Raw genomic sequence first — 144,179 nt, 5'->3', positions numbered from 1 at the left:
GTAATTCCTGCCAAACGAGAGGCACAGCGGCACATCCCCGGCCTGATTTCCCTTCTGCACAGGTGAACTCAAATTTGACCGAGGTTATGACCGGTGACGGTAATCATACATCACTTGGTGAATGTGGGCTGTTTTCACTGAGGCTTGAACAGGGTCATTAGGTCAGTGGAGAGTGGTTTAATGAGAGCCAAATTATCCCTTTCTGCCACCGGCACCCCCGGGGAGGCAAAGAAAGTGCCCTGTGTTAACTGAAATACACACACACACACACTCTCAAACTCACATACAGGTTTCTAACTGTGTCTGCTCCTCATTGTCCTCTGTGCTCCCGGCCCTCTGGGTGCAGACCTGGTGAATATTGCAGTGTCCCTGCTGTGTTTCAAACCCCACAAGGCTTTGTTTGCCTCTGCACATGGTTGTGGTTAGGAGGGACTGCTGTATGGGTTTAGATGGGGCAGGTCCAAGGGCTGCTCTGCATCATGGAGACATAAATTCTAGCAGGTTGATCATAAAGAGAGATAGAATGATCCTGAATCACTGGATGTAATCTTTCACAGGTGACGGATATCAGGATGTAAAGCATATAATCTGTGGGAAAAAATAAAACTGAGTCCACAATGTTTTGATTCCTCGTGCAAACACAGGAGCTGTCTCATGTTTTTGTTTGGATGTCCAGAAGCTATTGCTCGGGGCGTTATCGTGAACGTTTCCAGGGAACCAAGATGGGGAAGCCCCCCCCACACAAAGCCTGGACTTTTCAACATGTCTGCAATTCTTTTTAAATTGTACATTGTCAGCATGTTATGTTTCTTGTATGTAAAACAATATCAAAGAGCTGCTCCTGCAGAAACAAACACATGGACAACTGATAAACTGTGCACATGCAGAAATGCAGAACATATTATCTGGTACCATTTGCACAGAGGACAAGTCTCATGCTGCGTTCACACCAAAGTAATTGTTGGCATTTCGCAAGTTTGGCCACAGGATCATTTGTGTTCGCTCAGAAAACAAATTCCTACAAAGTAAATTTATTACGCTCATCAGGTTTTATAATCTCGGTGGAATTACCTAACGACCTGCATCCATCTTATAATTATCAGGTTATTACTAATGCAAACCCCAAAATGAGATCCCCACACTGAAAGACAAGTTACTTGAAGACACTCTTTGGTAACATGGCAGGACAGTGCGACATGAGGACGACTGAACTCTGCCATCTGCTCCAACAGAGGGCTACTGCCAGTGAGAAGCCCAGAGACCGAGATTATGAGAGAACCGATGATCGATGAGCATTTCATCAAATTCAAGGACCAGGAGAGAGAAGGTGACACTTTGCTGAAAGAGGTAAACAGCCTGAAAAATGAATCCCAGTGGTATAACTGGGTCCATTAGAGAACAAACGAGTGATCTGCGAAAATAAAATTGTAGCTTCAAAAAGAAAAGAAAAAAAACATTTGCATGCCGAGAGGACGATAAGGGACTGTGATCGGATAAATAAATCTCAGACCACGGAGATCAGGCACGTGCAGCCTCACTCAAAGCCTTGGAGAGGGAGAACAGGCCCCCGATTACTCATATATAACAACTGAGCCACAAAGAGACGAACCTGACCCTCAAAGACTAGTCCAACAAAGGACAAGGCTGAGAGCACAGAGGAGGTCACAGTGATGTATCACGAAGGATCAACACCAACAGTAAATGACGTCGGTGCCGAGGAGTGGCTCAGGAACTCTACTCCTGAGAAGTAGATGGTCCTTGCAGAGATGGAGAGGGACACTTCACTGAACGAGACACAGAGCCTTTAAATAGCTGCAAGGCTGAGGCAGCAGAAGGAGGGTCCTCTAGAAAGGAACAGATGATCTGCAAACACAGATGAAACAACTTCAATTAAACATTCATGGAGAAAAAAGATTTCGCTGCCTCGATGCAGCTGTGGGACTCGCAGCAGGTAAAGTTCTGCTGCAGCTGGAAGATGATGAGAAGGAGAAAGTCCTCGGCGGGCAACAGCATCAGGATCCCAAAGTCTTGGAGAAGAAGGAGAAGGCCTAGCACCAGGAGACACCCAGGAAAGAGGCCATTAGAGAAGAGCCAAACAAATGAGGCCCTTGACATTAAGGTTTGACAAGTGAAGGACAATGAAAAGGAGGTGGAGGAACAAAACATCTGCGACTACGAGGAAGGGGCTCGTCAAAATCCCAGAGGAGGGAAACATCCCTGGTGACGGCCATCAGCCTGAAAGTTCATCGAAATGCCATCGTAGAATGTCCGACTCAATCTAACGACAATTCATTGAGAATTAATGTTTTTCCTTTTCTTACAAATGCACCAGACTTCCTGTTTATATTCCCGAAGTGACTTTGAATGAACGTGGCGGACTCCAGGGCCGTGTGGTGCTGGCGTGACGTGATCCGATACCGGGACTTGCTGATGATGTAATATTATATCTGCGAGATGAAAGGAATGAAACATGGCCCCCGCAAGCTCAGCATATTTCATTATTCACTTCCTATTTCATCATTTTATGTTTCAGCACATTTCAGCAGAAAAACCTTATTCTCTCTTCACAGAAGATAGAAAATGTTTCCCTTGTTTTGCATCCCAGTCAGCGGTGGCCCCACGGACCAGCATACATTTGCATTCTTTCCATTTTCTTTTATTTTTTTTTAAAGTATTTATGCTGTTTAAAACAATCCTGTGGAATATATTTGGTCATATTTAAGAAATATTTACAATAACTCAGTTGGGGGGGGGGGTGTTTCATTCAAAACTGTCATGTGGACAAACTACATTCACCTGATCTAATGTTCCCATCAATAGAACCTGACATAGATCTCTATTACCTGAAATCGTAAACTTTATGACTAGCAGTTGCGCCGATAACTTTGGGAGGAGGGGGGGGGGGGGGGGGGGGGGGGGGGCGGCAGAAATGAGGTAATGTCTTTTTTTATATGTAATGGAAGCTCTGGTCACAGGTTGTAGGACTTAATTGTCTTATAATAAATGTCATATAATAATGTCATTGGGTTTTTTTATTTTAGTTTTTAAATCTCCATTTATGACGGGTGATCGTCTGGGGCTCAGTGAACTGAGCGGTTTCATCCATTAGTTGAATCCGCAGCTGGAGGTGAGAAGTGGTTTGTGTCCGACCACGACCTTTTTGCTGATAACAGCCACATGCAGTTTCAAATGGACCAGCCGGTGTGACCAAAACATGCCTGAACCATTTCAAAACTTGAGAAGTTACCGTAAGAAAATGTCAAACACTATAATAAATGATATCATTAATTAAAAAGCTAAAAGTTCACCAACAGGACACGTGACACCTTAACTCATACAGTTACGTGTAAACAATTTTTTTTCCTCCGTATATATTTTAAGAGGCCGTGTTTTTGTCGTCTGCTGTGTGTTCAGTGCTGAATCATCACTCCTGCTGAGAACAACATTGTCCATAATAAAAACCTTGCCCTGGAAACCACAGTCCACCCATCCTGACAATGGCTGGTTCACCACTGCATCTAGGACAGGAAAACAAACGTTACAACACCACAGTTCCATTCACCCTCTGCTGCTCTGCTTCCTGAAGTTTCATCTCATCCCTGACGCATGTAGAAGTCTTGATATTTGGAGTATCGCTAATCACTGCACGGCATTAAAAGGTAATTAGACAAACAGGCAACAGTGTGAACAGATGTTGTTGAGTCCTGGTCACAGCTTCTCTCATTTCACGACATTACGGCAGTGGAAACACTCTGGAGAGACTAATCCTCAACGCAGAGACAATGCAACGTTACAAAGCCCCCACAAAAAGGATTTCAAACGAACAGGGAGAACAGCGTCCATTTACTTTCAATGTCGTCCACAGTACTTTTCATTTCGGGGACAAGAGCCCCATAGAAATGTTTAGATAAAAAGGTCAAAGCTTTTTCACTGTGTAAATTGAAATACCACTTCCTGAATACAAACCTGACCTGACTGTAAACCAGAGCCCTGCCTGAGTGGCATGATGAAACTGTATAATGTGACTGCTTTGTGAGTTTGTTCTAATAATACACACTCACACTCACACACACACACACACACACACACACACACTGTGTCTGCATTCTTATTTAATTTTGTGGTCACATTTCTTCTGAACTGACAACTAAGCTGTTTGCTCACAAAATGCTTCTTGGAAATCCAAACAGTTCTTGAGAAAGACTTTCACCACAACATGACTGTGCTTTCGGTTAAACTCCTTCTTTCAGTAAAACCTCATGACTCAACTACGGGCTTCAGATTTCTGTCAAACAGCCGACTCCTCGCACCACTTCAACTTGCAATGACGGTGACTGATGAATATTGTGTTTCAATAAAAAGAAACGCTGCAAGAAAACTTCAACCTCGAGATGGAAATCAGCTTCCAACGCCTCCTGGTTTTAATTTAAAGACCAGATTTGTTGATACCTTTAGGCAGTGTCACCCGGTGTGGTGGGCTGATTGGACGCCACCTGTTGCCGTCAGCTCAAGTTTTACCTTGAGCACGATAACGAGTCTGATCCAGTCTTACACCAGGCATCTCCACAGCCATTCAGCTGACATATGGTCTGATTAGTGATGAACAGCGTTGAAAGAAAGCTGTAAAATATCTCAGAGCTCCAGACTAGGTATCCAGCTACCTGCGCAGAATATATAAACTTTTCTGCCGCAGTATCCTGGGTTTAAATCACTGGAAAACAGCTGAAGGCCGCAGTTTAAATCTTCCGATCGCCCCCTGCCTGACAAATCTCTGATATCAGACACGTCAGTATTGTAATGCGTCATGTTTGACTTATTACTCAACGAGAAATCTTACAATCCTGCATCAGGCTGCGAACACGAATGAGACCTTTCTGCACTGTCACTGTCGTCATCCTCACAATTCAATAATTTATCCATTAAAGTCACGGCTGATTTTGAAATCGCAATTAACCACGAGCTCTAGATTGTTATTGGGATCTGAACGCACCAAGAACCAGGAAGCAAACAAACAGGAGTGAAAACACAACCTCATTGTTTTCGTGGCTTCAACCCCGGATCCTCCCTCCTCCGCTTATTGGCTGCTGCATCGTATAACCTGCTGTCAATCAGGCTCCCCGACTCTTACTTTGTTTAATTTCACTTCCTGTTTGCTTTCAGTTGTGGATTATACGACGTAAACCTTCATTTGAACTCGTTGTCCTGCAGAGTAAGGGAGGCTGCTTTTCTTTTAAACTTCATTTCTTTTATATTTTGATCTCTAACAGGAAAGTTATATAACAGTTATGGTTGTTTTGTTTGTTGCATTGACCTCGGCTCTCACTTAAGTTACACAGAAAATGATTGTGAATAAGATGAATAACAATCTGTGGAGTAAACTTATCCTTTTAATTGTGAATACAACGAGGGTGCACAACTGTCAAAAACATGTTGGTTGATTTTACAAATAAGATTGTGAGGTGAAGAAAGAAACACTTGAAGTTGTGTAACTGTACGTGATCCTTGAAATTATGAAAGAAAGACAAAAGAGAAGCACATGACTGCAAACTGTGCATGTGATTCTAATTGAGTTGATTAGCGGACTGAGACAACCTCTCTCTGATGACACACACACACACACACACACACACTCGTGGAAGAGAGGGCTGTCTGTTTATATGTCCGTCCTCCACAGTCACCACGTTTGTGTGTGTCATACTTTCTGTGTGTTTTCGATGCAAACAGCAAAGTGCAGCACCGGCTATTTCACATGACAAAATGAAACAAGAACAAAAGGTGTGTGTGTGTGACGGGAAGGATGTGTGAGATTAAAGTAAGATGTTTGAAAAGAGAAAAAACACATCTACATTTATGTGAGCATGTTGAGGTGTGGGTGTGAGTGTGTGTGTGTGTGTGTGTGTGTGTGTGTGTTTGGTTGAAACCATCTTGAGGCAATTTTCATCCAACCAACTCTTTGTATTGCACATATCATTAAAGTCTCTGTGTGTGTTTGAGATCTTCAAAGCAGCTTGATTTTCCAGTTAATGACTGTTCTCTTCAAAGCCCCATGCTCTCACCAACACACACACACACACACACACACACATGTCCCCATCTGTGCTACATCTCCAGTGCGTCTGAAAAGCACCTCTCACATATCCGGTGAACTCTCCATGTGTGTGTTTGTGTGTATGCTCTCGTGTATGTGTGCATACACAGTGGGTGCATGTCTTTTTGTGTGTGTGAGACAGAGACACGAGGAAAGCCAGACAGCTGCAGATGTTACAGGACTGCTGAATCCACACAAACACACACTATACAGGAGGGCGGGGGGGGTGATACATCATTGGAAGGTGCGTGTCTGTCATTGTGTATTCCTTATGTTCAAACTGAGGAGAAAGACTCACTGCTAAAGTGTGTGAATATCAGAACAAATTATATTGCAATGTGGAAAACAGAAAAGAAGATGAAAGGGAGAGGAAGGAAGCACACACACACTGGGGCTTCCTCTCTTCTCTGTTAGGTATGAATTATTAACTAATTGTCCTGAGTGGCATATGATGCAGCATGTGTCCGGCTTATTGTCGAGCTAATGTTGCTGCAGTCTTGAAATTCAATAATCAGCTCACACTCTCTTTGGTAAAAATCCATCTTCAAACTATTAACACAGAGAGTCACTGTGAGGGTGGATCATTGAGTCACAACCATTCTAGTCATGTTCTTACGAAGAGTCCCGAAAACTATAAATAAATGCGTTAATCCAGGAAATGTGTTTCACTTTCTCGTGTTCAGTCGATCTATGGTGGACCAGGGCTGCACACGCACGTGCACGAACGTCACCGTCACGTGAAACAGATTTCGAATTTGACAGACGCACACGATAGGACGTTTGATAATTTGGGTTTCTTTTAATTTTATGTTTTCCTCTAATTTAATAAATACATAAATGATTTCATAACCTATTAACCATCACTCATACACACACACACACACACACACAGCTATAGTCCACTGAGAGAAGCCCTTCCCCCTCCACACTTAGTCTTCCATGACAACAGCACCTGTGTATTCTGTGTGTGTGTGTGTGTGTGTGTGCATATCGCCACTTCAACACCACTCCATTCTTTAAGGTTTTGTGGGATCTGTCCTCTCCAGATGACTCTTGTTGTCCACAGCCACAAGGTTTTTTTTTTTTTCCTGAATCTTTGCTTATTCAGGAAAACGTCTGTCCAAATATTTGTCTTACCCAGCTGCACAGTTGTGGCTTTAATGGATCCAGACAGTGTTCATGTACAGTCCAGTCACATAAATTCAATTCCGCCCTCTTCCTCATCCCGATCAGCAGAAGCTGAGTCACATGGAGGAGACGTGGACGTGGGAAGTGAGGGTAATCTTCACAGCCTCCTGCCTCGCTGACCGTCCTTGGCTGAGATCTCAGTGTATTTGAGCTTCTTCTCAGAAGCCTCGTCTGCTGCCTCTTCCAGTAGCAGAGTGAAATTTAAGTACATACAGGAGGCTGCCAAATGTTGGACCAAACGCCAGGTCAGGTCCGAGGCCAGCGCTGATGAGTTCTGGCAAGACTCAAGACACTTGGCCGAGGATGCCATGTACTTCCCATTTGCTCGCCTCATATATTTGCCATAACTCATGTCTGCTCTGTACAGATCCTCTCTGGCTCCCCGGTTTGTTTGTGAACACAATCTGAGGAGAAACGTTTCAGACTGTAACAAAGTAATAATGAAGCAAAGCAGGGAAACAACCTTTAAGATCCCTGAATCCTATATAACACTTAAAAACACCACACAGAAGTATTTATCTGTAAGTGTTACAGAGAAATGTTGGGCTACATTTTAATAATTCCATTTTGCAAAGAGCTGATAAAGCTAAACAGACTTCATAAGAATAAGAGCGTCTCCCGCAGCACATTTTAAACCTAGTTTCCTGATTCTGGCTGTGAAAAATACATATTATTTATACATAAATATATATATACTGAAATAAATCCTGATGAAAGTGACAGGCGATGACTGGATGAGACGCTGCACTGTCATTTTATCTCCTCACATTAAGAGATCACATGTTTGAATGTTGAAAAGAAATCAAGCCTCCACTGAGACACTAATTGAGGTTCAGGCTGATGGTAACTCACCATTGTTGAACCATTAAATAATTTAATCTAGCTTCAGAATCCCTTTAACTGCACTTTCTAAATGTTTCCCCTTTGCTACGCTTTGAAGAAGAAAAATAGCTTCAGCACGAGGACAGTTTTGTGTGGGTGCTGCTGCGTTTGAGCCTCAAACTTTTCCCTATTATCTTCCAGGGGTTCATCCTGTGTTGTTACACCCGCTTTGTGTTTTGAGGAGAGCATTTTTTTTTGCACGAGCTTTGGAAACCCAAGTTTCTGTCCTTGAATGCAACGTCTTGCAGCCCAATTGATTATTCGTATCAGTCGATTATAAGTTTGCATAAAAACACAGCTGCTGTTCTCTGTTTGTACCGCTCTGTTCTTTCCACATTCCCTCCTCAGTCTGCCAGACTTTTCATGCATAACAATGAGAGAGCACGTTTCTGCTCCCACCGCTAACCCTTCCCTCAAATGTATTCACCTTTTTTCTTTTTCCCTCTAATTCACCAAATCCCAACACTGCACGGGCAGTGTTTCCCGTTAATTACCTGCTGTACTCTTATTTGTCCTGGCTTACTTTCAGAATGAACCCAAACTTTAATAACATTAAATATGGTTAATTTTGTGTTTTGTGCTGTTATTTCTTTGCAGAGCCACGTTACACCTACACAACTTTAAACGTTGCCGCATCGTGTTCTCGGGAGTCATGCAGTCGTTTTGAGATCAGACAACACGATAATGAACCTCTGACTTGCATGTCTGGTCTAAGGCAAGAAGAGACACGGCGAGTCCGACGGATCGTCCTGCTCTTCTGAATGACACATCAAACTGGACATCAAACCTGTCCAAGCCTGAGAGAAAACAATTTGAACCAGACTCAGATCATTGCTTGAATTCCAGGCTCATCTCGCCACTACATGAACCTTCACAATCTTCCCCCCATCCTGCACTGTGACTGACTGAAGTTGTCTCTGACTCATCTACATGTTTTGTCTGATACTGAACATAACCCCTTGAGTCCTGTCTTTGAATAGTTCACACGTAGCGACTGGTACTTTGTAAATGTGTCTGCGACATTAAAATATCCAAACACTTTTAACCATACTTGGTAGGAAACCTCCCCTCCCCCTCCCTTGGCACAATTTGAATGTAATTCTGCAAGAGACACTAGTGGGTATTTAAAAAATGTGTTTAGCAAAAAGGGGAGGAAAGAGCAAAGAAGAGAGGGTGAGTGGAGGAAAGAATGGGAGGTGACACAAAAATATGTGCATACTTATAAGTGAGTGCAAGAGAAAAGAAAGAGAGGGGGGAGACGATATTTGTGTCAAGGAAGCAAAGGGAGGAGACAAACCGATCTCTGTCCTCCCTCCGCTCGATTGTTAATCTCCCCGGACCTGACATTTGAAAACCTCCTCCCCTCCTCCTCACCCCTTATTCCCTCCCAACACAAACACACTTCCCTTACTCCCAGTGCACCGATGTGTGAAAATCCAGTGTTACCCACTGAATAGTGGAAACTTCTCCTTGGCTTCAAATCCCTCCAGAAACCTGCAGGACGACTATTTCTCAGAGGTAAAGATCACCTTGAACAAATGAGTCGGGCTTTGCTTTCAGGCAGTGATACAACATGCAGGAGATTGTGTCCCAGGGAAATATGTTCATATTGTGGATTCTGCATGTATTAGTGTGTCATTATGTTTCCAGGTAGAAACTGTGTGGAGGTCAGGCTGCTGGATGTGTTATATCTAAGGCTACATCCACACTTTGGTTTGTTTTTCTCCTCCTCATAATGTCCATGAAGAGTTAAATGAATGCGTCTCCAGTGGAGGTGACAGAGGACAACAGCCCCGTGTTGAAAACTACAGCAAACAAATGAGTAGTTTTGCTCCTCGTTGATCTCCAGCGGAGAACGGTAACAGAAAGAGGGGATTTGTGTTTTAAAAAGACTCTTTGGTCTGAAGATGACCTGATTTGCTGAATCCTCACATTAACTTCAGATGAACTTTGCTATAGATCGGCACAGAATGACGACTGAGGGCATTTGTTTCCCGTCACTCGCACTGAAAGCGTATTTAAAGGAGATCTTTTAATCGTCATCGTGGACATGATAAATTACCAGAGCAAGAAAATCTTGCTTCAGTTGAGCGGGCACTTGACTATTGACTTAAAACTGTGAAACTATCCTTTAAGATTTATGATACAATTTTTGTTGCTTTGGCTCGTTCTCAAGATAATAAAACAGTTTTATACGTCTATGAGGAAGACAATATTGGTTTTCTGTGCCAATACAAATACAATACTGGTATACAGAATACAGAATGTGAACTTTGTGTGGAACTCTGCCCACACGTAATGCATTTTCAAGATATACCATAAGTCATCTGTGTGGGAACAGCATGAAGGGTTTGTATGTGAATGGAATTTAAAGAATCGCTGATCAGAATTCTGCTGTAGATTCAATCAGCTCAGAGCCGTAATGTGTTATAAGAAGTGGCAGTCGGTCGAAATTTATTCCATAGGGTGTATCTGCAGTAGGTGTGTGTGTGTGCGCGTGTGTGTGTGTGTGTGGAGAGAGTGTTTCAGTATTCGATCCTCAATTCACACTGACCTGGTTACATAAGTGTCATCTTGATATGAACAGTGGAGGGTAAAATTGAATGAAGAGTACAGACTGATTGCAATCACATGACCCTACACACACACACACACACACACACACACACACACACACTCGTACAAATATCTCGGGATTAAAAAGAAGAACCAGACACGTAGAAGACGAAGACATCAAGGATTTAAATGTTGTTTCTCTCTGATCCCCAGTGTAAACATACGAGTACGCAACACATTAAGTACTCAAAACATAGTACAACATAGTATGCAGTCAAAAGGTACACGGTGGATAGGATGCGAGTACTGCAAACAGGAATAGAACGGGAGCTTTCGTTGATGAGGGACGACGTGGCATCGATGCAAAAATACTGCCCTGAAGGCGAAGACAAATAGTACTGATCTGTACTCTGTGTGTGTCTCCGTCTGTGTCTGGGTTATATCTGAGACAACGTCAGCTGCCAATCAGTCAGATAACTGGCCTGACGACAACCACACACACACAAGATCAAGATGTGTGTGTGTGTGTGTGTGTGTGTGTGTGTGTGTGTGTGTGGCCAGTTGTTTTCCATCCAGCTCAAGTCACCGGTCCTCACTCTGAGCCATCCATCACTACACAGAGAGAGACAGTGATAAAGCCGAGAATAAGACAAGAGACAGAGGGAGAGTTAAGGGTTAGTAGAGGGACGGAGGGGGAGACGGGGAGAGAGAGAGGGAGGATGAAGAGTGAGGGTGCAGTTACTCACATGGTTTGACAGACAGAGAGAGGAGAGAAAAAGACGAGAATGAGACGGAGAGACAGAAAATAGTTTGTTTACATCTGCCTACTTCATCTTTAGTTGACTTTCTTTGGATCGGTGTTCGGAGCAGAGTATTTGAATGTTTTTAAAGAAGTGAGATTGTAAGATTCCTTCCAAGGCCGGTCAATAAAACGTCTTTCATTTGTGTGCGACGTTCCAGCCGGTGTCTGAGGGAACAAGTTGTGACTCTGTGAAAAACCAAGTGTCCTCAGCATCTGTGATGATGTGTAATAATTTGTTTTTGTTGAGTTGTCACAAAAGCTCATAGCTGCAGTTTTCTCTTGTGCCGGCTCACCTGAGTGTAAAGGCTGCAGCAGCACCGGCTGAGGCACCGAGTACAAAACCCAGTATTTCAATTCAGAGCAAGGACAGAGACACAACAAAGCAGCACAGGCCGAGACGTCCCATGTTCTCAAAGAGGACACACACAGAAAATGATTTTCCACACTCTGCATTTTTGAGTGTAAACACCGACCGTCCAACTATTTTGAGTTGATGGGTGTCTTCCTTCAAAAGAGAGACAGCCATCTTAGGTCAATAAATGAATCAGCTGTGAAGACCTGTTCATACTTAAGGAAAGTTTAATTCCATCAAAATGTGGAACTTGGAACAGCAACTTGTTCAAAGAAATCTGAACGACAACAGCAAAAAAGACAATCTGAACTCGGCTGTGATTTCTCAGGGATGCAAACATGAACAATGATTTCTGGTTGTAACACGACCGACAAACCGCAGAGGTCAAAACAAACAAATTATGGGAATAAAACAAAAGCAACTCGAGCAACTGATGAAAACTGTTGGCATTTAAACTCAACAACAAAACAAACACACCCCTCACCCTGTCTCGTATCTGCAGTCCCAATCAATCCCATTAAAAACGCCAGCAGTGGTAATCTTAAAGATAAGATACAGACTTTTACATGTTAGGAGTTTCATTTTTGTTTGCATGGAGGTGTTGAGGCAGTGTGAAATGAAGGGGAAAATCCGTCTGTGGCACACTGCAGACACCAGATAAGTGCAATCAAAGCTCGCTGCGGGAGGCTTGAGGGCTCCCGGTGCCGCCGGTGGAGGAGCGAGCAATCCATAACTTCCAAAGTCTGCATGCGGGTAAGAAAAACAGAAATGTTAGCAGACAAATGTGCAGGAGCCGGTCGAGGACAAAAGGCCGGTGTTTAAGTGCAGCGAGCAGAGTAGACGTTGAATAGTCCTGTAACACCAACATGTAGATGTGTGACACTTTTTCAGTAACTCTCCTCGAGTAGGTTTTTTGTGGAAGTATAAATTCTGCAAAGTTAAAAAAGCCCAAACTCTTCCCGATGGAAACCAGTGCTCCTGAAGCTCCTGAAGCTCCTGAAGCTCCTGAGACACCTCGTCAACACACGAGCTGCAGCAGCGGACACAACGCTGTACTTTCAATGCCAGAATCTGTAAAACCAAACACTGTGTTCATTTAAAAGAAGAAACTGCTGTGAAATTGTGTTTTCTGCCGTAAGATGTGTTTGAAATGAATTAAATTCCTGTCAACACGCTGTTCTTAGTTTCCTATGAGCAGCCACGGGACGTGTGGCTGAATTACTTTTATTACATTCTTTATTATACAATCTTGTTCCTGAAAGGTTAACGGATTCATCATGTTTTTTTTTTGGAAATCATCACTCTGGCATTCTTCCCCCATCTGCTTCTGATGATTGTGTGTCTGTCTGACTCACACATGTACAACTTCTTCTTGAAAAGACGAACTTCAGGTAAAACACATCAGAAAAATCTCTTTCTCTCGAACCACAAGAGGTTTAAAAAAATATATATATATCAACTACTCATTCAATTTTCCATTTGACATCCATGCAACTGTGGCATTTCACCTTCAGCAGGGGCCGTCTGACATTTTCTCACAGTCACTCGGGTGAATGCTGATCATCTCTGCAGCGCTGGGATATTCTGCGTTTTACAGATGTTATCAACTCAAAGATGAGCTTTATGTTAAATTTAATAAAAACGCACAAGTCAAACCCCACACATTTTCTTTACACATTTAATAAAGCACTCCCGGGGGTGGGGGGGGGGGGCTACAGAGGAAGTCTCTCTAATGATTTTACATTGGCCTGTCATCTGATCATTGGCCTGTAGCCGGCTCATGTACCCGACTTCCCCGGTTTTATTTATACACTTATTTATGTGCATGTGTGTGTCAGAGAGAGAGAGAGAGAGCTCATGAGGATCCACATGGCAGCTTCATAACTCAACCAATTCCACAGTGGGTGGTTGTGTTATGATCTCTAACTCACCGCTCGCTAATTGTCCCCTGAGCCTGAAATACGAGCGCTTGTTGTGAGCTAATTGTCACCCAGAGGGACACACACGTTCACTGAAGTGAGCTGAAGCCGCGGTTGAAGCGTTGTTATTAAAAGAAGAATCCATAATAGATTACTGATCACCTGAAAACCAGAAACGCTCAAGAGACTTCGATGGATTCTTCAGAGGTCTCAACACGACGCCGTCAGTTTGGATGCTCTGAACCTCAAAGATTCATTGTAGTTCATTTAATTTGTTCTCTCGTTTGAGTCATTTGAGCTGGTGATCAACTGACGTCCGCTGGGACTAAACTAAATGTTAGTTGTGTTAAATTAAAGGAATGCTAATGTTTTCTAAGTTTCTAAAGTACAGAAGCTTTTTTATTTTAGATCCTTTGAGCAAGAACCTGAATTTTTTCAACACCTGAAAAATCTGAATTTTTTACATCTGACATCTATAAATGTGTCCAATCTGGTGCAGATGCAAATAAAAATCCAGATCTAGTGAATTGAAATGTGGTTTTAAGAGTTCCATTCTAGTCTTAAATTCGATCAGAAAAGTAAGTTACCCTGACGCCTTAAAATGTGAGTGAATCGAGCTTAAGTTCAAATTTAAAAAACCATGAACATTAACATAAAGCTGATAGAGAGAGATAATTTTCTCTCGTTTCACATTGTGCGGCAAATATTTGACACCTTTTCCAGCTCCCCCACTTGTTTTCCTCTTTTCTCTGAAGACACAAAGACAGACAGACATTCTGTCATATTCACACATTAAATTTTAATCTTCCAATTTTTCCCTGGATGCAACTGATTGGTTACGAGCCGAGGAGATAACGCTCCTCCACTGAATTATACATGTGCTGAGATTACAACACATACAAGCACATAAACAATTGCAAACACTGGGATATATGCAAATGAAAACGTGTAACATTCGAGATATCCTCAAAAGAAAGTAGTTTCATTAAATATCCCGTCGTCCGTCTTTTATTTCTGCCTCAGTCTTTTCCTCTCCCTCACATTGTTCCTCCCCTCTTCCCTCTCTTCCCTCTCTTCCGAGTGTAAGTGTTGATTTTGACCCTGAGCTGTCTTGCTGTTTGTTACTCTTAATAAGGCTGTGTGTTCTGTCAGAGTGTGAGCGGGTGTAATTTGCTGGCGTCTTGCTGCTATTTGCTCTAGATGTGAACCTCCGAGCATCCGTCTGATTCATCACCTCATTAATTATTCGCTCCCGTGGCCTCCCACACCGAGGCCCTTCTTGATAAAGCCGCAATCGTCTAATTAAAGAATAAACAAAACCGTGGTGTTGGATCAGGAGGTTTTCCTCTTTCTGTTTTTGCATGTGCAGACATTTGCCACAGAAGTTTTCGGTGCTTGCCACGTTGCCTCTTCAGAGATGATGAATGTCCTCATCGCAAAAACTTGCTTCAGCTACATTTAAATAGGGATTTTATTTATTTTTTTATCTCCATGACAACCGAAACCACTGTGCAATTACGTCCTGCTAGAGCTAAACAGCAGAAATCTGAGTTTGCACAGAAGCAGCATGTGGAGCAAGGAGGAGACACACAAGGATTTCGGTGAAAGCAACAGTTTATTCTGTTGTCTACACTTGGATATCCTGGTGCAAGCAACAGGATGTCGAGGCGCAATCTCGAGCTGGAGCAAATTTGCATGCAAGCACCGACTATTTGAGAGAGAGAGAGGGAAGGATTCTGAGGCAAAGCTTTGCAAAATCTGAGGCTTTAATAAATAAAGCTCTCAAAATGAAAGATCGAAAAGACAGAGAAGATTGGAGAGAATCTCTGAAACCCCGCTGTGCACTGCTTGCTCAACACTGAGCAGCAGACAGACACAGAGACCATGCAGATGGTGAACACACTGAAACGTTTAACTGCCAAAAACTCAGATGTCCCCACTCAGAAGTTGGTAGAGACCAACAACAGAGTGAAAAGAGAGCGAATGCTGGGCGAGCATTCAGCAGGAGGTCAAAACACCGACTCCAAAAACCACGATGATGCTTACTGAGAATATATGATGCGATCCAAACTGGTCGGCTTAAATCTGCCGTGATGGAAACGTGCCGTGAGAGAGTGCTTCATGTTTTGAGTTCGTGACATCGAACAAACCTGTGTTTACCCACTAAACCTGGGCCGATGGGAGAATGTGAGTAGGGAGATGGAAAATAAAGCATGTTGTGGAAAAGAAAGGATATAACTTGATGAGAACTGAGTGTTGATGAAGCGACCGTGTACAAGCAAACAAAGGAAGAAGCAGGAGGTGTGAAGGATTTAAGAGTCGCAGCTCTGATGGACAGTAACAGGGAGAGGTATCAGAGTATCTGTGTTTACTCTCATTTTCATTATCACTCTCTAATACACAAACATAAGCAGGCGTGCTGCACTCAGTCAGTGAGGGATAAGATGGTGACAGGAGATGGACGAGGAGAGGAGTCCTGCTGAGAGATGAGATGCAAGAAAAACACTGGAGTGTTTGTGTGTAACCTATTTAGCCAGCTCTCAGCGGGGGGGGGGGGGCTCCAGAAAAAAGTGGTGTTTTTCACACATTAGCCGGCGACATACAAGACAAACACACTCAGGAAACATGGGAGGCTCTGACACGTTCACCGACCTCGTGGAACACATGAAACTAAACTGAGGGGACAATCTGTAGAGCTGTACTGCTCGTCTTATTTCTCATTTTCTACCTTCAAAAAACATACTTGATTTTCTTTTTTTTATCTTGTTATATTTAGAGATGTCTGACATGCACCAACAACATCGAAACTAATTCCATGTATGTGTAAACTTACTTGGGAATAAAAGCTTTTCTGATTCTGATTCTGATCTGCTTTGTATGAAATAAGAGGAGGGAGGTGCCGGAATAAAAACTGTTATAATGAGGATGCAACAATTAAAATGAACTTTCAAACAAAAACAGCATCAATTTGAGTTTCACATCCGTGTGTTTACAGCTGGAGAAGGGGATTTAATCCTTAATTACCTTTGCTGTTTTTAAAAGGGATCTCAAATCTCTACGAAAACAAAGTGTTGCACCCCCCCGTCCCCCCCATTGAAAACCAAAACACACATTTCACCGTCGAACTCATTGACTGAGAGCTCGACACAAGACCTGTGGGCGTGAGGCAGCTGAGTTGCAGCTCTGCATGAGTTTCGGATCTGACTCACCAGCGTTGGCAATTGCTGCAAAGTTTGAATTTAGCATCTTGTTATTTATTGATGAAGAAAAAATGTCTTCCTTCAAGGGAAGAGTGTCTAAAGGTCTGAGCCCGAACCTTTATTTGTGATGGTGGGATTCATAAATACTGACTTGCACTTATCTGGAGTGATTTACATCGTCAGCTGAAAATGCCTGAAAAGCAAATTTGCTCACCACCAGCTGAACTGGGTGACACAGCAAAATGCAATATCAGAAGTTGAATGTTTGTCTCAAAATACTGCACAAGGGTTTTCAAACAAAGCTAAATAAAGCTAGTTTGCATGTCCAGAACCATTACCATGGTCATTGTAATGTTTATTTATTCACTGTTATATACATTCTATATAGTTTTTATTCCTCATATTTTGTATAGTTGTGGAGTTACTTCATATATTTGTATGTTTTGTAGCTTTGGTGTATTTTGTGCCTGAGACCTTGCAGCTGTAACACAGGGATTTCAGTTATCTATCCATCCATCCATCCATCCATCCATCCATCAATCTATCTATCCATCTATCCATCTATCCATCCATCCATCCATCCATCCATCCATCCATCAATCTATCTATCCATCTATCCATCCATCCATCCATCCATCCATCTATCTAACCGTCCATCCATCCATGGTGTGTGCAGAGTTTTACAGGGAGTGTGTAGGTAGATGTGTGTTTCTGTCTCACAGTACTCAGTACACAGTACTCTGGTGGGTAGTTGGTATATTTGCCCTGACAGACATCAAAGCACTGAAAAGCAGATAAACTTGCCTGTGCACTCGTTTGTCATATTTACATCACTGCTGCTCAGAGTTGGAGCCAATAAATAATTCTGCCCGGTGCGGTGTCATTTGAATCTGTGAATTAATGCTGATTGGAGCCTTTCACACAAGATACAAACCAGATGTCAGCAGCTGTTTGTGTTGATTTTTGTTATCCCGGTTAAAACAAGGGGGTGAAATGACATTTGCCACATGAACCTTGTTGTGTTTCATCGCTTGCTGCGGTGACAGAGATGAGATTGAGCAGATTCGAGTCCCTGTTTGGATTCAAATCAGACTCTCTGTTAGTGCAGCAGAGACGTTGTAATGAATGTGTTGTCTCTAAAAAAAAAAAAAAGAAGCAGCAAGCACAACATCAACACCAAGGTCCATTCATCAAGGTCTGTTTGGCAAAGCTCTGCCAAATTTTCTCTGTCATGTTCCAAGGACGTGACACGTATCAGCAAGAATTAAGAGTTGGCAACTCGCTCATATTGGAAAATGTTTGCACCAAGTTCAGACAAATGTTTAGTTTCCCCATCGACTTGCACGATCAAGGAAGTATTTTTAAAAACAAGTTGACCTTTTCTGAGAGATGGAACAACTGAAAATAAACTAAAAAGCATAAACTAAGCAGCTGAGCACGAGGTTTAAAGAGTGAAATGCTGTTAGAAGTGATTCCTGAACGCAATCAGGACACAGACGTTCTGGATCCGGGATAAAAGTTTTTTATTTTTGTGCAGGGAAATCTAAGGGACAGCAGAAAACTCCCGTCGATACTTTCTAATGTGAATGAATTGAGGTAGAAAGTGGTAAAGGGCATGTTGTGTATGTGAGATGGGGGTGGGGGGGAGGGGGGCACCACAGTTAGATGGAGAGAGGGAACAGATAAAGAGAAGAAGAAGAGAGGGAGAATCGAGATGCACAGAATGATACTTATACTGTTAAATCCAATCGTCAATATATTGTCAGAGGCCTAATCTTCCATGTCTGGTGAGTGTGGGAGGAGGCCATTTTGTATGATGTGGCGTGCTTCGCTTTGCTTGCTCTGTGTGTGTGTGTGTGTGTGTGTGTGTGTGTGTGTGTGTGTGTGTGCGTGCGTCAGCTTTATGTTGTCGGAAAAACCAACGCTGGGCAGGAAATCTTGTGCAACACTTTCACATTCCTGTAAGAACTCTTATCCGGATGTGGCGCACACTGTGTCATTTGGAATAATTACGTCTCTAAAGTGCCATTGTGAAAATGCTGAGATCTGTGCATACACATATGTAAATTGCACGGGAAGGTTCCCGCTGTTTAAGTCAGAAAGCATTGGCCTGGAAACAGCAGAAAGCAGAAACGTGCAATCAGAGATAATCTTTCATTGCACAATTAACTTCTACTTTTATTGCACAATCCTTTCTCTTCGTGTTTCTTTCTCTTTATACTTTACTCGTCCTTGCATGAGTAAACCTGCTTGGCGATAACTTCTGATTCTGAGAGCCTGTTCCACGCAGAGTAGCGTTGAGTAGAGTTTGATCACGTGACGGGAGGAGCGTTGACATCAAGGCTTTGGTGTCAAAGCCAAAAAAGCAAAAAGCGCCGATTTGTCAATATTTCAGATTTAACATCGACGCCAGACGGAAACCTGAGAACGTTAATGAGGCAATCTGCAAACTCTGCCTAATGAAGGTGTCAGAACGTGAAGGTAATACTTCTAATTGACCCACACAAGAAAGAGGCTGACCGCAGCAGCGTGTAATGTCAAAGATCAAAGTTACACTGAACCAAACGAGCTGACATACTGTCAACCTGTCTGTGTGCAGGGTTGTTAGATGGCCCCGGGCCAAAAGCACCTACTCCCCCAGAAAAGAAACGCATGGTACCGAACCACATCGTTCCAATCTTACAACAAGTCTCCTCGTATCAAAACCATAGAAAACCCATGTCCCCTGTTTCCCTTTATTCTTGGCAGACGGCCCGGCTACAACAGCAGTGTGATGTGAAGCTGTAGCGGAAACTTCAATTATATATATTTTTTATTTTTAAAATGCGGTGCCTGCCTTTATTTCTGCAGCTTCTCTCTTCCAATTTTTAACCATATTTTCTAAAACTCCAGCCACTACAGCGACATCCTCCCTGTTTTAATTTCACCGCCCACCTGTGCACAGCGTCTCCAAAACAAGCTGCATGAACTTTCCTCTAACGTCCACCTCCCTCCTCTTGAATTTCGGACATGTTTTAATAAAAGAGGCTATAAGCCAAAAGCCTCTTCTCTCTCTCTTTCCTCTTTACCTCCGTCACTCGAATGTATAAACTTGAGTCTGCCGCCGACGCTGAGACGCACGTATTTGGGGCTCGGGTGAAATAGGAGGTGAGCTGATGTTTAGCGTTGTCTCGCTGAGTAAAGCAAACAAGTGATTGCTATGCAGCTCTGCTCCTCACTGCTAACTCATACACAAGGCTGCTCTCTGTTCTCTCTCTCTCTCTCCACGTCTCTTCATCTCCAGATCTCTCGCTCTAATTCTCTATCTTCGCCTCACTAATTCTCTCGGTCTCGGCTTCCTCTCCGTGTCACTCTGATTTCAGAACATTTCTTTTTCAGTTTCATTCGGGGGGGTAGAAGGTCCACGGACCGGTTATCAGCCTGAGACAGAATGAATAGGTAAAGATGGATGGATGTTTATTTTTCTTTTCTACCAGGCATCATTTCTCAACTTTTCGGTTTCCCCTGTTTTTCTAGCTGTCCAAATGAAACCCAATCCCTGTGCCATTCTCTATCCCTCCTCGATGGTCCCAGCTCCCTAACCCACCCCCCCCCCATAGCTCCCGCTCTGCGCCCACAGCCAAAATTCAATTACCGGAGCCTGTGCCATAATCCTGGGCCACTGATTGGTCACTGCAGCCCTCAATTAAGTGAGCACAGTGGGAAGGAGAGAGGGTTAATGCACAGAGACAGTGGGGTTAAATGGAAAATAGACAAGGAAGGAGGGAAAGGGGAAATATAAGACAGGTTAAAGGACTCAAATGAAACATGTGCCCCCACTCGTTTTATCCCCGTAAAGCCCCTGGTATCCTTCAGGCTCAAGCTAAAACAAACAACCCTGCCCTTAAAAGCCTCGTCCATAATCCCCGCGTAGCCACTCAGGCAGCCTCGCCACACAAAACCAAAACACGAGAACGAAGGCGGCGATATGTGCGTGTGTTTTTTTGTTTAAAATGAATTGGCTGCTCTCCACATCAAACAGCAAAGACTGGAGCTGGTATATTATCCTGAAAATGTAATTTGAAAGCAGCGAGAAGTTTGCTTCTATCTGCGGAGTGTACGGAAATCAAAGCAGAGCCGGCGTGGAACAGATTGTTTAAACTATGATGAGGCAGGAGGAATCTGAAAGCTTATTTTTCTGTCTGGTAGAAAAAAACCCTGAAGAGTGGGGTATAGGATATTATTTGAGGTCGCTCAACAAACTGGGACTGTGTTATCGGTGTCCCTCCGGGAGTTGGTCGCCCTTTTTACGAGAAAAACAGTGACCTACCAGGTTTTTATCAACAACGCAAACTGTGAAAACGACACCTGCTGCGACATCAGGAAAATACACAGTTTTCTCACCCTCCGCCCCGCGGGATGTATATAGTGCACATGTAAGGGGACTGAGTTGTGAGCAGGAAGTCAATGAAATGCAAAGAACTATATATTACTGAAAAGCAAAGACTGTGACATGGCGGCTCCTTAAATACCACCTCCTCCATGTTAGTGGGTTCAAGTTGTTTAATGGCAGCGTTTGTATCCGGGATATTTTGTCTCGTTTCTAGGTTACGGGAGGAAGTGGTGAAAGACAAACACTATGATTCAAGATTCATGGCTGTTTATTAGAAGAACACAAATTTCTTTCTCAGAAATACAAGAATTTTCCTGAAGCAAAGCCTCTATTTTAAAAGCTGTAGTAATAATAGTCAGTTAGACATTTATGCAATCAATGATTTTGTGAGTGAGAGTTTTATCATTTCAAGTGCACATAATTTTTTGTAAACTACTCTGCATCATAGCACCTTGCTCACAGTGGCTAGTGCTTTTATTCAAATCCTTAACAATATTATTAAAATGCAATTCACCCAGAGATTTTAAAAAGCAAAAAGAAGAGGACAGTTGTCTCTGGACACGAGGAGAAGAGGCCCGATGCGTTAACTGTTAACCGGCAAATACAAACATAAATCCACGGCTTGATGACAGTATTGACATGCGGCCGATCAATCAATTGGATTCCAATGTGCTCCCTGATCGATAGGTGACAAAGATCAACGGATTAACGGCGTTGAAGCGGTTCAGTCACAGGAGGACGAGTTCAGTTGGAGCGCTTCACCAGAAGGTTTGATGCACAGAGGAGAGTCGAGCTCGTTCTACTTTATAAGCTGCTATGAAAACACATACATGCACGTTTCAATATGTGCAGACGTATTCGGTCAGAAGGTCGAACCGTTCACAGCATCAGAAGGTAAACGAGGCTCGGGTCCGGTCGTTCAGTCAGTCCACAGCTAACAGACAAACTGAGGCTGAGAAAGAAAGTGCACGCAACACAACTTAAAAAAAGATTCAGTTGGTAACTTTCAAATTAAACTTAGCAGTTAATGTAACTTGTTAATAATTAAATTATTGATTTGTGTTTTATCGATACAACTGTTTTGTTAAAGTTGGTCACACAATGTTATTTTTTGCTGCTGATTTGTTTCCTCTCACTCACACTCACACTCACACTCACACACACACACTCACACAGTTGTCTAAAATAGTGCTGCCTGTATGTGTTGCCTGTGCGCCTGCAGTAAAATGTGTTAATACTTTATAAGTGAGCAACGATGTCCACGAGGTGAAGAGGAGAAAATCTCTCTTATCGTTTCTCTTCCTCTCCTCAGTCTGTTTCTTCATGTTTACATTGATTTTAGCTTCTGTTTCTGCCGTTTTTTTCATACTTCCTTGCATGCACGTATATATTGTGTGTGTGTGTGTGTGTGTGTGTGTGTGTGTGTGTATATCCTGTGGGTGGCCGAGCTCATGATTGTACATACCCTACCCTCTCTGTTTGGGGTTTGTGGGTCAGCGTGTACAACGAAAGAATCGTCTTTCGATTCCAGACCTCAGAGACCTGCTGCCTCAGCTAAATGTTTACAGCGCAGGACTGCAGGCTTCTCATTGTGGCCACCGCACACAAAGTGTTCCTGACATTCTGCCGTGATGTGCAATGTTTCAGTTTCAAATGCTCCTTGTGGCACGTGAGGATGTAAATGAGTGGTGTCTGCTGAGGGCCAGTGATCGCTTGAAGGTTTGACGAGCAAGCTCGTGGTCAAAAGGTTCCAAGAGAAACATCTTCTCATTCAAATTGCTCGGTTTTCTCTTATATTCCAAAGTTATTGAAAATATGCAGAGTAAAATGAAAGTTAACTTATAAAGCGAACGTAACGAAGCCATGACAAGTCACGTCTATTTCATTTTCAGATTTACCCATGACCCCGACAAAGCAACTGTGAAGACGCGGCATTAAAACTGCATGAGAGAGGCATGACTTCACATCTTTTCTACATACATGTGTCATGACAGGGTGATGATGCGTGTTTAAAAATTGATGCTCGTGAGCCGACGGTGATCAGAATCAAAGATCTTTACGGAGATGAAAGATAAAAACAAGATTTTAAGAAATACGTCTCATTAATCTCACGTTAGCAAACTGTAAATTTCTGTCTTGACCAGAACAACTAATCAGCTCACTCGACTGCTCTCTGACAAACCATCAAACAAACTGCCTGATTATTTATGAAGGAGCTTTGCAATTAAACCAGAACGTACCAGCTTCTTCCAGAAAAAGGGGGACGGGGCAGCTTCACTATGACCTTGCAGGGACACTATCGTGTGGCCCGGTCCAGCTAATATTTGTTAATTCACTATTTGAAATAAAGCGATTGTGCAGAAAGGGCTGCAGTTGTTCCTCGTGGCCAAAAATATCTCTAATCACATTTGACAACCTGCCCTTTATCTAAATCTAATTATGTCGTTTTGGAACCAAAGTAATAAAGACGTGCGGAATGCCATCATCTACTGTTCCCCACTGGTTGAAAGCCACGGCTGTCCACGGCTGTCGAACAAGGACGATATCAGACATTTTCAAACCTCACATAAAAAGACTTATTAATTCCCTCGAAATTCATCCGATATGAAACATAAAAAACAAAATGTGACCCTTTAATCAGCAGCAGCAGACTCCCCTTCATTCTATTTGAAAGTAGGCATGCTGATATTTTCAATGTAGTTGCATTTGGGGTCACTATAAATATTATATTACCTCATATAAAGGACAAAGATGTGGATCCAGATGTTGTTCAGAGACAAAAGCTGCAATTTTTGAGTAAACAGCAAATTAAACCATAAATTTACAGCTGTGGGAAACAATCATTTAGTGTTTTAAAGTCCAACTTCAATAACTATAGTGTAACTAGCTACTGTTTAAAGGCTTTGTGCTTATACATCCTACACACATGCATTAACTGAAAATCAGGAATATATAATAACGGAATATGTGTACATCTCTGACCAAGGACACTTTGCTATGCATCCTGGAGGAGCCAGGGATCAAACCACCAACTTTTTGGTGAGTGGACAACCCGCTCTACTGCCTGAGCCATACAAACATTTACAAGTCAAATGGAAAAACAGATCTACGTCTACCCTGACGAAGAGTGGATAATTAATGTCGGACACTGTCGGAGGTTTTCATAGGATTCGTGAGTCAATTGTTTAAGAAGCCGACACATGAATGAATGAAAAGTTAACTGGATTATTTTCTAAATGTAGCCGCGTGAGTCATGAACCATCTGCTGTCTCACCACCACACTTCATTATATTTAATCTTTGATTTCCTTCCTCTTTCTTTGAAGGAGATGCACTATTTTAAATGTGACTTTTTTTATTCAGCCAATCACCTCTCAGAAAAAGGGTCTCCCACAGCTGCTCCTCCCCTCCTCTCCCTGCTCCTCGCCTCTGATTGGCTGCCTGCGAGAGTCTAACTCTTGCCCGGGGGTCTCAGCCAATGAGGAGCGAGCAACTGTTGCATTCATTTACCCCCCCCCACCCCCCCACCCCTGCAGAGGGTTCCTGTTTCCAGCTCCTGATGTGAAGCAGCCTGCAGTGACACAGAGGGAACCATGTCTATAACTCATCATCTCCATGAATTTCAATTAATGCATTTGTATTTTCCTGCTGCAGCTTCACTGCTTCATCACAATTGTGCAAAGAAATAAAAAGTGGGTTGTTGCATTTTGTCTTATTTGTCTTCTGTGGTGACACAATCCAATAAGCCCAAATATTAAAAATGCACAATATTAACGTGATGATTAAAAAAAAATATGATTCTAACTGTAAGAAAGCAGAAGAGAATAGAAAGAGAGGAGAGAGGGTTACTCTAGTTTCCAACGCCCTCCATCGGCAGCGACATCTCTCTCCCTCCCTCCCCTCTCTCTCTCTCTCTCTCCCTCCCTCTCTGCCTGCTGCTGCCGCTGCGCGCACGTCCATCTCTCCCTCACTTCTTCCCTCACACCGTTTCCGAGGCTCTTGGAGGGAGGACGGATAAACGGCGCAGACTGCTCACCGGATTTGATACCCGAAGGAGGGGAGGAATGCTACGGTGATTTCCCTCTCTTCTCTCCCAACACCCACCTCCACCAACCTCCTCCTCACCCCTCTTCATCACATCAAACTCGGAGCCTTATCCAGACGCACTGTTTATCTCTCTTTTTATTCCTCTTTGCTTGGTTTGGTTTATTTTTTTGGTGTGTGCCTGTGCGCTCCAGTGGATAAAAGAACATTTTATGCTCCAAGGAGAACCGACTTTTTATTCCCTCTTCTCCTCCAGGCGCACACAAACAGAAAGAAACTGGGGTTTCCATAAGTGGATGTGTTGGACATCTCATGTAAGAAGCAATACTAGTTGGAAGAAGTGAGCGTTTTCCTCTGGCTTGTATGTATTGGGGGAAATTCCCTTGGCTGCGCACGGACTCCCTCACTTCCAAGGTAAGCACCGGTCGAGTTTAGTATGTTTTTTGCCGTTGTCACCTCCTCACAGCTGCGTCCATCCTCCCTCTGCCCCTGGGTCTGTTCCTCGCTGTGCTCGCTCTCCGTGCGCCTCTCTGTGCGGAGGCTTTGCGGAGCAGGCGAGATAGAGAGAGGGAGAGCGGGGGGGGGAAGTGTCTCGGTTCTCGGGGATGCTGGTGGAGGTGGTGGTGGTGGTGGTGGTGGCACTTTGGATGAAAGCATCACTCAGTGTGCTGCATGTGCGGTTCCCTGCGTACACAGCCGTTCAAAAGTTCCCAGTGAGAGGAGGATGTTTCAGTGAATAAGGAGCAAGGTGCGAAATCCCCTCAGAGTCGTTGCGCACCAGCGTCTGTCACCAAATCCAGAAGACCTGCATGTTGTGTGTTTGTTGTGCTGCTCGCTGGTAACACAGCGGACTTTATCTGCTCCCTGGAGCCGCAGGATGACGGTTGGATTTCTGCGGTTTGTCCATATAACGCAGCCAGTGTTATTCACGACTCAAGCGCGTATGTGTCTGGATACTGGCGGAGAGAGTGCTGGGTTCGTGTGCGTCTGCAACCGTGCATTTGTGTGCGCGTTTGACCGTGCGTGTGTATGTGTGTGTATGTCTGGCCACGTATGGTGGTCGATCTCGGTGCAGGCTCCGGTTTCGCCGTCCCCGTGCCTCCGCGTAACGGCGACGCTCAACTTTTGGATCAGTCTCCCAACGCGTGTGTGAGGACGTTTAACGGTCAAATCACTTCATCCATGGAATTCACACGTTCAGCCAACGGAGCCACATGGATTAACACAAGTTACTTTGCGGAGTGAGAGATTTATTTGCATTTATTTTGGCCCTTTGGTGCCAGAAATCGATTTTACGCATTGTCCATCTCCTGTTGAGCGCATGAAATCTGCCCTACAGTCTAAATGATCCACCCCGACTCATCTATTTCTCTTTCTGTTCCTTTCTCTCCTAGTCTTGCGTCCTTTCCTCGTCCATCACGTGGACCCCTCTCTCCACAGCGTTCAGCGTCGCTTTGTGAATCTCAGATCTCGAAACGCGAATCCCCACAGATTCCTCATACGGTTTAGTATTCAGTCCATTTGAATACTTCAGCCGGAGCTGCGTCCTTGCCCTTTTCCGAGTGCGCCAGTGCCGGTGAACCTGCATGAAAAATGCATACAGCTCACATACTTGCCTCTGGGCTTATTCTGCACTCAATTAAGCTCGTGCGCTCTGCGTATCGTCACCTATAGGGGCCACATTAGGTATTTTTAATTGTTGCAGGGGGGCATCTGCTGAAACCGTATGCGTCCACGCTGGATGAGTCTCTGCTGGTGTGATGTTAATAATTGGCTCGTGTGTGTGTGCGTGGATGAAGCTCTGAGCCGCTGGTGCGTCGTCTGTAAGTGAGATATTAGTTTGGGCAGCTGCAATTCCGCTGCGTTTCCAATGAGGGAGCAGAGAGAGAGAGAGAGAGAGAGAGAGAGAGAGAGAGAGAGAGAGAGGCGTTGACTGTGGAGCTGTACAGTCTTTGGTATTCATGGCACAGCTCAAGATTGCTGTTCTCAAGCAGGCAATAATCTCTCCCTCTCACTCGCCACCTCTCTCCCCCTCTGTCTCCCACACTGTTGCGCAATCTCCTCTCTCTCTCTCTCTTCCTCCCTCTCCCCCTTTTGCATTTCATCCTCACCCACACCCCTCTCTCTACCTCTCCATCCCTCCCTGTGCTCTTCAGTCTTGTGGGAGCTATTGAGAAAATCATTTGCTGCTGCTGTGTTTTTATTCGATGGGGAGTTCTTATATCAGCTCTCTGGCTTATTGGCTGGTTTGCAGCTCTTGTTTCTTGAGGTGCGAGAACAAAGCAAAGTACAGAAAGATCCTTTTAGAGGCACCGGCTCCAGTTAGTGAGAAGAAAAAAACTTCTCGTCGTACATTCTCACAGGGAAAAAAAAGCTCTCGACACATTTTTTGCAGTGTAGCAACAATGTTGTTGTGGCTTTTGAATGTGGTTACTTCACTGACAACAACTCACTGTGCATTTCTGCCCATTGCATTTCGATAATTAGCTCACGGACTAGTCGACATTGCAGAGAAGAGACGGAAAGTAACCCCTTCGTTTTATGAGATTATTTTGTGGTTCAGTGGCAACTTAAACGACACCACAAGAAAAAAAAATGTTGTAAGTAGATTTGTGCTTTTGGACATTGGCTTTATTCCATGTATCAGTCACAGAAATGCACTGATGAAGGGAGGGAGGACGTGCAGAGGGGATACGGTGTTGAGAGGAGAAACATCAGGGCGGAAGGAGGAAAGAGCACGACTCCTATCAGGATATGAGGAGGGCAGCATGACTTCTATCAGCAGTATATATTTCGTCTGACTATTTCTTTTTCTCGACTGTTTGTCTGAGTTGAAATGAGAACTGCAGCCGGCACACTGCCTGTCTTCACTTTGCCATCTCAGGAGTGAACACAGCTCCCCTTTCAGTTCCTCGCAAAAAAAAAATAAGAGTGCACAGGTTTCATGTCTGGGGAAAAAAAAAAGTGATTGTGTGTTTAAAAAAGCAGGACAGACACACACAGTATTCCCTCGCACCAGTACGTCTTTGTGCTATTTAGGGTTGAGCTGCATACACAAAACCTGGCTTGGATGACAGATGAAAGCTGGTGGGTGAGGTATCAGATTTTTCACTGATGCTCAGCCAAGAAATCGCACAGAAACTGACACAGAAACGTCGTCATTCGTTGGGAGTCGTCAAACGCCGTTTTTATGCAGGACCTGGCAGCAGAGACGTCGTGCTCAGTGGCTGTCGTCCTTATAGTTTTGTAAAAGATATAATTAAATGTGCGAACAGAAAGAAATGTGTGTCCTTCAGCAACGTTTGAAACGACACAACTGGGCCAGTGTTTGCTTCTGCGTTCAAATTAAGATGCACGTTGCAATTAAAGTTACAGATTGTGTTTGTGGGAACAGCAGCATAGACTTATACTGATGTGTTTATGAAGGATCAGGTGAGTCTGAGCTGCACATTAGTTGTTGTTTTCAATAGTTTGAACCTTCATCTCTTTCCTTCTCTTTATGCATGTGAGGGTTTACACACACACACACACACACGGCAGGCTTACGTTAGGGTTTTTATCTGACTTGTTTTGGCCCCGAGCCTCCAGTTAAAGATTGCACGATCCCTCCACAATCTCCAAATGTGCAGGATTGCATTTGGAAAAAAATAAACTACTGGACTGACTTTAAAGGCAAAGTGACTGCAAACACTGCTGACGTAGCTCACCAGGGAGGAGGCGAGATAGAGGGATTAATTTATTGCACTCTAATCGTCATATTCATATTTAATCAGGCACCAGCTGCTCGTTTTTTCGCAAGTCGCGGTGTTGTAAACTAGCTTCTTTGAAAGAGGAAGGGAAAAGAGTGGCCTGCAGGAGGTCAGACTTCAAAAAGGAAAGAGAAGTAAAGAGCTGGAGTGGAGGAGAGAAGCACTGGAGCTTTTCTAGGTGACGACAGAGGGAGCTGTTGGGCTTTGCTGCTGCACCGACGTCCTCGCCTCTTCTCTTTTTTCTCTTCGTTCTGCTCTTTCTAAGTCTTTCCAAATCCCTTTTTTTTTTTTTACTTTCCCCCCTTCTCTCTCTCTCCCTCTCTCTCTGAAGGAGCCAGTCAAGAGAGTTGGAGAGGTAGTTAGGCTCCCCAGGGATGCAGGATTCAATCTGCACGCCCCAAACACACACACACACGTCTAGTCTACATAAGCATGTCCACCGTGACTGGCTTCTGTTACCTTCAGATTTGCATTCCCTCCTGGAGTAAGAGAGAGAGAGAGAGAGGGAGGGAAGGGGAGTAAGAGAAAGAAAATGGAGAGCGGCAGTTAAGAAGCAGGCGACATTGGGGGGGAGGGAATTGAGTCATCTGTTTTGTTTAGCTTTCCTCTCGTCCCTGGGTCCACAGGTGCGATGGAAAGAGGAGCCAGAATAACAGACGACTGCTTAAACTTCCAGCCTCCGTCGCTGTTTTTTTGCACGTCTCGACTCTGCCATTCTCCCTCGGCTCCTCGTCTTTGTCCTCCCCATCCTCGTCTCCCTCTCAATTCAAGACGAAATCCTGTGAAGCCAGGTAGACTGATTCATAATGTCCTGTGGCAGCGTGATGGGATTATAACTCTAATCTCCGGTCTCTACCAGATTAAATGACGCAGCCAGTAATTAGTATTTCTGACCTCTCGTCCCTTTACTTGCCCTCTAGAGAGAGAAAGAGACAGTGGCCGATTTGTCTGCGTTTAACGAGGGGGTGAGGTGGACGGGGGAGCGGTGTCCTGGGTATCGGTGCATGTAAAGTTGAGGACTGAGACGGTGCAGGTTGTTCGTTGTTGTCGACCGTTTCCTCTCAGAATAACGTCCCAGCGTTAGTTTCCACTTTAAGTATCGAGTCTGCGTCTTTCTCTTGTTTCCACGTGCTCATGTGGTTTCAATTAGTCCTCGAGTGTTCCACATTCCAGTGACACGAAAGTTATGGTGCAGGAACCTGAGAGGTGAAGTTACCTGCCAACTTCAACACATTAAAAACCGGGCTTTAATGAATACAACATGCAGCCAGGTCATTATTTACCTAAAAAGTGACTTTTTAGTCCAAATTTTGCAGAACTCTGATATTTTTTAAGTTTTCCTTCGGTCCGCTAACTCTCAGAATTTTCTTGATTTTATATCCTTTAAATAATCCAAACAAAACTTTCAAACTGCAGATATAAGCAGTTTTATCAGACCAACATCTGTCTGTCTGACGTGTTGAGGGTGTTTCCTGAACCTAACGCGAGCTGAGACTGAATTAAATCCCTGCAGCTCCGACAAAGGACAAAGGACAAATTAATAAATTAAACATCAAGCTAAAACTCAATAAGCTGGAAAATGATTCTCAGTTTTTTGGCCACAGAAACAAAGCAGCAGCAGCAGCATCGAGATTCACGGACACAGTCGTGTGTTCTCTTTATTTGATGAGTAACGTGACCTTGAAGCCATTTAAGATGTGCCAGGCTTTAACTGGACGGATGCACTCGAGGACTTGGAGACAAAAAAAACCAACACAGACGCTGTTTAGAACGATTAAACAAGAATCACGTGGTCGCACAGAAACAAACCAGCATCAATTAAAAATGAGACTTTTAAAGCTTTTTCTCTCCTCCTCATCCTGGGAACACGACGACAGACGCTGCAGCTAATACGGGAACCTCGTCAGTTGAACTTCGCTCCTCAGTCAGCGTGACCTTCTTCTCTTATACGTGAGACAGCTCGGCACAGGCCTTTTGGTTTTGGTTTCAGATGACGAGGCTGCGGTGTAATTGTGATCACGGCGGAGTCTGGATCAATGTTGTTCAGGATTAATGGGCGATTTCATTGATTTCAATATCGACGATCAGAAAACAGCGTTGACAGGGGCATTGATCGGATTAGAATGAGAATTGATTGCTCCAGATAGAGAAGGATATCGATCAGAACACCTCCACCAGTGCATGTTTGCATGTGTGAAACCAAACGTACTGCCAGTGGGATTTTGCAAGGTACTGCATGTGTGTGTGTGTGTGTGTGTGTGTGTGTGTGTGTGTGTGTGTGTGTGTGTGTGTGTGACAGAGCATCTCTGTGTAATCCAGTGTAATTTGTTTTCTGTGACAGTCGTTAGGTGCAGTCAGGTGGTTTCTGGTCTCATGACACCAGTCACACAGGAGGAAGAAAAGCAAGGTTGTTCTCTGGCAGCCAATTTTAACTGCATTTCTGCTTTGGTGGACACTATTCAGCTGGGAGACACTGAAACACAGTGAAGGAGAGGAGGAGGAGGGAGGAGGGAGGAAGACGAGGGCTACGAGATGAAGGTCAAGAGCTGAGTTCAGCTCTCATATGAATTTCAGCGAATTTTCCCTTTTTTTCCACCTTCTTCCAAGAGTTTGGTGTAAAAAAAAAAAATGCTCCAGATTGCCGGTCAGTGAGGATTTTCTTTAATGGCAATTAATTATTCACAGCTGAAAAGTCTTCACGTTGGACAGATTCTGTGTGAAGTACAGACGAGTCAGTGGGAAAGAAAGGACGGAGGAAAGAGAGGCTAGTTGCTGCGTCGTGCGGGTCAAGGAGAGATTTAATGAGTCATTTGCTTCTCATTATACAGGATAATAATTAACAGTAGGTGTGTGTGTGTGTGTGTGTGTGTGTGTGTGCGTGTGTGTGTGCGAGTGATCATTTTCTTTTTTGGAGCCGCCATTAGAGCGGTCAATCATTTCCATCTCACTTCACTTCCTGTCTCCTGACACCCTCTTTCTCTCTGATTCACATCAGAACGTCAACCAAAGATTAATTTATATTATCGAGAAACCTTTTGATTATCATCTTTTAAAATCGTGCGACTCAAGTTGTTTATGGAAAATATTAAAATAGTGAGTAAACAACGTCCAAATCAACTCAGGAGACAGAGAGCGATGTCTTCAATGAGCTGAAGTGATTCATCAAATATCAATATTTAGATTTATTCCTCATCAACTAATCATCTTTCTCTCTTTTCACCTTCACCCTTCTGTTGCTCCCTCCATTCCATCTCTCCAGTGCCCCTCCCTCCCTCCACACACACACACACATATGTATAAGCAGACAGTGGTGTCGATTACCATAATTAACATGGTTATGTTAATTGCAGGTTAATTTTGCTGATGGAACATTTATAAAGGTGAACTCTGTGGACGCTGTGGCCTCAAGGCTCAGAGCGTGATTGTGTGTGTCTGTTTGAATTGTCTGCATACGGTCGTGTTTTTGTGTTAGCGCCTGTGTGTGGGTGTGTATCTCCTGTAAACAGCACATGTACGTGCTAACAGACACAACCAGCGATGCTGGAAACTGAAGTTGAAAAACAGTGTGACTCAAACTTAAACAGTGGCATCGGCTCACCAGTCAAAGAACCGTGTATCTGCGACCTCCATCTGCCCAACAGCATTCATCATACATTCCTCACAGCGCATGTTCCTTTTGTCTCGCCTCAGTTTAGACTAACTGGAAAGTGAGACGTTAAATTTGACGACACAGAGCGCCGAGGACAGAAATAGCCCCTAACGTATAGCTGGAGGGCCGAATGCACGACAAACTGTTATGATGTGTGGTGTCTGATGTCGCGGGGGGGGGGGAGAGGGGCTCTGGCGCCTGTTTGTATAAACGTTCGTACAGGAAGTAAACATCTCCACACCACTATCATTATTCATATTATTAGATTTTATAAGAAAGGAATGTGTCTCTTCTCTGTCCTTGTGTTCCCTACTTCTGTTGTCTGTGCTGCGTTCCCTGGAGACAGAGGAGTTATGGCTGAAACTTCTAAACTGGTTTCACCAATGAACTCGTTCTGAGTGAATTATTTTGACAAATGTCACAAAAACAGAGTCATGGCAACCGGTTTGTTTTTGTTTGTCCAGAGAACGTTATCGCAGCCCGACTGGTGCGAAGGGGGGGGGGGTTCCCACATGTTCCCACTTCCTCTAAGTATCTAGACACGTGAACGATGCCACCCTGCACATCTGGAGTCTGCACGGTAGTGATCATGGTGTGCAGCCGCACTATCGAGGTCCCGCCCACGCACGCGCTCGACCAAATGTCAGTCATTATCATTCTCACACTCAAACGGGCGGATCCTTCCCGGCCGAACCAATCCCAGGATTCAAAGCGCCTCAGTGACAAGACGACAAGATGAACGAGACGTCTGATGCTTCAGTATCAAGCTTCAACACAACCGAACCCCGGTGCACAAAAAAATATAACTTTATGTCCAACTTCAGCTCTGTTGCTAGGCTACACCAATAAGGGGCGAGATGGTAACGGCGATCACGGCGATCCTCCGTAGCCCAGACCACCTCATTTCGATCTAGCCCTCGCAGTTTGCGGCCCGCAGAGACGGCCTCCTTCCTGGGGACGTGTCCCCGTGTTCTCCAAAGGATGCAGCCTCACTAATGTTTTGCATTTTGACAAACATACTTGATCCAGTGTATATCTGTATAACTTGGATAAATATGTGAAGAGGCTTCTCAGCTGCACATTCGTTTCAAAGTGTATTTCAACCAGTCAGCCTGCTGCCGCTCTTGATGTCAGAGCAACGCTTTGATCACACTGGGACTTATCTAGTAGTTCCCATCCTCCCCTGTCTCTCTCTCCCTCTCTCCTCCTCCTCTCCCTCATTCCTTCTCATTACTTTACTCTCTTTCTTTCTTTTCCCTTCCCTCCCCTATCGTCGCTTCTCGTCCCTCCTCTTTTCTCCTCCTGTCCCCTTCGATACGTCTCTTCCCTTTCTCACCTTCTCTCCCGCTCCTCTATATTTATCCACATTGTGCCGTAGATGAAGCGAACGCAGCCACTCAGCCGGAGAAGTTCCAAAAATAAACCTGACGAGTCGACACGGACGAAACTGAGATTTACTGATGAACACACAACATGACGTTATAATCAATTTAACGTTTACCAGATTAAACTGCACTCGTGAATGCAGAGTTTTGCCGATGAGCATCTCGTGGCCTCGTTGATTTGGCCCTGCAGATTTGAAGGTGTGCACAGAGGATGCTTCTCGTCTGTTTACCTTCCCACAGAAGAACCCTTGAAAATTACATAACCTCTGTCAGAAAGAGTAGTGGCAGATGACGGCTCACTCGAACACATATTCACAGGATGGAGGTGGGGGGGGGGGGGGGGGGGGGGGGGGGGGGGGGCGTTGCACATGGGACTCTGACACATAACTCACACACAAAATGCTGTTTTCTTTTCTACACGAGAGAGCATCTCTGCAAGCTTGACCTCTTTACTATAATAACCTCTTCATTGGCCTCCCTCTGTCTCTTTGTGTTTGTTTCTCGACGTGTGTTCATGTTTATTTCTCCTCTCCCGTCCTCCCTCTCTCCTTGTTTTCACGCCCACACTCCCTTTTCTTTGCTTCTTTTTTCGCTCTCTGATTCTCTTGCCCATCTTCCCTCGCCATTTCTCATTCCTTCTTTCTTTCCCTCCGTCTCCCTCCATCCATGCTCCATTGACCATGACACTTATGATGGTGTAATATGATTGAAGATGACTGCTGCTTCTTCATTGGACAGTATTCTTTTCACTTTTTTCCGCGCAGACGGCTCGACTCTTCGCCCGCTCCGTGGCTTAATCCCACGACCATGACTCAGAGAATTTCAGAGCAGCACTTACATAAAACAAACTCCCTCTTTCTGTTTTATGTTGTCATCCGTCCTCTCAGGTTTTCTTTGGTAAACCAGCTTGTTTCTCGCTTCTCTCTCTCTCTCTTTTATCTGCCTATCTTCTCCTCAATGGTCTCCATCTCTCATCCTCCGTCCGTTTTTATCTCCCTCTTCCACTGTCTCTTTAGGTTTCACTCGCAGCTGTGACTGCGCTGACCTTTGCAGTGAAAGGAGAAGCAGTGAATGACAGATATAGCCTCCTTCAGGACCTGCTAATTGTTATTTCACTATAAAAGGCCATAGCTATATATAGAAAGTGAGAAACAAGGCAGGTCCTGTGCTTTCCAGTCACTGACACTTTTCTTGACACCGTCATTAATCCACGTGTGAAATATAATTAACACCTTAAACTTAAAAAGAAGGTAGACACATTGTGTTTTGCCCTTTAAACCGTGATCTCTTGGTATTTGAACAGATATAAATGGGTGGTGCTCTGTGAATTGATCTGACAGCCTTCACCTGCCTTTTAAAACATCATTTGAACTATTTTTAACCAGCACATGTCTATTTTACAGTGTTTATCGAAAGATAGGAAGCTTACGATATCAAACATGGATAAATATTAAATAGAACGCTAAACAATCTCAGTGTTTGTTTTTGCAATTTCTTTGAAATGTGCACATATAATCCGCTCGGAGTTATTTTTAAATCCTGGTGAAGTAGCAACCGCTTAGAGCCATTTTCATAAATTGTATGTGTTTCCAGTGTTTATGTGGAGTGACATCGAGTGTGTCACAGCAGCGTTTTATTCTCATTGTGATGTTGTGAAAGCTCGTGACATGGACATTGTTTATATTCTGGTGGCAAGGTTGAACAAACAAGGTCACCGTGCATGTGTGTGTGTGTGTGTGTGTGTGCATCACCGTCCAATGTGGGTGTTTTCACATACGAGGGCTAAAGCTGACCATGCAAGGTCAGCGTGTAATATGTGAGTTTGCGTGCGCACGGTTTTTCACGTGAGCATCACCAGAACATCGTATAACAGCCGTTAGAGGCTATATGTCTGCATGTGTCAGTGGCACCTAAAGGTTGCATATGTAAGGTCACCCCAGGCTGTGTGTGTGTGTGTGTGTGTGTGTGTATGTGTGTGTGTGTGTATGTGTGTGTGTGTTGTTAGATGGATTAGGGGTTTGTCTGTGGAAACTGAAATAACAGTGTGTGGCTGCAGTTGTGTGTGTGTGTGAGTGAACGGGTGCAGTCGTGCAAAGGGGTAAATGGATCGCCGCTTGTCTAGACAGCAGTTTTGACCTTTTTTATATGTATTTGAAAGTAGTCCTTATGTTTTATTCACGGATAATGCTAATATTTTATTCAACGAGGAAACGCACAAATCATTAAGAGCGGTATAGAGAACGAAGATTTGCGTGTCACCAGGTTTCACTCTCCAGATGAAAAGGAATATATCAAAGAGCGCCTCTTGCCGTGACAGTTAGAGGTGAGAGAAACTCTTATTTATGAGGATTTCTGTTTGGTATTTATCCTTTTCGATACAGTACTTATCTGATGCTTTCATTCAAAGAAGCGTACACTAAATGGGGAGGAACAGGTTCAGCTGCTTGAGGACACTTCACTGCACAGTGCCGCTGGTGGAAGCTGTGATTTTGATGTGAGCTTTTCCTTTTTTTCCGTTTTTTTTTCCAAAAAACCATCTGCACTGCAAGTTTTCAAAAAGAGGTTTTTGGGAGCCTCAAGGATTCTGTAGAGCTCCCAATGTCACGAAGAATGAATTATTTTCAGAGCCATTTTTTTTCCAGAATATAAAACAACAGTTAAATATTTCCATCCCGTTTAAAACGTATTGTTTTCCTGCTGAGTTTTGGCACCACTACAAACATTCAGTCATCAATCAAATTAAAAAACCGAACCAGGGCAAATAGTCTCCAGATGGTTTTCATTTGACAAACATGCCTCAGATTTAAAGATGCTGAGCTACTTTTGCAGTTTCGTTGATAAATGTGATTCATATGTGGGTTATGGTCTTGCGAGGAGTTTGAGAGCCAGCAGTGGAGGCCCACTGAAGTACGGGACTGCAGCTCGGCGTAACAAAGGGCTCTCTGTGTCAACCTGGAGAGAGACGGGAGGGAACTTGGTTTCAACAAGCATGTGGGGGTAGAAGAGGATGGGGGGTATTATCAAGCATCCAGCGCTTCCATGCATCGGTTTGGAAAACAAAAAAAATGGGGAGGGAGACGAGAATGGAGGGGAAACAGCCGAGGGGATCGTTTTCCAGGGGAGGATGTTTCGGCACAATGACCCTTGTGTCCTCCGGTTTGTCACAGAGTGGAGTGTTTGTTGGGTGAGGGGCGGGAGACGGCAATTTAGAAGGGGTAATTAGGGTCATTACACATGCATGGAAGGTGTAATGGTCCGCAACATTGCTGATCAATTCCTCCCTCTTAGCTCAATGCCTATCTCGTTCCCTTCAATTCACCGTAGCTCATTCATCTTCACTGTGCCCATTCCAAAATAATTTATTAAGGAAAACACATTCCAGCTTCCTGTTTTGAATCGTAGCCACAAAAATGAAATAAATATCCTATTTTTTTTTTTTAAATCCTAGTTTTCTTTATTTTATATTCCATTCCATGCGAAGATGTCCAACAGTGAGCAGCTGTCACGAGAGAGGATCTGTGCATGAAATATTAATGAAGTTATTAGCTGTCCTGAGGCCTTAACTTAAAGAGGAGTAAAACATTTGATGACTCACAGACAGCTTTGGAATAAAACCCGTCATTGCACTTTATCATTATGAATAAAAAACGCTTCAGAGCCATAAAACGACTAATGACTTCTCGCCGAACAGATCATGACCTTCCGTCGAGCCTGAATGTTTGGGCAGCGAGGTCTCCCTGGGCTAATGTGTATGTAAACGCTGTGTGTCAGTTACTGGATAAATGGGATCGGAGGAGGATGGGGGGGGGTGTACATCTCCAGCTGAAGGGAGGGTGCTCTTAAAAAGCTTAGTGGCATCCACTAAGACCTTGTGTTCTGCCCCTTGCCTCCTCAATAGAGCAAAGCTAATCTGGGTCTGCTTAGGGGCGCTTCTTTCGACTCATGGGTCACCCTCTCTCTTCCTCCCTTTCTCTTCTTCCACTTGAAGAAAACCTGCTGCCAATATTCCAGTGATCTCAATCCAACTCTCTGTCCGTCTGTTTGACTCTCTGTTCTCTCTCTCTCCCCCTCACCATCACTCGGCAAGTTTTGGCAAGCAGGTAAATGTTTTACAAAAGGAGGAAAGAAAACTTGCTGAGAATGGCACTCAGAGGAGCGCATTTACCACCGCCAAGGCCCAACAGTCCCCTCAAATTCAATCCAGCTATTTGTCAAGATTCATGAATTATTCTGTGGGAACTTAGTGAAAATGTCCAAAGATGCATTTTTTCTTGCAAGAAAGTGATGAAAAAAAATCCAGTTTTCCAATTTTAATGAGTTTTTCTGTCCCACACTTCTACCAAAGTTTGTGGAAATCAGTTCAGCAGCAGCAACAAAGCAGTAGTAGTAGTAGTAGTAGTAGTAGTAGTTGTAGTAGTTTTGCATAATCCTGCTTTTTAAATAAACCAAGAAACAAACTAGGATGGTTCTCAGTAGAGTGCATTCCTACAGCAGTCCCCTTAAATTCAATCCAGCTGCACCAATCCGCTCACACTCGTTCACATCAGTACCTGAAGTATTCCTGATTTCTTCCCCTCAGGATCTATGAATTGTTCCCGGGGAAATTAGTGAAAATATCCAAAATTCTTGCAATGACAAACAAAACCTCCTTGGTTGTGGTAATACAGTAAAACACAAAAAGGTATCCGTCATAATGGAGCGAATGTTTTCTGATGAAAATAAAATGTGTGTCTTTTAAATTCAAGCATCTTCCTCCTTCCACCTCACTATCTCCTCTTTCTTCCACCCATCACTGGCTCCCGGGGGTCACGGTGTCAGCTGCTGGACAATAGGACAGCTGTATCCAGATCCACCAAAGACCTACAAGCCCCCCCAGGGGTGGGATTAAGCCAATTAGTAGCTGTCAATCACTGTGACATATCATGGACAGCTAGATCAATACTCGGAGGGATGGGCAGGAGAGAAGGTGGGACAAGTAGACGGAGGCTGGCAGCGAGGGCGGACTTTGAACGTGGAAGGATTGAGGCGCTAAGTGTGGCGGGATGGAGAGATAAAGGGAAGGAGAAAGGACGGAAAGGAAGTCTGGGGGAGGCAGACTGCACAGAGCGAGCGGCGGGATGGTTTGAGGGAAAAAAAGGACGTGGATACAAGTGGGCTAAGATCAGATACAGATGAACGTATGGAGGGATGAAAGGAAATTAAACCATGCCAAACGAGTGCAGATTTATTCTTCCAGCTTGAATGGATGCATCAAAGTAAAAAACTACACCAGAGACGTTCAGGGACAATGTGAGATATTGCTTCTCGTGTAGTCGCGGCGATTTAATGGAGTGAATGATTAAAACAGTGGTAGAAACACAGACATGAAAGGAGAGACGAATGTATGGAAGGAGGAAAACATGCAAAACAGGACGGTCAGAGAAGAGCGCAAACCTCAAGAGATGTTAAAAATGAAGAGGTGCGCAAATCAGTGGTCTCCGCTCTTCCCCTTCTCCCTTTCCCGATCAGCTCTCTCCGTCTCCCATCTGTTTTACATTTACGTATTTGTGGGAGAGTGCTCCGTATTCCAAAGACCTTAGCTGGAGAGAAAAAAAATGAATTTGTTTATCATGGTGGGGATATCAGAAGATCCCATCTCCTTCCGACAGCTGAGAGAAGGGGGAGAAAAGGCCTCAGTGGAGAATCAATGGGCCTCCGAGAATGAATGACAGGGAGGGAGGAGGAGGTGGAGGAGGATGTGGGGGGAAGGAGAGAAAGAAATGATGTAAAAAAAAAGGTGGAGGAAATGAGAAAAACAGGGTGAAATGGAGGGTGCAGATGGTAAATAAAGATACGTGCCATCAAATTTGAGTGAGAAAAAAGAAAGTGACTGCATGAATACAATCTGAAGAGAAAAAGCCCAAAGAATGAAAACGGATGAATGGAAAAGACGGGGAGACACCGAGTGGAAAGGGAAGGATGAAGATCTTTACAGAAAAATAATTGAGAATGAATCTGTCATCAAAAGGAAAAAAAACGATCAATGTTTTTGAGCTGCTTGAGCTGAAAGTGAGAATACATGGAAGCACGTTGACGGTAAAAGGACGTGGCGACGGGAGAAAAAGAGGAGGAACTGGGGAGAAGAAGAAGAGGAGGGAAGGGGAAAGCGAAAAGAAAGGAGAGGAAGAGAAGATGCTGTATGAACATGCAAACAAATTAAGGGGTGGAGGAGAAAAGGGGGGTTCAGGGGGAAAAAGAGAGAGAGAGAGGTTTTAAAAGCAGTAAAGATGGATGAAAGGATGGGAGGGGGAAACGGAGAGATGAGGAGAGGAGGGCGAGGCAGCTCGTGTGAAAGTTTGACGAATCAAATAAAAGACCAGATGAGTGAGAAAAAGGAGGAAACGGGACAAATTAGCAGAAAAGAAAAGGGAACGAAAATGAGGAGGAGAGGATGTTGTGTGAATGTGACGCTCAGAACATCTGGCATAACTCCTCGAGTTGTTCGGCCTTTTGAATTTGTGTGTTTACAGTGTGTGTGTGTGTGTGTGTCGAGAGAGAGAGAGAGAGAAATGAGGGTTAGACTAAAGCAGCGATGCACAAAGACAAACCAACTCGACCTGCCACACTCATTTATCTACGCCTGGACGGACACAGAAAGGAGAGATCGAAGGTTTGAGCGAGAGAGAGAGAGAGAGGGGCGGAGACAAGAAAATCTGTGTGTGTGTGTGTGTGGGTGTGTGTGTGTGTGGGTGGGGGGGTGGAGTAGGAGTCGGAGGAGAGATTTGTTTTTGATTGATTTACCTCATTCTCCAAGGCCACTGAGTCATGTAATCATCTGGATTTTTTCTGATCTGCGCTCTTTATGGAGGGGATGTGTCGTTTCTTCAGTTTATTCCTTCACAGGCGCGAACACGTGAACGGCGTTTCTTTCCCTCTCCGACTTAAATACTGCTCATTATGACTCGTAGATATGAATCGAGATGCCGGTCGACACTCTTCCGGTTCTTCTGTTTCCTCTATATTTTACAAACTCTGAGATAAGGATGGTTTTTTTCGTGTTATTTAAGTGTATTTTGTCCGTTTAGTTTCATTATTTATTTCACGTTCTTTTAACAAGTGTATTTTACGGCTGTTTTCCCTCTTGAGGAGACTTTGAATAATTCAAGACATTTCATCAGGAGCATATTGTTCCAACTTCTGTTTTCCGCTTTGGTTTCTTTCTCTTTGAAACTGCAGATGTGTATCCGTCGTGTGTTTTATTAAAGGAGAACCATTATTCTTGTTTCCAGTTTTTTTTTTAAATAGCATGAATCACAGTTCACTAAAACGCTGCAGCTCCTCTGTTCATTCTCTGACTGGAACAGGTGATATTATTTAAAGGCTTAAACTCTGATTTCCCTTAGCTGGCCAGAGGGGGCGCTCCACCTCAACCTCTGGAAACCAATATGACTTAATCACATCATTGATTGGAAATGTGCAACCTAACGATGGATTTAGTCGTTCAATCAGAATCAGAAAATAAAATACTCCTACATATGCTGATGCTGTAGTAAGATTAGGATTATATTAAATTAATACTCAGGCAGAGTGATTTGGGAGAATGAGATTAGAGCTGATGACCACACAAAGGAAACCGTCATGAGCTGATGTCAGAAACTGCTGGAAGCCGGAGTTCAGATCAGCTTGAAGCCTCAGATTTTTACGTCATTATTATTTCATATGTTTAGATTGATTTACATTTTTATATTTTTGTTTTTAATACCACTGAAGCGTCTCACTGGCCTTCTGTCGCTGCCTCCTTCTGCCTCTGTTGTGCTTTGTCTCCTTTCTCCTCTTTAAAAGTGTATTCTGTCTGCTCCTTTAGATCTTAACAAGCATGTTTTCCGCTTGTTTTAACCCTTAAGGAGCCTCTGAATAATTCATTGGGCTCCCACAAGTTTGGCTAATGGGTCAGTCACAAAGCCATAGATTTGTAAAGGAGGGTAATCCACCTTTATGAGACCCCTGCTCATGTGTGCGGCATGGGCAGTGTGTGTGTGTGTGTGTGTGCGCACAGACGGGTCAGACCCACAGGTTTTAAGACAAGGAGCGTTTTGTCCGACAAGAATTTTGTGTTGTGTGTGTATGTGTGTTTTAGCTGTCGAGTGCTGAGTGCTGCCAGGATTTGTAGCCGTGCGACCACAATGACCCTTTCATGCAAAGAACCATCTGATTGTGTGTGCGGCCGTGCATTCGTCTGTGTGTGTGTGTGTGGTGATTTTGTAGGCCCCTTTTTCTGTGCGACCAAATCTCTTTATCTGTCCAGGACAATAAGAGATGGAGGCCTGAAGGCACAGACACACAGGGACAGACCGTAGACACAGAGACAGACAGCTGGAAGATAAGCAGACAGACACACAGCTGTATAATTCAGGTCACTGGCACACAAACAAGCACAGACGCACTTTTATCACAATCCGTCAATGCACTCGAAGCCTCTATACCTGCCAACCTATCTCGGCATTAATGCAGGTGTCTTGAACTGTAAACCGGTGAAAGGCGGATCAGCTCTCACAGCGTCTCTGTCCGCCAGATGGACTCTACGTGTTCCTGAATGCTCCGAAAATGATCCTGCGTCCGAAACCTGTGTCCTCCCTTCTTGTACACGCTCACAGCAACAGCAGAATATTGTAAAATACCCAGATTACAAACACAGAGGTGAGAGCGGTTGCGGCGGAGCCACGGGAGAGAAATGAGAGCAAAGCAGTGAAGGAGAAAAGCTTTTTTAGCTGCGAGGTAAAAGCATATTAGGCCGAGCACAGGTGGGAAAAGACCTGAAACACTTTATTAGTTCTTGATGAGGTGCGTTTTAAGCTTTAAAAAATGAATTGGGGGGGGAAATGGCTGGAGTTTGGATTGGAAAGGTAGTTTCCACCTCTGGGAAACTCAAAGACAGATTAGACGATATGGACTTAAAATAAAGAACAGAAATAGTTCATGGCTGTCGTCAGCGCTTCGTCTAACAGTAGTGGGCATTTTTCAAACTTCTCTATTCACCGAGTTCGTACACAGGAGAGCAGAGATGGAGAAAAAGAATGGAAAGAAGAAATGAGGCTAAAGGGGAAAGAGGAACAGAAACTAGTGCTGTGTGTGTGTGAGAGAGAGAGAGATGCCAGTTTGTTCAAATGTCTGCTGAGAGAAACCTGCAATCACACACACTCCAAACTACCTGCTTTCTTCCTCTCTTTCCTTCTTCCTTTCACTCGTTCTCTCCTTCTTTCTCTTTGCAGACGTGTTCGTTGGCCCCTCTCAGACTTAATTTGATGAGTTTTCCATGACTGGGGCCCCTTCTTCCCTGTGCTTGAGCTTGTGTGTGGTTTTGGCGAAAGGACAAGCTTCAAGTTATTTCTGGCGTTCTTTATTGGTTGGACATGCTAAGCAAAGTCTGGATTTATTTCCCACCACCATTTCTCATATTTCATTTGTTCTCTTTCTTGTTTCCTTTCCTCACTCTCAGTATCGTACCTCTGCATTAAATCAATTTCAAACTCTGGATACTACCCAGCGTTCCACACTGACCAGCTTTATCCAAGTTTGCGTGTAGACCTCGAAACATCTCTCTTTTCTTGCAGACGTGATTTTCACGTCGTTACCAGTTTGCGAACGGATCTGCAAACATGATCCAACAATCTAAACATTTTCGCTAAACAAAGGCAAACTGTAAACTGATGCACAAAAATAAAACTACTTCACATACCGAAGCTGTTTACAGACATTTTTCTGAAGTGTTCCAGAGGGGCTTTGTGTGAGAATACAAATGTTCACGTCAGTCGCTCCAGACAGAGTTTTTCTTGCCAGTGCTCACTTGGACATTTTTGTGCTTCTCGTCCCAACTTGTTTTGAGTTTGTGTCTCAAAATGGTTTCTTGGAGAATGAGTTTAACTTTGAAAAAATATGCTTTTCCCACAGCTCTTGAAATACAGCAGCTCTTCATAGCTCCAAGATGTTAGATTTATCCATACTGCTCATCCTGTAAGGGTCAGGACGAGGGGCTGGAGCCAGTCCTGTAGCTGACTTTGGGCCAGAGGTGACGTACACCTTGGGCGGGTCGGATAAAAACAACCATACACGCTTAACCTAACCCTAATCTGTGGAGTACTTGGAGAAAACCCAACATGCTAGATTTGTACTTTTTAATTAAGTTCTGTTTTACTTACTATTTTCAGTAGTCTAGGTAGGATTACGTAATAATTAGATGCTCTACAAGTCGTTCCTGCTGCCGCTCTGTTGACTTTATACTAATGGGTTTGCTTAGCGGGGACAGGTGGTTGTTTTATATGTTCTCCTCATTCAACTGAACCCGTTTCACAAATGAAGTGGAGCAGAGCTGTTCTGGAAACGGAAAGTTCGTTCAGTCAGTCGTGACAGTAAAAGTCCGGGTGGTCCAGGAGTGGGCTGGGCTGTCGTTATGGAAACGAAGGCTGGTTAAAAGTCTCACGATTACACATCCGTGGATGTAAGAGACAAAGTAGTAAAACAGTAAAGTGTGTGTGTGTGTGTGTGTGGGAGAGGGAGGCTCTGTAACGTCACTCATTTACATAACACTACAGTCAACTGCGGTGAAGAGGGAGACACATTTTAATGGTGTGTGTGCCGGACCCGCAGGGGAGACCCAGCAGGGGGTTAGGAAACAACACACACACACACACACACACACGGTAAACAGATAACAAACGAGCTGAGTGTGATGTAAATGCTTCGTCTTTTCTCAGTGTTTTCACGTCTGTTGCTTGTTCCTGTTGAACGGTCCTGAGGCAGCTCACACCGCTCCCGCTGCCATTCAACCGCTTTCAAGAAACCAGGCGTGATGTGATAGGAAGCACGGGGAATGTGCGCCTAAATATGAATGGTCCTTTCCTGCCTATTTTAATTCCGTTTTCATTTAACCAAGTGGGTTGCGGCACATCGGGAGGCGGCCCTCTTCCTGGTGCATAACAATACACGGAGATGCTTATTTGAACGGAGCCGGACTATTTGTTCCACTTAGTCTCTGTTTTACCGAGAAGATACAGAAGAGAATAAATCCTGTGTGACAAAACCAGCCCACTGGCGAAATGAAAACATCGCAAGAAACAGTCCAATACCAGAATTCAAAATACACCACAATGCTTTTAAAGTCCAACTGCGTTACAATCTTTGCCAAATGTGCGTAATATCTACAACGACAGTATAAACAGTGTAAATGTTGTGCATTTAACTAAACAGTTCTAAACGGATGCAATAACTTATTTAGCTTCACTATATCACCCTAATTATGTACTTATAATAAATGCATGTGTAATTAGGCTACGTATATACATGCTCTTGGCATTTTATTAACCTTATTTCAGCTGATGCACTTCACACCGGTTTAATATTAAAGTCTGCTTGAGTGTACATTGTATTTCACGTCTACACAACCGTCTCTCAGAAGTCAGAACAGCAGGTATGACCTCCAGTCGTACGCTGTCCACCCGGTGGATTGATTAACCTGGAGGAGATGTGCCCTCAGCTCCGGCTCTCAGACCACAACAGCTTGAGGGATTTAAATGACTGCGAGCTGCCACAAACAGTGAAATAGTTCAAAAAGCAATCGCCCGGTGTCACAGGAAATTGTGTGGGATTGGTAAAAGACAAAGGGATCAATTTCTGATTGTCCTCTACAAACTGAAAACTTGTCTCCTTGAGCGATACCACAAGTCCCAGTGAATCAAACCTTCGTCCTCGGACTCTAATGCTTTGTGCGAGGACTGAAACACCTTGTTTTTCTCATTTGGTTTTGTCAAGGTGATGTTTTTGTCACATCTCTTGCTTAAAGGCTCAAAGTTTGGCTTATTCATTCCTGCCCAAGTTATGTTAGAGGCTGACTGATATTTTGGGTTTTGCTGATAAAAATTGTCCAATATGAGCCGTCACAGACGTGTCGGTATTTTATACATTATTCATAAAGCTAGGTTTATTTCCCTCATCGAAGTTCAATGTATTTGGTTGTATTCTCATATTTAAAGTTATTTATAATAATGTTTAAGGTTAAATTTGTATAAAATCTCCTAATTGTCCGAATCTAAACCAACAAACACCAACACATCAAACACTGTCTGAATTTCACCCGACACCTTGAAAATGTCTGAACCATGAACCTGCTCTGAACTGCGGTCGGATTGGTTTGACCTCTGCTCGTGTCTCTAATCAACCTCCGACACTTGACTTCGATCGATCGCTGGGCACGCGTCATCTCAAAAGGCTGAATACGCAGCTCCACCAGCGTCTCTTCGATCCCGATGGTTTTACAAACGATTCAGACCGTAGCCGGCTAACGTCACAACATGGCAACAACAAAAACAAAAAAACCACAAAGGAGCCTTTGAGATTTGCTTTAATGGCTTTCTCTAAAAATAGGTGAATTTCCTGAAAAGCTGCATCTGCAAACAGGTGTTTACCATCCCTGGGTGTTTTGTCCCGGTTTCTGTTTCCTCAGCGCAGCCTCGGTGCTTATCTGCAGCCCAGGACACACCCAGCGTCTCTGCTCTCACTCTCTCCTCTCTTTATCTTCCTCTCCCGCTCCCTCCCTCGATCCCCGGAGGCTGTTTAGTGGGGATCTGTGACAGATTCTGCTGTGTATGTGCATGTAGCACTAGAAGCTCTAGTGGTAATGACAGGCAGATGGGGTTATTCATCAGCGACCACGTCTCTGCAAGTTTAAGCAACCACCCCCCCTTTTATCTCCATCTATTTATCTGTCTATCTGATGATACATCTGAATAATGATAGATACAAGGAAATCCTCTTTACTCACCTCCTGAGCTCTTGATATTCTTTTTGTCTTCCTCAGTCTTACATGACTTCCTGCAGTTGTCGCTTCACTACGGCTCTGCCCATTACGTTTTACTGTTTGTTGCCCGTAATGTTAATTATCTATGAATTAAAGATGCTGCTGCTGTTCTCTCATTATAAGTCATTCTGGATGAGACTCTCACTTGGACTGTGAAACTGTAAATTAATTAGTCCATATGGGAAGACATTAAAACCAATTACAACCTCCTTGGGGAGTTCACATTCTGCACGTGTGCACGTTTAATCATGGCTCGCCCCGACTCCTTCTGTCCGTCACACACACACACACACACACATATACATTCACAAATACTGCCAACTTTGTATATAGGTCAAATCTCTTCGCCCACAACTATTCAGAGATCCATTTATGCATCCCGCCTTTCTCTCACACGCACCCTTATGAAAACACACTTAGAAACACCGCCGCACACATATGAACACACACATACACGCTGCAGGGCGGCCACGGCTCCATTATTTTTCCGAAGTGGCTTTTCACATCCATGGCTCATGCTGCTTTAGGGTGTGTGTGTGTGTGTCTGTGTGGTACTGTGATGGGTGGGGGTGCTTGACAAAGATGGTGACATAAACCATTTCTAGTGCCGTCCTGATGTGTGTGTGTGTGTGTGTGTTATAGCTGCTGACATCAAAAACTCCGTCCAGGCCAGTTTGGCATCGGCTTCACACAATAACGACTAAATAAAGAAACCAGGAGAGGAGTGAGGATGGAGATTGGTCATGGAAAGAAGGATTCTGGGAAAACTGTGTCTTATATTTTTGCTGTGATCAGTAGAAAGCGAACGTCCCGTGTGTGTTCTGTGCATTAATGATTAATCAGTGCATAAAGAAAAACACATTTTTGAATCTCTTATTTTAGGCTCTTGTGACACAAACTGCTGGATGAACAAAATTACACACAAAACTTTTTCCACACAGAAGTGGCTCATGAGCTGAATCAGCAGTGTGTGTGTGAGTGTGTGAGTGTGTGTGTGAGATGAAATGTAAACACACACATTTACACACCTGCTGTTTAAGTATGAAGAAGAGGAGACAGCATGTGTGGAGGAGTTAGAACAGGCCGCCAGTGAAGACGGAAAAACCAGCACCTGAGTCATGTCGAGTTTTTGGGAGCAGATGTTGATGCTGATGTTAGGGAGTAAAAAAAGTTATGATACAGATTCTTGTTGTTGTCAAACCCTAACTTAGGTTTGGTTTAAATCATTTTCTTTTTAGATATGATGTAAACACAAATGCATCTTATCTGTATTGTTCATGCTGTAAAATAACAGTTCATATATATATATATATATATAATATTGACTCGTGTAGCTGAATCTGTATCAGCAACAATAGGATCTATTCGATTCTCGATTCGTGTTTACATCTATGTGCACGAACTACGACGTGCATCAGCCGAACTAAGGGCTGCAAGTTACAACACAACTAACCTTAACCCAGGTGTTGGATCAGTATTCATTTCGTATTTTCACACCCAAACCTTAAGTACCGGGACTGAAATAGTCGGATAGACCCGTTCCCTACAAATGAGGGGAATCATAGAAAACAATTAGAAGCAGCGCAGAGTGAAAACGAAGGACACAGAAGGCGAATGGTTGAACGTTGTGTGCGTAGCTTCATTTCGTGGAGCCCGGGGCAGTGAAAATGCTCAACTCTGAACCCCCTGCTGCGGTCTAGCTTTTTGCAGTACAAAACATGTCAGTCGGGTAATTGGGAGCAATAAAAGTGCGAACTGTAATTTACATAATTGAATAGCAAATTATATGACGAAGTGAATGTTACGAGGACATAACAGAGGTGGGGAGCAGTGAAGAAAGAAAGAAAAGAGACAGTAACACAATGTGCAACAACAAAAACAGGAAGAAGAAGTGTCAGAGACGCTGACGGAGATTCTCCAGCAGCTGTTGTTTGACCATTCCAGCAGCAGTTAAGTCTAATTGATTACGGCGACCCCTATTTTCTAACTGCAGCCTCTTCATTGATCCTGTTACTGCTGCTGCTGTGCACTTCTCTCCGAGTGATTCTTCGAGTCATTACTGCCACGAGGAGGACCACTTTCAGCCCCGGCCGCCGAAATGACTTTAATGCAGAAACTCGAGTCAAGTCCGCAGCAATTTTTAGACAAAGAAAAGCAGGTCGATCAAAAAACACAGGGACCGGTGGATGGTCCGGGTTTAAAGCCAAGTGGCAATGTCACCACAGCTAATTCTGAAACATACACCATAACCACATTATGTTTTTTAAAGTTTGGTATTTGCTGTTTCTGCTACATCCATTTTCACCACCTCTGCAATGTCAGCAAGTGCTTTTAATTTGAAATGACAACTACAGTATGGAAGAGAAAAACAGAGTAAATGTCCTGCCTGAATATTTTCTTAAATTTCCCAGTTCTTACCCGCACAATCTCGTCTAAACGTCTTGACAGCTCAGATTTGATATATTCTTATTGCCTGTACCTATTTATTAACTCAACAAATGAAAAAAATAATCAACTGAGGCAACAAAGACGTTTTCATCTTTCGAAAGACGTCAGTTTTTCTTTCCTTCTTCACAATACACGACTGTACAACACAGCGGCCGCACGCTCCATCGGCTGCAGCCTCATATGTTCTGCTGCTTCACCTTGAAATCAATTTCATGTTAGATTACAGTGCGCGCGTGTCCTCTGGCAGAGGTCGTAACCTTTACCTGCAGACTGTGTCTCCTTTCCTAAATTAAAAGACTGCATCGCATTACACACACACACACACACACACGCAGCACATCGTATTACCTGTATAAGCTATTGCAGCTAGCACAAAGAAACTCAATAGGCTTTTAACATTCATTTGCCTGGACAGCAGGGATGCACCAGATCTTATAGCACATGGAGATAGATAGAGAGAGAGAGAGAGAGAAAGAGAGAGAGAGAGAGAGATGTAGAGGTGGGCAGAGAGACAGCGCAGAGGAAAAGGAGAAAATGTCTAAATATATAACAAGTAGGTGGAAAAAACATGAAATGAAAAATAGAAAGCTGAAAGGGATAGTTGTGTTGGGGGTGTAGATCAATTCAGCACACACTCACACAGTCAATAAAAGCAACAGTAAAAAGGCCTGACGAGGTAGATCCCTCCCCAGGTTCACAGTATTGCAACACAGTAAATTGTCTTGTTTTAGGGTTTTTCCCTCACAGCCTCTTACAGCATCTCTCCTCGCCTACAGGGTGTCTTCATTTCATTATTGTTATTGTTCTGATGTTCTTAAATGTTTCTTCGAGGAGCTAAACAGCCAGAATAAGTCCCGCAGCTTCGTGAACGCACGGACACGACGAGATCTGGAACGCAGGCGCTCGGTCGCAGCGCCACGTGTTTGACAGCAGTTTGAGAACGGGCCAAATTCAATTTAGCGTCTGCCGCAGGTGAGGGGAGAGAGAGAGAGGGAGGGAGGCGATGGTATGGGATGGAGAGATGGAGAGAGGAGAAGGTAGAGAGGAGGTCGGGAGTAATCGAGAGAGATTAATGAACGTCGATAAACGCCTCTCGTCTCGGCCTTGCTTCGGGGAGGGGCTGGACGATAAAACAAACAACATCCGGATATTTAATTGAATTTATAATTTCTGCTCCAGATTCGGACTGAACATAACTCAAAATGTACGTTTTTGTGATCTGATGCACGACAGATTTAGAAAATCCTGCAGGAACGACTGATAAATAGTCGAGCTTGGTGGAGAAGTGAGGAGGTTGTGTGCGTTCAACATGAATAAAAAACAGAATGTTAAAGAGTTGAGGAGTAAAACAAATGCTTCCAGGTTTATGTTTCTCATAATGTTATCAGTGTGTTTGTTCTCTGTTCGTTCAGGAACGAGACCGAATGTGTTCGTGCATCCACGCAAACACACCTACATCCATAACCTGCAGGTCCCGAATGCTGCACAACATCACAATTCATGGACACTCACTGAATGAGAAACAAAACAGTGCCATCCATTACGGCCGGTTTGATTCTACTCGACATCTGGCTAACGGTTGGCTGACATTTCGAGGAGCAGGAAGCTTTTGTGCATGAAAACAACGCTCTGTTAAAATATATCTGTAGTAACTTTCTGTAAAATTAAACGTATTAATAGTTTTTAAATGTTGTCGTTACATCTCGGCTCTTGAGATGAAAATCCGCCGCCAGAACAACACGGCCAGCACATTAAAAACCACTCAACTGGAGGAAAAACACTATTTTTGTAGCATCGAAATGACAAAACAGAACAAAAGGTACAAGCTTCACAGATAAGAGTTAATGCTGCTCACTGGTGCTCAGCTTAGCTTTCCATTACTCAGGCATATGGTGGGTATTTTTTGCTGATTTATCATTGCCACAGGCTTTCAACGGATCTTAAAATAAACGGCTAAGACGCCGTGAGCCTGGAAAATCACCAGATGTACAGTAACTTTCAAGCTACTTATTAAGTCTGCATGTTTTTTCCACAGCGCCGGCTTAGAACAGAAATCCATACAGTGGCTTTGCTGCCACTCGCCTCTCCTCCTCTCCTTCCCCTCTCCTCCTCTCCCCAGATGCCTTTTAGAGCTGTCATTGGAGAGTGACCTGTATTATCTATCTCTGACGCCCTCCCTCTCTCCCCAGCTCTGTCTCTTTCTCTATCTGAATGGAGATTTAGATAAGAGAGTCTGAGCTGCAAGAGAGCAGCCGCCGAATACCAAGAGACAGACCAAAGGAAAGAGACAGAGCGAGGGAGGGAGAGAGACGGAGCCCGGTGAGGAGCAGGGAGCCGGGGCCAGATTTACTGAGTCATTTGTACCTTGTTTCAGACTCTGGAGGTTCCTGCAGCTAGAGAGGCTCCTGTTATTTATCAAACAGGTGCACTGGGCTCAACGTGCAGGTTGGCTGTCCTCTGCAGCTCGTGTCACGGGTGAGCTTTCTGCTTCCAACATTTGATTCTGCGGAGGGTGTACGACGAGTGGGGTCGTCCTTTTAAAAGCCAGCGGATTCTAATAGTCAGTGAAGGGGGGGGGCATGACAACAAAGTATGAAAGGGGGAAAAAAAGAAGCAATAATACATGAAAACAATATCTCAAGATTCCACGATGGAATAGGAACGAGGCGTCACAGCTTCATGGTTTAATAAACTTGCTAAAAATAAAAAATTACAACTTTCTACCCTGTAGTTCACCCCGTGTGCATGTATCAAATGTCCCAGTCTTCTATTTGTCATTCTGTGTGTGTGTGTGTGAGCTGTCTCAATCTGCCAAATTCTGTGTATGACACACACACACACACACACACAGACACACACACAGACACACACACGTCCACCATTTAAAATGTCCCCAAGGTGATCGATGAGGTGGTGATGGAAATGTCATCTGGTGCTAATGCATTTATCATGGCTCATCCAGCCTCACAAATTCCTCCTTTTGGTTTTCAATCATTTCTGCTCTTTCACCACGAGACCATTTGAATGCGGTGATTCATGGGATTTGCCAGTGGTTTTCTCCGAGGAGGCAGAGCGAGCGTGCAGGCATCCAGCGCTCTGACTGGACTCATTAATTAGCGGGCAGGACAATGATAGCCTGTGTTTACACGAGCCGCTGTGAAGGGGCCGGTAAATAAAGAGACGGGCGAGCCTGAGATCTCAAACCAGTGATCATAACGCAGGAAATAAATACCTGCACAACCACAGATCTCTAAGATTACACAGCTTTTATGGAAACGCTTTTAGAAACTGAAACTCTGTGACAAGTCCAAATCCAGATAAAAGCTCCCCTGTATATTATTTGTTACTGGCTGCTCTTTAAACTGAAAATAGCCTTTCCTCTGTTGGGCTGCTGTTTATATTATAAAAGGCATGGCGGACATGTTATACATCATTGGTCCCTGGAGGGAACATCCCTGTTTTTTTTCGCCAGAGAAGGTGACAGCCCTGGTTTAGCATGACGACATGAGGGCAGAGTTTCTCAGTGTTTAGGTCACAGCCCCACAGAAGGTTAGCTGGAGTCACAGATGATTGCTTAACAACTGTACGAGTGATGAATTTCTGTATTTTAGACTAAAAGTGCACCTGTAATTTGGTTATAGATCTATTTTACACTGAAGGAGTTTATTTTTCAGGCTTTGAACGCGGTGGTGCAGTCAGCGCTGCCGTCTCATAGGTTCGAATCCCAGCTCAGCCACAGAGTTTCTGTTTGGAGTTAGCATGTTGTTACAGCGTCCTTGTGGGATTTCTCCAGTTTCTCTGGCTTCCTCCAAGAGACTGTAAATTGGCCGTAGGCGTGAATGAAAGAATTAAAGGTGATTCGTCTCTGTAGCTGCTTTCAGACACTGAAATCTGGACGTTCACTGGAGGGCAGGTTGTGAGAACGTAAATGTTTGAGTCACTTGCTCTGCACATTTTCCATAACTCGTCCTGCCAGCCCGCTAATAAAATGTGCACGTGAGCCCCTGTGAGACAAAATACAGCAAGAAAATCCATGATCTCATGAAGCAGAAGAGGAGCTATACACGCAGAAGACGTTGATGAAGATTCATGACCCACACAATTTCCTGATGCATTCTTCATATGCAACATTTTCTGAAAGTCTCTATAACAGAAGGATGCATGGATGGATTTCTAATTTAATATGATGACATTTTCTCTTTAATATGTAATTGATGCTTGGGGAGCTCATCTCTTCTTGTCTGTGTGAGGTGGTGTCATCAGCAGCTACGCTCTGATCCATTTACAACATTTCATTTCCAAGACACACGTGTGGTTAGCGTGTTGATCGTCTCGGTGATCAGCCTGCGTCAGGGTACGGTTCTGAGGCATCGTTATGTATTCGTGTGTGTGTGTGTGTGTGTGTGTGTGAGCCGCCGGCAGAACTGCTCCGAGTAAGAGAGTGTGTCATACCATAACAAACTATCTAAATGAAAATCATCGACAAGTGAGGGAAGTCATAACTGAGTCTGCACGTACATGCATAAGCGGCTCAGCCAAGCAGAACTGAATATGTAAAAAGCATATTTATTTTCTATCCCATCTTCTTCTCCCTCCCTCTCTCTTTCTCTCTCTCGTTCTCTGTCCTCCTCTCTATCCATCATCCATCTCTTTATCCCTCCTCCCCACCCTGTCAGTTAAACGACTGTTGCTCGTTTCTCTCCGTCTCTCTCAGTCAACTTGTCAAGTGGAATATATCTCTTCCCTCGGTCACGACGTTGTTACCGCACACCAGCATCATTCTGTTTATGTAAACACTTGCTTCATGTGTGTGTGTGTGTGTGTATGCATGTCGGGGGTTAGTGTGTGACTTTTGTTCCCGTCTGCACATTTAATGAGTGCATAATGTTCTTATATTGTTTCTTGGTCATTAGATATGTGCATTTGTGCATATGTGAAGATAGATGGGGTTCGCCTGCATTTGTGTTAGTATGAAAATGTGTATATGCAGACTGTATATATGGGTTTGTGTATTCATCGTGTGTGTGCAGCTCAGTTTGTGTGAGCACACGTGTGTTCGTACATGTGTTTGCACGAGGATGCATCGTGGTTGTTGTAAAGTTTGCGAGAAACTGACATTAAAACAAGCAACTTGCTGCAATGGCACTGTGCTTAAAGAAGCCTGTGCTCCTTCCTGCAGCACTCACTGCAGCTCCCTGCCATGTTTACAGCAGACGTGGCAACGCCCATATCCAGGATATTGTGGCTTCCTTTTTGTACAGTGGGAGAAAGTGGAGACATGTCGTCCATCTTTATTTTCAGTCGACTTGCGCTACAATCATTACAAATTAGACACCACCCGCCCTCTCCACATTAGCTTTCCTCTGAATCCTCAAAATTAGTTTCCTCTGAATCCATAAACGAGGACATTGAGTTTTTAGATTCCTTATTTTATTTGCAGAGCGATAAAACAGCCGCAGGATAAATTACTGTCAGAATCAAATGTGACTAAACAATGAATATTCAAGATCCAAGTGACTAGTTTGTGAAGATAAGAACCTTGAGGGGCCAATAAAAGCTTCTCACCTTAGAGCAATAAAGAAGTGTTTGGCTGCTGGAATGCTGAGGGTGAGGTCCTGAGAGTTTTAAATTAACTCGCTGATTTTAAAACACGGGCTGCTTTTTGTAAATGCTGCCTTCCTCGGGGACGGAACTAATTTAGGAAGAAATCAATGTGGGAAATAAAATGAGCTACAATTTATAATAGCATCACCGAAAGGCATTGCTGATGCCGCACAGATTTCAGCCAAATTTGCTCGTCTGCAGCATGTTACCTCTAGATTCCCAGTGCCCCACGGACTCGAGATGTAATTACAAAGTCTGGACAATAAAATAAGATCTGCAGGAGCATCCTGCTGGACCTGCAGACTGTCTGTGACACATAATCAACTTGCACTGTCACGAAGAAATAATGGAAATTAAGTGGTGGAGCAGCACAATTTCAGTTTTGCTGACTTCATCCAATGCTAACAATATACTCTGTGTCCTTCCATATAACTGTTTATCTGCCCTCAGAGGTTTGTTTAACTTATTGAACGGAGGATTTAAAGAATGTGGAATAAGTCAATCAGTGAAGAATAAGTAAAAACTTTTCCGTCTTGCCATTAGTTACTGGTTTGGCTTTAACAGGTTTTAAGACTTGTATGTAGAGAGGTAATAGGTCATCTTTGCATGTTGTGTAGAGGCATAAAGTGAAAACTGAAAGGTGTAGATGTTACACAGGTATTTGTGCTTGTGCTCAATTTCTACATACATCAAAAAAGCAGAAAACTAAACTTTTCAAGGGTACAGACACAAAGTTATTGCCGACCAGTGGAGATGGAGAAAAAAACACTTCCCTCTTTCAGGCTTATCTAACCACATAGTGCTATTTCAGAGCATCTGACAGGAAAAAAGAGACTTTTTATGTTCCGATGAGGAGGTGGAAAAATACTCAGCTGTCTAGAGCAAGTGTTGTAGGAGTACAACTATTGTGGGAGCAGGACGTCTGAGCTCAAGGATAAAAAATAGGCCTATAGCTACCAGCCAATCCCCCTGTAAAATAACTGTCCGCCACTTGCACCTGCATCTCCTGTGTAGCATTTTATTTTAGACTCAGCAATGAGTCAGAGAGGCGATGAGGAGGAGGAGGAGGAGGAGGAGGAGGAGGAGGAGGAGGAGGAGGAAGAGGAGGAGGATGCTCGCCTGCAGATAAAAACGTATGAGGAATTATGCACCAAAAATAAAGAGTCGCCAATAGATAAAGAGGAACCATAAAATTAAATAAAGAGGGTTTCTGTTTTACTGCCCGTGCTTAATTTAGACCGGTCTCACAAATTCCAGACACCGTGCACGGCTCATTCTGAAGTTGTGATGGTGTGAGTGGACTTCATGCAGGAGCACTGGAGCGACTGAACCATGCGTGTACACGCAGGTGTCCGTGTGCATGAACCACTTCATGGTAACACTTAAAGCAGTTTGTGTATAATCATTGTAGGAAACGTGTGAGTTTGTCACTGAGCACCTGGGCACCTGCGAAGGAAAACTGGCCCTCGGATAATACCGACACAGCTGGGGTCGCATCAGTCGCTGCAAGCCAATATGTGACTGAGAGCATGTGTGTGTGTGTGTGAGTGTGTGTGTGTGTGTGTGTGTGTGTGTGTGTGTGTGTGTGTGTGTGTGTAGCTACCAGCTGTGCCCACCGTGCTGATCCGCAAAGCTGCTAGCATATTCTGCTTGCATCATTTCACAACAGTCGTACTGAGAGCATCAAACTCGTGAACACATGCTCACAGTTACAGGCCCACATTCATGCATAAAATCACATTCTCACATAAACACCCATTCGCTGACGTATCACATGTTTTGTTTTTTTTTCCTGCTCCTTTCTATCAAACGTACAATTAATAAAACGTGATTTTTTTTTTTTTTTAACTGCTTTCGTATTCCAGGAAGCTGCGGTCGCCCTTCAAGTGTTAAACGGAGCCTCACACACAAAAAAAAAATAAACCATCCATTGTCAAAAAGGTCTGCAAAGGTCAAAATGCTCTTTAATTAAACTCTGGGTCAAGGATGACTTGAGGGCCCTTGGATGTAGCCAAGTTCCTCCATGGAAAGGTCAGGTGGTGTAGTGCCCTATGAAGCCAGAGAGCAGTCTCTGTCTGAGGAGTCAGACTGGAGTGGAAACAGCTTCCAACTTTACTCTCAGGCTCAACAAAAGAAATTCTCCAGCTTCAGTGGTGGAGATTCCAATTGGCTGCTATCATGGAGTCATGTTGATTTAGAAACTAGCGGAACCAGGAGATTTTTTAATCCGAGGGAGTTTAATTTGTTTGGATGGAGCTCAGACAGAGGAGCGTAATCAGAATAATTATTCTGGTCTCAATCCAGCTTCTGGCCTTTTAGCTAATGACAGAGACAGATTTCAAGCTCTGTATTTACATGTGACGTGCAAATAATGTTTGAGAAGCTCTCAACAAGAATAATAGAATAAAAATATCTAAAATATATATATTCTTATTATTATTTTAGTGACAGTTGGTGAGGTCCGTCTATATCCTCACATGACCTCGTTCTACGCAGCTGCAGGCGATATCATATCATACCTGCTTTGTTTCTGTTGTCGAGCAGAATATCTCACACAACACAAATATCCAATTTCTTGCATCATAAAATAAGAGCTGAGCACTAAGTGCAGCTGTTTTGCCTCTGCATGTTAGAGAGCAGACTCTTCCAGCGGCCTGCAGCGCTTCCAATGTAAAGATTCATATACGTTGACACAGTCTGATGCACTTAACAGATCCATTAGGGAAGAACAGCACAGACCATGTACTTTATGTGTTTTATAGCAAAAAAACAATCATTTGCACACATCATAAAATATTCTAAATACTTCCTCTTGATTATTTATTGCTGAAAAAAACATTTTATTTTTAGATTTGTAGGTTTTCCCCGTGTTCGCCGTGAGGGAAAAAAACAAAAAAACATCTCACCTCGGATATGAATGCAAATCATCAGGAATGAATCAATAACAAACATTCCGGCTTCTGGAGGCCATTTGTGAATGCAGCGGGAAACATGTATGAAACACAGTTTGGCCGACCAATCAATAGGCCTTTATTCATGCATTGCACATTTCACACGAGAACCAATTCAGACAGCGCTTTATAGTATTGACAGTATTGTCTCAGGGTCCCTTGCAATACCACAACACGGTAAAATCCATTTTCTCTCACATAACAAGCTGTCATTTTCTGGTTGGAATGAGCTCAATCGTTCCTGCATACAAAGCAGGCGGATTTAGCCGCAGAATGATAATAACAATAGCACAATGGCGACCGGTATAAATCCACAGCGTCATCGCTAATATCACAGAATAATGATTAGTGGAGGGCTTCAAACAAACAGGCTTCTTTTTTTTTTTTTTTTTTTTAGGGAAAATCTGTGTTACGGTAAAGTTTCGTCACAATTCAGGACACGTGCTGTGTGAACATGTGTCGCCTCAGATAGGAGCAAGAGTTCCCTGCAGACCAATCAGTCCTGCAGCACGATAATAATGATGGTGATGGTGATGATGGTGATTAGTGTTATACTGGAGGGAGATTACCAATACTGATTATTGATGATTTCTCTGAATGATTTGCTGATGATGATGAAGGCCGTTGTCTCGTGTGATTCCACTGCTGCCATCATTAGTTTGAAATGCGAACGAGTTAATCCCTTCTTTTCAATTACATGTATAAAGAAGTTAGACGAGGGAAACATGAAAGTGTTATTGCATTTTTAAGATGTGTGTTTTTTTGAATCTCTGAAACTACTCATGCTCTTTAGTTGCTACAATAAAAAGATAGAAGACAGAAGATAAAGGGAGTTTCAAGCCTTTTGATATAAACGTAATAAAAAATCTCCCTCGCAGTATTTCAGCTCCATCTCTTCACTCATGTGTCATCACACCCACATAATTACTACATCATGTTGCTATAGATTGATTTATTCTTACACCGCGAAGCCTCGGACGAATCTCAAACTCTCAGAAACAAACTGCCTCGCTCTCTCACCGGGGAGCTGCCCCTGCCACGCAGCCCCACCACCGGCTCCCGGCCACTCCACCGGGACAGGCCAGGGTTAAGTAGCTTGCTCAAGAGCTTTTCACCGGTAGTTACCGACGTGAGGCTAGAGCGGGTTCCTGTTCGTGTTCCTGCGCTGATAACACCTCAGGTGACGTGGGAATGCAACGGAAACACAAAGACGGTGGCGTCTATTGTACGTTTTTCCTCTAAATCCTTCACGACCGTTTCTAATCTTCAATCGTCGAAACCTCGGGGCTCTGACCCAGACTTTGAAAAAATAAAACTCGCTCACATGCTTTCATTCAGTGACTGAATCGGTCTCACAATGTTACGCAGCTGCACATTTTTACACTATATACTATAGAAGCAGAGAAGTGGGTAAAAGTAAAAGTTACTTCAAAGTAAAATTTTTACTTTTAATCATGAAGGTAAAGGCATGGAGGGGGCGGGGTCTTTTGTCTGGAGAGCCAACATGGCCGATGAAGAGGTTCTGGCTTCACTATTGTCCATCTTTATAAATGTGTGTTTGAAGGTTACAAGAGATTTTTGTTTGTGAAGTTTCTTTAAATTTGCACCTGAGAATATTTTGAGTATTTTGATATCACGTTTGATTCCTGTTTTAGTTTCTTTCTCATAAATATTCTGACAAACATCCTGCTCTCCCTCTCTCCCCCGCATAATTACATGCATTACAACACTGTGCGATACGCTGTGCATTTAATTAACACTCATCTAATTACACAACAGATCACATGAAGCCTTTCCTCCGCAATAAACGGTTGTTGTTACACGTGATTAATGTCGATCCTCTGTCCTTCTCTCTCTGTTCAGGCAGATCTGTGTCACTGAGCAGAGACGAACACCAGTGATGAGCTAAAGGTGCGTTCTGACACGTTTTGTCCTATACTGTGTGTGTGTGTGTGTCTGTGTGTGTGTGGAAACTGACATTGACATATCGGACCTCACTGGGGCTGTTAAGCATTTTGTTGGACTGGCTCCCTCTTGTTCACAGATACAGAGAGGACGTGTGAGTGATGGGTGAAAGAAAACTGCTTCATCTCTGCGTCTTTCTTTCTTTTGTGCTTTCATTATAATGGTTGTTTGTGTTCTTTCTTTCTTGAAAAATCATTTTCCTGTTTTTCGCTCCGTCTCCCTCACTAATCACCTCTGTCCTTCATGTTTAACAGGAAATTATTCTGAATTGTTTTGCTTGTATTTGCCTGGAGCGGTTTGTTAAAGACGACTTGTAAAGATGCATATTTAATATGATCTCATGCCTGAAAATGCGGATTACAATGCTTTTGCCCTCTGGGCACGTGTTCCCAAAGTCACCGTATCGCAAACCTCACATCTCCCATACTAAGCATTTTTTTCTTTCTCTCCTTTCGCCTGGAAAAAGTTGAATAGATTAGAGGCAGATCTAATCGATCCTGAGTGTGCTTATCAGCGGCTGGCAGGCTGACGAGCCGATTTCAGAACGGCATCGTCTAATCCTTCAACTGCAGCCCGGAAACTGGAAAGAGGCAAATAGGTAGAAAGACTCACAGACAGTAGGTCAGACAGGAACCACATGAAAAAACAATCAGTGAAGGGTTTGATTGAACTGGAGTGTGTGTGTGTGTGACACTGAACAATGGCCGACAGGTAGATTAAAACAGAAACATGATTTGATGGAACTCTACTGTCAATAATTTGAATAATCCACTTCACCAAAAGCCAGGTGCATGCAAACACAGAAGTCTTGATTTTTTCTGTGACTCTAACGACGACCTTCTTATAATCATCAGGAAAATGTTCTGTAATTTATGCCCCAGAAGCTTTCCTGTGTTTTTGGACCCTAAGGACTCACTTCGGTTCCTCTCGTACGTTGACTTTACATACTTTACAACCCTTGTCGGTTCAGAGTTACTCCGACCCGCTCATCCAGTCCTCGTCTAAGTCACCGAGGGTCCTTACACTCGGCGTCTAACGCATCCGAGACCTAGACGTTGTCATGAGACGATCAGGACGACGCTGGGTTTATTTGTGGACATTGAACTCAGACAAAGAATCAGTAATTGGAGGCTTAAAATCTGACCTTTGAAAAACTCATATCAGTCAGACATGAATGAAGACTTAAACTCTTCCTCCACCTTGTTTCGGCAGAAGATCGCTCACCGCGGCTGCCGATGAAAAGTGTCTCCATTGACATCTATTGATTCAGCTGGTAACTTATTACGATTCGAGCTTTCAAAGGGTTTAGCTACACTGTGTTGCTGATTGGATGTTTAACCTTTTGACCCGCAAACTGGGATCAGAGCATATATCCCATAATAGGGGGCATTCATCCAGATGACCTCTGCTGTCACCGTGACAACTCGGCGACAGGCGACAAAGAAATTGTGTGTGTGTGTGTGTATGTGTGTATTAGCTTTGAAGAACAAGAGACAAGAAAGAAAGAAACGTGCTTATCGGAACGCGTCTCAAGTCACCCTTCCCCCCTTCTCTCTCTCCGTCACTGTATATTTATAACTCTCTCTCCCCCCCCCCCCCCCCCCCCTCTCTCAGATTAGAGCCTTCTCCTTTAGAACAATTGTTGCTTAAGGAGAAGCAACAGATTTATTGTCCTGGGCGTGTTCGTGTGTGTGCATGCATGTGGCAGCCCTGGGCGACCTTCCCTCGGTTATTTCGGTCTATAACACAAACAGAGACAGCAGGACGACATTAGGACCAGCACCCGTTCAACTCCCTCAGCTTGTTGTGCTTTTTATGATGTGGGGAGGGGTGGGGGTGGGGGGCGGGGGTAGTTTTCTACAATTAAGCTCTATTTCGGTTTACAGTTCGGCTCCAGGCTTGGTGGAATTAATCTTTCCTGGCGGCGCAACTGCAAACGTTTGCTGCCCAATTCTCAGGTGCTGTGAGACACACCTGTAATCACAGCAGTTATGGCAGAAAATAAAATTCAGTCCACAGTTTTCTGCAGCGTGAGTAAACTTTTTTTGGGGCTTTGTCTACATCATGTATATAAAACATTTTCTTGGCCTGTGTGCATTAACCACAGAGAATGTGATGCTCACAGCGGCATCATTGCAGATTAAGTGGAGCGGCAGTGTAACGATTCCAAAATGAGATATTGAAGTGAGAATCCCCCTGAAACTGCAGCTCGCCTCTGCCAAAGGTTTTCACCAAAACACGTCAACAAGCCAACTCCAAAACCCTGCATCTACTAATGAGCTCATCTATTGTGCACAAGACACATGCACCTCAAAAAACACGTTAAATCAGGTCGTGACGGCTCCTCTCTGCATTTGAGCCTCATTGCTTTTAGATTTTTGTGGATATTATGAGTCTGGAGCATTGGAATTGAACATTAAACATGATTCATCAGCTCTGGATGACCATAAATATTAGCTGAGTGTGTTGCAACTGAGTGTGTTGCAACTCAAGAATCATATGCCCAAAATTCTCTCCCACATTCACATCAATGGTCTCCAAATAAACTAACCCCAATCTGCAAGTCCTTGGACTGTGGGGGGGGGGGGGGGGGGGGGGGGGGGGGGGCTGAAGACACAGGGAGAACAAGCAAACGCCACACAAACTGGGATTCAAAACCAAGAAGCCTCTTGCTGTGAGGCCACCGAGCTGATTTAAGAAAAACTAAATTTCAATGTGCAAAGAGATTAAACTGCAATGACAGGTTATCGGATCGATCGACGCAAAGGACAGGAAGATAGAAATCATGTGTCTTTGAAAAACCGGTTATCTAATAGAAGCCTTTGTGTCAATGAAAGACTGAAAAGACATCAGGCAAAACAGTTAAAGTTCAAGCTCTGTTTCATGTCACACTGGAGTTATTCTGGAACCGGAATCAGAAATGTCCGACAATGCCAGGTTGGGCATCAAAGTTAGAAATCGTGTCTTTAACAGTGAAAACAACAAATGCAGCAGTTTCTTGTACAGTATCAACGCTCAAAGTGTCGCCAGTCTCTCTCAGAGATGTGAAGTTGACCAGACAAATGTTGTAAAAACTCGTCAACTATCAGCCTCATATATCTTCGCAAATGTGACAGTGATGGGTGTCTGGGAGGACAGATAAGGAGCAGGAATCAGGGGAGGGGAAGATTCGCTTTCCAGGGATTTACACAAATACACACCGAGTGAGTTTTAGTGCCCTCTACCAGTATTGATTACCCAGCAGTCTGACAGATTCACAGCTAGATATAGAAGAGCACACATCAATAAAATACTCTGGAAAACCTGGGGAGGGTTTTAAACACGCTGCCCTTTCCCACCTACGCAAACACAAACACACAGCAGCTACGATGCGATTCAATTATTCCAGAGAATCTGAGCAGCTGAATTCTATATTTCGACCAGTTGATCTGTTTGTAACCGAATAATGGATTTTACTCCGCTTCCATCACCTGGAATCAACTGCTCGTGCATCTGTCATTGTAATGGTGAGGTTGGAGTTGACTGTGAGGCCGTTTATCAACGACTCAAAGTCTAATTTTAAACTGGAGACAGATTTAGCTGTTGGAGATGATGGAAGACGGATGGATGAAAATGACAAGAAGCTGCATATCGAGTGTCTTTGAGACATCAATCCTTTTGTGGATAAAAGCTGCCGTCTCTCCTCCAGGATCATTCCAGGGGAACGGGAGCATGTCCCAAAAAAAAAAAAAGAAGCTGTCTGCCCTCCTGCTTTAGATTTGTCTTTTGTATTGTCTGCAGTGTAATAGGTTAAGCTTATATTACTCTTACACTCAGCCATTCTGAATAAGAGCATCAGCTTAATGCCAAAAAGTGAGTGTTAGGTAGCGAATCCCAGAAGTTCTGCAGACACACTCTTTCAGCTTTAGATCATTTTCAACACGAAATCCAAAGTGAGGGTTAAGAGAGCAGAAATGGAACCACAGTTACAAAAACCTGCCTTTTAACACACGAGGCACCTTCAGAGATTGACAATTCCAATCTCTAAAATGCAACTGAACACTCTGAAACCAAAAAATCTGTGGTGTTTTGTAGAAACCAAAAAGAAGAGAAGGGCAATGTGGTAATTGTGACTTCCTCTGCATGGCGTGAGTTGATTTTTTTTTTTGGGATCCTGTGGACAGAGGAGTAAAGTCACCTGACATTATTGCAATTTGACAAATAGCGTGACCTATGAAATCTGCAGCACGATGTTCTACAAGTTTGCTTATGAAACAGCAACGCAGGTGACACTTTAATCCTCTGAGCGTTGGGAACAATGAACGGAGAAAGCAGGTAACAAATGTTTAATCTAAAAGCTGAAGGGATCGACCGTCAGGAGAAAACGGTATTTCAGGAGGAATTTAGGACAAAATTACTTTTCATTGGACTAAAACGGATTCGAGATATGAATATTATCCTCCAATCTGAGATAACAGGCTTGGCTTGATCAACCACATCTCCACAAAGCCACCTGCGATGGATTTCCACGAGAAGCAGGAACAAACAATAGTTGGTGACCCAAACGCAACCCATTGTTTTATTGCTTTTAAACTGAGACGGAGAGATTGGCCTCTGTTTGCAGCGTTTTGTCTTGTCATCTTCTCCCCCGACTGTTATGTTCTGCATTTCTTTCCTCTGCTTTGTTCCGTTCTGCCCTCTCCTGCACCTCTGTCAATACATTTCACTTTGTTCTGCATGCACCGATCAAAAGTCAATATCCCATAAGCATCATCGCACAGCTCAGAGCCCTGCTGAGCAAAAACAGACAAAAAATAAAAAGGAAGATGAGAGGGGAAAGAAAGAGCAGATAAATATGTTTGCGGTGAGATTACCATGCATCATAAACCCATAAACCCTGCAAGGAATCAGGAGGGATGGAGGGGAGTCCAAAAAGAAAAAAAGAGAATAAGACGGGGATTCAGGGACAGAGGGGATTCATCGGGAGAGGGACAACGAAGGGAGAGAGCAGAGATGCAAATATAGATAATAGTTAACAGCAGATCGAGAGGAGAAAAACAGAAAGAGAGAATGAGGAAAGTGAAGATCGAGAGGGGGGGGGGGGGGGGGGGCAGAGAGAATGTCAGAAGGCAGAGATACTGAAATACAGAGAGATAGAGAGGAAAAAAAATGTAAGCCCCTGAGGATTAACTCTCTCATTTCTCTCTGGGGAAGAATGGAAAAAAGAGGATTTCCACCTCATATCCACTCAGCCTCCCTTTGATATCTTTCTCTCTCTCTCTCTCTGTCTCATATTCTAATATCTTTAGTCTCTATTCATCACGTCGGAGCAGACACGCTGAACTCGCCAAAGCATGAACACACATGGCAATAACCTCGCCGGACACAAATCCCCCTCTGTTGCTCTCTCTCTTTCTATCTCTCTCTCCACCTCCCCGGTTGCTTTTTGCAGATTTTTCGGTCGATCTCCTCGTCTCCTCGTCGAAAAACACTCAACATTTGTCGTCTTGCAATATCACTTGCTTGTCAGCGCCGTAAAATTCTCTCTACCTGCCTCTTTCGTCTGCATCTGCGGCGGTTTGGCAGCTGTGTAACTGTTGCACGGGGCCAATAACGCGCCACAGAGCCCATCATTGTTGCGGCGTGTTTAACGAGCTCTGCTAATAAGACGAACGAGCGTCATGCTGATCCGTTAACGGTACGTTCACTGGCACTCTGCAGCGTGGTGATTTACAGTTTTTACAGGGGCTGATTGAATGAGTAATGTGAGGTCAAATAAGTCACAACACCAGACACACACAAGTTTACAAGGATATTAGTTGTTTTAAAGGAGACGTGTGATGCTTCTGGAGTTTTTCTTTCCTCTAGTGTGTTATGTAGGATTTTAATGCATCTAAAATTTAAAGTTTCCTACTCGCAGTGCAGGCCGATGACCACAGAGTCGAGCGTTTCGGACAGAGGCTGAAAAGAGGAGCTGCAGCAACGGACATGTTTGAAGTGTTTTCTGAACATCAGAGCATGGAAGCATTTTCATCACACAAATTAAAACTATGACCCTGAATATTAGCAGCAGCCGATAACATCTCTCATTTAAAAAGCGATTTTTGGTACAAGATGCATTCAGAGTTTATATATGCAGCACTTTTTCAATCACACTGCTGTTGCCCAAAGACACTTCAGAATGCAGAGGGATCGAACCACCAACATTCAGGTTTTAACCCGCTCTAACCTCTGAGCCACAGCTGCCCCCTATAAAAGGCAGTAAAATGCAACTACGTAAGCCGACCTTTTGGGTTTTTCTCATCGTCCCCTTCTGCTACGGAAACTTCCAACGAGGACTCTCTCTGACTTTTAAGTTGAGTTTCAGTCGGCAGTGAAAGTACAGCATTGAATAAACCCTGTGTAATGTATTGATTTATGTGAGTCTATGCAGCCTGGTTGGAATCGTCTTGTCGAGGAAATGTTTCCGACATGTGTGAGGATCACGGTAGCTGTCACGGTGCAAAGTTGGCTGCTTACGCCCCGCTGCAGAAATGGGATAAAAAAAAATAAAGTGTTTCACAGCTGCAGTGTGAAACAGGTTTTAAAGTGAATCTCAAGCCACTGCTGCAGCATCTCGAGTTACTCCCCGTACCTCCTGTTACTCTCCTCTCCCTTTCCCCCTCATCTTCCCTTCACTCCAGCTCTCCTTTGCACTCTTCTCTCTCCTTCTTCTCCCTTTTTGATTTAGTTTCTACTTGAAAACTTGAGTTACAGCTCTGCATGTCGATGCTATCCTGCAGGTAGAATTAATATTCTTGCATATGGCTTCTTCCACTGCTGGAAAACGGGTGCTCCAGCTGTTATTTTGGACGACCTCATGCCCTGAATAAATAAAACCCTCTGCCTGTCATTGTAATCAGTCTCCAAATGGGGTTTTCTCAATCTTCTGCGGAAGCACTGGACACAAAGAAGCTGCCCCAAACCAGAGACAGAGTTCTCACCGTGTAACACATCAAGTTCAGCCACAATGTACTGATGGCGACCTCGCAGACTTCACCGCAGAAGTATAAATCCTTCTTTACGTTTGTCTCGTTCAGACTCATTTGTCTTGTTGTTATCCGACCTCTCGTTCTCTCGCTCCCTCCTCCCGCCCTTCGCTTCTTTGTGGTCGTCTGTCCCCGCTCCCCGAGCCTTTAAGAATCCAAAGTATTTTATTTTTCCTTTGGCCTCAAATCAATTCCAGACGCCACTGTTTCCTGCCCCCCCACCTCACTCGTTCTCTACCTCCCTTAGGGGCCATAGACCAAAACCCCTCACACACACACACACACACACACACACACACACACAGAAGACGGCGTGTGTGTGAGGAATGGAAGGTCTCGGGTTATGCTTGCTTTTCCATAGCATAAATTCCTCAAACTTTCCTCCATATCCCATTTCTATTCCAGGAATTGTGTGTGTCTGTCTGTGTGTGTGTGTGTCATTGTGCATCTATTTTTATGATTGAGCACAATCTTTCCCCGATGACTTTTCCCCTTTTCTCTCTGTGGGTTTGTCTTGGCATGCCTCCTCTAACACACATCTGTCTTTTTATCTCCAGATTAAAAGGTGCGGTGACAGTGTCATGAATCTCTTGTGATAAAGTGTGTCAGTGTTTGTGTGTGTGTCTGTTTGTGTGTCAGTGTGTGTCCCTGAACTCTTAAACTCTGCAGATCTCCTCGATGAGGACGAACATTTCAGACAACGGTGAAACGAAACGTGTCCCGGTCATGATTTTAAAAAGCGAGATTTAAAAAGTCAAATGTGATGAAAAAGAGCAGAGGAGGAAAAAATAAAAACATAACCCGTGATCCTCGGCAGCATCATGTGATTTTACATTTTCATTTTCCTTCCTGTCATTCTCATGCTGAGATGTGATTGTTGTGATGGATTCGACCGGACTGTGGCAGAAAAACGAGAAACGATGGAGCCAAAGAGGAAGAAAAACGATTGAAACAAAAGGAAGGACAAAGAGAAGGACAGAGCGGAATAATATAAGTGTTGGTTAATTAAGTATAGCGCCTCCAACACCACATTCATAAGGTTTAACTCAATTTGAACACTCGCTTCTTATACTTTCTTTATTGTCCCGCTTTGAATTCTAGCATCGGCCTTTTTTGGCGATTAGTCACAATTAACTGTGAGTTCGTCTTCCCGGTGAAAGGCCCGATAGTTTCAAAGTTAAACTCAGTGAAGAGGACATTCCCGTGCAAACCAATCGCCAATAAACAGCAGTAATCAGGATAATTGGAGCTGCATTGTTTTGGCCTCAGGCTTAACGGCGTCCTCCCGTTGTTTTACCGTCTATCTCTGCGGCTCATTTGGGAGAAAACAGCAGAGCGGATTGGTTCGGTCTTCAGCCGAGAGGATTTCCATTTGAATTCAAAGGCCACATCAGGAGGAGCTGAAAAATCCCCCCCGCCCATTACTGCCATTGTTTATGTTTTCATTATGAAAACATGTTTTTAGCTTTTTACTCAGTTATTTACATTTCAGCAAATAGTCCAACGGAGTGGACGTTCACTTCATGTTAGCATGGATTCTTAAAGTTTCCAAAAACATGAATTTCCCTCTTTAAGTTCTGGATACGAACACGAGCAACGACGCAGAGCTTTGACACAAAATGAACTTCAACAGATATGAACCACGTCCACAGTGAAATAAAACCACAGATAACTGGTCTGACAATCTATTAAAAGTCACAAATCATGTTCGCTAAGTGACTCCAAGAAGCCATCGCTGCCTCATTAGCAAAAAAAAAAAAGTTTCTTGATTGCACACAATTTACTGAATATTATTTCCATATAAATTAGTGCAATTCTCTATAATTAAGAATGCTAATGAGCGCGAGCAAATCAAAAATGTTCTCAAAATACTCATTTAAATGCAGTTTAAAACACTTCATTTTCCGTAAAAACATAAACAGAATAATTCAGCTCTGCGTGTGAACAATGGCAGAGATAATTGGCTGCTAGTTAACGGAATGTGTCTCCTCTAGAAAAAGCTTTGTTTATTTAGCGCCCTTCAAATGAAGACAACGCGTCAACGTCTTTAGAGAAATAACTTCTGAGTAGGAAAAATAAACGTGTGGTTCACTTTTTAATTTCTCTTATTGAATGGTAACAACATAAAAACACATTTATAAACAGTAGAAAACCTTGTGATTTATATAGGAGGTAGTAATACACATTAAGTACACATCTATCTATATGACAAAGTAGACTGCAGCACTGTATTGCAGAAATATATCAGTCGACATCTGTAATAATGGAGTTTGTGGTTTTAATCATCTATTGAATGAATTAAAACTTAAATATACGAGTAAGTTTTTATTATTTAAAATTGCATAAATAATGGAAATAATATTTTGCGTGAAATAGGGTGTCATGTGGAAACAATGCGTAACTGTGTAAAGTTTTTATTGACAACAAGACTAAACTCATCCAGTTTATACTTTGTCGAGTACGGCTCCAAATCTTTCCTCATCATTATCCTTCTTTATTCATCTTTGATCGTCGCGTTTAACGGATCCAAGTGATAAGATCGGACTCATGTGGCTGTGATGTGACTGAAACACTTTCAGAAACACATGTTCTCCATGACACAGACTGACAGAAGGATTATCTCTCCCTGTCGTCAGACTGTTCCTGCATGCAACATCTTTTCAGCCGTTTTCCAGAAATCAATGACCTGTATAACCTGTGTCTCGTTCTCTCTGAGGCCCAGAAAAACACGTTATTTACCGACTGAGCTCGCTCCCTCCGAGCTTCGGAGTCCGTCTTCACCCGCAGTGGCCCTTCTGGCCCCTCTTTTCACGCAGGGGCGTCCGTTTCCTCGTGGGAGAAGCTTTTTTGCGTCTCCCCAGAGGAGTCGGCTCTGCTACACGGAGGAAACTGATCCTCTTCACTCAGTTCTCTCCATCAAAAATATATCAACGCTCTGCGACACAAAGTGCATTACCTTTAGAGGGATGGATAAAAGGTGACTAATGCTTGTGCCGATCAAATCTAGCGGTGATGTATGCCTACACCTTTTTCACTGCACCGTGCAACTCTTACCTCGGTATTGTGAGAGTCGGTGAAGCCGTGTTATTCGCAGGGTTTGTGCCACGGGAAGAAAATGGATCATATCTAAATTACTGTAGTTTGATTTAGGTCTGATAGAACAGAAGAGGAGAAGAGAGAGCATTAAATACACCATTATTACAAATCGCACGCTCGTTAGATTACATGACAATTACATTTCTCACTACATGTTACTTAGATTTCAGCGTTCGGGACATTAAACGGGAGCAGAACATTTAGAATTAAATTCCCTTTCATGTAAAACGATACTAACGATGTTAAAGTGAGGCTGATTGGAGATAATAGTACAGGAAAAAGTGTGTGCGTGTGTGTGTGTGTGTGTGTGTGTGTACTGGAGACGTGGGGTCTTGTGGATGGTAATTAGCACTGTTATTTCACTAATGGCTTAACAGGAATCAGCAACTGCTACACACACGTACTCACACGCTAGCAAATTCACACATGACGCACACACACACACACACACACACACACACACACACACTCACACACACTCACACACTCACACACTCACACACACAGCCTAAACGAACTTTGCAGTATCTGTGTAAGTCGGTTGCCATTAATACCTGTTTTCACGACTGCTGAGAAAGCGCTGCAGATTTTTGTAACAACCCCCCCCCCGACACACACACACACCCACGCACACCCACGCACACCAAGGCCTATTAGATCCTCTAATTGAAAGGCAATTAAGCCTCAAGTTTCGTGGTGTGAGCTAAACGCCGGGTGTCTGTTTTCAGCACCGTTCTGTTTTTAAGCTTTTAACAGACCACAAAGAGCCGGTCACCGAAACGAGACACTCAGAGTGAACTTTAATACACTGACTCTCCGTCTGTCTGCACATCTTTGTGTCTCTTAGCGTCCCGTGACCTCCTCTGACTGATCGCTCTGTCGTCCTTCTCTCTTTGGTTTTCCTTCCGTAGTTAGAACGCTTACGCCGACATTTCCTGATGGCGGAAATCTTGTTTGCTTTCTTAAATAAAAGGATTCCAATGCATGTACTTCAAACCAGCAGACGGAAACAATTTATGGTTTAATATTTGCAACATCACAGAGCCTGTTGAAAATTGACTTGACATTTGTTAGACTGAAAATCTGACATCGTTTTATTTCTGCTGCTGGTTTTCTCCCTCTCGTCGCCCTCCTTCCTCTCTCGGGTTAATTCCATCCTCATCTTATCACATTTCTTGTAAAACATGTCACTTTGAGAAAAGAACACAAGTTTAAAAAAAAAATAATAACGCTGCACAGCTTTGCATTTACAGCAGAATAGCTGGGGGATTTGTTTTGGAGAGTAGGAGTGGATTTCTACAGTAACAGAAAATCTCATTTTAAACCTCACATGACCCCCCCCCCCCCCCCGTCCTCACAGCAGCATAAACAGAAAAATTTCACATCTGGTTCAAATTGTTGTTTTGGGTTATAGAAGGGTCCGCTGGTTGGAGGCGCTCTCGTGTGGTTGCAGGTTTGTTCCTGGCTGTCGTCAATCTTTTTGTTTTGGGGTTGACCTTGAGTTCTCAGGCAACGTCCCAAACACACATTTGTCTGTTTAGTGCAGCCAGCGGTGGTTAAGTAGAAGGAACCAGCAAAAGGTGAATTTAAGTTTACATTAAATAAATCCTGGCTCTTTTAGATTCGATTCCACAGTCTTGTTATTTTGTTACTTCAAATAACTTCCAGTTCGAAATGAGGCAACGACCCACAGTTCTCTCCTGTGCCGCCATCTCGGTTCCCGTCGGCACAGGCTCGCCGCCGTGCCAAATGACACGGACACGATGAAACTGTGGCTGCGAGAACGCAGAAGGGACAAATGTCGCCTTCAGGCCGCGCTGGGGGAACAAACAACACATTCGACATCAGTTCCCTCGTTCGTCTTAGCCTGTTAGCTAATTCAGACATAATCCTTTAGTCTCGGGGCTCGGGGGACAGTCGACTCTGCCAATTGTGTGTCAGCATTCGAACAAGTCATGATGTGTTAAAACTCTGATTATAAATGATCATTATAACTTTCACTTTCCCAGTGTCAACATTCATCGACATGGAAAATCCATCTTTGAGCCACATAAGAAATATCCCCAAACACCAAATGATGATTTCATAAACACCACGTCTGGTTTTCAAGATCAGACCAATGTTTAAAAGTTGTTAATCCAGCGTGAGAAGAACAGACACACTCATATATCCACATTTGGATTTGTACGGCGGATAGAATAAGATCATTACACATTCCTGACACAGGTGAAAAGTATGGAAAGACTCAGAGTGCTGAGGTAGACGGGGTTTATACACGCTCATACATAAATGAATCACCTTTATTACTTCTGACTTCCAGAGAGAGAAACAAAAAAAAAGTCTGTTTCATCCACCTTCTGTAAAGAGTCCAGGCTTTTTTTTCCCGATGTTATTTTAACGGCTGCTGTTGGAGTTTTGGCTCAATAAGGAGCGAGGGAGAGAAATTAAGAGAGAGACACTGAGAGAGGTGGAGCTGAGAGAGAGACAAGGGGGAGGTAAACAGCCTCCCACACGTCTGAGATGGAGACAGAGACGAAGTAAAATGAATCGAAATGATTGAAATGATCATCTCAACCATTTACCAGAAGTAGTGTCTTATTGTGTTTATCGGAGTTCAGGGTTTAAGTGCAGGAAAGGATTTTTCTGAAATGTGTATTTGTCAAAACAGAAGGTCAGTTTGTACAGTGAAGGATGGTAAAAACTTTTTGGGATTGCGACTGGTGAGTGGAGCTTCTAATTCTCCATTTTCCTGATCTGTACAGAGGAACATAAACTACACAGACAAATATATCACGGGGTCACATGTGAGGTCGCCGCGGTGACAAATTAGTTTGAAAACTTTGAATTATCATGTTCGCTCTTCTTTTTGCAAAAGGAGACATTTTCATTTTGTCAGAGGCTCCTTCAAGTTAACACGTTTCCATCTTTAACTAAAGGAATTAAAGCAACAACTATTTAACGCGTTAGCTAAAAAAGAAATAATGTGAAATGAACAACAACAATAAAACTAGTGAATTTTCTTCGCTCATTCACGGATGGGTGAGCGCTCCTTTAACGCTTTGTTTTCGGTTCTAGAGATAATTACTGTGATTCCAGCGCAGCAGCTTCTCTGACTATACACACAGCATGAGAGAGAGAGAGAGAGAGAGAGGTTTAGAGCGAGAGCACAACAAAAAGAGAAATGCATTTTCTATCCAGCATCGATTTACCTGCTCGAACTGTCTTTCGCTGCAGAGCCAGATGCTCCTGTTCCACATAATTAAAGGGACGGTTTGTTAATCACTGTGTTCCAAGTTGTTATTTGTTGTTTCTGGTGCAAAGTAAATTAATTCAGGGACGAGGGAGGTGACGTCGTGGAGACAAAGGACAGTTGTGGTCAGAAAACAATCATGAGACAAGGGACCGTGTTGTGAGGAAGAGATGCAGCATGTTTGGGAAAAGTTTATTCCAACGACTGGAATAGTTGAACTAATGACATAAAATAATTATCTTTGCTTAAAATACAAACTTAACACATGACTTGATGAAGAAAACAAAATGTGTATGGCTTTCTATTGGCGCACATATTATATATGATGTGTGAATGCACTTTATTGTGCTTTATGTTGCATGTAACTTTGTTTTAATCGCCATCTTTTCTTTCTATTAAGCACTTTATTATTATTATTATTATTTTATCCCTATCGAATAACAAAAATAGAATAAAAATCTGAACGCTATTATTATCTTTGACTTTGTCCTCTTATCTTTTAGCAATAGAAGAATTCAACAAATTTAGACTCTCAGGCAGACTTGGTTATTAATAGTCAGATACACAGGGTGTGATTGGTCGGTTAGTGAGGATATGTCAGCCAGCGGGGTCGTTTTTAACCCCCGAGCTCTGACCTCTGCATGACACACACACACACACACACACACACACACACACACACACACACACACACACACACTGTTTGTATAGCTACACTCTAATGTTAGCCAATGAATCACAGGAGTCTAGTCCAACACTTGAGTCATGGATTCACAGCAACGCTTCGAGCCCAGGGGAACGACACACACACACACACACACACACACACACACACACACACACACACACACACACACACACACACTCTGCTGTTCATTGGTCTAATGTGACTCTTGAGTCACACATTCAGAGAGAGGAAGTGGTCTGGCCAAAAGGCATGCTGACCCTGGGGAGTCATTATCACTCTGTTTCTGTCTTGAATTTTTTTTTTTTTTTTTGTCTCCTTCTTTTCTCCCCCTCTCTCTCTCTCTTTTTTAAACAAAAGAATATGAGAGAAGAAGTATTTGCAGGATGATGCAGGATTCACACTCCAAACACACTTTAAGAAATGCACGAACAACGTAAATTGCGTTATTTGAATTTGATAGCAGGGTCATTTCATTAACATCAAGCGAGTCGCACATCCTCATATTCACGGTCAGGCTGAGGGTTTCAGAGCGGTCACTCAGTCATTTTGATTATTCTTGTGTTATTTTGAGTTGGACTCGACACATCTGACAGGTTTTCAGATAAATGACACATGACCGATAGCATAACAGGGTGTCAGTGAAAGCTATTTATTTTTGGACATGTTTTATTTTTGCTTGATAAACCTGACACTTAATTTGATGAATAAATGACAGTTTTAGAGGCTGTTAATAGGTTCTGCACAACAAGTGCACACCAGGGTTTATTATTGTTTTTGGTGTTGACCGTCTCAGGAATTCTTTTTCAGTACATTCTCTGTTCTCTTCCACAATTTTCACCTGCGAGTGACAACTTCCAAGAATAGATATGAGTTTTGATTTTATGGCTTTGTAATAAATCCTTTTTGTTGTAATCCTGCTGACAAATAAGCCAATCAACAAACAGTTTAATAGTTTTGACAAATTTAATTTTAAAGTTACTTTTTGGCTGATACAGCAAAATGGACAATTAAATCATGATTCTCTTCACATAGCGTCGCTGTTTTGTCTTTTATCTGTTTATACATTCACTGCTCAGACTTTTATCCCTTTTGTCTCTTGAACAAATTTTGTATTTTCCTTTTTGTTATTTCATTTTAGTCTTAGTTTAGCAACTGAGAGGATAAAATAGCTTTGAGGTTCGTACAAGTAAATGATGGACAAGCATGCACACACACACACACACACACACACACACCTATCAGAGGACTCAAGGATAATTAGCCAGATGATGAGCCGGTATGGGATTAACTGTCAACACTTCCTGGTTGGCTAGTCATGTGGTCAACGGGAGCCAATGAGCCCTGAGGGAATTATCTCATCTACTGAGCTATTGAATATGAATCACACATACACAACATCTGTATGATCCACGCATAGAAACCCAGATACAAAAACACAGTTGTTGTTGGTGTAAAGGGGACGTGCGCACAATCGCTCACTATCAATGTTTAATGATAGTAAAACAGCTTTGGTGCAATTATTATTTTTGTATAAAGTCTCCTTGCACCGACACTTAATGTATATACGTGGACAATAACGTGGATGGTTTGCAGCTGCGTCCTAAATACCCCGTCAACCATGTCCAGTGCCGTGATGGAAATTCACATTAGATCCAGCTGTGAGCAAATGATGCATCAGTATCTAACTAATGGACGACACAATGATATATCTGACTGTAGATGTGTTGTTAGTGTGGGTCGATTAATTGAATCATTGTCTCACATTAAGAGCAATTAGGTGCAAGTGTTTCACAATTTGCATATTTAAATTCTGATCATGGACACTAATGCACGTCATCCTAATGGACTTGACTTGAAACCATATAATTATTACAACTAAAACATTTTGATGGTTTCCTTTTCCCTTATTTCTTATTACTGCGCATTGCAACATTTTCCTGAGAAACAATCTCTTGAGCAAAACACTAAAGAGTTTGTTGAAATGAAGTTGGAGGAATTATGCCACTGTTATATCGCTGCCTAACATTTTATGAGCATGGTTGAGTTTTAATAGTTGGGCATACAAGGTCTTCAGGGTCCAGCCCCATCCCTTCTTCACCAACACATTCAAACGTAATCATTCCGCAGTCATGACTGTACCAGATCATAGAAAAACAAAGAACCAGGGGCCTTTGGAGAACCACGGCTTTCCACTGGATCTTGGCATCGTCTGATTCATTCCTCCGTTGCTCTCATCACATTTATTTCGCTACGTGCTCGTACGCCAAGACGTTTCATTAAACTTGCACTGAGGGCAGTTCATTGACATTCATCTCGGGATCCGAGCAGTGAGCAAGCAGTTTCTTGCTTCACAGTTCAGGACTGATGACGGACAAGTTGAGTTTTTTGGGTTTTTTTGTACGGATCAAATGTGGTCTTTTTCCTGCTGATTCAGTCACTGCAGAGACAGAGATGCTTGAATCATCACCACTTTTCTAATCAGTCTCCTTTTAAACAGATCCCAAGTAAAGAGGGTCTGAAGCCGTCATCGAGTTCAACACATTCTCACATTTCCAGTGTTTTCATTACATTTGAAAAGGCTGTAAATGGAGCAGAAGTGCGACCCTGTGTTGTACATGAGCTGCGGCTCCTACACTAAATCAGTCTGTGTCTAATTGAATTAAAGCTAATGAGGTTGCAGACAGCATTGTCTGAGTAATTAGTACAATGTCCTAATCAAGACAACAACCATTTAAGAAGCCAGATCTGCGACTGCAATCGATTAACATTACCCCGTCTAAACAGGCAGGAGTGAACGATTACTAAACTGTTTGTGTTTTTACTTCTCATTGCTCATTCAATTTGTTTGCAGGCAAAGGTTCTGATAAAGCCACAGATTCTCAAAGCTTTATTTTTCATTGTTTTTAACGATAATTAACCAAGCTACATTCTCCTCTGTTCTCTTTCAGGCTCTGTGATTGGAGGAGAGAGGGAATGAACAAACTGTGAGAGAAGAACAAGGAGACAAAAGGCAGCAACGTGAAAGTTGCTGATGAGAACCGACAGCTACAGGCCCCGTCTCAGCTAATGAACTAGAAATTCGTCAACAGCATTTTGTTTGCTAAAACAGGACATCACCTCAGTGGGAGCGGAGCTCCACTGAGAGGACGCAGAGAGCAGGGGTCAGAGTGAAGCGCTCGGTTGCTCAGGTTGGACAAGAAGCCGACGCTGACGATGAAGCGACAGGGCCTCGGGCTGCTGAGAGCCCTCCTGGTGTTGGTGGGAGTTTCTGCGCTCTGCAGTGTTGCGTTAGGAACCCGGAAAGGAAACGCTTCCTTGGATCAGAGGAGCCACAGACACAGAAATCCAGGTTTGACCAAAGGAACAAAGTTTCCTCATCATATGGACTTAATAAATCACGTAATGTGAAAAACGCCACTGCTTGTTCATGGTATCTGTACGTTAATACTGACAATGATCCTTTCTTTCAAATTGATCCTTTTAGCCACAAGTCACTTTGTTCTGTCATGATGATCTAATTTTGGACAAGAATGTTCCATCCAGGCTGTGAACAAAATGTTAACTTGAGAAAACTTAATTGCTCATTGTCATGTCCATTTGCAAAGATGAAGCTGAAATGGTACTTTGATCTAGACTCTAGACAGACATGAACTCAGATTGGATAATCCGATAATTCGACTTTATGCATTAGCTTTCTATCAAATTACAATTTTCATGTATCTTTCCTTGACTTAGTAAGTATTTGTTCTTCGATCAAAGCAGCCTCCAGGTTTAGCAGACGTTCAACCGCGGCTGCTCCTCAGTGCGACCGCAGCCTGTTAGCCACCGAGCAGCTGCGCTGGAACAGGTCAAGTGCCTCCCCACCTAAAAGAACTACTTGTTAGAAGTGTGTGTCGTTCCCCAGCAGCCACCCACATTTTCTCAGCTGGGATTTGAACCACTGATCCATAATTCAAAAGTGGGCCTCTCTGTTCAGGAGGTTACTGCCTCCCACCCACTCTGGAGTTCACCCTTTTTGAAAAATATTCTCAGAGAAGAAACTGCAGTTGCAGAGAGAAAGAAAGAAATGCACTCATTCAAATCTTTTATATTTGCCTCTCACATTTTAAAAACTTGAATTTAGGAAAAATTTAATTTGTGGGCTGAAGAAATGTTCTACTGTACTTGTGTGCTTGTAGGTCACTTGTCGTTGCACAGACACAGACAGCGGACGGGGAAGGAAGGGCAGGTACTCCATCGGTCCAAAAGAGGATGGGTCTGGAATCAGTTCTTCGTCATTGAGGAGTACACTGGACCTGACCCAGTTCTGGTGGGCAGGGTGAGTATTATATAGTTGATGAAGCGACGTTCCATCAACTCCTCATCAGTCGAAACAGAATTAACACCCGAACAACGGTCTGGACTTTGCTGTTGCCGTTTAAATTGATAGCTGCACTGTCCTCCGGTGACAGTCGTGGCCGGGGCACGGCGGGTGACAGCAAACTCCAAACAGGATTGAAATGTGCGTTTCTCGTTTATCACGGAGAGAGAAAGAGAGAGGTCATGTTCACATTCGGGGGTGAGGATGATTGGTGGCACTCCTCCACAACAACATCACTCAAATGCTGCAGCGGCTTCCATAAACAACAAACGCATCATATTTCTTTGTGTCGGGGTTGTAAAGAAAAACCGAGTGTTTAATTGAATTTTGAACATCCTTCCATTTTTTGTTTTGACAACGTTTTAAATCTCTTACTTATTAGCGTTTGGTCGTCTCCACCCCCGCACATCTACTCGCCTGTCTATCGAAGCATTTCAGCCTCTTGCATTCACAGAGTTGAGAAACAGAAGCCTTGTGTTACTTTGACAACAAGGCTAAATGTCTCATCTGTCACTCTTACTCTTTCACTTGAATTTCAGATGTTGGCAGAACAGAACATGTCTTACGATTGCATTATCCCTTCTTTTTGTATTGTTGTCTCTTCAGCTCCACTCAGACGTAGACTCAGGCAATGGCAACATCAAGTATATCCTCTCCGGTGAAGGTGCGGGGACGATCTTCGTCATTGATGACAAGACGGGCAACATCCATGCCACGAAAACCCTGGACCGCGAGGAGCAGGCGCAGTACACGTTAACAGCCCAGGCCGTGGCAAGAGACACTAATAAGCCTCTGGAGCCTCCGTCAGAGTTCATAGTGAAAGTTCAGGACATCAACGATAATCCACCAGAGTTCCTACATGGGCCGTACTACGCCAGGGTCCCTGAGATGTCCAACGTTGGTGAGTCTCAGCTTGAAGATTGTTGATTTGTAGTTGTATGCCTCCTCTACACTACTGCTGATGCTGATCTCCAGATCAACGTCCAGACAAAAACACAAAAACGACTACAAATGCTCAAACAAACCGCGATAAAGTCTATAATCAACAATCCATTGAGGATGAAAGGCTCACGTTTTGCAAAATATTTGCATCAGTGTGGACAGTGGGTTAATTTTACGAGATAATGAGAGTTTAGTAAAGGACAGAGGACCGAAATGCGTCAGACATTTGTTTAAATGCTCTAAATTGATGCTGTTGAAAATTTCTCTGTCTTAAATGCGAGCTGAGTCCAGCAGATTTATTTTCTGTCCTCATATAATTTGATAACAACGATGATTCAGACGAGATAATGAAATGTCATCTCATTCAGTGCAGAGAAAAAAAAATCTCCTCTGTATATTGAGTGACATTTGTTAATAAAGTCACTGATGGAGTTGGTGTTGTTTGTCTGCTAAACAGCCTTTTTCATACATTATTAATCGTGGCAGTAATGTGAACACAGGAAGTGTGGCAGAGAAGTGGATATCAGACGGAGCCATTAGCCGATACATGCAGCTCCTGAATATATCATTTTTCTTTCTTTTCTTGCGTGTACATAAAAGGGAAAAAATGAGCTGGGAAATATTTAGCAGTGCGTTGGCATGGGCAGGAGCTCCAGCCATCTCCTCGGAGTCTTCTTACTCAGAGCTTGTGATCCTGATAGATTTTCTTTCCAAATATTATGCGGTCTTGGAGAGTCTTCAACCCCTCAAGGCTGACCTGAACTGAACCCCACTGGCAGTGGAGCTGCCTGAGACTCTGAAAGCCGAAGAAATCCCTTCCCTGAATGAACAGGACTTCCAAAGAAAGAACTTCTGAAAGGACGTCTCAATGAGTTCTGTTCAGGCTTCGTTCTGTTTTTTCTCGCCTGCACATCCGCTTCTTAAGCTCAAACCTGAATACAGAAGTCTGGCAGGGAGGAGCCGCCAGTTGCTATCAGCCTCAACGACTGAAGAAGAGAGGACGAGGGAAAAAAATGGACTAACTAGGTCCATGTTCCCTCATGGATGTCAGAATTAGATCAGACGGAGAAGAAAGTCTTTCTCAAATTAACATTCTTGGTAATTTAGCATGTGGACTTAAGGTAGCTGCCACATTGAGAACAGGGATGAATGAAAGTTGCAGAGACAATGGAGTTCATATGGAGAATGACTCCCAAAGCTGAAACTGACGACTGTTCACCAGACATCACATGAGAAACTGATGTCCACAGTGTGTTATTAATACAACACAGTAACACAGCTGTTTCAGCATTTATCATTCCTCCTTTGTTTTTGCTCACCCAAATATTATTGTCTTCAAATACTGATTGCTTTAAACAAAAACTAAAGTTCTAACCTGTATTAACATGGTGGAAAAATCTGGAGTAAAATGCAAAACCAACCAGAAACACCACACACAAGACGATGATCTATATTCGTATGTAAACAATTAAATGTGAAACGTATAAATAGAATGCACCGCCTACAGGCGACGGATGTTACAGCTGCAGTTTCAAGCTGCGATTACGTGTGTTGTCTGTAGGAGATAACGACACGACAGAGGCTGAACTACAATTTAGGGTAGAGACGGAGAGAGGGATATTTTTAGACGGAGCAAGTTGATGGAAAGAGAGAAGTTCGTGCATGGAGAGGGAGAGAGATTTGGGCAGAGTAAATCTGGCTAATCAAACCAGTGTTGGGTATTTGACTGGCTCAAATCCATAGCTCACATTTCTAATTGGTTTGGAGCTTACCAGCTTTTCCTGCTGTCACACACACACACAGAGACACACACGCACACACGCCTGGCATAATATGACAGTGGAAAGCCTCAACTCCCCGACAGTGCAGCTCGACATCTGGAGAAAGAAAGAGCAGGAAAGATGGTAAATGGACCACATGTATATAGTGTGTTTCTCACTGCTCTTTACAACGTATGTCTCATTCAACCAAGCACACACACAGAACCAGGAGCAGTTAGAGGGTCAGTGTTTTGCTCAAGGGCACTTGGACACGCTCTCAGGAGGAGAACACCTCTGGCAGCGACATGTAGAGATGCATATTGTAGAAGTGGTCTGAAATGACCCACGCTGCAGAGAGGCGAGTTTCTGTGTGACTTTTATTAGTTGTGTCACATCTGAAAACGGAAATTTCAACAATTATGCAATGTTAATGAAAGGCATTTCACACTCCTGCAAATTTTAATTTCATTGGGTCTATTTGCTCGGCTTCACTGTGTCAAGCTCAGTTAAGCGAAACTCACTCCGAGTAAATTGCTGTTGTCGTATGAAACCACCGCATCTTCAAAGTGTCATTTTTCTGTTGGGAGGTGGGGGGGGGCTAAAATGAACTACCTTGTTTTTGAGCTCTACAAACATTTCAGATTATCCAGAGGGTTTTGATGGAGTTCTATAAAAACCAGGGGCTGTAGAAATGCCAATGCATTGAGGGAATATAAAGCATTTAAAACACTCAACAAAACTATGGCTGATATTGTAGAGTGAGTGCTCCCAACCAACAATGATGAAATGTGGAGAAATGATAGTGTGGACCTGCCTCACGGGAGCAGCGAGGGAAGGGACAGTGTTTTTTATTCCCCTCTCTCCTCTGCAGGTGAATCGACACACTCTCCATGACAAGCTTGTTTGTCAAACTGTTCTTGAACCGAATCACTGAGAGTAGAGTTATCTCCTGACTCGTCTGTCATGTCTGTTCTATAGGTACCTCAGTGATGCAGGTGACAGCTACAGATGCCGATGACCCCACCTACGGCAACAGCGCCCGGCTGGTGTACAGCATCCTGCAAGGACAACCGTATTTCTCCGTGGAGCCTCAGACAGGTGAGGATGGAAATAGTCTGCAACCATCTACAGGCTTATAACTCTTGATGTAGTTTGTTGCACAGACACAGAAACACAGACAGGCTTATAGGATTAGTCTGGCACCTGCTCACTGAACATCCTGCAAACACGCACTATATAGTCACATGCAGCAAGTTCGACTAAACATGGTATCACTACTAAATATTGTAACGTCATCGGTATAAAATATGTATGCACACGACTTGAAGCAACATTATGCAACTTCAGAATGAGTTACTCCTCACCCTGAACAATCTCCTGTGAGAAGTGTGGAGCTGACTGATGGATCACAATCAGGTCCAGCAAGTTGAAGAGTAAAGCCGAACTGTAGATCAGTTAAAAAGACGGAGAAATCATTAAATACCAGAGTTTCTCTCCAATACTCAGGAGAAAACTTGAAAAATATGAGGAATTCTTAACAGAGCTGGCTGTGTGGATTTGTTACAGCTCTTCTGGTTGAGAAAGCTGGGGATCATGGGTAATATCCATGTAATGAATATTAATGAATAATGAGTAGGACTACGCAGTCAGAGCTTCACTCAACAAATTGACTATGTTTAAAAGGATCCAATATCAACCTGAATAAACCAAAAGTCTGAATAAGACACTGACATGTAAACAGCAAAAGTTGTAGCTTTTACAAATTCAGAACAAAAACACCAGAGAGGGTCGGCGGTACATGAACTATTTCAGTTTGGAGTTTTAAAAAAGGCGGAATAATGGTTTAAACCATAATCAATCTATCAATTTACGCTCTGTTCCATGTAAACTTAGTTTTTTCGTGGCTGAAGTGACATAGTGTTGCTTTAACTTCCATGTCTATGAGGCAACCAGTGGAAACGACTTGTTAGTAAGACCGAAGTGAAAATGTTTCTGCAATATACAATATATTCTCAATATAGGTTCTCATTGCTGCAGGGATCAGGTAACAGCACGTCCTCTTCTCTGAAATTGGTGGGGGAAAGGAGGCACTGCTGCAAAAGAAGAGGTCCCCAGAGTCCAGGCCTAATATTTGGGTTTGCATTAAAAGAAGAAATTGGATGTCAGGAGGGAGGTTAGGGCAGACACGGAGCCATACCGGGTCAGACGGAGTGAAGAAGAAGAGAAACAGGGAGGTTAGGGAGGAGAAGGAGAGAGGGAGATCTGTTTAGACGGAGCAAGTTCATGGAAAGACAGGAGTTAGTGCATGAGAGAGCGAGAGAGATTTGTGCAGAGTAAATCTGGCTAATCAAACCAGTGTTGGGTATTTGACTGGCTCAAATCCATAGCTCACATTTCTAATTGGTTTGGAGATTACCAGCTTTTCCTGCTGTCACACACACACACACACACACACACGGTATAATATGACGGGTAGAAAGCCTCAACTCAACAACACTGCAGCTCGACATCTGGAGAAAGAGAGGGATGGAAAGAGAGAGGCAGCGGCGCTTGATGAATTAAACAGAAAGACAAAATTACCGGGGCTTGAAATGCAGAAAAATCAGACTTCACACATGTTTAACTAAAGTTCTGATGAGCGATGATATTTTATCTTTTGAAGAAATGACACCATCTCTCAGGAAGGTAAATCACACTAACTTGTTCTGTTTTGTCAAGCGAGACTTTTTGAAGTTATTAATTTAAACAGATAATATTCTGAAACATTTTGATAGAGGTACACGGTGTGTGAACTTGCAAACGCTACATCCATACAAATAGAAAAAGGCAGCAAATGTTAAGTGAGAGTTAATTTGATATTTTGAATCCGTCCATTCAGGTATAATTCGTACTGCCTTGCCCAACATGGACCGCGAGGCACGGCAGGAGTACGACGTCGTTATCCAGGCCAAAGACATGGGCGGTCACATGGGCGGCCTGTCGGGGACCACCGAGGTCAAAATCACCCTCACGGACGTTAACGACAACCCGCCGAAGTTCCCACAGAGTGAGTACACACACCTACTGTCTATGCATCAATAATAACTCTGGTGCGTCACCTTGTTGTCTATACACAAACATACATGTGCATGATTCTGTGTGTGTGTGTGTGTGTGTGTGTGTGCATGTAACCCAGAGGACATGTGTCTAAGTTAGCATGGAACCAGAGAAGTAACTGTGGCAGGCAGATATTTGCACCACAGTATTTTCTCCAGTCCACCTCTATGCCTGAAAACCCTTTCTCTCAATCCAGCTCTCTTTTCTTTCACCCTGGCTTTCTCGCTTAAGATTCTTCCTGGCCCTCGTTCCTCCTCCTTCTCCCCCTCGTGTAGCTCTGAGCAGAGGTACTCCTGGCAGAGATTCAGCAGAGAAGCTGCAGGAATGGATGAAGAGAAGAAGCAAGGAGGAAGGGAGGGGGCTGGAGAAAGGAAGAGACGAGGGCTCAGGATTTAGCCTGTGGAGAAGCTGAACAGGCGAGAAAAGAGAGGGACATGAGCAGAAGCAGTGAGGGAGAGAATATAAAAGACAAGGAGACGCAGGGAGAGAGAAAGAGCCTGTCAAAACGATCTCTCCACTTCCCGTGTTCTCCAACAAGCCGACTGTGTTTTAACGTCTCGCAGAGTAAAGCTGAAATCTTATTTTACAGGCGACAACTAACAGGCAGCATTTAGAGGGAAATTAGAAAGGGTGTCATGAACAACGGGCTCAGACGGAAATACGACTTTCTCTCCGGAAGTTTCAACATTGCTCTTAAATATCAGTCCTCCAAGGAAAATGCCAGAACTACAGGGTTATTTAACTCAATTAAATAAAATGTGGTCCAATTTTTTTAACCTTTATCGTATTTCTCTGATGTTTTTGATCAAAATGTTAATCTTGGAAATTATCTGAAATTAATAAAAGACAAAATATTTCCATTTTCAAATTCAATACTCTCCTCAAGACCGATTTACGCAGACAATGCCGATCAAAACACACCGTCCTTGGCAGAGGTAGTAATGAAGAACGTATTTCTGTTTCCATATCCAAAGTGGATAGAGAACATTTTTAAATAAGATCACATCGGCAGAAATCCGATTTTCTAACCAAGCATCATCAGACAGCATATGTTAACAAAGTACCTCCGTGCATTATTTCTGAATGTCGTCCGAGGATCACAGGCAGTTTACAGCGATACAAGACAACACACCAAATAGCAATCTGCTGTGATAGCGTGTGCTCTTGTTGCAAACAAAAACACGTAGCGGCAGTAGAGGCAGTACACGAAACATATCCCAGATGGTGTGAATGAGGACAGTGATTACTTATTTAGTAGCTGGGCAGAGTAAGTGAGAGCCGGGAGCGAGGAGAAAAAAAATTGGATATGAGATAAGCAAGTCAAGGAAGAAAAACAGAGTCAAAGCAAGAGGCAGAGAAAAGACGGAAATAAAACAGATTCAAAGGGAGAGAGAGAAAAACAATGAGAGATAAAAACAGACAGAAAAGGATATATGGCACAGCGTGACTCCCTCTCCTTGTTCCAGCAGCTTTTCTGCTTCCATTCATGCTGTGGTATTTTTTTACTTTCAGTCCTCGGCTTGATCTTTCCATCTCTGTTTGACACAGACTCTCTGTCCTCGTACTTTTCTCCCTTTCACCTCATTATCAAGAATCTTTCATTTCTACATCGAAAATCTTTGAAATCCTAAAAAAAACGCAAATCGGCACCAATCAACAAAAAACCATTGTCGGATGTTTTTATCCATTTTCCAACATTGTCAAGTTTGTGTGGTATATTTGGTGAAACTGAGAAAAATGTACTTAAATTATACTTTGTGCAAAGTCAGCATGTCTGTGAACAGGTCCGCCTCCTGCAGCTATAACTACCAACTGCTACCAAATGTCCTCGAAGAGCAGGATGTGTGTGTCTGTGTGAATTCAAGTTTTGGCAGAGGTTCATTTGAGTAATGAGTTTAGTGCTGCTAACCACAAAGTCCACGCCCACCACAGTGTGATTAACACGCATCATCATTATATTAGCTCCACGAACGCACATCTCCCCAGTTAGTTTTAAATCATCACCACATCCAACATTAAAAGCTTCTCCAGTATCGTCTATATGCAAACACAATAAAGTTGCGAGTATGAGCAGCGGTTAATTAAGCAGTATTATTGTTCCAGTTTCTGTAATTCCCTCCAGTTAGTGGAGAGATTGTGGTAATTTCCTCATATGTTCATTCCTGCAGCTCCTCTTTTCAGCCTCTGTCTGAAACACTTGGTCTCTTTTAAACTTTGCTGATTTCATGAGAGTCTCCTTCCAATAGCGCCACCATTCATGAGGCGTGCACAGAAAGCAACTCATGAACTTTCTCATAATCACTGAAAAGTTAAAGACAATTTATTTTATTTTGCCTCCACTGAGGTCCTTCAATGTAAATGCACATTTCAGCTCAAAGCCAGGTACGCCAGGCCGCCTGTGTGTTCTGTCATACAATGTTTAACTCAGCTGCCAGGAGCCATTTGAGTTAAGCTACTTAGTAAAAAAGACAGAATAGAACGACAGGAGAAGAGATGCAGGAAAACGGGCAAAGCGAGGGCAAGGATGAAATGAGCTTTTAGCCTGAAAAAGGCAGACGTGAGAGAGAGAGTGGGGGGAGGACAAAGACGAGCTGAGGAGACAGGCGTGAGAGAAATTGGGGCGGACCTGGGGAGGAGAGGTGAGGATGAATGGGGGGATTTGGAAGGATGGAGTGGAAAGGGGAGAAACAAATGACAGAGGAGGAAGATGGGAAGGATGTGAGGCAGGAATAAGGAGAGGAGCGCAGACAGAGATGAAGAGGGAAGATGGAGAGGAGGGATTCTGTGAGGATCAATGGAGAAAAAAAAAGCAGTAGAGGGCTGCAGGGTGGCAGCAGGATTTGGGCTGGATGGATCAAGTCCCGTGAATCACTCTCCGCTTCCACTCGCTCCGGAAAACACGTGACAGAATCAATTTCATGATTCACGGGATTGACACACGTGGACAAGCAGGATAAACATGCTAATGGCGTAGACCACATAAAATGATGAGCTCTCGTGTGCTCGATATCTGAATCATCATAGGATGAGGTGACGGCAGAGGAAGGAGGGATTGGGGAAGGATTGATGAGAACTGACAGATTTGGGGGGAAAGAGTAGAAATAGGATGATGGACAGAGGAAAGAGGAGGATTTAGGATAAATTGAGCAGAGATGGAAGAGAAATGAAGACGCGCGTGGAGAAAGGTTCGAGGATGAGGAGTGAGATGATGCGTGGAGGAGAGAGGGATAGAAGGAGAAAGAGACGACATATGGTCTTACCGTTTTCATTCTGCAAGCCAGGTGTCGACTCCCTCAGACACACACACCTGACACTAAAGGGGATATTAATATCCTTTGGGCCATATAAGACAGATGGTATAGTTCATGTTAATCCTGCTCTGCCCTCCAAAAACTGACCCTGCCTCAGACAGTAAACACGGTGGCAGCCAGCCAGCGATTCTCCAAAGACTGTCTGAGGAGCATTGAATACCAAAGCAACATCACCAACCTGCCAACCACAGCCCGGTAAACGCTCTGCCTTTATTCCTCCTCCCAGGTGTGTATCCCATGTCCGTGTTGGAGGACAAAGTCCCCGGAGAGGAGGTGGGTCGGATAAAGGCGAACGACCCCGACCTCGGAGACAACGGAATGGTGAACTACCGCTTGATAGACGGAGATGGAATGAGCATGTTCGAACTGACCACTGACTCCGAGACCAGAGAGGCTGTTATTAAACTGAAGAAGGTAAGAAAGCTACTCTACATTTTGTTTTTCTATCGTGGTCCACCCCGACAAGTTAATATGACAAACATGTTCACACACAGTTTCTTATTTACACATCCAACAGGAACAGAGCACATTAGCATTCATTTGGACTCACAATTCAGAATATTAAGTCCAATATTCACTCTCCGTTTAGCTCCTGAGGAAATATCCGACTATTTAGCATGTAAATGAAATGCTACACTATGTTAACACCAAGTTCAGCTCCTTGAAAACTATGTCTAGCTACTATTTGTTGTGCAGGTAGTGGGATTTTGCAGAAAGTAGGTCTGGATTCAGCTGCAGCTAAAAACATTGCTGTCATGAATGAACCAAAACAGCACAGTTGTGGACCAGAAGCTAAACAATGAGCTGTAACTCACTAAAAGGCTCTGTTAGGCCAAGAGTTGCTGCAGAATCAGATGCTTCATCAGGGTTTCATCTTCGATATAGCTGTTCTCAGAAATGCACTGAACTCTGGATACTCTCCTGAGTTTATCTGGAGGGGCTGTATGTGAGAAAGCAAATGTCTATGTCATTCTCCGGAGTTTTCCTGCCAGGCCCTGAGGAAGAACACGCGACGATGTCCGAGTGAGCCCATGTGACCCGAATGAGCGAATAGGCGCATTGATGATGCGACAAACACAAAACTGTGATAAAACTAAAAGAATAAAAATATCTCAGGATGAAAAAGAGGAGCTACACATGCAGAAGATGCCAAAGAAGATGTTACATTGGAAAAGCAAAGAGATTTCAAGAGCTTTGGTTGATGTCAAAGTGCCGTAAACAAAAACGTGGAGTCTGAAAATGCTTATGAAGGACACAGTATCTTTTACACAAGTTGTTCGTAGGCATTAGCATCAAGATCATGCGTCTGATCATAATGTTCGTCGACAGCATGATCTTCAAAACACCAACTACCCATGAAGTCCAACTAGCTTCTGATTTAAAAATCACTGTTTCTTGAAACCCTCCTCAAACCATTAATATTATGTCCGAAAAAGTAAAGATGCCTGTGTTTTGATTCATGATTTTACAATTGTGTTTGATTTCATGAGCTATGCTCTTCTTGTTGTAAATTGTTTTATAATAGCACCTCTCTTGACCAGTAGATATTGTGTATCACTAAAATATGATGAAAACAAGATTCACAATGGAACGGGAGACAGTGTCAGTGGTTGCTGTTCCTCTGGTCAGAAAAAAAATCAGGACAGAGAACATTGAATTAGTTGTGTCAGTTTGTGGCAAAGAACATTGGTCAGAATAAGTGTTCACTGATAGTGGCTGCTTCTACTAGCTAGCTCTTACGGAAACTATGTGTGCGTCATCACCCGTTCTCAGTTTGCCAGCAACACAAATGTAGTTGAGACGGCACTTTTTCGACGCACAAAGCAGTTTAGTGTGAGTCTCTGCCAGCCCAGATTTATGTCTGTGTCCAGAAAGTAAGACGTGCAGCAGTAAGGGGAGAGGGAAGGAGCAGCGGGGGGGGGTTTTGCCGCGTTCCCTCCGCTGACGACCCTCACGGTTCCTCATTGTGTTGGATATGAACACCGACTTTCATGTGAGAGTGAGAGTGCATTAACTTCCAGGCTTCCTTAGGCCAGAGAGCTCATCTTCTGCACTGTGACTCACACACACACAAACACAAACACACACACTCTATAACCACAGCTTTCAGTGATCCAGCTCAGCACACACAATTACTTTTTCTCGCCCTCCGTGTCTCTCTATTGCACGCACACACACTCGTCAGTCAGTCCCTCTGTCTCAAACACACACACGATGTTGTATGTGCGGCTGCAGGTCAGGATTATGCACTGAATCTTTCAGTGAGCTGTGGTTGCCTGTCTTTTGCTCCCGGGGCGTCCGACCTCTCTCAGTTAAAAAAAATATTTCATTTCAAACCGAGCCATCAAGGCGTGGGAGTTAAAAAAAAATAAGAATGAAATAAACACAAACATCTTAAGAGAAGACTGTTTTTTCTTCTTTTGAGTTCGTAAGTGATTAAACTCAACTCACGCGATCACACAGAGGTGATAACTTGGTCCCTCAGATTTAAAACCATGTCCAAGTGTGTAATTTAAAAGTATGATGGCATATCTGGCAAGTTGCATTTCCTGTCCAGAGGTAATGACGTCGGCAGTCGGCCTTAACATGGAGACGAAGATGTGGTGGGAAAATCTCTGTCTGACTCCATCAATACCATCTCATGCTTTTCTCTCACTCATGAGGCTTTGGAGCTGGAGGATGGCGTTAAGACTGGCAGGGTTAGGGGCTCTCTTCCTCACTGGTTTCACTGGGACTGAGCAGAGAAGCCTTAAAAACTTTAAGAGCCATTGAGCAAGGCACTTAATCGAGAGATTTAGCAACAATAGAAAACTATATGACTGTTCAGGGGAGGAGGAAGAACTGAAACACAAGTTACCCTCCTCGACCTCTGTCTTCCATGTCCAGTGCAAAACCACATGGGAACAGTTAAAATGTGAAGAAGTGGAAGTTGTCTGATTAAATGTACTGATGAGCAGGACAAGACAGACCAGTTACAGGCCGTGTTTGTGTGTCTGTGTGTGTGTGTGTGTGTGTGTGTGTGTGTGTGTGTGTGTGTGAGAGTTTTCCTCCAGTCAAAGGCAGAAAACTGTGGTTGTTAAATCCTTGTGTTTTAACTCAATAGAGGTAAAACTAGCCAGGACTGTGACCTCATTGTAAAAACAGTCTGGTGCACAGACACACACTTGCACGCATACATCAGAGGGGAGTCACGTATAGAAGCTGACAGCCAGTTCCATTTTAGTGTTTCTGGTAGAATGGTTAAAGTTGAACTGTAAAACTTTTAGTTTCATGAAAATCAGTTAATCTTTTATCATTAACTCAAATGAATTGAATTGTTTGAGTGTAGTCATAAAATATATAAATTGATAGAGTCACGAGTGGAAGTCTTGTAATTTGCAAATAATTCAGCTCCACAAACTCAATCAACAATCAAGTACTAGTTTCATTAACTTGAGGTTTGAAGACCACTTAGATTTTCAAATTAAAACAACTTTAATTGAAATAAACATGTTTAAATTGCAGTGTGAAGGCGGAAGGACGAATAATTAGAAGCTGATTTCAAAACCCTACACACACACACACACACACACACACACACACACACACACAGTGAATCCCCATTTTTGTTCCACTCAGTCTGACTGTTGCATGTGTGTGTGTGTGTGTGTGTGTAATCATTGTGTCTTAATGCCTCTCTGGGGAAATCAACACCTTTTGCACCCTGAAGGCTGCAGTGCCTCGCAAAAGCCAAACACACACAAGGCACATACACAGGGACTCACACACACTTGCACACCTAAACACACTTTAAAATTAGCATGGGGAGTAGCCTTCGCTAATGTCTATTCTCTCAATGTTCCTCACACTCACACACACACACACACACACACACACACACACACACACACAAGGATGAGCTTTAATCAGCTATTCTCTTTCAACTGTGTCCTGACGAAAGCAGTCCACAGAATATTAAGGAGCGCTGTGTGAATGTGTGTATGAGAGACAGAGTGTGTGTGTGCGTGTGTCAGGGAGAAAGAGAGAGAGGGAGAGAGAGAGAGGGCAAAGGAGACGGAGAGAGACCCGGAGACAGAGGCAGTGTAACGCAAAAAGGAAAATGAAAGAACTGGGTCACATCTATTCTATTAGCATCGTACCTGTCATCGAGAAATGCACCTACACCAGCGAGTCTGCCGGGACTGAAAGAGAGTGCAACAACCCGTCGAGAGAGGGAACGTCACTCTGGTATTAAGTCATTTGACTGAAAAGAGCTCTGAATCAGATTAAAGAGCGAGTGCGGGCTGCTGTCAGAGGCATCACCTGCAGATGATGGATACTGGCATACGGGGAAAGGAAACTATGACATAATAATCTGGCCAACACCTTGGATTAGATCCTTTTTTAGATAAAAAAAAACAAGGTTGCCCACCTGCGATTAACGCAAAGACCTTCTTAAGATATGAAACTTAGTCGTACAGCGGCACCAGGTACTTAATATATGGAACGGGTAGTCTCTGTGACTATCTTAATCACTGGGAATCCCTGGTAAATCTTGTGTGTCAACCTCATAAATCTGGAGTATAGCTTCATTCTGCTTTTATAACACTTCACACATGAGTCGTCTCTCCTCCCACTGGGATTTCATTAAGTGATGGTAGCCCGGAGATGAAAAGATTAAGCTTGCTCCTGGGATTATGCCAGTTCAACGCCCCTGTACCAGCTGGAAAAATAGTGGTGGGGGAAAGTGGTTATTATCTGGGTTAATAATACAGCAATTATACCCAAACGAGAGTCATATACGGTGATTATGGCTTCGACGGCGTGGCCGATGAGTCGCTGCCAGGTGCTGTCAGCAAGCACGAGTCACAGCGGAGACCATCTCCCGGGTATTACAGCTGTTCTGCAACGACTGCCAATACCTTTGTTGACTTTAAAGTTTCCCCTCACTCGGTGCATTAGAAAAGAAACGAAGAGAAAGAGGAACATTCATAAGACACGAGCCACCAAGCAGACGATGTGGCTGAGGGTCATCACTTTGTAATTGCTGTGGGACGGAATGGAAACACGATAAAGATGGAAACGAGCGACGTTTTTCGGGTTTGGCATCGAACGGCGCACTTCAAAGCAAATGGTCAAGTCAATTCAATATCAAGGCCAATGGAAGTCAATGGGTTTCCTCCCACTTTACTGGAGAGGAAGTGAATGGCTGGGCTCGATATATGAATCTTAAATCCATAGAGGAGTTTGTAATAAATTAAAAACCATAAATAATACAACTGCCAGCAGGCTGTTGTTCTTACCTTCTGGAATTTAAATGACACGACCTTGCGACCGAAAGCTCTCACCACTACTTTCATCACGTCATGTCCCAGAACCTGCTACAGACTCAGTCAGGACTGTTTGCACCCGATGATGAAAAAAAAGCCCTAAAGAAACCAAACCAAGTCATGCATTTTAAACTATATCACATATTCTATATCATATCATCGTCAGTGCTCCTCCAGGTTGTGTTGGTTGGTAATAGTAGTGATAGTCAGACTGCTGAACACGGCTGATGATACCCGTGTTTTCATTCATGTGGCCACAGCTCCCCCTAGCAGAAGACAGGGATACAGCACCGGTCACGCACAACCTCTGCAGTGGATGAAATAAGCTGCAATTTTCCTCAGCCCTCGCATTCACAGCAAAAAGACAATATCCCATTGTGTGTGTTGAGAGTTAATATTTGATAAAACTGGGATGTTGATTGTACTGACTCGTACCCCCCCTCCCCCTCTCTCTCTCTCTTTTAGATGGTGGACTTTGAAACTAAAAGGTTGTACACGTTGAAGGTGGAGGGATCCAACTCATATATTGACCCTCAATACCTCGCTTGGGGGCCTTATAAGGATGAAGCAACGATAAAGGTACGTGTTTGTGTGTGTGGTGATATGTGCACATGTTTCATGTGAAAAGAAGAGTGCAGGTGCAAGACGATGCAAATGTGCATTAACGATGGCATAATGAGAAGCTTGTACGTCTACACAAACATCACAAGGTGTTTTAACAATTCTAAATGTTTGTGTTTGTAGATATCAGTGGAGGATGCAGATGAGCCTCCTGTGTTTGTAGCTCCCAGTTACACTTTTGAGGTGGAAGAGAATGCGCCTGAAGGCACCGTGGTGGGGCGAGTCCACGCCAAAGATACTGACGTTGCCAACAATCCTGTCAGGTACAACACACACAAACACACACAAACACACACACACAGACACACACTTGTGTAAAGTCTCATGGAACACTGCCAAAACAATAACTGCTAAGTAGTATTCCTTCAGCTACACTGAACAAACAACATGAGTCAGGGAGAAGCTCGGCTTTACACTCATAGTTTTTATGCAGAAACACAGATTACACATAAAGACATTTGCAAAAAGCTGGGGATGTAAAATAAGAATACAAAGGCACAGCCAGACGCATTTTTATAAAAAAAACATTTACTGGGTCTTTCAACAAAGTTTAACACGAGACTCTTGACTCAGGAAATAAAAAAGATTGAAATTAACGGCTCACTTTCCTCCATTTTCAAATACATCGTGTATCTTCTACAGGACAACCATGAGTAATTCTGTATCATGTGTTCATTCTCTGTGTAGGTACATGATCCCTCGGTACACAGACGTTGAGCAGTTCTTCACCGTAAACACAGAAGACGGCAGGATTACCACACAGAGACCGCTGGACAGAGAAGCACAGGCCTGGCATAACATATCTGTGTCTGCAACGGAGATAGGTACGAGTGCAAACCCACAAACAAATCTAGAATGAGTTTAAAACTTTGAAAAGGGACCATACAGCTGATTAGGGGCCGTGTGCAGGAGATCGTTGTCAGACTTTTCAAATCGATCCACGATAAAAACTGTAACAGCGAGACACTTGTAGAGTTTGCGTTATGCATAATTGGGACTGAATCTGTGTGGGGATGTGGGTCTGTCCCTAATTCTTTCTTTGTCTCAAATACAAGCTACAAACTAAAACTCAAACCAAATGCAGAGGAATGTAAGGTGACACAGTGGCTATGCGGCCGTCTGCACTAATTAACTGACGTTCCAGTCATTCCAGGAGAGCGACTGGCTAAAGAGCCACTGTCCCTCTGTATCTGATCGTGGCTGTTGTGTGGTTTGTGCAGCTGAATCGTTCTACAGTAGATATAATGCAGTGGGATGGTGAGAGAAACTCTAAGATGATACAAACAGATGGAAAATTCCCACACAGGCACCAGGCTGTACATTTGTTGGCATCCAGAGCAGGAACCTGTAATTCTGCAGCACTGGATAAACTCCACGACATATTGTGCATCGACTTTAAGTTGATTCAAGCCGCTCTCTCGTCCTCCAGGGTGAGACGGAAGTTAGCATTTTTTATATGAATGTCAGTGAAGAGCTGTGCGAGTCCTGGTAAACTAATGATTTATTCAGCTTAAGTCACGAGGGATTGGCTCTGTGGAGTTTGCTCTACAGTAAATACTTATTGGTTGGATTTTTCTTGCTCGGAATTAGTGTTCAGTATCTGGTCGGCACATTAATATATTGCAATCATGTGCGGTTGTCCCAGCGGCTTCTTATGTTTTAAAAGATGCAAGTTATCCCAGAGTAGATTCAAGCAAAATATGCGACACCAAATATTTAATAGACTTTACAGCGAGTTTTGTTACATAAGCTCTTTTTACACTGTTAAAAAAGTCCAGATCTGCATTCACTCCCTGTTCATTGACTCTGCAGTAGATATTTATGGGCTTCGATCGGCAGTGGTCGAAATGTGAACGCACACATTTGGCAAGACAGCGTCTCAGTCTTTGCTGCGTTCATGACGTCGAACATGACGCATCGGTGGAAAAAAGGACGAAGTCGATAGCTTTTTTTGAGATTTACGCATGTATACCTGCTAATTTTGGTTTAAAAGTTTTAGGTATTAGATGCTCAAAAAAAAAGCAGCCAGAGAGAAAATCAGACGAAATGAAAGAAACTGAAAAGTGCAACCAGCTGTTGAGACACCACTAACAGTTCAACTTTATTAGACTGTTCACTTTAATTAAACAGTTTATTACTCAGCGACTCAGGATGCTCTGTAAAACAAAAAAGCCCTTGATGTCGCGAAAAACTACAGTTGAGGCTCCACTGGAACGTTTCGCTGCCCATCACCACCACAAACACTCCTGCTAACTATACACCCAGAGAGGGGGGATAAAAGAGGGGAATGCCAGTTGACCCACAGTCCCACTGGAGCGTTCTTTCCCCCGGCTCCAGCCCCACAAACCCTGCAGCCAGCGAGCCACAGTGGCCCCACCCTGGTATTCTGTGGTCGGGGCTCAAACTAGCAGAGCGCCGCGTGGTTTCCTTGTGGCGTGCTCGACGCCAGACGGCCAGATGGAATCGGGCTTGCCGCCCACAAAGCTAGGACCATTGCAGGCTACGCTAACCGCCGACAGGCCCTGGGAAGCTAAATAAATGCCTAGTAATGACAGGGTAGTGGAAAAATCATACTGAATAGAATTGCAAATATGCAACGAAGAAGAGCGGAGAGTGTAATTCTTCTTTTTTTTTTTAGACCAATGGACAGATAGAAAAATACTCTGCTCTCTTTCAGTCTTATTTCATTTGAGTCTGCAGCAGGCGTAACTCTGAGGGCGCAACGGGCGGAACGTTTGTTACCCTTGCACATTAAAAACAGTGGCAGACTGTCTGACTGCAAAATCCTGACGTCTCTCAAACTCATGTCTGTAATTTTGCAAATAAAAAAGAGGACACGCGGCTGTCTGAGAGGCAGAGTGATTGACAGGCAATCTCGCTGGAAAATATTCAGTCAGCTTGTTGTTCGGCCGGCGCCAAACGTGGATTAGTAGAAAAACAAGCAATCAGGCATCGCACATTCAGGCACCAATGACATCCTCTGACACTTCTTTGTATTTTCATAAACAGCTGAATTCTGATGATTTTGACTTATAAACTCTGTTTGTGTGTCTGTGTGTGTTTAAAGGAGGCCACCACCAAGACACAAAAGTGCGTGTTAACATCAAGGTGAAAGATGTGAATGACAACTCCCCAGAGTTTGCAACCAACAACGAAGTCCTCATGTGTGAAACGGTCACGCTAGGGAAGGTACGTAATTTACCTAAACTTCCTTTTTCTAATTACCTTTTTCTGCATATGCATGTGTTTGTATGTGTGTGTTTGTGTTGACCTCGGTGTGTGTTTGCGTGTTTCAGGTTATTGAAACAGTCAGTGCCGTGGACAAAGACGAGATGGCTCACAGGCAACACTTCACGTTCAGCCTCGCTCCCGAAGTCGCCCACAACCACAACTTCTCCCTGAAAGACAACCGAGGTGCATGACCTTTAAATTTATATTTTTCACAGTTTCCAATTATTTTGTCATCTCTTGCTTCTCTCTTACTTCTGGTTTCTAGCGTTTCCTAGCAGCCGATCTCTGTGTGTCGTCATCTCTGGTCTCCCTCTCTCCCGCCCTCGCCCGTTCTCACTCAGATTAGATCAAAGCATAACCAGATGGAGGCTTAAAGTAGCTTGTAGGGAGCAGCAGGTGCTCCGACTCTCTCTCACACACACAAACGCACACGTCCTGCGGGCTGCATTAATTGCGGTGGGGTCCCTGTCCGTCTGTACATATATCTTAGGGGGGCACCTGATTGAATTACGCTTTGTAAGCGCTGGAAGAGAATTTTAAAAGAAAAGAAGAGAGGGAGAGAGAAAGAAAGAGAAGGAGGACAGGAGGCTGTAAACTGTGTTGAGCTGAGGTTTAAATGATCAGCATGAAGGAAAGTACAGGATTCAAAGGGGTTTCCTGGTACTACACAAAAAAATGCAAGGAGTCTAACTTGAATCCCCATTTATCACAGACAGACGACAGGATGATAGATCAATAGATAGATCAATAGATAGAACGATAGATAAATGAAACAATAGAACCATGGTTTAGGTAATCGTGGATAAGTTGCTGTATGAGTCCAAGCTGATTAAAAGTTTAAACACATATTTTAGACAATTTCTGCTGCATGTACCTACTTTCATATTTCACTACTTCCCCATCATTCTACCTGCTGATCTATCTATGCTAACTACGTCTATCTGTCTCTCCGCAGACAGCACAGCCAGTGTTTATGTGCTGCGTAAAGGATTCAGCCGTATCACCCAGGACGTTTACTACCTTCCCATTGAGATAAACGACAACGGCTCACCGCCTCTGAGCAGCACCAACACGCTGACCATCAGAGTGTGCTCCTGTGACAGCAAAGACACCATCCTCTCCTGCAACGTGGAGCCCTACGTCCTGCCCGCGGGTCTCAGCACCGGGGCACTCATCGCTATTCTGGCCTGTATTGTCATTCTGCTGGGTAAGTTCCATTTTTTTTCCACTCAACTTGATTTTTCATGCTGCACGTGCCTGTAATCGAGGAAATCCTCGAGCTTGTGTCGGGTTCGGACACAGAAAATGAGTTCGGATAAGAAAATTCTGTCCCGAGCCGCAGTCTAAATAAAGAGCTCCCACTGGCAGTAACAGAAATCAGCTCTTATGCAATGAGTTGAAACTTGGTGTGACTGAGTCAGGCTGTCCACCTCCACGTCCTCGTTTCCGCTGAATCGTTTCAGCTCTTCTTAAGATTAGAGGTCATACGTGTTCCAGCCGCTCGCGCATCGCTTTCACACCTCAGCCTCGCATCATCACTTAGTGTGGGTGCTTTGCACGAGGACCAACAATGCTTCTGTTGTTCTGTTTTGACTTTTTTTGTGAAAATGTGTACGACTCGCTTTCTGTAATTTGTTAATTGTTTCTAAAGTCCTTAACTGTGTCTCCAGCTTTAATTTCTCCCTCAGCCCACTAGTTAACCCACGTCGCAGTTATCTGCCGCCCTGTTTTCATGCACTTGCTCATTGTGTCCTCACAGTGCGAGTGTACACTTGCACTGTGAGGACGACACAACCGAGAACTCTTTAAAAAGCTGAAATGTTGATAACCCCCTGCAATTAAAATAGCGTGTGTGTGTGTGTGGCACGATGATTACATTAATTAAACCGTCCGAGGTCTAATTACACCAACTCCCACGGTGCATACTAATTATCTAACGCTCGCTTTTCTACTTTTCAACAAAGATTGTGTGCGGATTGTTACGTAATCTCTGGCGGCAGAGCAGTTTTGTAACGGTGCGTCTTTCTTTGGCAGCTATAGTGGTGTTGTTTGTTGCACTGAGGCGTCAGAAGAAGGAGCCATTGATAGTGTTTGAGGAGGAGGACATCAGGGAGAATATCATCACTTACGATGACGAGGGAGGCGGCGAGGAGGACACGGAGGCTTTCGACATCGCTACGCTGCAGGTATGAAGAGGGGTGGTAATAAAAACCCTGCTATCTCTATATGCTGTTTTTTATTCCACTTGTATCTTTCAGTTTATGCCGATTATAAAATGCTCATACAACCCACAATTCTATTTTACATTACGTTTCTATTTCTTTTGACCAAGATGGATCAGCTGCCAGTGAATAAATACACATTTCACTCAGCTTTCCCCTCCTTTCTCTCTGTCTCTGTTCATCCTTATCTGAGTGATAGACTCTAAAGCCAGGTGCTTTCCTTCTTGCTTTTTCAGAACCCAGATGGTGCTAATGGTTTCCTGCCAAGGAAGGACATCAAACCAGAGCTTCAGTATCCCATCAGGCCCGGCGTTGGCCACACTGGAGCCAACAGCGTCGACGTCGATGACTTCATCAAGACTCGAATTGCAGAGGCCGACAGCGACCCGACCGCACCCCCCTACGACTCCATTCAGATCTACGGCTACGAAGGCAGAGGATCATTGGCTGGTTCATTGAGTTCCCTCGAGTCTGTCACAACAGAGTCTGACTTGGATTATGACTATCTGCAGAGTTGGGGGCCGAGGTTTAAGAGGCTGGCGGATTTGTACGGGACCAAAGAAGGCTCCATTAACGATGCCGATGACGGTGAAGACTCTTAACAGTGGTCTCACTGAGTGGACGCCCCCCGATTTCTGATTTACTGATTCCATGAGGATTTGTTAACTGAGGCTTAACACCTCCCAGTTGTCGGTTGTTACCAACTGATCCGTTCATGCCAATCTGTCAATGGACGTTAACAGCTCTTCCTTCCCTGGCACCTCCTCGGTCCTCCAAGACGGTTTGTTGACGAACAAATAATGAACGCTTGGACTCAAACCTCCCCCCGGTTCCCTCCTTTACCCTCCTATATCTCTTTCCTTCTCTCTATTTCTACAGACTTGAGCATTGTAGGGCTGGGAGATTTGTTATGTCACCATTTGTCTGTTTGTAAGTAAATTGCTGGGAGAAAACAATGTTGCTGTATGATCAAAATTACTTGCTTATAGCAAAAATGTTTATTCGAGTTCCTAGATACTTTTGTGGACTGGATTCACCTCCTTCCTCTGAAAGAGATTTTAGTCCCTTAGCAGGTTCCTGAGTGGTCTTAACAGGTCACATGGTAGCTCTCTTTGTGATGTATGTAAAAGACATGCTAGAAAAAGAGAGGAAGCGAGAGATAGAGCAATTTAAGAGAGAAAGTTAGCGTGGGATCCAGCAACTGCCTGTTTTTATGGAAAAGAAACGAAAGGTACCAATGCGTCGGTAGACTCGAACAAAATGCTTTCTTTTCAAACGTGTTGTTGTGTGTGCAGAATTCAGCAGGTACTGTGATTTCGATGGCGTGACAGACTCTGGGTTGTTGATACTTTGAAGATGCTCGCAGCATCCTCACAGTATGGTGGCCTTATAATAAATAAACAACAACTCCAGGGGTAAACACAACAAGAGGAACAATAGAGACCGCTAGCTTCAGTAGCTACACACAGACAAACGAACACGCGAGGATCGAGTATCTATGAAAATGCTCCTCACATACCTGTTTTTTGTACTCCCCAAAAGAGACAAACTAAAACACGGATTCAATTTTAAAACTGTGGATGATTCTTTGTTTTCATTCTTCACCGCAGAGAAGACATGACGCCTCGTCCGCCCGGTCCACCCCGTACACGCCCCCGTGTCCCCTCCCATCAACAATCACTTCCCATTACCGAGTCCACCAATGAATGATCACACGCTCATTCGGAGTCCACCAATGATGATCAATCACAATGAGTAAAAACCTGTGAGCTCTAAAAATCGCCTTAAACTTAATGGACACTCTTGCAACGCAGTGCATTCTCCATTTTTTTTTCTTCTTTTCCGTTTCTTTTTGTAACTTGAAAAGTATATTCAGAAAGCAAACTATTCTCCATGTTAGGTATGTACAGAGCAATGTGCAGACATGTGGTAAATCACTCTGAGGATCCAACTTGCACCTCGTGCACTCTTAAAGGTTCAGTGTGTGGGATTCGGTGACATCTAGTGGTGAAGTTGCATGTTGCAGCTGAACACCCCTCACCTCACCCTCGCCTTCCAAACATGACAGAGAACCTGTGGTAGCTTCAAAAAGGTTTTTTAGTTTGTCCAGTCTGGGCTACTGTAAAAAAAAAACATGGCGGGCTCGCTCCCCGATGTAAATATAAAGTATTTAAATATAAAGGGCCCATTCTAGGGTAAAGAAAACAACAATTCGTACAATTTAGATGAAACACACAAGTGGAAACATCACTAGGATTCTTTTCTATATTTAATTTCAACCAATAGATCCTTTCACCTCTATCTTACACACTGGACCTTGAGAATATAGAAGGAACTGTTTCTGCCAGCGTGGTAAATGTCGTCCGAGAAAATGTGCATTGTGTTTATTTTCCCAACACCAGCTATGTTGGCAGCGACATCTGTTGTATCAACACGTGTTGCTCTTTGAACATAAAACGTGCACATCGGAAAAATTACACAAAGTGTGTTTTGTTGGAGCCACGTACACGAAGGGGCGGAAACCAGAACATCCTTTTTGAGCATGAAGGTTCTAGTTCAATCTCTTTTTTTTTTAATGTTATTATATTATTATGGTTATTATTGTTGTTTTTTTATTATTATTATTATTATTATTATCATTATTATGACAATAATTGTTCTTTCTTTGGCTGCAGCTACACAGGAACAAATTCATGTTTAACTTTTTGCAGCTCAGATGTAAAGTTGTCTCAACGTGGAGAGAGAACGCGGTAAATGATTTTCAGTTTTGGACAGCTATAAGAAATGTACTGCCAAAAGTTAAATCTCAGCTTTGGTTTATGCCTGTGTGAATACAACCTCTTTTGTTTTCTTTATTTTATTTTATTTTTTACATTATTTGGCGTTTTTGTCGTTCTTTCTCCCTGTTCAAGAGAAAAACTAGCAATCTGTGTTTGTTGCAGCGAGAGAACGCCTCGTTTTTATTCTCTGTCAAGTTTTATGGTACCGATTTGTACAATTTTAAAAGTTCTTATTTTAGTATACATGCAGAATATTCCAGTATTACAACAAAAACATGTTAAGAAGATAAGATTAAAAAATGTTACAGCATCACACTTATATTTTCTGAACATTGTACTGTTGCTTTACTATGTGCTTCTATCTCCGAAGCGAAAAAAAACTTTGAAATAAATGCTCTTTTTATAAAATGACATTGAAATGTGTGTTGGAGTGAACTTTGTGTCAGCTGGAACTTTCCTTCTGTGTGGATATTTTCTCCCCATGTCTGTGTGGTTTTCTCTGCAGGTGCTCCAGCGTCTCTCACAGTCCAAAGACTTGCAGGTTGGGGTGTGAATGATTGTTTCAGTCTGATGCCCTGCGATATGCCAGCAACTGGTCCAGAGAACAGAGTCAGCTGGGATTGGCTCCTCTGAAATGAATCTGTCTTTCTATAAGTAATCTGAGACGCGGGACAGATTTTCACACATGATATAAAATAATCAATGGGACTAAGCTGTTGCTCAGATCCTTCGTTCATGAGGCGGACGTGGTAAAACCTCCAAACCTGACTCACTCATAGTGCAACACAAAGCAACAGGCTGCACTGAGCAAACACATGCGAGTGCACATGCTTGGTTGATGACCTAATCAAAAAGAATTACCAGGTGTTAAATCACTTTTCTTTGAATCTGCTAATCATTCAAACTCATCGATCTGTTTCTCAAACTAAAAATTCAGCACATTTCCTCCAAAACTTCAACACAATCTGCTCTCGTCAATTCATGTGATCTTGTTTTTGTTTGATCATTTCATGTTATGCCTGATAGGCATCCTGTGGACACACACACACGCACACACGCACGCACACACACACACACCACAGTGTATTGTCGGTTTATTTGTTGACTGTGTGGCTGCAAGTGATACTAAGACAAATTATTCAGGCTTTGTGTTTCTCTGTGATCACATTCATATTCAAGCCACTGGCAGATTCCACAAACACACCTTTGTTAAGACAGCACAGTATTCATTTACCACAATCATTAAGAACTGCCATGCACACACACACACACACACACACACACACACACACACACACACACACACACAATATCTCTGAGTCTCTCCTCAAGGAGCAACGCTGAGAAAGGTCAGGCTGCACTTAAGAGGAACAACAAAAGGTGTTAAAGAAAAACAGCGACACAAAAGAAGAAGTGAAAGCAAACTGTAATGTGGAGATTTTAACACTTTTATCAATCATTATATATTTTTTAAACATTCTGACGTAGATGTTTTAATGTGGTTGTGTAAAATATGTATTATTTTATTTGCTTGTGTTGTTGGTGCTTCTCTACCTTAATTTCATCGGTTGACCAGAGAGTGAGAAAACAAAACTCAAGCTTCGACCATGTTGCAGATGTGTCACTGAGAATTTATAATTCTACTGTTACAGGTTTATGTGGAAATAATAGTGAATCCCTTTATGACACAGTATTTAATTGATATTCAACAATAGCCATATTGGTGTTTCCACATGATTTCCCTCAACAGTGTCTGTATTGTCTCAGTCAGTCCTCTCTGCTGCAGCCACTTTGTGATTTACCCAGAGGTGACTGTGTTTCTGCAGCATAGCAACAGCAGAGTCAGTGATACTGGGGTCCGGCTGTTTGTGATAGATCAACAAAAAGGAGAAAAGGAAGAACAGATAATATCTGACGTGGAAAGAAGGGGAGAGCAAATAACAGAGGAAGAAAGATCACCGGGGAAGGAGAGAAAAATAAACAAGTGAACTTTTGTGCCTCTGCTTATCGTGGTCCCACTGCGGAGGAGCGAGGTGGAGGAGGAGAGGTGAACTCCTGCACCTGACTGAATCTGCTTTCACTGCGTCCCACTGGGAGGAAGAGAGAGGAGACGCAGGGAAATCGACAGAGAATCAATCAGAAAAAGGAAGAGGATGAGTAAACTGTTGTGTCTGTCAGACAGAGGTGAGAGAGGAGAGGGAGGAAGAAGAGAACCTGTAAAGGGTTCAAGAAGAGGGGAGGATTCAAAAAGGCAGAGGGGAAGTGAACCTTTGCATCTGTTTATGCAAACTTAGCATCTCCAGCTGGGAGAGAGACAGATGCGTTTGCAAGGACACTCGGGTTTGTCTGGTTAAAGAAAGAAAGGAGACGTTTAAGAGTTCAAACCAGACCATGAGTTCATGAGTTAACTTTTATCTGTTTGTTAGTTTCACTCTAGTTTTTGGGGAAGGCTAGTGGGAATAGATGTGACCTTAGGTAAAAGGATTGAAACAAGATTAAATGCAGCAGAGATAAGTAAATTAAATTATGCGATGATATTAAAAAGTTTATTTTTTTGGCCACATCAATTCCCTGTTGATCAAAAAAAAAAAAAAACCGTGTTAGTTCAACTTTTAAATTGAAAAAAAGTATTTTCATATTCATATATTATGGATTTATCAATGATGGAGAGTCATCTGAAAAAGGTAACTTGAAATTATTATTTCTGCATATGGGCCGGCACGGTGCAACAGTGGTTAGCATCACTGCAAGACGGTTCCCGGTTCGAATGCCGGTTCGGCCAGGGGACTTCTGCAGAACGGGTTTATTTAAAGACTTTAAATTGTGTGTAGGTGTGAATGTGAGCGACTCTGCGTCAGCTGTGTGTGTTTCTGACTGAGAATTAGTGCGTCCTCCTATCCTGCTTATTTCAATCTGTAAATACCTTAATTCCATGAATCCCCTCGGAGCCAGACGCCATTCTGCTCCACAAACAGTGGACACAGAGAGAATGTGTGTGTGTGTGTGTGTGTGTGTTTGTGTAATTGTCCAAAGAGGACAATGTTCCCGTCTGAATAGTTTTGTATTCAGCTTTGTGTTTGTGTGTGATGTCCTAAAGTGACATTGTTTTGTTAGAAGCAGCCGTTTGGATTAATCTGCAGTTCACACTGTTTTCTGTGTCTCATGAGCTGATCTGCTGCTTTGTCTTTCCCTGGTCATCCCAGAGCAGGTGTGTGTGTTTGAGCCAGAGCTCCTGGTCTCTGCTTTCATTTGTTGCTAAACTTTACACAATGACGACATTTTCGGAAAGTTACAGATTGTGTTGTAAGTGTGGAACCATAACGTCTTACTCATAACTCGTTACTCACAGATCTTCTCAATCGTGTGACATAAAGTCAATTCTTTTCAGATTTTAATACGATCATCTGCCATCTCTTTTCATCAGACTTGAATTTTACTTTCATGGCTTTAATAAGAAGAAGAAGAAGAAGAAGAACCCTGCAGAGATGTAAACCATGTGGTCATAGTTCTCTAAGGTAACCAGTAGTTACACAGTAGTAACCATTATAACTTTCTCTTTCTCACAAACACATTGACTCGTCCACCATCATTAGACCGGACTCCAGCGTAAAAAAAAAAAAAAAAAACATTAAGTTCTTAGCGTCCTTGCGGTGCAGCCAGAACTCGGCACGACATCGGTGCATGGTCCCGCGATGGGATTTCTCCACGTTATTAGTGAGGACGAGTCGAAAAGTTCTGATTCATCTCAATTTATTTTCTCCTTTCCATCTGCATCCTCACCTCACCACCTCCCAAAGCTTCGTTTTACTCTTTCATCCGTCTCTCCGCACGTGCACATGTCTGCCTCTCGCTCCCCTGTTAAGATAATTTCAGTTCATTCTGTGTCAGTGTGCAGGGGGATCCCAGGCTGGCTGAAGCCTGATTAGTTTTTAATCACGAAGTGGCACTTGAGTAAACAGGGAAATATTCTTCCCGTCACTCCAGAGAGGAGAGATGTGTGTGTGTGTGTGTGTGCGTGTGAAATAGTTTGTGTACAAGCCGGATGGATGTCCTTGGGTGCACTACAAACAGACAGACAGTAAGTTAATTAACCAGTCAGGCAGCCAGTCGGTAATGTAGTTATTCATTCAGTTTGCCAGTGAGTCTGCAAGTTGGTTAAATGCATGGGGAATGTGTTGTTGTATCAACTGGATGTCCTTGAATGCACCGCAAATAGTGACATAGCAAGCAAGCGCTCGCACGGTAAATTAACCCATCAGTCAGTCACAGCACATTAATTACCCAGACTGAAAGTTAGTGCGTTATTTAAGGAGTCAGCCGATACAACGCTTTGTAACTATGCAGCATTCAGTCGCTCGGTTTGGCAGCTTACACGGATCCTTCAGCGTGAACCTCCATCCAACAGGCATTAGACAGATGGTGAAGTGAGGAACAAACTCCTTCAAGATTATAAAACTTCAGAAAACTTTAGAAAACTTTTCAGAACTGTTGTGAACTCTTAACAAAAGGTTCTTTGAAGGAACATCTTGATTTGTATTCAACTTTATAGCACATGGGAGCTTTTTCAAGGGACTTTACAGGTTCATGATGATTCATCATTCCTATCTTCATATCTTAAGTCTTCAACCAAACCTAAGATAACAAAGCTTTTGGCAGCTGCCTCGTTTCCAAACACGGTGTTGTTGCAGTCTCCTGTACAACGACGATCATAGAAGTTCAGAGTGTTCTCACAAACTTGTTGTTGTTGTTGTGGACAGATGGAAAAAGCAATCGCCTGCTTTGCCGACCCCTAAAAGTTGTTTGCAAACCGCCCTAAAAAAAAAAAAAAAAAAAAACTGACGAAGAAGATATTTCGAGTTTATGTGAAAAGTGTGTGGTTCTGGCCAAATCGTCCAGAGTGTGAAGATTATAAGATTGAACATTGGTTAAATATGTCATTATGTCTCTGGTCTCCCACGTTTTTTTAAAATCAGTCAAGAGTTGAAAATCCTCTTGTGTGCAGCAGCCTGTGAGGCAGCAGAGGAGGTTTCATCGACTTGTGCATTTCTCTATCTATTTGGGGATTTAGTTATTTTTTTAGATTTCGGTCCGGATAAGACTTTATTATTTGGCAGCAACCATTTTCCAAATATCTGTCGTACAAGACACCAACAGATGAGGTCCGGTTACTTTTTTTAAAACAAAAGTTTAAAGAACAAATGACAAATTCCATCACATATTTAAATCTGTTTGTTGTACTTTGATAACGAAACTGTAAAATAAGCCCTCAGGTTAATCACGAGCACAGCTCACTCTGAGCTGCGTTCCACCTGCTGCACGTCCACCAGGAGAACAAGGAGGAGTTTTTTTTATGCAGTTCCAGAGAAATTGAAGGTTGTGTTGGTAATTAGTTAAGTTAAAAGCTTATCACCGTTTGAAGCCACCAGCTGGACTATTATGTGTCAGAATCTGGTTTGGTACTTAAAGCCGTGTAATGGGGAAGATTAAAACAATCCTCAGAGGACTCAACAGCAGTCGAGCCTATGGGCAGAATTGTCTTAAAATAAAATCCCCTTGCAAGTGATGCAGCATACGAGAAAATCCTGGTTTGTCCCAAAAAAAAAAAGCAAAGCATCTGAGACAATGGCTTTGAATGCACCTGTAAATGTAACGATGCTTCAATGCATGGGATGAGTGATGAGTTCTCGTCTTTGTCCATCTATCAAACACATCAAGATGCGAATGATTCTATATGTGGAAGATGAAAACCATTTTCAGGGGCCTGCTGCTCGTCACGTGTATAGATCCACGTCTGCAGGTCATTGCCTTCACACACACACACACACACACACATGGACGCACATCTCTTTTGTTTGTGGAATCAATATGTTGCCACCTCAAAGCTTGCTGCACTGTCGCATGGACAATGAAATGAAATCATGCACACGAACACAGGGAGGGGACGGCAGGCTCTCTGATGGAGCCGTATTGACCTCTGGGATCTGATAAATCAAACTGCACCCGGGTTTTGTGTGTGCGTGTGTGTGTGTGTGTGTGTGTGTGTGTGTGTGTGTGTGTGTATACGGACAAAGCCTGTGCATCAGTGAGTGAAGGTTATGTAAAAGCAATCAGTGGCCTGTTTAATCTTGCTCATTTCCATAATCATCATCTCTCCATCCCTTAACCCCCACACTGCTTTGCAGCAGAGCCACTGCTCCCCCCCCCCCCCACCCCTCTGCTCTGGTCCCGTTCCCCACATATCCGTCCCTACAATCCACAACAGTGCGGTGAATCTCCGGTCGTCACAGAGAGGAGCAGGACGAGTCCCGACCAGAAGATCAACAACACGAAGAGAAAGGCCGACATTAACTCCCTCCTCACTTTCACACCTCTGCGGAAGATGTTTGTCAGAAGTTACAATTCTTCTTCGTCAGGATCATTTTAGGTCAGATGAGGAACATGTCATGTATTTCTACAAGCTGCGTTCACTACAGAGAAGCCTGTGGATGCTTCTCTTTAATTTCTCACCAAGCCGGAGACCGGACACAAAAGGCCAGAGAGATAGAATTACCCGGATTACAGGCTGGCCCCGCCCTCGGAGATACAATCTTAATTTTAAATGTAGATTCTGACAGAAATGTTTAGTTGCACCGAGCTCTTGTATTTTTATATGATCCAATATAAACTGTTTCATTCGGGATTACAGCAGATTCTCGTATCTGTCATTCAGCTGAAGCTTATTTGGGGATTTAACAAAAACTCAGATAAATAATACGATTATAACAGGACAACACGAAACAGCTGGATTCTCCAACAACCAATATTTTCAGTATCAACTTCTACAGGGAAGCATGGCTGCAGCGAGAGGTCAGATCTTCTGCATTTGACGCACATCATGTGGGAGCAGTTATAAAAATAAAAAAAGCCGGATATGTAAACGATGCCGTGAAGCATTTCAAATGTGAGGAGGAAACAAACAAAGCTGAGACAGATCGGGCATCTGGTTTCCAGATCAGTGCACAGAATCCAGGGTTCGGTTGTTGACTTTGTATTAACACAACGTCAAAATGTTGCAGTGACGCTAAACACACAATGTTTAGATTGTCTAACGTCCTCTTGTTTCGTCGTTTGTAAATGAATGTGCGTTCTCTGCTCTGTTGTGGTTTTGAATTTGGTATCAGGACTCGTGGAACTTCAGCAGTTTTGGCACCATCGACCAATTTGCTGGTTTTTTCGACATCCCTGCTCCGTTTGGAAATCGTCCCCGACAGTGCGATACCTCAGCTATTATTACTTGGAGGCTGCGACCTCACTGTACAAAGGAAGAATAAGTTTGTGTCTCACATTCCTCCTGCTCTGTCTCAGTCTGTCCAGTACACAAATTGCCTCGCTGTCTCCTGAGTAAACCACTGCCAGTTCTTTAGCCTGTGAATTCTATCATCCCAGCATGCATTAGGGGACAGGTCTGGAGGCACACAAAAAAAGAATTGCTTTTTGCTCACGTTGTTGGATTTCTAATACCCCGCCCCCCCCCACAACAAAAAAAAATGGCATTGTGATAAGAATGTCTTGGTGCTGCAATCTGGACGCAAGCCTGCCATGATGCATATGAAACCCTGAATGCTTTTCAGGGAAATACATTCGGCCGAGGTGAGAACATGCAACAATGATCTCGGCAGTTTGGAACAACACACTGAAAAGTCTGCAGCCGCTGTCACCAGGTAAATCAGGAAAATGTGTGAAACACTGGGCTGGAGCCACAAACCGCATCTATCATCCGACTGGAGCCACCGGTGTTTGATTTGCCAAATTCAAAACTCTCTGATTGGACCCCCAAAAAAAAAAAAATCTCTTCTCTGATTGAGTCCACTATAAAAGTCTAACACGGGGCTGGTTCACGTCCAGAACCCATCGGATCAACAACTGGGCCCAGATAAAAGAGTCCTCGGCACCGCCGCGGTCACACGCCGCACTGACTCCGACACAAAAGAAGATTTTGAGTCATTTTCGGCCATTTGAGCGGCGACACTGGCGGCAAAACGAAACGCAGAAGAAGGAGGAGAGGGAATATAAAAGGGGGTGGGGGTGGTAAGGGAAGAAAGAGAGTCATGATTAATCCCCCCCTCCCTTCTTCCATTTAGCATCAACTGAACCCGCTCATATTTAATGCATTTTTAATGAACTGATCTTTCATTGCAAATCTAAAGCTAATTTGGTGTGTTATGAATCGTCTTTGCTGGTTAGCCAACGTGCCGACACTGACGCTTGCTGTGATGTTTGTGTGTCTGTGTGTGTGTGTGTGTGTGTTTCATAGGGAGATTGCTGCAGTGGTATGTGCACACGTGCAGTGTTTCTGTGCGGCTGTGTGCACGGTGTTTGTTGCTTTGGTGTGTGTATCGGTGTGTGTATCGGTGTGTGTATCGGTGTGGGCTCTGCCGAGGCTGTGTGTGGCTCACAGATGGGTTGGATATGCAGCGTGGGCACAGTGGGGCTGGCTGAGCTACAAGCCATATTGCCAACAGCGTCATTACTCACAATTAGACCCTAAACAGATTAAAGAATAGGGGGACAAACCAGCCAGGCAGCCACACAGAAAGATAGAAATGGTATCATCCCTGCGTTTTAGTTCATTTCTAACGTCTCACTCCTCCACAGTGTGTGTTTCTTCATCGTGACAACACACAGTTGTGTTCTTATCACCGTCCTTCATATCTCTGGATCAGAGTTTCTTTACTTCAATGGTTACACAGTAATCCAGGCCGGAGCCCTCTGTGGATCCGAGTGTTACCAGGGGAGGCTGATAAATTTGGTTCTGCCCTTGCACACCGGTAATTTCAATCAGTCATCCAGATGGTAAAATAATTTACTGGAGGTTTATAGCAAACCAGGGAAAACTGCACCACCACAGCACCGGCAGTACAAGAAAACAGGCACGGCTCGAACAACTGTTGCAGCTTTATCTTTCCTCTGCAATGGTTTAATGGTCGGACCTGAAACGGAGATGCCTGCAGCAAAGGTCTGGTTTGAAACTCAAAGCAATTATCTGGGTGGGATTAAAATGTCCCGAGGGGTCAATGTTATCCCGAAATAGTGATGTAGATATTTTCACTATTTAGAAATAAAGCAGCTCGCAGGGCATGGGTGAAATCAGTGTCGAGATGTGACTTTGTGACTGCATGATACATATTCCAGTGAGAAACGGAAGCTACTATAGCAGCGGCAAGCTAAAGTAGAAAAGTCAATAGACAATTTTGTTTACGCAAAAATTACTCTACAGATTTCCACAAAAGCTGGTTTTCGGTTTGGATCTGGAGATCTTGATGGAAAACTAACACAAAACCTGGCAGATTTAAGGCACTGAAACTAAAAGTCTTGTTACAGCCCCAAATATAATTCAGGATCTAACGGATTTAAATGTGGATTCATTGGGGGCAGATTTTTCCAGCTGCTGTACGCTTACAAAGGAGGCAGCAAACTCGTAACTAGCACCGCGTGTAGCTGGGATTATGTGGATTCGGGGGAAAATTAAAAGTTTAGACGCATCGTCAATACTTTCGGAACAATGTCCAAACAAACATTACTGAATTAGTGCAGAATTAAAAGAGGCTGTTGTGGACTCTTCTGTGTAATTCTACTTCTCTTGGTAACGTTGGCATTTAGGAAAATCCTCAAAATGCACCAGACACTGGAAACACATTGGGCCAGATGTGCTGCATTAATGCAAGATGTCACGAGACTGATGCGTAAACGGTCAGAGCTTCACTCCTGACATATTGTTGATCCAGGATTTAATCAGTACAGTTGATCAGCAACTCAGGATAATGGAGAGTCTCTGTTCATCCGTTTATAAATATAACAACATAACTCGTTTTGCCTCCACAGCCATCAGTCTGTTCCTCTATCAGCTGTCACCGACTCCCAAAGTGAAACTCTCAATGCTCGTCAAGCACTGAGCCTCAGAGACGTTCAGTCAACAGCCTCAAACCCACAGCAACAGTGTGAGATGTCTGAACTTATCTCTGACGCGAATTTAACCCTTTGAATAGAAATGATCCATCAGTGCCTGCGTTATTTGTTTGTTTTTTTTAAACTGGGATGTAATTTCTTAGAGTTTCTTAAAATGCTTCATATCAAAATAAAAACAAAAATCTGAAACTTTTTGTTAAATAGACACAAGAAACATACCGATGCAAAATATTGCTAAACATAGAAACATGGCAAAAGTGTTTCGTAACACTCCATAAGTTGTTTCATCAAATGTCCATTTTCCTCTGGCACCAATGCACCAATGAAGCGTAATAACGTCATCATGAAAATACAACTTGAACAGGTGGAAAAAAGAATGAAAGCTCTGTTCTGGTTTTTAATTTAAGATCGATCTGAACATCATCACGTTCCTGTGGACGATTCTGGGGAAATCCTCGAGTGCAGATTTTCCACAAATGATCTTTGTGATAAGAGGAGAATGAAGCTGGAGGACTCTGGTGCAGACGCAGTGTGGGTGTTCTCCGAGTGCACCTGCTGCTGTGATCGTGTAGGTGAAGCATTACGAGGTGAGAAGTGGCTCGCTGAGGTGGAATATCAACCCGGTGTGGGTGTGGGGATTAATACGTTCACTCACATCACCGGTCTCATTGCTCTGAAGCAGCTTTGCCAATCAGCGGCGCATGACAACAACAGCTTAACGAGCAGAGAGAGTCCTCTCCAGGAAATCAGATTGTCGTCTGGAGGCCACAGAGCTGCTGCGTGACGTCAACACACAGCAGCTCTGGTCTGCAGCCACAGTGCAGAGGCTTCCTATCTTACTCGTTCAATGATGATCGCAGTAAATAATGAAAACACTCATGCCGTCTTTTACACGACTGCTTTAATCTCACACTATTTCAGTTTTACTCCACGTCATAAATACTTGCATCGTTAAATGTGACAAAACAGCATTTGGACAAATTCAAGGAATTCTGCTTTTGCCCGAAAATGGAACAAGAGGCAGTGACGCACAAGATTAATGAGCTGCTTTAATCTGACGTCTCACACTTAAACAGCAGAGCATGTCATGAAGGATGGATGTGGAGTGCCGCACTGAATGGGGTCACATTGCAGCCGGGTGGAGTCATTCAGATTTTATTAAGGTCATAAAACAGCCGTGCACGTCTGACATCAGAAATCTCCGATTCATCAATATGTTGAGCTCCTCCTGCCGCCGCTGCACAGCGCCGGTCGCCTGTTTATCCAAATCAAACCAAATTCGACGCTGCGTTCATCGGGCCCTTAAAGATTCTGTGTGTAGAATTCAGTGGCACCTAGTGGTGAAGTTGCATGCTGCAGCTGAATACCCCTCAACTCACGCTTCCCTTTTCAAACATGACAGAGAACATGTTGGAGTCTTCAGTTGTTAGAAACTCAAAAATATTTAACAATATGCTAGAGTTAGCCACAGAGGCTAACTTTCATCTGTAGTCGCTTGGCCGTTGGATGAATTCTTTTACTCCACATTTGCTCGATGGATTTAGTTTCCTCTTGGTGATGAAATGATAAAAGTAGCACCAGATACAGACGCAGACGTCTGTTCTCAGCACAAAATGCTTAATTTTAATGGAACCATCAAACTGTTTTTTTTGCATCTTCTTGTCCCATTGCACTGTGAGCTCGGCACTTGGCACCGAAACACCACACAGATGGACAGAGAGAATTTAAAGGGACGAGCAATAACCAAACGCTGGGAGCACTGCTTGCATTAGTCTTTGTACGCCGCCATGAAAATACAGCACTCGGTCAGTTAAAAATCTTAAAAAATAAACAAGGTGATTCAGTGATTCAGTTTGGACGTGAACTTAAACATGACGAGCGACCTGGAAATGTAGACGCGCAGGTATTTATTTATGGTTCCATCCCTGTTCCGTTTTTGTGTCCGGTTCTTAAGTTGTCTTCTGAAGGATAATTTTAAATTCACAATCTCAAATTCACTTTCACCGTCGTTTATATTTGAATTCAGTTAAAATTGTTTCTTTAACGCCTTGATGATTTCCAGCCTAATGACATATAACAGTTTATTTATTTACCAAATGCAAAACAAGAGTGATTTTCTCCAATTATTTGTATTATAGATGGATTCATTTTCTTTAGATTCTTCTTATTTGTATTATACGTGTATTTATTCTGTATTTACTTCTATTCTTGGTCTAAGACACTGAAATGAAATCTCCCAAATGACCCATAAAGTATAAAGCACCTATTTATTTTGTGACTGAGTTCAGCCGCTCTGCTCTCGTGACACTGTGCTTCTTTTTAAATGTGTCTTGGTCAATTCTTGGACAGAAATTTCCGCCTGTGGGAACAAAAGGTGTCGATAATATTATTAATAATAAGTAATTCCTCTGCACAGGTTCTTCTGCTCACTGTTTGCTCTGTGTCCGGGACATAAAAGAAAAGCGTTCCTTCAGTCAGGGAGATTAATCGAGTCCATGTGACGTCTCCAGAGGTTTGGGTGTGACAGGTTATACCGAGGTGTATAATTGAAGCTTCGGGCGCAAAGTAACTGCAGTTAAGACCGTGTTAATTGATTTGTCAAAGAAAACTCTGTGAAAGAAAGTCTGTGCTCAGAATGAGGCGACGTGACATAGGTTGTATGACACGACATTAATAAATCACTTGGGTCATGATTGGTTTTTAAATGTCACCCGCTTTTGATCGGCAGGAATTTAATTTCAGGAAAAACACAAATCTTTGAATAACGTATGTGAAAGACAAAACATTAAGCATAAAAAAACTACGAAACTTTGTTGTTTAAAATTTAAAGTAAAAAGTAAAAGTTTTCATGGCGGTACACGGACAGACACCGATGTTTGTGTTTATGAAAGGATCCTATCGGTCGAATTTCATGAGCCAAGCGATAAATATCTCTAATGTGACTCGGAGTGAAGTCTGGAAAGTAGAAAGTAGAGTTGAAAGAAAAAACAAATCTACAGTTTCCATGTCGAGGTTCGATTCAGGACCTAAATTCAAACTCAAAAACGTTTTACCCATCAGTCCTCACTGTCCCTGTGTGGACGTCTCGTGGCTTCGAGTGAAACAATTATGACAAGAACGATTTGAATTCACGTAATATTCTCGTCTCCTTTCTCGTCTTTATCATTTTATAACTTCTTTTCTACTTTCCCACCCGTGTACATTTCTCCTCTTCTCATTTTCTCCTCCATTTCATTTCTTCTGCCCGCCCACCCCTCCGTCCTCCCTGCTTTCCTCTCCTCCCTCTCCCATCTCCTTCCCTTTCCTCCACCGTCCGTCCTCGACATTTTCCCCTCTCCTCTACTCATTCGCTCCCCTCCTCCTCCTCCTCCTCCTCCTCCCCTGACAGAGCTATGAATAACAATTAGAGGATATACAAGTCACAGAGAAACCGTTTAAAAGTTTGAAATCACTTCTCTGTAAAGTATCAGCCTGTTTCAGCCAGAGGGAGGGAGGGAGGGAGAGGGGGGGGAGGTTAAGGCTAAAACCAGGTCCGTCACCAAGGATACAGAGAGAAAAGGGGGGGAAAATTATTATTTCTCCTCGGCCCGGCCGCCTGCCAGTCCGCAGTAAAGACGAGATTATCTATCAGGGGTTCCTGTCTGCTGCCCAGAGACTTCTAGTTATCATGTGAGAGCGGCTTCAGACGCAACACAAAGAAACTCCTCTGATTGTCGTCGTCATGCCGCCACGGCTTTAATAACAAGCCGCTAACAAAGGAGCGGCTTTGGCTTAGTGCTTATTAAACAAGCTGCTCTGACAACACACGTGAAGCCGAGGTGACGGCAGTTTATTTTATTTTCGTGGGATAAGATCTGAGGCGCGGTGGCAAACCTTTCCAGGTGTGTGCAGAATATATTATCGGGTTTGGAGGCTGCGAGTCGATGTGATCTGAGTGATTAACCTAGAGATTCATTACAATTGTTTTATGAGCAACATAAAAATGCAGATTAAAGTTTTGTTGGAGGTATTTCTAACAAAAAAAAAGTTAATTATGATGCCATAAAAATCTAATTTCTTGAATGTTCAGCGATAAAAAGAAAGAAAAAGGCTTCAAATGTTCTGAAACTTAAATTCACCCTTCAGGTAAACGTCTACAAATATTGAACTCAGCCTGCGTCATCTCCTCACCGCTCTACAGTTAATAACTGTTAATAAGCCGCTGATATGCTCTATTTATCTGAGCATTTTCATTTGGCATGCATGTCACTCTTCAGCTCCGTCATGCTTTCCTCTGCCTCGGTGGATTCCTGGTTGTGCACAGAACATGAATCGGTTTCACTTTTAGCATCCAGTGCAGAAGTTACAGTCTCTGTCACTGGCGTGACACATGTCGGCTTTTTACAAATCACCTTTTGAGAAGAATTGTGTTGGACAACAGGACATCATCCATCTTTAACCAAACTCTGAGTTTCATGCTCCTTTGCTGCTTCGATATTTTTGTCTATAATAACTTCATGCAGCTGCAATAATCGCTTCACATCTGCATATTTTACAAATCAACGAAACCGAGCAGCGTTGAGCCACACCCCTCCACACCGTCAAACCCCTCCCCCCTTCCACTGACCAATTTCCACCACAGTCACCTCTGTCCCCCCCCGCACCGCCTCACGCTGGCTAATTGAAATTGGCACATTTAATTTAGCCCTACAGCCAGCTTCATTCCAGTGATGGATGGCGGTGGATGAGTGTAATTGAACTACGGAGAAAAGAGGAAGGAAGCAAAAGAGGAGACATCAATTAGCATAACCTGACTGGCCACTTCATTTATCAGCCGGGACCCAGGGCTCAGAATAGAAGAGACATCCTTGAGCCTGATGCACCGTTTTATTTTTCAAGATTTTTTGCAGTAATCGCAAATGCACAAGACAATTCAAAGGTGGAACGCTTTAGTGTGAGTGACGATTAAGATCTCAGATTCCATTTCATCTCTCAGTCGAGCGGACGGAGGGTGTGCTGCGTCCGTCTGCTTAGTTTCCTTGACTTTCTTTTACGTGAAGATTTATTTTCAGAACGCAGACGTCTGTTAATTACCTCCTGTTTTCCAGCAGTCGCTGTCATCAGCCTGCAATCTACTCTACAAACCATATATTTATATTAATCTACCTGCTTTTCCCCACATTTTATTATTTAAACTGTTTTTTCAAGTCTTCACGTCTCAGCAGCGTTTTGCAGAATCAGGCTGTTACAGGTTCATAACCGGCAGCCGGCCGAGTTTTACCTGTCAGCTCTGGTTAAGCTGCACTAACAACACATACACGTCAGGTTCGCTTTCCCTGCGTTAACCAGGAAACTGCGTCTGTGCTCATAAGAGAATAACAGCATGTGAACAGAGTGAGGTGGAGTTCTGGTGCAGTGAGACCTGTTTTCTCTTTGAATCAAATCTGAGCCTGAATTAAATGAACATGAACCCTCCTGTCACAATGTCAATGCTAATAATTAAAATATTGTTCATATTGCACAGATGTGCATTTTACATACTGTTGTGGGCGGCTGTGGTTCAGGAGAAAGAGTGGATTGTTTCACTAACCAGAAGGTCGACTGTTCGATCCCAAACACTGAACCCCAAATAGACCCTGCTGGTGATTGATGTGTGACAGAGCAAGAGTTGCACATAAGTGAACTGTTTTAATGTGTGAAACTGTGTGTGTGAGGTCATCAAGACCAGAAAAGCACGATATAAAATCTTTATATTTGTAGTTATTTATAATAGTTATGTTTCATTTTTATACGTAGGAAGAGACAGAGTCAGAAATGAACCTGTAGCTGCTGCAGGACGACTCCAGCTTCTGTATGACGGGCGCCAGTTTATGGTTGACTTGTAAAATGTAGAGTTTCAATTACATATCTTTGTCATAAGGGTTTGATAATGATAACATCTTAGCAGTAAAAGCCATTTTTCCTTTTATTAGATAAATATATTTTGGCCGACATGTCTCTTCCACTTCCTAAAAATCCACATCAGTGGGATTCTACTGATGATACTTCTTATATCACTTATACACCAAGACTCCATGTTGTTGCAGAGTAAAACTGCTGATCCGAGATACAAGACATTTCAGTTCCATAGGTTTCTCATGAAAATCAAAATTCCAAATTTCATGAAAATCTGTGACACTGATGATTTGACACAGAATGAGCAAACTGTGAAATAGTTTAAAAAATGATAAAAACAAAAATTGAAATCTGTGCACAAAAAAAAAACAGGCCCTGAACCTCACATACAAAACAAAGTGTGTGTGAATATTTGATGCTCAGAAAACATCTGGTCTAATTATAAAACTTTTATGTTGTTATTTAAACGTTGGTGTTGTCGGTGCCGTTTTTTTTAATGACGGAGATTTGACTGATTGAGTTGTGAAGGTTGGAGGAGACAAGCAAACAAAAACATCTGCTGTTAACACGACGATGATGAAGCCACTTCCCTATTCACCAGAGACGCAGCCTATATGTGAACACAACAGTGCACAAACACACACAAACACACAATGTGGAAGTCGTGCAGAGAGGAGTTCCGCAGACGCAGGAAGTTCTGCACAACAAACACTGTTTGAAGAGTGTTTACAAAGCTTCCAGGCAAAACACGACTTCCACAACTTCCCTTTCTGGCCCTCTATTGCTGATCTCCTTCTCCACTCCTCCATCCTCCCTTTTCCCTCCCTCCGTCTCCCCCCCCGTCCACCGTCTCTGCTGTGGCTAATTAGATCAAGATATATAGTGACTGTGTGACAGTATTCTCCACAGAGCGAGGGGGCAATATGAATAATTGAGAAGCTATTATCCTCTGCTATTACACCCTGAACGGAGCAACAGGGTCGGCTGACACTGATAATCCCACCACCGCCACCATTTGTCATCGTTTGTGTCCCCTGCTAATTAATAAGAGGGCATCTGCTTTCTGTCTTTCATCCAAATTATTATTATTAGCCGTGCTCGTGTTCTTATTATTCGGGCAGTGCCGTGTTTTGGCATAAAATGGCGTGTGCCTCCAGACACGATACTGATAATTCTGTTGGTGTTACTGTCATGTAGTGACAAAGTGACCCAGCTTATTTCGGCTCAAAAAGCAAATTGCACGGTGGTAAATTCATCAAGTGAGACATGATAAATCACGTTTTTTCCACTTAAATCCTCCAAAGTCGCGGTGAAGCAGCTACAGTAGCTGGCATTTATTCAGGGAACATTGATGTTAATTAACTTTGACCCGTACGGACACGTGTGGAGGCCTTAGCCATCACCAGGCTGTAATAGTTTGGTAACCTTTCAGACTAATGGGCATAAAAAAGAAAGACAGGGGTGGACGAGGCTGAAAATATAGACTGGCCATAGGTTCTGTATACACTGACAGCACATTAGCCGGCTCTCATTAACCTTTACTGAAAGAGCACGATGTCAATGCAAACGAAATGCTTCATGCCGGCGAGTAGGAATGAGACAAAAACCAGGCAGCAACAAGTTTCTGTTCGTGTTGGAGTAACTTTACTTTATTGAAGTCGTGGAGCGACGTGACGTGATGCAGTGTTTTCTGATAGTTTCTTCACGAACCGGATTCTTTTTACAAACTCATCAGCTGCTTTCAGACGTGCACCGAGCTCGCTGGAAGTTTTGTGAGAACGCAAATGTCAGAGTCAGTGGCTCAGAACATTATATAAAACCTTAACCGCAGGCCTGCGTGTAAAATGTCCGGAGAATGTGCGAGTGGGAACGTGTTGAGAATACAAGCTGATGTTTCCGACAGACGCAAAACTTCAAAAAACCTTTAAAATAATACAAATACCTCTAATCTCACCCGCACATTGTTTTAATCCGAAGCCCCCACATCCAACACAGCCTCACCTGCGCTGCAGGCGGAGAAATTATAACGTGAGACCTCGAGTCATATTCTAGAACGTTAACAAAGTTTTTAACACATGAGAAAAAACTGCCAGTTATTTATTTTTCATTTAAAAAGACTTTAAAGAAGAAAATTTAAACTTTTCAAAACTTGTGCGTGACAGCATGGACATGACTAATTTCAGTGAATGAATATCTGCTTTCAGATATAAAGAACACACACACACACACACACAGGCCAGTATAGTGATGAAAGAAATCCAATCAAAGTGTATTTGCTTTCTGTAATGGGGGCAGTGCAAAGTCTAACTTCATTCTCTTTCTTAAATATTTTTTTTTACTTCATTATTTCTCTCATTTCCAACGAGCTTCACGTCCTTATCTCTTTTCTCTTTCCGTCTTTCTCTCTGCACCTGTTCTCCAGTTCAGTCGCTGCTCGTTTTCCATTTTCCTTCTCACAGCCACCGCACATACCCACAGTGTGTGTATGGTCTAGTGGAGGTGATATCAATTCAACTGACTGGACAGGAGAGAAGGTGAGGGAGGGAGTGTGTGTGTGTGTGTGTGTGTGTGTTTGTGTGTGTGTGTGTGTGTGTGTGTGTGTGTGTGTTTAGGCGAACGTGACAGAGAGGTAGTGTCTGGAACCAATCAAGCCAACAACACTTCCTGTTAAAGAGCAGCCATGTATAACCAAACAATCATTTACACACAAACACACACACAAACACAAACACACACACACACACACACACACACACACACAAACACACACACACAAACACACACACACACACGTATCTGATCTACTGAGACAGGATGACTGAGAGTTGACAAGGCATACAATATATCCATGGATGAAGTATTTACTTTTATGGACTTGCATATTTGTATTCGTGTGTGTGTGTGTGTGTGTGTGTGTGTGTGTGTGTGTGTGTGTGTGTCTGTGTGTGTCTGTGTGTGTGTTCCCCAGTTTATGTTTCTCAACTTAATTGATGTTAACAGACCAAACCAGATCCAGAGCATGTTTTAGCAATCGTGCCTAAATCACATTTCCACATATTCCAGCTCGTAATCTTCCTTCTCACGATATTTAACTTCTCTCCCTTCTCCCCCGACGGCCTGTAGATTCCACAGCTCTCAGTTCGGAGCCTTGAGACCTGGGACTAAATGGAAACAGGTAATGGGTGAACACTAAGTTTGCTTTGGCAGGAAAAGTTGGATTGATTTAAGTGTGAGGCGCATCAGCGCGCAAACTTAACACACCACATTAAAAAACACACTCCTGAAGGTGAAAGTAGAAGACGCTCCTCTTGTTGGATCACACGTTGCAACAACTTGTATTTTAGCGAGTGAAGGAAGCAAAGAGCCACATCTGATCTTCCTCCAAACTCAGGAACAGTAGAATCAGTTTACGACACTGACGCGGCTCGTGGGAGGTGTTTTTCATTACACTTCAAATTACAAACAGGTCTGCAAACAGCAACAACACATACAACACTACGATCTGGAATGAAAACTGTTAAGAGTAATAGATTTCATTTAATGGCACTAGATTATCTTAATTGTCTTACATTGATCTACTTTATTCATTTTGCTTCTTCTTGGTTAATAATGGTTGAAGTTTAAACTTATTTCTAATTTCGTCACGTAATTTTGTTTTGAAAAGTGAAATTAAGTTCATTATGATCATTATGAATACGACACTTGATAGAGTATTAAAATGTATTAACTAAAATATTTTCTAAATGTGCAGCAGCTCATATACAGTTAATGTTTGTTTGTGTGAATATCAAACAACATTTTACCTTTAGGCTACTTCCTGCTAATTTAAAGACATAATTCAAAACTAATCCCTCATCATGTGATTGACAGAAACATACGCACAAATTTGAAACTGTCAGTGTAATGTAAACAGAAATGCAAAAAGCACATGATCCTGTTTTTCCCCAGATTCTTTTGTTAGTGACCGAGCTGATCAGCAACGAGGTTTATTCAGGGCAAAGAGAAGGAGTGACAGTTATAGAACCAACTTTGATATTTTTGGAAAACAGTAAAAACTTCATGCCTCCAAAGTTACAAGAGCTAATTGTTGTGTTCCTGCGGAAAAAAAAATAAAAAATCCAAACAGGATGCAACAGCTTTACAGTTCTACAGGATGGATTCATATGCATACGTGCAGAAGCCCACGTGTCACTGGGGAGCAGATGAAAGTAGGCCAGCCTGCGCTAGTTGTACCTAACTCTGCTGAAAGTACAAAAAAAAAAAAAAAAAAAAGAAAAGAAAAGAAAGATAGAGATGTGCGATGTGAAAGGATTATTTCTGTCGTACCACAGGAGAACCGCTGTATGAAAACAATTAGTCTAATTTCTGCACGTTTGATTAACACTCTACCTCATGTTTAAGCCCGGAGACCTGAAGGGCCACAGGAGACGGTGCTAATTAAAACATATATCCTGAGCTTTTCATTGCCGGCTAATTAAAACATATAGGACCTTCAATCGTCAGAAATAGCTAATTTAATCATATTATACTTTCTGTGTTGATTGCTGCCTAATTAGAACATATTACCTTCAGTAGTCATTGCTGGCTAATTAAAACATACACCCCTGTTCATGGTATTTGGCCGTTCTTAAGGAATACTGATGCTTTTCTTGGCGACTGTGCCCAGTGGGTGTGAACCTGTTTTCTCCTTTACAAGAAAATCTGCATGTGTGTAAAAGAAGCAAAGGTCAAACTGATGAGAGAAGTCGGAAGACGTTGAACTTGGTTCCAGTTTGCAGGAGATCAAACTGTTTTAATCAGTATGTTTCCCCAGATTTTTCCCAAATCCCAGATGGATATTGAATGTCGCACCTGAGTGGATCTGATGGAGCAGTGTTGTTCGTACAGTGTGACAACAGCAGGAAGGAACAACCTGCGACAGTGATCTTATGCAAATCTAATAACCGGATATTTTCCTGTGCAATTGCAGATGTTTTGAGCGGATGATTCAACCATCGAGCCGCCGCCTTCGCACTACACAGTCGATGAGGCGGAAAAAAAACTGAAAATCGCTGAGCCCACTTTGCTGCACTTTAGTTTACCGTCACGTTGAAGGAACCACTCTGGACGACTGTCAGCGAAACAGAAAAACATTGAAGGAGTCCATGCACATGTTTCAAGAGAGGGAGCAACAGAAAATATCACAAAGGGACTGAAAGCTTAGATCTATACGCTCGTCGTCTGCGTCGGGTTCAACCAGCGAATCATGTCGTACCACCGAGAGAAAGAAAAAACATACGAGTGGATTTTAAACTCTGAATAACGATCCCTGGGTTTAAAATAAATTGTAGAGAATAACAGTACATCCTTAGTTAATTTGCAACCCGTCTAAAAATGAAAAACTACTGGATCCACAACTTATATATTTCACACTTCGTTAACAACCTACAGGTTGAGTGTGAATCCGGCTAGTGTGAGTTAGCACCTCTGTTAACTAACGAGCTTGTGTGATGTAAGACCCCCCCCCCCCCCACCTGCTTATTGTAAATCCACATTCACACAGTCGATAAATGGTAAAAGTAAAATTCATCAGCTGATTCAACATGTTTAAAGTCTCATTTTTAGTTATGGGGATATTTAATATGATGTCTGTGAAGTGTCCTTGAGAGACGTTTTAAAAAGGTTTTCTGTATTTGAGTCACACAAACTTCACAGGGATCACCAAAGGTTCTTCTCGTTATACAAATGTCTCAGTGTAATCTGCGTGTTCGTAATTACACCTCGGATATGTGTCTAATATTATGACTGCTTCAATCACACAGATACTGGGCCGTCCTCCGTCAACAAACACGTTGAATTATTCAGTGAATTCCCACATCCAATGCCTCTAATGGTAATTCTGTCCTCGATTCATCATTTCTGTTTGTTTTTCCGGATGAGGAAATTCATATCCACTGTATTGATATTAAACGGCGGAGCGTACGGGATTATCTTGACTCTTCCAAATGGCTGGAGGGTTTTTAGCTCTGTAACTTTGCTCCCCATTCATCAGCTAATCACAGGCTGTAAATCACAGCCACTCACGGTAATATCACGACGACCCTCGTGCGAAATGGAGAAGCGTTGTTTACGCAGAGGCTTTGATGCCCTTGGCCGTCACGTGCCTTTGATTTAAATTAGATTATTTCCGTTTACAAAAGAGCAAAAAGGCAAAAGTATTAAAGCGTGAGAAATATAAGTACCTCTTATTAATATCAGTGTTTCCCATTAATCACCGAGACCGTGGCGGCTCGCTGCAGTTTAATTTGTCCCGCTACAGTTTCATAATGATCCAAGAAGTTTTTACACTTCTCACATTAACACGAAAGATCTGTCCAGTGCACTTATTTTTCTAATCTTGTTAGTGGAGCTGTGAGCGGTTCCTCCTGCCTCCATCTTTCAATCACATCGTTAAGAAGAAGAAACTCAGTTTTTTAATGAAGGGGCAGATCACGGAGTTTCTTTTCTGTTACTTTGAAAATGCGGAGTAGGGCTTTTGTTTTTTGACATTTTCAAAACTTTTCCCCAGAAATAATTAATAATTAATGCATCTTGAAGAAACAACAATCAGACATATTTAGAGGACAGATGTCAATCTGGTGCAGCTTGATTCAATTTAAGGGGACTGCCATATGTGAACTTCTACTTGTTACTGAGGTTTATTGTCTGTCAGCAGGATTATTTAAAAACTACTGGACTGATTTCCACGGAGGGGCGAGACATGACCTGCAGACAAACCCATTAGTTAGCCTTTAAAGACATTTTCTGTTTTTTCTAGTAATATTTCTATCAAACCTATTCCATCCTGAGACCAAGGAAAATCACTGATAATGCAGCAGAAGGTGAAAGAACTTTCTCTTCCAATTTAAAGTTCCGCTTGTTGGAGTTTTCTGAACTTCTTAATCAGAAAAATGAATGAGTTCAAGTTTCTCCTTCCGTGTATCTGAATATACCGTAGTAGAGAGTTGTATGTATTTACTCAGTAACATGTAAATGCGACGGCTGCTCACACAAATCTTAGAGGGGTATATTTAGAAGATCGCTGCATGGAGGATGTAAAACCCTGTGTAATCCACTTATCCACGTTTAAAAGGCTGGTTTCATGTGACGGCTTTTCATCGGATATCTCAGGGTTAAAATCAGCTGAATGTTTGTGTTCTGTGGGGAATTCTCTGTGATTCTCTAAGAATAGTTTTCATTAACCTTCTATCCTTCACACATCTCCATTTTACTTCTTTATTTCCACCTCCGACACCAGTTTGTTCAAGAAAACACTTGTTAACTGGTACAACCTGTATTCAGCACAGTACTTTGTATATTATATTTTCTATTCTAAAGTCATGTGTTACTTGTATTTAATAGTGCAGTATGAATAAAGTTATTATTTTTATTTACATTTTCCAAATACTTATACTGATGACGATCAAAATGATGAGTATAGCTCCACATGGTCACAACTAACGACTACAAATTGACCGTATATTGACAAAATGAAAACAGACGGCGCAGTGGTGCGATGTTTGGCACTGTTGCCTCACAGCGAGAACGTTCCCGGTTGGAATCCTGATTTAAAACAGACAAACTCTGTGGAGTTTCATGTTCTCCGCTGTGTCTGCGTTGGGTTTCCTCCCCCGGTCCACAGACATGCACCCCATCCCTTCCATCCCATCGTCTTAGGGAACAGAGTTCCAACATCACACCTTGCTTGGAGCGGATGTTAAGAACTGAATATTGTGGTGGAACCCATCTGCATAACGTTCAGTGAGTCAGATATTCGAAGTACCTTTCATTGGATTCTGTTTCGTGGCATTAAATCATTTTTTTTGTTCTTCCCATGAGAAACGTCCTCCTGGCCTTTCACTTTCCTCACTTCACTTCTCAGAGGAGCAGTGAACTGGGGGGAGCAACGGTGCAGCAACGATTCGGCAAATCTCTGCCATGACGCAGACATTCCCAGGCTGGAATAAACACACCGCACATTGTGAGCAGTGTCGGAGCGAGCACGAGGCTCGGCGTACATAAAGAGTCGATCATTTAATGTGAGCTGCTGTGATTGCATCATTTAATCACACGCTCATTTTGTATTCCACATTATATGTTGCATACGTCAAGATCGTTCCACAGATACCTGAGGGAACCAGGTTCATTAAACCACAAGTATTGTGTTGTGCAGACAGAAACAGATCTGCGTCCTGTTATGGTTCCCAAGACAGAGGAGTTCACCTCCAGGAGGCTGATCTGTCTGCAGCGGAAAATTCTCCTTCGCAACTTAACGTCTAATGTGTTGGTGGTAGATTTGTCTTTACGCTTTTCATTTGGTTTGATTAATATTGTGTTATTTGGACGAATTAAATCAAATATACACATTTTCACAAAACAAACAGTTGCTTGGACATTAATAACTTTTTTTGGGCATGAAATAAAACCAATAAGGTCAAATTTGCAGTAATGTGGGTTTTATTAAAGACAACAAAATACGTTTTTATCGAGGTCACCATTGCTAATGAGGCTTAATAACATACGCCAGTGTCTTTAAAGCGATAGCTTGCGTCCCCTTTAACAACTGGTGCAGTTAAGTGTTTAATTAAAAGCCGAGGTCTGATTGTTATAGACAGACAGCAGCAGGTCAAGGACTATTCACCACATCGCAGAGCTTTGTTAGAGAACGAGGTCCAGTCAAACGGTTAACGGTTCCTATTAAGTCCTGTAACGTACTATATAAATATTACTGTGGAAAATGTTTCAAGCTGGAGCCACAACCACTGTGAGAACTATAGAGTCGTGGACTATTACTAGAATTTCCATTCAAATAAAATACAGTGAGCACTCAGTGAACAGGGTCCAGAGTAATTAAAGCATCGATGACAACACTGGTGACGATGATATCGAGAACGTAAGGAAGCGTCACTGTATCCCCCTGTTGTTCAAAGAGAGAACTACACTGTGCTGTACTGAACGTTAATGTATTTAGAGCAGAGACCAACATCTGATAACAAAGCACATGACAAGAAATGATAATATACAGAGATTCTTCTTTTCATGGTTATAAGACATCTGACCTGTTTAAGTAGATGTACCAGCTGTGTGTCACATGTGCAGAGTGAACAAGAATGTGCAGCTTTGTTCACACTGAGATATTTAATGAATTGACGACCCGTGCAATTATTTTCAAACCATGTGGCACAAAAACCTGCTTTTTGTTATTAGACTGTTCCTGTTCTTCCACATGACAACCGAGATAAAAAAAAATTCTAAAAACTCCAATGTTACACAGAGCAGACGCTCAGGATGAGGAGTGGGAAAGAGGAAAGTGTCAAACTTAAGTTTTGTTTGTGCTGTTTTAACGTTAATGAAAATGCAAAGTGCTGCTTTGATTCTTCTAATATCTTTAAATTGTGTATGACCCATAATGTGTCTAACTGACAAGTGTTTGAGACGTCTTCAGTAACTGGACAGTGTTAGAGGAGAATGTTTTGGTGCCATCTCGTCCCTGGAGTTAGGATGAGATGTTATCTGCTCCTTCACACGTGATGTAATCCTGAGATGTTTCTTTGTAGATTTTGCTCTTTTAAACACACACGTTTATTTTCGTCCGTCTTCCTCCTGTCTTTGTTTACACACATCCTGTCTGACGTTCCACTTTCTCCCTCCTCCCACATTATTCCTCCCTTTTTTCTTGTAAATCCACATTTTCAACATTGACTCGATCATTTCCAGTCCGGTCCCATCTGGACACACCGCAACACATCAAACAAACCCATACATCTGGCCTTGTCATGTTGACATCTGTAGTGAGTGTGTGTGTGTGTGTGTGTGTGTCTGTCAGTCGTGACGCGGTGATGATTTATTGCTGCATGTATTGAATCTATCACGCTGTCAACACAAACGAGGCTCGGGCATGTACACTCACAGAGAGAGAGAGAGAGAGAGAGCGCACAACGGGAACATGTTAGGTTAATAATGAATCGCTGTTGATCTCATGGGACGAGATGAAGCTTTCAAAAACCGCTCGTCTCTGCGGTTTGGATTTTCCAGTGACGGGATCAAACTGTTACCGCCGGTCAACCACATGGACGTTAAACATGACAAAACAACAGCAACAGACAATAACAGAGGTTGTTTGATGATGGTGTGGAGAAGCGTGGGATCATGGGAGTTATTGAACCAGACGTGACTCAGAAGCAAATCATTTTCACAGACGAGGTAGTGAATCAAAGTTTTATTCACGTTACGCAACAAACGACACGATCTAACACGAATGACCGGTAATCAAAAAAGCTGACTGGCCAGAAATGTCTTTGTCCTTAGTTATTGGACTTTATGGACGGAGACGGCACGGCAGGGGTTTTCCTGGCCGAAAATTAGGCGGGGGTGGTACTGAGCAAACTGTGACGCAAATAAAAGGCGACTAACATATAACGTCCCGACCTAAACTGCAGCCGGCCATCAGGGGGCGATCAGGATGATTTGGCGTCACGTTTGTGGAGCGGTCACGTCGTCTTTCTTCATATCCACTCTACGGTCGAACAGTGATCTGATACTGTGCACTGATGTCTTGGGGTAATTTTGTGTTGCTGTCTTTTTGCCTTTAACCTAAGTGATACATTTTTTATTCTGCAATTAAAAAGTTCTTCAAGATTTCAAGTGAGGAGATGAAAGAGTCCTATTGAAGTACGACTATAGTCGATATGGCGAAAAACATATAATCTCAATTTCTGTCAAGCTGTGTGGCTGCAACTTAAATGCCGATGATTCAAATCCTCATTCAAACCCCCTGAGTCGATTCTTATTTTGTCAGTCGACTCACTGCCATCTTTCCGTCTCCTCAGTAAATGAAAAGCTTGTATATATTTGTCGCCTCTTTTTCTCTTCCTTCTCACTGCTGGCAGCTTTCAGTCCAGTACACACTGTTTGTAACGGCTCCGTCTACAGCCTTAATTAAAAATAAAACCAATTTCATCCTCTCCTCACACACGAGATGGCTTCGCTATAATGAAGAAGTGCACATTCTGTTCTCTTCTCTCCTCCTCAAACTTTTTTTTTTTTCTGTTTCTGCCCCCTCACCTTTCTTTTCTCAAATGCATGCAAATTGAATATTTCTGTCATCGGTCCCAGTGAATTAAAGCGCTCTCCCGCTGCCAGCATGTCACGCTCTCTGTTGTGGCTTTAAAAGTTACTGCCAGCAGTAAAAGCCAAACAGCCCTGTTATTGCTGCGCTCCTCAGATGAAACAACATTTATGACGGCGGATTCATGAAGTGGCCGAGCTAAGATGACTCATTTATAGTGTTTTTCTTTTACTTATTTTAATGCTCGCTTGTGCACGTCAGAGGAGGAATATATATATATATATATATATATATAGAACACAGTGGGGGGAAAAAAGCAAAAAGGTTTAATATATGTCGATAAATTAATACTGAGGACAAATTTACAAGCACTTAGACGTTAAAACAATAACATGATGTCATCCATCACTGCTGTGCAAATGATTTGAAATGGAAATTTAAGCATCTCATGACTCATCGGTTTCTTTTGTCGTCTGAGGAGGATTTGTATCACGGATCAATTGATCACGTGATCACGTGATCAGCACATTGTTTCCTGAGACTTTTGTTCTTCGGTATCAAAGTGCGAGGCTTCGTTCTGGAGATGCAGAGTAAACCAATTACAACCAGCATCTGTCCGCATCAATACTTGATGAGTTATTGTCGTCACATCTTCATTGATTATCATAATTGTTGAGGATCTACTCTTGTTTAACAACCAACTAATCATTTTAGCACGATATCCACCTTCAGGCATTGACTTCAGCAATCCACTACAGAAGAGAAGTCACATTTCCCACCGACAAAAAGCCAAAGTGCTTCACGCATCTATGTGGCTGAGGTCTCATGGACATAAACAAAGACCGTAAATAAAGATGGACGACTCCGGTTCCTCCCAATGTAAGAAAATTAAGCCAAAATGTCCCTGGATATCGGTGCTGCCATCTTTTGCCGGTGACATCAACTGGATCCAGAGTCTGCACAGCAGCGGTCAAGGTGTGGAGCCAATGGATCAAGGTCCCTCCAACTTTCACTCATGATGTTTGACGCTTTCTAACTTATGTTGCATCCAGCCACCAGGGGGCGATCAAGATGTTTGGCTTCAGTTCTGAAAAGTGTGTCCATCTTCACATATTGTTTATTTCACAACTTTTTACTTTCACTCATTACGGTTTCTCTACCAACCAGTACGTGAAACTCTCAGGAGACTGTTTGAAATCTTTCTGTGAAATGCAGGAAATAACAAACTGAAATGGAAATAGACATCGGATGTCAGAGAGAAGTGGAAACCGTACTTCATCAACTTCATCTTAAAACAACACCTTGAATGCCCTGAACATCAGATTGATGGGATGTAAGAGCGACACAGTGGGAATTTATCCTTTCATATCACTTTTTCTGCCACAGTATCAGCGTGAAGATCCTCTGCTTGCTGACTTGGTTGATTTTGAACTTGGCCACCTCCTGCTAGCTGCCGTCTGTCGGACGCTTGCTGGGAGGGAGCATGTGCTAAGTGCTGAAGCACATCCAAATCCACGTTGTTAGGAGCGTAGCGCGAACTCGATGCTGAGTCGCAGCTGGAGTTTCCTCAGTAAGAGAGGTTGCTCAGTCAGCCAGACCGCGCTCAACAGGAGGCTGTAGATGTTTAACAGCAATCCGTCACATTGAAGTCTGTCATTTATCCCGGTTTTAGTAACGATGATGACAGGTGCCAACTTAGACGTGACAAAATATGGGATTTTACTTGCATAGCATGTGGTAAATGTGGCCCTTGTTATCCTGCTGCATGAACCCCGGGAACTTAGAGGTTTAAACTCTTTACGCTTAAACTGCTAAACACAAAAACACAAACAATGTATTCCTGTTTTGTTTGTCTTTTCACATCAATACAAAAAAAAATAATTGAGCCGGCATCGAAGAACAGAACAGCTTTTTCCTCAGAATTTGTGGTGATTAAATATTATTAAATTAGTATCTGGACGTGGTGACAGTGGAAGTTCTACTAGATTAGAAAGTCTAGTTCTCACAATTCAAAGTACTTTTACATCCGTGTTTTTTAAACATTGTGAGTTGTGATGGTTCAGAGAAGATAAGAGAAGATAAACCTTTATTGATCCTGCATGGAAGAAATTCATTGTCAACATTTCTTTATCTGGCGAAGTATCTGAGGTTATGTGTTAGAAAACAATAGTAAATAGAAATGTACTTTCACAGAAGATTGGACAAAAGTTCAGTCGGTTCAGAGCAGCTTCACTTTGTCGTCCTTCTGTGGAACTTTCCACTGTGACTTTGTGTTTTTTTGTTTGTTTATGAATCCAGGAACGATAATTAACTTTCCTAAATAACATCCTGAGAAGCTGGTTCCATGTTTGAGCAATTCTCAAAGTGATTAATGTTTAATGCTTTATAATAAACATGATTAACGCCTCAGGCGCAGGATTCGGTCGCTCTCTGTAGCCGCCATCTTTACACACATGCACAACAAACACGCATCATAAGAATGTTCTGTACAAAGACGTGTACTTTAATTTATCTCCACAAATGTACACAACAGTACACAGGGACTCCTTCATACTGACAATCATAACACAACATGTGTTATGTAGGTTTTGTTGTGTATGTAAAACTTCTACAAGGGTAAACTCCCAAAGGGTAAAGGAAAATCCACATCCCAACAGAAACCACTGAAGCTACTGAAACACATCATCAGTCGTCCGGCTTAAACTTGCCCCACCCAGCGGCTGGTCTGACACGCCCACTATTAAAGCCAAATAAAGCGAGGACGGAGGCCGACATTTCCTGCAGGCGCTGGAATCAGTTGACCAATCACAACAGAGGAGGAGGAGGGCCTTAAAGAGACAGGAGCTAAAACCAAGTGTTTCAGACAGGGGCTGAAAGGAGGAGCTGCAGCAATGCGAGGAAAGTGAAGTGTTGTCTAAACATTAGAGCAGGTTCACCTTTTCAAATCATGACACAAATTAAAATTAAATGTCTTTTAAAATAACACTGAGCTGATTGAGCAGCGGGTTGAGAGGAAGTCTGTTCAGCTCAGATTAATTATCAGACTTTTTCACCTTAACTGCAAATACACAATAATGATCATCTGCTGAAATATTGTTTTGTTTGTTTTGCGTTACCACCAAACTTTCTGCTCTAATGACGGAGTGGGAGTGATATCCTGACAGTTTCTCTGTACGTTTGGAGATATATTCGCCTTCTCCACCATAAGTTGTATAATGTGACCTTTTCTTTTTGGCATAGAGTCGAGTTTGTTGCTCCATCGATAACGAGAGCTGCCTGTGAGCCTATGAGGTACAGTAATACTCTTCTGATAAAGCCCGTCTCTGTCCTGTGGCCTGTCTTTTTTATTTGTCTGCTGCTGCTTTGTTTCTCTGCCTCTTTATCTCTCCCTTGCTCTGTTACAATTCCAGCCTACTCTCCCCCCTCAGAAATTAATCTGAAGTCTCCACAATGAGCTTAGATGGCATTACATATGCAAACAAAAGTCTGATATTAAAAAAAAATCCTGCTTTGCTGCAGATGAGCCTGTGGAGGAAAACATTGTACTTGTTTGCAGCGATGCTCTGTTGATTCATTTGGACAAACGAGTTCCTTGTGTCTTAGCTCTGTGATCTAATTCCTGATTTTTTAAAGCTACAAAAAATGTAATAGTAGATTTTTATGTGGGAAATTATTTTATTCATTAATTTACGTAATATGTGCAATCCCGTTCTCACCTTATATTCTCTTTACATTGCATACTGCCATTTTTTATTTCCTTGTGTTTTCATTTGTTTACTCATTATATATAACAGATGTCTCCATTTTTATTATCCTCTTTGCTGCTGTAACACGGCACATTTCCCTGAAGTGGGACGAATAAAGGATAATCTCATTTTATTTTATCACAATGTGGTGATTACAATTCTCCATCACACAATGTCATATTTTTGCGCTCGTAACAAGACAAGGTTGGAGATTACAGCCGTAAGAAAAGACAAGAAGGTCCAGTCGTCCAGCACGGCATTGATTGTAGAAATCAAATGCACTTTACTCACAGGGAGTAACCGAGCACTTACACTTGTGTTGCTTTAACACTTCATAGTGGCTATTGCAAACCCATGATGCAGTTTGGCATTGGTTAACATCATCCCATTCAAAGTGAATAAGCAGCATTTCCAATGAAGCCTCACTCACATGTGTCTATCTCAGCATGTCCTCATCAGACTGAAGAGGACACCATGTGGAAGGTGCAGAACCCTGTGATCGTTGAGAAAACGTGGCTGTAGATGAATATTTGTTGTATTTGAGTTCGTACTTCATCAACACTGTTTCCACGACTGAGACTAATCGTCATGAGAGCAGAGTCTGCTGTCGATTCCTTAATAAATGATTATGTTCTTACTTCATGCGATGGAACACGAGCACATGGGTCTGATGTAAACATGGCGGCTCATGACTTAGTAATGAAATGAAACTTAACAGGAAATTGAATCGGAAGAAGGCAGCGCTCTGAGAGCCTGTGTGTGTGTGTGTGTGTGTGTGTGTGTGTGTGTGTGTGTGTGTGTGTGTGTGTGTGTGTGTGTGTGTGTGTGTGTGTGAGAGAGAGAAAAGGACTAATGCATTTATAATCATTAGCTTGAACGTCCATCGATCACCGCCAACATATGCAAAATTACCAGGAGAGAGAAAATGTGTGTGTGTGTGTGTGTGTGTGTGTGTGTGTGTGTGTGTGTGTGTGTGTGTGTGTGTGTGTGTGTGTGTGTACTTGCATTGCTAGCTTTGAGAAGACCAGTTAGAGTTTAATAACTTGGTAGTGAAGACATTTTTAAAAAAGTGAGGATTATCGTCACTTTTCAACTCATTCAAACCTTTAGTTGTGATGGTCAAGGTCTAAACCTTAACGCAGCTCTTTGTGTTTTGTGTTCGATATTTGTATATAGTGTTTGTTGGGGCAATGATTGATTGATAGACTCTTGACTCATATCACCATGAACCTTCACATACATCTCACCGGGGAACAGGCTTTTTGTCAAAAACCTGAACAAACAATAACGACAAACTGTGTGGCAGCAGTTTACATCTGATCAAAGCTCTAGTCCTTTAGTTTCCATGAGCGACATTTTACAGTTGAAGAGATGAGACTTATATAATGTTGAGCGTCTGGAGCTTGAAGGAGCAGCAGTACGAGTCTGTCTGCTGTGCCTTGTGGGTGTATATGAACAAACAGCTGCTATAGATTCATCTCTCAATAAATACTCAAACAAGCAGAGAAGAAATCTCCTTTCAGTCACAGTCTAAAATCTGAATTTGAGTTAGAAAGGAAAGTATTGATCTTCCGTTTTTTGAAGAAGGAAGGGAGTGGTAAAAATAACAACATATGATAAAACTAATGGATAAAATAATCTTTAAGCTACCAGGTGTATATGAATTAGCATTTCAATGTATCCTCCCTTCCTCTCATGTGAGCGATTCTTCCCTCAGCGACCCTCCCGTCCAACCGTCTCAGCCTCAGACCAGCTCTCCACATCACAGCAGAGCTTACCTCACGTAAGGGTCAACAAAAAGCTCCGCGCTTTCTCTATCGGCCCGACGATCCCAGGACGGAGGGATTTACTAGATAGAGAGATGGAGTGAAAGAAAACATTGTAGAAGGAGGGAGAAAGAGAGCAAATGATGAAGAGACAGGTAAGGCACTATAGGGGTAAAGGTGGAATGAAGGGAGGAAAATAGAGTCAGGGGTGGGAGGCAACCTATGAGGGGTCCGTAGAGGTAATCCCTGAGATTTGAGGCTTTGTACACTCCATCATGGATGCATGGACAGGAGCGGGGACAGAGGTCAAAGGACGGATGAATGGAGGATAAAGTAATGGATGAGTAGAGGGGAAGCGGGAGCCATAAAGGAAGGTAGGGGTGTAAAGGCAAGAATAAAGAAAAGGGAGTAAAGTGAAAGACGGATGGATATAGGCAGTGAGAGAGGGGTATTAAACATTGCTTTAGAGAGGTGGACAGGGGCCAAAGGACCACTAACTGCTTTTGGTTCTGTGGGAGGATCACTTTGGTGGCTCACTCTGCTAATTCTGCTTTAATTCAACTTTTCAAGAAGGGTTTCCATCACCTTAGAGAAGGATGAGTGAGCACAGAGCAGTGCTGGTTTCCTGTTGCTGCCAGAATCAAGGATCCAGGTTTACTGACGACAAGTTATTCCATAAACTGCTGATTCTACAAATACTGTCACAACACTGATGACTGGGATATTTTGCCTACGACAATCTTCTTTAACCTTCATGCAGTTTAATCTTCATGTGTGAAGTGAAGGTGTCAATAAATACAAAATAATAATAAGAAGAATAATAAATAATATCAGTCTACGTCAATAACCAGCCTTTTTTGAATCTAACACTGTAGAATGCTTAAGTCTCTGAAACAATAATTCACGACATGTTTACAATCACACAGAACCGTCCACAGTTTCCTCTCATCATGACTGGTTGCAGCTCTGCTGGCGATTACCCAGAAGGCACTGTGTTTAAAAACCCCCGCTGTGGGTTCAGCTTAAAAACACAATCAGATTTTCTCATACATTCCTCGCAGGGAGCCACGACTTTCAATATCGCCACACGAGAGGCTCAAACCTCATGTGTTTCCTTTTCTTTCTTTTTTTTTTTTTTTTGAATTCTTTAAATGTGTCTGATGGATTGTGGTGGCAATGGAAGGAAAAATAAATAAATCAGCAGAAACTTTCCCTGGCCTTTGTAACATGTTTGGACAACCATGAAAAGACCAGATTTGAGCCACAAAGAGAGAAAGAAAACACTTTTTTCTTTCCTTTCCCAAATTCAAATGCAGCCTCAGAGCAGATGTGTTTTCCCTCTTGTGCGAACGCTTCCCTGTGATTGTGATAAGGGCGACGAGATGTCCCCTTTCTTGTCGGGGCTAAAATGATTTGTCCAGCGGCAGGTCTTTGCTCATTTACTTGTATTGGAAGTCGTCCATCTATGGCTAATTAGATGGCCTCTCGCTGCGGCTGCTGCTGCTGGATTTCCCATCAGAAGGAAAATCCCCACATAATAGGACAGAGGAGACGCTAAAAGGAGAGATTACCGGGAGGAGGGGAGGTTGTGTACATTGTGTGTGTGTGTGAGCGTGTGTGTGTTAATGCACGGCTGAGTGTATAGGTTTGTATTTTCGTGTGTGTTTCTGATGAGGGACTGAGGCAGGATTCAGCAAAGCTTAGAGGACTATGTGGCTTTTGTGAGCGTATGTTCTTGTGTGTGTGTGTGTGTGTGTGTGTGTGTGTGTGTGTGTGTGTGTGTGTGTGTGTGTGTGTGTGTGTGTGTGTGTGTGTGTGTGTGCGTGCGTGCGCAGACATCTGTAGCATGACAGAGTAGCGGGGGACAGATGAGACTGATGAGGACGATAGCGAGAATAAATCCTGGGGAAAAGAGGAACTGGGAGACGGGGTTGCATACTGTGTTTATAAAAATAAATTCATATGAATGTCTTTACTCATCTGAGGAAAATTAATATGGATTTCCCAAATCCCTGAACTTTTAAATATAAACACGTTGAAGCTGTAGCTGTCATTCCCTAATCCAGATGTTCATTTCTAGAAAGATATTGATATATATATATTTATATATGTATACATTCTGACAAAGAATTGGAATTAAGGTGTGATGTTTTACAGTTTAACAGTATTGTTAATAATGCAACTGAACTTATAGAACTTGAATTAAGAAAATAAACAAACCTTTTCTATATTTTTTCATGTAAAATGTGAATATAAAGAAACACAACATGTGAGGTGGCCACTGCTGGTCGTAATGTTTGCAATTATATCTGTGTGCGTGTGCGTGTGTGTGTGTGTGTGTGTGTGTGTGTGTGTGTGTGTGTGTGTGTGTGTGTGCGCAGCAGGTGATGATGACGGTGCCTTGTTGCTTTACAGAGTTTAAAAGTGCATAATTGGACAAGATTCCTGCAGAAAACTGGCAAACATAACGATAAAGACATTTATTTAGCTGTTGACCTTGGGGATATGTCGAAGGCTTAGAGCGTCGGAAATAACATGATAAGAGCTTTTTATTCAGATAAGCCTCTCTCTCGCTCCCTGTCCTTCTCCTACTCTGCATAACGCTGTAAAGTGCCACTGGGTGATTTCTCAGCACTCCAATTGGAATAATAACACTGGCAGCTTTTTGGTGAAAAACACCCCTAATTACCACAACCTTGCAGCGCGAGAAAAGGGCAAAATACTTACTTTGACTACTTTCATACTGAGTAGCTCTCGACTTACAACAGCCTGGTGCATGGCTATAAGCTCTCAGAACATTGATTCGTCAATCTATAAAATGGAGGTTGTGTCGTAGCTCCTTTCAGTTTTTTTAAATCTATAATAATCCACAATTTAGTATTTTGCACGAGGAGCTCAACAAGTACAAAAAACTGCTTTTGAGAAAACTGCAGAGGCGTTCAAATTGTGAAAAGCTTCTAAGATACAATATATTCAGCAAATCCTCCATTTCTCTGCAGGGCTGTAACATAACAATCCTCTTGTCGACATCATAGACATTTGTTACAGATATTTCTAAATTGATTTGTTGGTAAACTTAGTTTCACCTTTCTGGTAGAAGCTTGAATGAACAACACAAAGACGCCACAGTGCTGCAGAGTTCTGGGTTTACAAGATATGACGGTATAAAGATAAACGACATGAAAACTCCCCAAATAAAAATAAATAAATAAAACTTCTATATTCTATAGATTTTATTTAAACAAGATTACAAAGTGCTTTAAAATGACTTGGGGAACAAAAATAAGAAGGATCACTCAATTTAAAAAGAGATAAACTCTAATCTTAAAGTGATCATAAACCCCACCTCCTCCATGTTAATGAATGGGACAAGAACCAAACTAAAAAGTAAAATTTTAAATTCCTCTCAAACAAGGTTTATAGGTTTGGTTCTAATTAATTATCTTATGCTATGAGAAACATGATTGACAGCCGAGTCTGCGTCACAATTGGTGGAACGGTTGTATTGGCAGGACGTAGGTAGGATTCCTCCACAGTCACTGCAGCATCAGACCGTGGCTCCAAATGACGCCAAAATGAAGGTGGCGCCCGTGTGTTTTCACATCATTCGGGGACGAGTCGTCCATCTTTTTATTCATTCTGCGGTTATGACAGTCGCACCTGGCAACTTTACACCCTGCTGCATGTGTGCTGTCCCTGAAGGACAACAAATACAACTGATTTTCTTTTTTTTGTTCGCAAAGGAAAGGAGAAGTTGTGTGAAGTCATGATTCACAAGAACACTGAGCGCTCCTTTGACCCAGCTTTCTTTCTTTTGTCAGTGAAACTGGAAAGTGATTTAGCATCAATGGCGGCAGCGGTGGTCCTCCACTGGAGCGCCTGTCCACTCCTGCACCAGCACTGAAGAGACCATAACTCAGTTCCTTTCAAGTGCGGAGGTATTCATCGCAGAAGTTTCTGGGGAATGCTCCGGAGGCCCAGCAGCCGCAGTCTCCATATTTTCCCTCCCACTGTTTCTCTCTACATCACCATTTCTGTCTCGTTCTCGCTCTCAATCTCTCCCGAGTGTCAAGTCTCTTTCCCGTCCTCCATTTCTCTTCTTAATGCTACATGGGATCCTCTCGTCCCACTGGTGCTAAAAGATTCTCACCTGTGCAGTGTTTTCCTTTGTCTGAACCACAGTGTTGTTCACAGTTTCCCAGAAATAATCAAACCAGGACTGTGGGCAAATAAACACCAGAACTTTTATGGTAATCTACCTGAAAGTTCCATAAATATTGGTGAGTCTGTATGTGGGATGCATATCCTGCATGTGTCGTGGAAATTTAATGTGATTTGGAGACGGGGGGGGGGGCACGTCTTCTTCTACCTCCTCTGATAAACTACAGCAGCGGTCGGTAGTTTTCTAACTTCAATCTTCACCATGGCGTGTTAATAAAAAGCTCTGCACACAAACAATGAAAAAAGTGACGGGATATTGTTGAACTGTTTGTAATAATTCTGAATGTGGCTAACACAGGCCAAACTAACATCTCATTCTGAACAGGCAGGTTTACAACAGGCACTAAACTAATATTTTAATAATTCTGGTTCAGCTCTGCCTTTATTTTCATCGAGTGATTCGAACATTTGCCATTTGAAGGGAACCTTTGTACCTTTTTCTCGTCTCTGAGCGATGATTAAATGTTAAAGTTACACTTTGCTCATCTGATCAAATGCGTGAAAGCAACTCCTCTCGAGTTCAGATAAACTGTTCCAAACATGCCACCCACTGACTCGCTTTCACTTCCTCCCCCACTCTCTCTCCCTTTATGTCTCTCCATCCATCTTTTCCCACTCGCCGTCTCTCCGGATAATCATAACCTACCACACTGGGCTCATTACAGCATCAAAGACGGTCTCCATGAAAACACTGATCACTCTGTTGGGAGCGGAGCGCTGAGCTTTGATTCCCTCTAACACCCGCATGAAAAGAAAACAGCAGATGAAAAACAAGAGAGAAAAAACCAGTTCAGAGAAGATTCTTTTAACGGGAAATTTGTGCCGTCTTTGAACGCGATAAACATTCGACAAAGAACCCAAATGCTAGTTGGGCCGATCTGAATGAGGAGCTGGTTTTGATGACTGTTTGTGATCTTTCTTCGATGTCCTTCAGAGGCAGCTCTGTACTCTCTCTGAGCTGTGATTACAGTTGAAGTTGATTTAATTCTACAAGCAAGGCATCTTTCCAAAAGTCTAATAACTGTGTGTGTGGAAACGACATTATTTCTTGCAAAGGATTGACTAACCAAAGCAAATTGACAGAATACAAGTAGATTTGTTTTTCTGAATTGATGTTTCACGTACACGGTGCAACCACAACTTCATGAAAGTGGCCACAGAATCAGAAAATGGTATTAGATTCAAGAAAAGACCGTCTGACGAAAACAATGAAGTGAAAGGGAAGAGGCCGCTGAAGTCGAGGGGAGGAGGGGAGGAGGGGAGGAGGGGAACTGAAGAACAATGGAAGGTCTGAAGAGGGAGGACAAGAAAAAGGTTAAAAAAGCACGGAGGAAAGAGAGCAACACAGGGAGGCACGGCAGAGATAGAGACAAATTAGTTGAATTGCTAAAGGAGAAGAGTGAGCTGAGTGGTTTTCTGCAGAGGAAGCTAACAGGATGAGCTCTAAAGCTCTCAGTGGGGATCCTGATAAACTGAGACCAAGTCGGACTTGATCCTGTGAAAAGCAACTTAACATTGAAGCAGGTCCCCGAGCACATCAGCTGACTTAAGCCGAACCAAGAACTAACTGTCCAGACAAGCTCACTGACATTTTGCACTTGTTTACTTTTAGTTGTGGAGTCAACTTTTCTTTTTTTTTCTTTTTTATTCAGTATATACTTTAGAATTAGAGACTGATTTATCTGTTTGCCCATAGAAGCGTCTCACCAAGATATCATATCTGCATTTATGTTTGTCGATATGTAAACTTTCCGTAATAACCAATACGTAACAAAAAAATATATTTCATAAGAGTTGGATAACGAAATATTCAAAGTAATTTAATTTAAACATATATCTTAAATGTTGACTGATGTGGGTGTCAAGAAATATCTACACCTACTCCTGGTATCAGCATCAAAAATCCATATCAGTTGGGCTCTAATTAAAATTACAGTAATAAAAATTACCCATATTGCAATACAATACTATTTCTATTATTTATTACTCCACCCATGTGTAAAATAAAAACTTTTTGTTTGACCTAACTTGGCGTCTCTGATCATTGTGTTTGTTATACTTCGAAATCCGTTCATGTCGTGTGTGTCAGACTGATAAGAAGTTGATTTAAGAAGTGACTCAACGAACCTCATCAATTAAATCTACAAGCTTTGATAAGTTCAGTAATAACTATAATTACCGACCTTAAGTTGCCGTCTTTTCAGACAATACAGACGGAGACTGAGAGCACGGACACGATCAAGATAACCGTCTCTGCAGCATCAACGCGCCTCTTTGCCCTTCTGTCCTTCTGATGTTAAAGAACAGATATCTTGAAATTCAGGGCAGACAAATGGAAATCAGTCGGAGTCTGAGGGTTGCATATACCAAACTGAAATGGCCGTGAGGCAGCGCTTTGAATCACATGGACTCACAGAAACATGCACAAGGACACCGACAACAGATATTTGCACACATTCTCAAAGAAAAGAACACGAGTAAAGTAGCCGACTTACACCGTGGTGTCTGAACAAAGACTTTCTTTAAACACCATGTTTCACTAGTATAGAAGAACTCATCAACAAGTAAACTGTTTTAAAGGATTTCACAGTCATTAAGCCATAAATTGCTTCAGAATATAGAAATCAGACAAACAAACAGTTGGAATCATCCACGCTGTGTCAACATATTCTAATAATACACCTGAGGAATTCTGTTTAAGAGCCTGTAACCTGTTTTCACTCATTGCGATTATTGTAAAATGAAGAAAGTTACTGATCGAGTTAGCAGGCACAGAATTGGCCTTCTTCTTTTCTCCATTTGTTTTTGGCCGGTGTCCTTACTGTAAGTAGCTCTGGATAAAAGAATCACTTAAACGCCTGAAACGTCAAATGGAAATGTCTTCGGGAAAAAAGCGATTGCCCTGGCAACTAGCTATCTCCATGTCTGCGTTATTATTACACCGCAGGAGCGTTTCTATTATGCATGAGGGTGATTATGCTTGAGCAGATTACAAGCTGACCCCATTGCCTTTGCTTTACCTGAAGTGTAATTTGGATTCGGGAGAGACGGGATGGAATGTTTGGACCATCAATCTCCGTGATGTCTGGGAATTGAACGCAATACAACAAGATTAGAATGGGTCGGCTCTTAATGATGGCCTGATATCATTTTAAAATGGAATGGGACAACAACATGATGAAAATGCTTATTTCCCTTGCTGACAACAAAACCAGTACAAATGGCACCCCCCCCCTCCCAACACACACACACACACACACACACACCCCCCGACAATGTTTCCAGTGTAAATTGAGTCAGTATGTTATATGTACACGCGGCAATATGATATATTTCAAAGCTGATGTAAAGAGAATGGATTCTGACTGCCTCAGAGTACCTATTAGACATGGCTGGGTGAAAATGACCATTGCTCTCGCTCTCTCTGAGAAGTCTTATTTTCTTTTCTGTGGTCCTTGCTTACAGAGCCTGCAAAATCCAAAAGAAAGACTCTCTATTCATTTCTTGCAAAACCCCAGGAGTCTCTTCCTGCTGAAAAAAAGCTTGTGACACAAGGTTGTTGCTTTTAAAAGTGTTGTCATGCAGGGAAAATGTAGACAATCATCATCATCCTCTAAGTGCTGCAAATCGACACATTTCTTACTGAAGAAACTTCTCAGACTGAAATCTTCATTCATCGTTCGGGATGATGTCCATTTATCTCCGGGTAGTTTTCACAGGAGCTTGTAAGTGTGCTCTTTGTTGTTCACAATTTATTAGTTTATTGTAATAATTCAAGAAATGTCTCTCAGTTTATAAGGAATGGATATCTCTAGAACCGGTCGTCGGGTTGTCTTCACGGAGCAATGCATTGTTGAATATGAGATACAATCGATATTATACACAAGTAATGTTGATGATGACAGCAACGTGTGAACAGCTGTGGATCAGCAGCAGATCTTTCATTTGCTGCAGCTGAATCACTGCAGGTCACTTTTATTGTTTCAGACAAGAGAAGCTGCAACCAGCATCACCACAGGCCAAGAAAACAGCCCATTCCAAAATGGCAGGTTTAGAATGTGAGCTGTAATAGTTCCTTGTTTTGTTCATAGGCTCATTTTCCTTAAACAGATTCAAGCAATATCCTACAAAAAAAACAGTATTTTTCTTTGTGCGCAATTGACGTCTTTCTCCGATTACCGTTCTTCACCCTGGTTTCCTCACTGCTCATCTTGTTTTCTTGAAATTCTATGTTCGCTTTCCGTCCTCTTTATAAAAGTATATGGTATAACTAATTTTCACTTCTGCCACTTACAAAGACTCAAGGCTCCAGTTTCAATGATCTATTCACACACACACACACACACACACACACACACACACACACACACACACACACACACCTCTTCATCCAAGGTTAGGATCAAAAGGCCAGCTCTACCTGTCTCTTTTCTCTCTCTCTCTCTCTCTCTCTCTCAAGTGTGTCTCTTTAATGTGGAATAGCCAGAGCGGAAACACACACACACACACACACACACATACACACACACACACACACACACACATACTCATGCACTCGCAGGGCAGTTTGATCAAAGGTCTGATGTCCAGCCTGTTCTCTTTGTCTGATCAAACAGTCACATGTTGACAGAGCAGGGTTGAGTTTGAATGTTAATCAGATGTAGAAACACAGCAAAACACCACAGCATCAATCCGTGTGCGCCTCAATGTCACGTGTATGCAGTGGTCACTCTGTGCGAGTGTCTCAGCGTGGGCTCCAGGAGTTGTCTACTTCAACAATATCGCAAAATCGTCTCCGTTGTCTGAAGTAGTTTGCCTCGTGATCCACCAGAGGGCGCTCACTGTCAGCTTGAGCCCTACCGTAAAAAATGAAACCAAGACGTCTTAGATGCAAACGCTTAAATCTCGGGCATTTGGAGTAGCGATTGGGGAAAGGAGGCGCCGTAACGAGGTCCCACCGACACAGGCGATCAAACAATCATGAGTCCTGGAGATTACATCTACATTGCCAATCACAAACCATCAGAAAGCTTTATGAAACATTAATTTATCTATTCCTGTTTTAAAGAAGTAAAGCAACACCCCTGGAGTCATAAACTCACTCATGTGTCATTTTATAAATCATCTCTCAATTTTAGTTTCTCAGAATATTGAAGGTTTCCACTGGTTTTCAAAGTTGATGAATACCTACGAGCCACCAGGAGGGATGAAAGGGAACCGACTGATCAAGGGTTACAATTAAATATTTTATTTTTGGAGATGCTAACCGGTTTGACACCATAATAGGAGCTTGTGACTTTTGTTGCACTTCCCTAATAATTTATAATAATAAATAATGAGGGAAAAGTGACACAGTGCACGTTCATGGAAAAGCCCTGTCTTTCCGGGGCCTGTGTCTGGCTGGGCGCCAGTTATCGGGATGACTCTGTCCACCCTGTGTCCCCTGTCTCCAAACTAATTGTCAGGGACAGCCTGGTAATTCGGCAGGTAATAGCACAGCAGCCCTGTGCTAATGGATTCCTGCCCAGGAAATGAGACCCTGGAACCACCATGACAAGATGACTGACAGTTGGATTAGGGCACCGACAGACGGAGGATGGGAGAGAAAGAAGGGTGTATGCAAACTGAGAGGAGGATGAGATGAACATGATGGAGATGAGGAGAGAAGGAGACAGAAAGAGAAAACGTTTCAATCTAAACTCATTGTGCACTTTATTAGGAACACCTCTAACACTTATTCCCATTAATTTGTCCAACCACAGTTTCATAATGATCTGGAAAACAAATTTTACTCTTCTCGTAATAACATGTGCAGCAGCTTCTTTGTGGATCTGTGTGCAGACTCTTTGCTGTTACACTGTCTCTCTCTCTCTTTCTCTCTCTCAC

The 144,179-nt window shown here is 42.9% G+C and overlaps 1 protein-coding gene across 1 annotated transcript; it reads left to right on the top strand.

Moving 5' to 3' along the window:
* Window positions 1-25,328: 25,328 nt before the first annotated feature.
* Window positions 25,329-102,066, top strand: cdh11 (cadherin 11, type 2, OB-cadherin (osteoblast)). Its single transcript, XM_069539258.1, has 16 exons — window positions 25,329-25,816; window positions 59,881-59,928; window positions 76,972-77,372; window positions 78,202-78,341; window positions 78,990-79,284; window positions 82,064-82,183; window positions 83,964-84,131; window positions 87,719-87,906; window positions 93,267-93,380; window positions 93,546-93,685; window positions 94,110-94,246; window positions 96,490-96,611; window positions 96,719-96,836; window positions 97,609-97,860; window positions 98,688-98,839; window positions 99,112-102,066. Exons 3-16 carry the CDS (start codon window positions 77,237-77,239, stop codon window positions 99,475-99,477), a joined length of 2,448 nt encoding a protein of 815 aa, XP_069395359.1. The 5' UTR covers window positions 25,329-25,816; window positions 59,881-59,928; window positions 76,972-77,236; the 3' UTR covers window positions 99,478-102,066.
* The last annotated feature ends 42,113 nt before the right edge of the window (window positions 102,067-144,179 follow it).

This window comes from Paralichthys olivaceus, chromosome 14, assembly GCF_024713975.1.
Source record: "Paralichthys olivaceus isolate ysfri-2021 chromosome 14, ASM2471397v2, whole genome shotgun sequence".
NCBI lineage: Eukaryota > Metazoa > Chordata > Actinopteri > Pleuronectiformes > Paralichthyidae > Paralichthys > Paralichthys olivaceus.
The sequence above is the reverse complement of the archived record's forward strand: the minus strand, read 5'-3'. Positions and strand labels throughout refer to the sequence as shown.

Bases quoted from the DNA above. Each gene is read 5' to 3' on its own strand.
- cdh11 (XM_069539258.1), top strand. From the start codon at position 77,237: ATGAAGCGACAGGGCCTCGGGCTGCTGAGAGCCCTCCTGGTGTTGGTG. The intron at 87,907-93,266 runs GTAAGAAAGCTA...TCTCTCTTTTAG, and splicing joins CTGTTATTAAACTGAAGAAG to ATGGTGGACTTTGAAACTAA. The intron at 98,840-99,111 runs GTATGAAGAGGG...TTGCTTTTTCAG, and splicing joins TCGACATCGCTACGCTGCAG to AACCCAGATGGTGCTAATGG.